The 107,352-nt window shown below is 41.4% G+C and overlaps 1 protein-coding gene across 1 annotated transcript; it reads left to right on the forward strand.

Moving 5' to 3' along the window:
• Nucleotides 1-39,190: 39,190 nt before the first annotated feature.
• On the forward strand, nt 39,191-101,414 carry HAPLN1 (hyaluronan and proteoglycan link protein 1). The gene is made up of 6 exons (XM_058044245.1): nt 39,191-39,238; nt 67,695-67,820; nt 69,657-69,659; nt 80,825-81,202; nt 92,803-93,105; nt 101,125-101,414. Exons 2-6 carry the CDS (start codon nt 67,721-67,723, stop codon nt 101,412-101,414), a joined length of 1,074 nt encoding a protein of 357 aa, XP_057900228.1. The 5' UTR covers nt 39,191-39,238; nt 67,695-67,720.
• Nucleotides 101,415-107,352: the final 5,938 nt, after the last annotated feature.

The following is a 107,352-nucleotide window of genomic DNA, read 5'->3' on the forward strand; positions in this document are numbered from 1 at the left end:
CATCTGAACTGCAATAACATAACTATACATCATTAAAGCTTTTATTAATATTCAAACAATAGTTATCCCTTAATTGCGAGAGCCAATCATCTCATTATCCATCTAAAACAGAGAGAAAGCGGGAGAGAGAAGGAAAAGGGGAAGGGAAGGGAAAAGGGAAGGAAAGGGATGGAAGGGGAAGGGAAGGGGAAGGGGAAGGGAAGGGGAAGGGAAGGGGAAGGGGAAGGGGAAGGGGAAGGGGAAGGGGAAGGGGAAGGGGAAGGGGAAGGGAGAGGAGAGGAGAGGAAGGAGAGGAGAGGAGAGGAGAGGAGAGGAGAGGAGAGGAGAGGAGAGAGAGGAGAGGAGAGGAGAGGAGAGGAGAGGAGAGGAGAGGAGAGGAGAGGAGAGGAGAGGAGAGGAGAGGAGAGGAGAGGAGAGGAGAGGAGAGGAGAGGAGAGGAGAGGAGAGGAGAGGAGAGGAGAGGAGAGGAGAGGAGAGGAGAGGAGAGGAGAGGAGAGGAGAGGAGAGGAGGAGGAGAGGAGAGGAGAGGAGAGGAGAAGAAGAAAAAGAGAAGAAGAAGAAAAAGAGAAGAAGAAGAAAAGAGAAGAAGAAGAAAAAGAGAAGAGAAGAAGAAGAAAAGAGAAGAGAAGAAGAAGAAAAAGAAAAGAGCTCATCACATTCCCTTCTAATTATTCTAGGGGGGTAAGGAATAGTCTGCCCATTTCCATGCACTGGAAGTATGTGCAGCCCACCAAAGCTCCACAGGAGACATCACCTTAGGAATGTGCATTTTGCCTCAGTTTGGAGCTCTGACAGCCTCTCCAAGTGTGCAGAGGAGAGGGATTCATCCCAGTGTTCTCAACTTCCATGCTGACTTCTTTCTCATCTGTGGATGATAGATGATCACTAACATTTTATTTGGTCTTCTGGTTGAGGGACCATGAAACGTGGAGTGTCAATACGAGAGAAGCTATTTCTGAAATGATCTGTTGAAATCATTGGAGAACTTTAAAAAGTACTCTGACATCAGTAACTTTTTTATTTTTCAAGTTCTGACTACAATATATGAATGTGGATGAGATGGACAGATGCGGAAAAGGATTCCTGTGGTCCCTAAATAAAATTATCGGAGACAGAAGGAGGTTAAAACAGCATAAAGTGATGATGTTTGGAAGGAAAAGGGTGAAACCAAAAAGGAGTACTATGATGTAGCTGTGGTTGAGAAGGTCAGGATAAAGGCATTTTCATTTCAGAGTGACTGATAAAAAGACAAGGAAACACATGTGAAAATTAAATAAATGGAGGCTTAAGGAAATACTTTCCATGAAAGGAATCCTATTGGTCCAGGTCTGCATGCAGGAGGAAATTTTAGGACAAAAGCTGTGTGATAATTCAAGAAGGAGATATGTAAAATCTCATGCTGTTACACTGATTACTGGTTAGATTTACAATATAAACTTCACAAATTACAGTATACAGAGTCCAGAGCAGAATAAATATTCTTTCTAAATCTTAATCACTTTCTACATGGAAAATCTACAAGGTGATTATTCAGAGACCAGAAGAGTACCCTGCAAAAGCATTAATTTATTTTTTCTTTTTTTACCTTTTTGAGGGGGAGGGCTGAAGGGGAGAGCAGAAGCTTAATAAGAGGAAATTGCAGTATTCAAATCCCCCGAGACCACGAAGCATAGTATTAGCAGAGTAATTACTCTCATGCTCAAGGTGCTAAAAGCAATTTAGGCTGTACACAGAAACAAAATCACAAGATTAAATCAATGTGTTTTTCCCCATGTTGTGGGGAAGGGATAATTGATTAGAATAGCAGGTCGCACCTATACTAATGCACCATTCAGTAGCTGACATCATCTCTGCATCTTTGAAATGAACACCAGCTCATAACATTCACTTAGATACCTCTTAATTACTTTGCTCTGCAGCCAAAAAATGGAAGGCTAACTCATTAACCTTCTCTGTCTTTCTGGAAGGTGGTTTTTTTTCTTCATGTTTATGCTTGTTTGGGCCTGCAGTTATTCCCACAGGCTGCAGAAGTATCCATTAGCAAACCTGGTCCAGCTGCAAGTTCTCTTTCTGTGCCTAATATATTCAGCAATGTGTTTTTTCGTTATTCAAACCCATATTCCGGCCTTATCAGTAAATAGAAACTCCATAGGTTATTTTTCCTATTTCTGGGCTTGGAGCGGTTTTTGCAAATGCTAAACCTGTTCCTTAGGGTTGCTTTGTTGATGGAGGGGATTAGGAAGGGAACTTACAAACAATAATACAAAACACTGATTTAAAACTGAGACAATCCAATTGTAACAACCATTTCTCTTACTTATGAGTAATGACTCCTTTTTCATGCATTGTTAATGCCTTCCTAAAGCACAAGGATCAACGTGTCAGGAAGAAAAGAGAAATAGATTTCCTGGATCATAGTACAATTTTTCAAAGTCTGGAATACAGAACTAGATAAAGACAAAGAAACCCAAATTAGAGAGGAATCAACAGAAAGCAATAGTTCTCTTATGCTCAGTAAGTTTAGTTTACTTTCCTATAGAAAGACATAGAAAAAGAAGAGAACCTCATGAATTTCTCCGTAAAAATAATTTTGCACTTATTGACAGAATGAAGATGCAGTAAGATTAGTTGCGCCATGGGTGTGAAAAAAATAGAGATAATCAGAATTTGTGTCCCACTCACAAAAAGAAAAGTGCATAGTCATTTAAAGGCAGCCACAGAGGAATGTGACTGCATCCAGTTTTGGCAAGAAGCCGGGATAAGCACAAGGGAACAATTCCGCACTTCAAAGAAAGCTTTAAGTGATAATAGGTTAAACCCTCCTTTGTCTAATCAGTTATTTAAATACTACTAATTACCTGGGCTATTGCCTAGCTCAACACCTATAATTTGAGGGTCTTAAATCTTATAAAGTACAAAGGGTCATTTTGTACTCAGATCAGCAATTTTTATGTGCTTGCAAGTTACATAAATGGACCCCAAGGAAAGCCCACAAGTTTGCAACTTCTACACCTTAAGAGGGGGCTGCACACTGAATATCTAAACTGCACATTTATAAAATTACAATTTCATACTTTAAGGAAGTTGCAAGCTGGGGAGAGCAGCCTGAAGCCAGGAATGCAGCAATTAAGATGTGTAGTAGTAATGTTAATTGAAAGCTCCTGTGCAAGAGGGCAGAAGGAAAGGACCTGAGTGCCCATAAGGCCATGGCTATGATCCTGCATTAGTTTTTTTGTCTGCCTCCTCGTCTCCCATCTGCACCTTTTGAGTCCCCTCTGCTCTACCTGTACATCTGCTCCTGCACCTGAGCAAATCTGACTTATGGAATCTTCCTGATCTAAAAAAAATAACCCTTCTTCCTGTGCATTCCACAATAAAATTTGGTGACTGATAATTCTGTGTTCTAGCTCACCACATGAGGGTACAAGGAGCTGTGGAGGTGCAGAAACTAGACACCTGAAAAACAAAAGAATGAATAGTTAAGGTTTATTCACATATTACTGATGCAAATCAGAGCCTAAGGAATGAGGAAGCAGAACTCTTACTAAGATAGAGAATAAATACTTTTGTCATTTAATTCCAGTGTGGAGGAAACAGCTGGAGACTGAGTGCACCAGCACCAGTAACCACCTTTAATAAAAGCAGCAGGAAGATTTGGGTTGGGAACTGAGATTATTCAAGAGCCCTGGGGCTGTTTGCAGGAGCAGCCACTCTCACAAGACAGGTGAGGCTGTGGAGCCAAGGAGACAGAAAGGTAAGACCAATAATTGTCTCTGTTCTTTCAGAATCAGCAACACATTCTTCTATTTTTGTCAGAGCCTCTTTACAGAAAATTCAGAAAGGTAAAAAATGGCATTTCATCTACAGCTGAGCCTTCCATGGAAGCCACAGAATTGTAAGGGATAATCCACCAGTGATGAGAAAGGCCTGAGAACTAAGAGGCAAAAAAAGCTGCCAGGATAAGATTCAAAGGCAAATTCCCAAACATCTGGAGATATGACTGCTCCCACATGATTCTATTATCATCACAAAGGCTTACAGTTATGTCACCCCACAGACCTTTGCAAGGACGCAGGGTGGATCACTCTTATACACTGAGCTCCTAAAAATGGATGTGCCCAATTCCCTACAGTTTAGAGTTGGTATTCTATTATTGCTGTGAGGAAGTCTCCCAGTCTTCCTATTCTGGCACCATATGCAACAAAATATTCATGACTAAAATACAGCAGGTGGCAATGCCTGTCAAAATGCCAGTGGCAGTAAAAATGGACTATGATGCAAGGAAAACTAAATAACTTGTAATATTTTTAGGACAAAAATACAATTCAGAGCATAAAAAATACCAGAAAGCCCAGGGAAATCCACTCCAGCTGTATGCATACAGTATGTGAAGATCAGAGAGCTTTATGATGTAATCTTTGGCTGATGAACTTTGATTTAATTGGTTGTCTGTGACTTGTACCAAAGGAACTTCCTGCAGCAGCCTGGAATGAATTTCCACTCACTGCAATCACTGCCATAACCTTACCCTACTCACAAAAGAAATTCATGGCCTGTGATGCCTCTTTGAACCAAAGAGTCGGGATTTTACAGCTTTGTCTCCTACAGGGACAGTTAAAAATGTAGCGCTGAGAAGTGAATCCCACTAGCATTTATTTATAAAGGATGTGTGTCCTGTGTGTCATCCTCTTGATTATTTCTAGATTTAAATTTCCTCAAAACCTTTGACAGGAGCTTTTTCATGGGGATATTGTGTTGGCTTCTCTGCTTGTGCTCTAAAACTTTTTTTCCCCTTCTATATCCACATGGGAGCTTCATCTCTCCTCTCACAGGCGCCTCCTCCTGTGTTCTGGCTCTGCTTCCTACTCTGCCAATCGCCAAGGAACAATAAAATCAATCACCCAGCTCACCTCTTCAAAACTTTCCTCTTGAGTGTAAATGTGAGCCTGATTGTCGTGGGGAATTTTCTCCTCTCCCCGGCGATTTACTTATTTATTTACTCATTTATTTTTAAGATATGCCTAAAGCCGGACCATGTTACAGTTAATGGGTGAAAGCGCTTTGACAGACCAAGTCAGAATCCAAAATTATATCAAGTAATAAGTATTTTAAAAATCCAGGAAGGAATTCAGCGTGGCAGAGGACCCCAAATTCACAAATACCAAATGAGGGCAAAGCAGCTACCATGAGTCAAGTGGCAGAAAAGGTCCTTGGGGTTGTAGGCAGACCAGAAATTTATAACTATGCTTTAAAATTATGTTTTATACAAACACTGCATTCTTTTGCAGCGGGTGTAAAACCCAATTACTCTGCTCTGGAGTGATTAGTAAACTCTCAGATGGGATGCTGGCTGTCGTATCCTGCATTAAAGAAGAGTTAGACACATCTCAGGGAGGGAACCACTGCACTGTGGCAGGAAAATACCTGTCTTGGGAGGTATAAATAACTTCAGCTAATCTCAGTGCATGGAAACAGACTGTATCTCTCCTTGAGCTCCTTTTTCAGCCCTTTATAGACTTAAAATTACACATTCTAAATCTAGAAGGAGTAAAAGTAGAGCAAAAGGTCCAGTATTTTAGCCACGGCTCCACTGTTTCAGGACAAGTCCTGGCAGATGCATCCTGTGGTGCTGAATTTTAACCTCTAAAACGTGGTTTTCAGATGTGGCAAGCTAAGGGACGGCCTCTTGTCTCGCCCTCCACAGCTGTAATTCATAGCAGTGGAGATGGTTCAAAGTAAATTTAAAATACCTACAGGCTGTCTCCTAGTACAGTCAGAGGGCTCTGATGCCTTAATCCTTTAGGTAAGAAGCCAGCTTCCTCTATTTTTCCTCTCACTGGGGTGGGGTAGGTGCAAGCCTGGAGTGAATTGACTTTTCTTGCCTTCAGTGTGAGTTTTCTGACTGCTATGAAGAGGCCTTTTATAACTGTGATGACTGAAGCATGCATTTATTTGGTGTTGGGGGAATTTTGTTCACTAGGAATGTATAGCTGAGTTCCTGAGGAGCACAGTTTATTATATAAAATCTGAATAAACACATATTAAAAGCAGAGTGGTGTTCTGCATTAATTTAATTTTGCTGCATGTTCTTAAGGCCCCTGAACTTGAAGGACGTTTGGTCAGGCTTGGAGTACATATGAGAATTAATTCATCATTCTTGAAGCACTTTGATAGTGAAGGTCATAGTTTTCAAAAAAAAAAAAAAAGAGAGATCTCAAGCCATGAAAGGAAAAGTGACCTCACTTTGTGAAAAAAAAAAAAAAAAAAAAAAAAACAAAAGCCAAACTCAGACTCAAAAAGTTAATCCAGAAATGTCATTGTTACCAATTAATTTCGTTATGACATTAGCTGAAATAAGAGACTGGCTATTCAAGTATCAACAAGAATGAGTGTTATTCTAGGCCATTATTCTCATCTTCTTGCAGAAGACTCAATCACAATGACAAATGTCCCTTAACTGCTGCAAAAATCACGTCGCACTCTATCTGGAAAAGCAGATGACCTCCATATGCAGTTGAAACGAATTTATTCTCATCAGCTTTAATCAACTATCAAGTTAATTCATAATGTTTGGGATAGTATTACTGAACTCAGGGAAGCCAAGTTCACTGAACAATGTCACATAATCATTACCTTCTGGAGCATAATGCAACCTGAGGTGCTGGGAAACAACCCACAAAGGTGATAGAAGTCAATGCTTGCTGCACTAAAGAAACTATCACAAACACACAAATCTCTCCTTTTTCATCTGGAGCAAGATTCTGACTTGAAAAGGAATGCCAGAGGCTGGCTGCTTTCTGCCTTAGGTGGACCAGGGGAACAACTTTGCATTTACCTTCCCAGAGCAGGCAACACACATGAGCTGTCAAGAGAGAACACTCAAATTTGACAGCTGAGTTTAGTGAAGGAGGATGCTTTTTCCTCACACCATTCAGTACAATCCATGCCAGCAAAGGCACAAGGAGCCCCCTCAGACAAGAGGTGAGATGAAACTTTTTCTTTTATGTAACTTGGTCTGAATTATAAAGTTTAAATTCAGATTCAAATCTGCTGGCTTAATTGTTCCGTGTAAGAAGAGAAACATGTGGTGACACGCTAGGGAACCTTCCAGAAATAATGTGTCAAAAGATGTCCCTGGGGCTGTGCTACCTTCTTATGTTCTCTAAATTTTATTATTCAGAAAAACTGCTTTGAAAGCTTGCTGATTTATTCCAGCAAGCCAAAATTTGGTAGTATTTCATTGTGTCCAACAGGCCAGTGTCAGACTCATTTTTAGAGTATAGCCAGAAATATTAATAATTATAATAGTAATACTACTAATATTTTACTCTGTGTGCAGCACAATATTTTTATTTTAGCCCTACCCAAGCCCATTGGAGCTGATTTTCCTGTGGCTGCTTTTCAGGGCCCTCAGTGGCCAAGTGGCTCCTTAAAGCAGGCAGGGCTGAATCAGAGGGTAGGAAGTTTTACTCCACAGCACACCTTTCCCCATAGCCCTTTCCCCATGGACTGGCAACTCAGGAACACTGTCAAGGCATGATAATTTTTGCCACATTTCCTCTTGAAACGCCGGCTCGTGTTCAGATTTGAACCGAGGCGAAAGGATGGGAGTGTCACAGACATCTTTTCGTGAAAATCCTTTCTTAGGATTTTTTCTTCCTGAGAAGCTGAGAGGCTCCAGGAACAAAATGTAAACAATGGTTATCTGCTGCTGTGGAATGCAACAAGTAGATTTTTGATTGGCCCATCTTAGATGTTTATAATTAATGGCCAATCAAGGCCGAACTATCTCAGACAGAATCCGAGGCAGCTGCCTTTGTTATCATTCTTTTCTATTCATTTCTATTCTTAGCTAGCCTTCTGAGATGAAACTCTTCCTTCTATTCTTTAGTACAGTTATAATGTAATATATATAATAAAATAATAAACCAAGCCTTCTGAAATATGAAGTCAGATCTGCGTCTCTTCCCTCATCCTGAAAACCCCGTGAACACGGTCACACAGGAGTTTGCTGAGCTTTTCCCTCTTTCTTCCTCTCCTGGACACATCCACACGCCCAGCCACACGCCGTTCGGAGGTGAAATATTTTTCATCCGCACAGGAAAAGCAGGAAATGTTGGAAGAGTTTTCCCGGGCTGTCAATGGGGTGCACAGTACACCTGACACAAGCGCCGGCCTTGTGCGTTCGTCACGACACAAACGGCACCGGGTACCTCAGGGGACCCGCCTGGTATGTTCTGGTCCCCTCTGCCCAAGGATGAATTAGGGCATTTAAAGGAGAGCACAGAGGCTGCTTTCTGAGGGCCCGGGCCTTAACTTTGTTCTTGGTCACAGCTCAGCTCACAGAAAGCATCATTCACACACGCACAGACACTCGCGGGCCCGGGTTTATGATTAATCCCACCGCAGTGTGCTCATGCTCCCGTAACAAAAATGGTCCCTTTGTGGAAACCTGATGGATGGAACAAGGCGACAGTATGTTCAGGCAGTTTTGTTTTTTTTTTTGACTGCTAGGTAAAAAGTTCAAATTCAGCCCAAAAACTGAGGGATGACTCAAGTTTCGTGTTTGGACTTTCTGAAAATTTTCTCTGAAAACAGCATGTGTGAGAGAGTACACATGTACAGGAAAAAGTGATTACTGGAGATGAGGAGGTAAAGAAGGAGCACATCCAGGAATTCCTAATGCACTTGCACTTGTGTTCATAACAGTGCTGAAATGTCACTTGAATTCAGCGTGTAATTATTAGTTGCCTCCCTGATATCTCAGGGCAACATTCCCTTCAGCACCTCAATTTTGTTTTCTCTAAGCTTGAAAGTATGTTGGCACCAGCCTTTGCCTAATTTAATGCAGATAGGATATGGTACAGTGCAGATTTACTATGCTGCAACAACAAATGAGGATTAAAAGCTGCAGGGCAGCACTGCATCAAGGCTCCAATATTTCTCCTCCAAGTGCCAGGCAGAGACTCTGGTGCAGCAACCAGAGCTCAACTTCTGGGCTACAGGAGGCTGCTTTTCCCACCCCTGGCTTGGGGCTGGGCACAGTGAATTTTTCTACTAAATTTCCAGGCCGTTCCTTGCACTCTTCCTACAAAAAACATGGATTTATATGCCATTATAGGCCTTTAGGAAATGGATAATACAGGTATTTTGGTACATCTTTGCCAATCATTCCTCATACTGTGAACACTGCTAAGATAATTATTGTTGTGATTAATTAGCTGCTAAACCAAGATCACAGGCATCAGTTCTTGAAGGAGAGAAGAACAAAACAAATGACAGGACAATTCACACTTTTCATACTTTTATGAACATATAAAGTGTCACTGAGAAAGAGTAAGTCAGAAAAGAAGGGGAGAAGCAGAAAGAAGGCAAAACAACTGCATTGAAAGCACTCATGAAACACTATTCTTCAGCAAAGAACAATTAAATGCACAAATAGTTTTTTTTTTTAGTGTCAGTAAAAAGTCTGTTACTTCAGCAAAGCTGCAGCAGACACTGAAAATATATTTAACTAGTAAATAAGGTGCTTCATTCAGAGAAGAAGTGATTGCTAAACAGGAACAATACAGACTTGTCCTGAGACTCAATTTGTATGCCCTCTAAAAACAACAGGTTGTATTTCGTTAAGTTGCCCACAGAGCTCCTATAAATCCAGAGAAATGTCACGGAATGACATCAGTTTTATTATCCGAGGACAAAACAATTCTGTCAGTTGAGCTTGTGCTTTCTGAAACAATCAGACACCGACTTGTAATGGGCTGGCAGCAGGCTCAGGTTCACCTCTCAGTGATCCTATTTAGTACCTGATTATGACAGCTCCGGTTTAGGCAGAAGGCTGTGGGGATCACAGCCACATCTTGCTGTTCTTATGCACCAGACAAGTCCTGTTGAATTCAGAGGAATTTCTTGTACCTGGAAAGACTGTACAGCTCCATTCTCTTTGATTACTGTCTCATAAACACAAACAGCCAAGCTAATCTCTCTTATAACAAGTGTATCCTTGCTCCTCTGTGGATATCTCACTGATTTGTTTTTCTCGCATATTTATATCTCACATTTTAATTATTTTTTCAAGATGCCTGTGTGTGAAAAGCTGGTGTGACTCAGCCTGGAATAATCACAACCACTTTTATTTATTACACTTTTTATTCTGGGGCTGTCTGAAAGAAGTGCCACGTGTGGCTGTCTCGGGTGGTAATTCTGCAGTGCTGGTGATGCGTTGGGTCCCGTGGGCTTTGGTGCCATTTCCTTCCAGGCTGAGCTGAGCTGAAATGACAACAAAAATCTGGGATTCTGCTGTGTCTGTGGGACCCTGCGATGCTGAGCTGATGCTACCCACAGCTGGCAGGATGAAGCAGTGGCCTTGTGGCCATCAAGGACATTGTGTCACCTGCAATCAGAGCTCACACTCGGCTGCTCAAAAATTAAACCAAAAGAGGGGAAGGTGAAAAAAACCACCACATAAGGGTATTTTTTCACTATAATGGTTAAATACAGATTACCTTTCTGTCTGGAATAAAATCTGTAGAGTTCTACCAATGCAATAAATCTTGGATTAAAAGCCTTCAGGGTCGTCCTCTGATTTGGAAATTTCTGGAGAACCTTTATTCGAGATTACTGGGATCCCTAAAAACATCAATAAGCAGCACGCAAGAGTGCCTACAAGAGCTGCACGCTGTTCAGCTGCCTTTAAAGGGCTTCCAGTGGGCACTGAGATAAAGCTTGAGAGGGCTGGAGACCTTTTCCAGGAGAGGTGACAGCCTCAAAGCGATGCTGAGGCGGGGCAGGTGAGGATCACAGCAGATCAAAGGTTGTAACTCAGTGCCCAGCCAACTTATCTACCTGCACTGTGTGTGGTTACTCCTTGACTCTTTAACTCTGCAAAGAGACTTCCATTTTTCATCTATCAAAGTCCCCAGGCACTCAGGCTTTGTCTCAATTAAATATCTATTCTCGTAAGTTTTACTCATTTATGATGTTCAGGGATTTTTTTTTTTTTCTTTCAGCTAGCAGAGGTTGAAAATATCGTTTTGCTATTATGTACACGGATGTGGATGACAATTTTTTTTTACTCCCTAACCATCAAAATGCATTAAGGAAACATAAAAGAAAAATTCACCATCTCTTTATCTCTGTGCATCTGCAGGAAGTTGAAAGAAAGTGATGAATGGCAAAGCATAAGAGCAAGGGCTCCCAAAATGAAGAAAGTGGCATGATTAGGTTCTGTATTTTAAATTAGAAATAACTGCTCTGAATACATAAGTAATCAGACATCCATTTATATCCTGGTTAGAATCTGAAGCTTTATTAATTGCAGTGGAATCACATACAAAATGAAGATTTCCTCCAAGAAAACCAGGCTCATTAAAAGAAAAACTTAATGTTTTATGATAGTATTTTCCACATTAGAGTTCTGGCCATGGCTAAATCATCGTGGATAAACATACTTATATTTAAACAGAGAAAGGACACACTCTTTTAGTCTAAAAACTGAACCACAGAAAAAACCAGTAGACTGAATACCAATTATTCATATGAATCATTAGTCAAACAGAGGTGAGAACCCAAAATATATGAGTTACTATTTCTATTTATAAAGTTCAAGTTTACGTGGCATTTCTAAAGGCCTTTTTAGTCACACCCAGTTCTTCCACGTTGTTAGAAATAGAGATGAAAATTAGATCAAAGGATACTCTGTGCTGCTAGTACTCACCTAGTAAACATCCAGTCCCCTTTTCCTTTCTGTCATATCCTTTTTTTACACTAAATAAATCTGGGTTGACACCTGTATTTTTTACCATTTAGTTCATCACATGAATTCCACTGGAGGACGCAGCAAAATGAAGACAAACTCAGGATAAATATTCAGACAATCTGGATAAAGTACTGAATATCTAATATTTCATCAAAAAAAGGCCTACATTTTATCACATGGTGAGAATACCCATAATTTACGTGTTCTGTCATCTACATTTTATGACACTATTCTGTATTCAAGAGAAACACGTACTCCTTGTGACAAGTTATACAGTGTGATCATTGCAGTAGTTAATCTGTAGGAAAAATGAGCTAAAAATAACAGGCATGCTTGCTGAGCCATGTTAGCAATGAATGTGCGTTTTAACTTGAATCTTAAAGAAGTACAATATTTTATTCCTCATAATCCTGCCTGAAGTTTTGCAGAGCACGATTTGTTCTCCACTTACCACTTTTGCCATAGTCAGGATTATCCAGGAACTTGAGAGAGCCTTGACAACAAACCTGCTCCACGAGGAAAGGCAGAAATAATAGAAAAGTTGAGCTCACAATAACAACAAATCACTCATTAAGTGACAAACCAGATCTCCACTTCACTCACCCCTCTGCTGGTGTGGGTGTCTTTCCAAATGAAAAATGTGCATCACTGGTGTTCTCAGCGGCAGAAAACATTTTCCTACATAACAAAACTCCTCTCAGTCCATGCTCAGGATATGCCCCTATCAAAAGCAATCTCAAAGCGAGCCTTCTGTGGCTGATCCTTTTATTGTTTGCTACCCTCTGCTGGCTTTTTTCCTTTGTCACACTGAACTGAAGCTGCTGATTTTCACTGTGGGAGCCTTCCAAAAGCGTGGTTTATGAGGTTCACTAAATTCTTCCATCTCCACTGGCATGGACAAGGACTTTCATGCAGATCACCAGTTTGGGTGAAAATTCTAAAACCCTGAAAACTGCTAGGAATGCAGAAATTAGACCTCCTCAGCTCACCTATATGCAGTGAAAATTCATTGAGTCTGATGCTTAGATATAGCAACTATGCCCATTTTTCTGTCTTCTCGAGTAAAAAATACAAAAAGGCCTTCATATATTTCCATGTGCCCTTCATCTCCACGTTTCTCTGAAACATTTATTTCATTCATGATGTGTATGGATCTGAAGGAGGAGGGGAAAAAAATGGACATCTTATAGAAAATTAGGTAATCTTGACAGCAAACAGACCTTTCAATGCAAAACTGCAGGGGGAAAATATAGTTTGCAGCTGCAAATACATCACACTTGAAATCACAGGTAGAATCATTTCCCTGCACTGTAGGGCTGTTCTCAGAAAATTGTGGTTAGCCCTGAGACTCTCATTATTGAGAAGAGTTGTAAATTTGAGAGAGGTCAGTGCAAAGCCACTGATATGATTAAAGTGGGCTGGAGGCACTGACTTATGAAGGAAGATGAAAAGATCTAAATAAACATGGTCTGGCTGTGGAATGCTTTAAAGGCATCAAGATAACCATTAACAAATAGCTGAAGGATATGAAAAACTAAGCAGAGAAAAAAAAGATATATCTCAGGTACCACAAAGGAGAATAACCAAAACTAATGAGATGAAAATTAAGCAAGGAATAATCTGAGCCAAGTGTCTGGATAAGCTCCTAGAGGTGGAATGCATCATGCCATGGAGCACTCCCTCGGGTATGATGAAAAACCTATGGGCTGAGACAAATAGAGCTGGAGAGACAAAACCGGAGCGGTTGAACAAAGGGTTTAACCCAGACTTTGTAGAGAAGGAGGACAAAAACTGTGCAAATTGGTCTTTTTCAACTCTAATGTCTCTGAATTGCCGTGGAGATAGCCCAGCCATCAGTGCGATTCTGTTGTGGATTAATCTGCTCACGCCTGGCAGAGGAAGCACCATGGAGCCTGTGATTCAGGGTCGCACAAGTTCTGTGTCCATTGCAGCTGGGCAAAATGAGTCGCGCCAAATTTTTCACTCACCGGTGTCCACAGAGGTTCTTCTTGGTAGGACTGCTCTCAATCCATTATTTCCCCTGTCTGAACCAGCCCTGGGGACTGCCCTGACCCAGCTTCAGCATCTTCCACTCAGGGCTTACAGGTGGAGGAAGGTGAAGACTTGTGTTTTAATTAAGGCTCTGAGAGCAAACCCTTCTCCCACACCCTTCCCTGGGCTCTCAGCTGCGTTCAAACAGCTCTGGTATGGCACAGCCTGGGACCAGCCTGCTGTGAGAACCAGAAATCCCCCTGGGCACCCCAACTGGGGCTGCCCCCCTGGCCAGGAGCTGCCTTTCAGCTCAGACCTGTGTCCCTGCTCCTGGGGTGCTGCCAGCCTGGTGCCAGCCTTCCTGCCTGCCACCCTGGGTGTCGGGGTTTCCAGCTGCTCACAGTGACCCCAAGAAATGTTAATAAACCTCTTTTCCCAGCCCGGTGCTCAAAGAAGGAGTCGGGGCTCTTCAGTTCTCGGTCTCAAGATTGTTTATTTTATCTTATCTATCAAAAATTTTCTCCTGCCCTGCCCAGGTCCGCTCAGCAGGACAGTCAGAGGCACTTTGCCTGTCCTTGGGGCAGTGTTATCTTTTTATACTAAAAACCATGTGTATAATATTTACAATTACTTCCCAATACCTGTCACCTATGTTAGACAGTGAGCTTCTACTCTAAACCAATCTAAAAGCACCAACATCATCCAGAAGATGGAGGCCAAGAAGAAGAAGGAGAAAGCTGGACACACCCAGTTCCCTCCATCTTGTCCCCTGAATCCCCATTCTAAAAACACCAAAATCTACTTTTCCACCCGTGATAAATTCACTGTCATTCTACCTAAGCTGTTGTGGCTTGCAGATCTTCATCTGAGGTTGGTGACTTGCTCCACGGGTCATAATCGAACTCAGAGGGGCATTTTGGGCCCTGTGCCAGGGTCTCTGAGCCCCCTGGCAGGGTCTGGGCTGCTCAGGACAGACAGAGGGATGTCCTGGGTCCCCACACCTGGGGACATCCCAAGGTGGTCACAGACTGCTGGGGACACTGTGGCTGTGGGTAAGGTGTGCCTTGGCAGGTGGCACAAGGCCTGGCCTTAATGGCTCCTACCTTGCTAGAGCTCCCAGGGAAGCATGGAGATGTTTCTCAAGCAGAGAGTTTTTCTCAAGACATTAATTCAGCAGTAATTCTGAAGACATAATTCAACCTTAATGCAATCCCTGCTCTGCTTGGCTCTTCAGTGAAAACAATCGACAGAGGAACTTGGGATTTTGGGGCCTTTGCACCCAAATCCCCAGAGTTATGCTGAAGCTCAGCTCGCTTCTCTGTGTGTTGTGCCCTCAGAAAATCCTGATTTATGTGAACAGCCTAAGCTCAGGTGTGCACCTCGTTTTAGAGGGAGGGCTTGAAATTAACCTCGCAGATCCCAACACCCCAGTGGAGACAGTGTACTTGCCTGTCTCTAAAATGAAAGGCTGCCTTGATGTGGGCCTCAGAATGCTCCTCTCAGTTTCCCCATTATGTGCTGCGACTGCCAAATTAAGTTTTTTGCAGACAGCGATGCGGGATGAATCTCAGTCTCCTCGTTGCAGTGACCCTTGGTGCTGTGATCAGCGAGATGCCCACTCACTTTTTTACAGGCTATCTGTTCTGAAAGCAGCATGCTTCCAGTGCAGAATCACAGAGCCAAAGGGGAAAGGGTGACATGGCAATCTGCCAACTGAATTTACAAAAAAAAAAAAAAAAAAAAAGAAAAACAAAAACACAAAAAAATCAACCCTTATCTGTTATATACTGAAGTCATTATCTGTTTTACAGCTATATAAAAGTACATTAAAATGTCCCAGGCAGCTCGTAGCCAGGTCATGATGTGTTGGTGCAGCCTGACAGGTGTTTAGGTCAGGGTGAAATACGACATGGAGCTGGTACCAGCCCTGGATGGTTTGCCAAATGAGGATCTATTTGCAAGGTTTCAGTTTTGACAGATGAATAGCCTATCCAAGATTTTTCAGTGCTAGGCCATCCAAGAGATTGCCCCATTTGTGGTCGCTTTCTGCAACCTGCAGCAGGCATTTTAATCAGCTTCTACTGGCATTTTAATAAACTGGGTTTGCCTTTGGTATTTCGGATACTGAGATCTGCGCGCATCTTCAAAGCAGAAATGAGAGGAAAGAAAAGAGAAAATGCAGAGCCCCACAAATTCCTCAGAGATGAAGTTATGCACAATGAAACCATTCCAGAGTAAAAGGCAAAATGAAAGGGTAATGAGATCCTGCAAACACCTACAAATTTATTTAAATTTTACATCTTCAGTATGGATTAAGATTTAAACTTCTGGTCCTGGTGCACCTAAGTCCACAAAGTCTATTCTTCTCAGGCTGATCGGACTCCATATTATGCCTGTATCACCTGTCTCTTAATTATGACACCCTGAACCTGAACGCAAGGTACAAATCTTTGGAAAATAGAAAGGACCGTTTAAATCAGAAAACAGAATTCAACACTCTGTGGAAGCCCACAACAAAGTACTTGAAGGTGCACATGGATAGTGCAATACATGCATGAAATTAGGATTTCCCCCTATTCTTATAGGAACTGGCTTGGTAATAAGAAAAAATATTATATTTGTAGTGGCACTGGGTCATTTGCCATCAAGTTGGAGCACTGCTGAAAGAACAAATTATCAAATACAAAGACAGCGTTGCTGTGATTTTTTTTTTTTTTAATTAAGAATTTCAAAGTACAAATAAGGATTAACCTTCCTCCTACATTTTCTCTGGAGAACAACCCAGAGAGGGCTTTTTTCCATCTCTGCTTTCATTTGGAATTATTGGTAGATGACCTGGTAAATAAAACTGAAGTATATTCTCCCAGGAAAAAAAATCACATCAAGTCCAGTGTATTAAATACCCCAGGATTTGTGTCTGTCCATCCCTAAGATATCTCTGTCCATGGGGATGTGGGAGCAGTGACAGTGTGTTGGGAAGGATGGAAGTTTGACAAGAAAGTCTCACAGATATGCGTGCCTAGCAGAAAGATTTTTAAATGCAGAGTCTGATGAAGAATAGAGATGGAAGCCAGTTTTGATATGGAATAAAAGAATTGCTGAGCCAGTCTCACTGGATAACCAAGGAGGCAAAGGGTGTGTTAGTTAGAAGGGGTTTTATGGCTTAGAGCAAAGGATAAACCCACCCCAAACAAGAAGATGATTTCACCAAGCAGAAAGAGAGCACAGGCAAACAAGGCAGCAAATGTGGCAAGTGGGAAAAAGGTCCCAGAATTTCCCACTGCAAGAAAACTGAAAAAAAAACTTCCAGCTTAAACTGTAATGTACTGACTTTAGTGATTGGAGAACAGCAACATGAATATGGTAATTACAGTAGTTATGATGGGCTATAGATAATAGTTAAGGTATGGATTGGTTCTACTGTACTAAGATGCTCAGCAAAGAAAAGTCTATAATGCATTGTAACCAAAAGAAAAGTACATAATGCATTTGTAACCAAAAGTATATAATGCACTGTAACCAAAAGAAAAGTCTATAATGCACTGTAACCAAACCCAAAGGGTGTCCAGGCCTGCCTGCAGCTGGAGCTGACAGCTGTGGGCACAGCTCTGTCACCCACAGCCCTGGGCTGCTGTGACACCTTGGATGGAACAAACTGCATTTTGTATTCACTAAACTGCATTTTGGGGAGCCCCTGCAGTCGCACACCCCTCACTCAGCCCTCACAGCAGTGCCCAGCCCTGCCCCAGCCCAGGCACACCCTCTGCTCTCCCCAGCGCTGCGGGGGCTCAGGTGTGCTTTGACCCTGCTGACGGCCCCAGGCTGCTCCATCCCACCCCAGGAACGAGCTCCTGGCTTTCCCAGCAGGGCTGGCCAGCCTGGAGCTGCCCCTTCAGCTGACCTTGGGGATTTGCTGGAACGTGGGTGCCGCCTTCACCTTTGTTTGGCCACCGGGGTCGTCCCTGGGTGCCCCAGAGGTGACAGATGTCTCACCCTGCACAGGAACTGCCCAGGTCCCAGCACCCCTGGATGAAATCCATCCTGTCCATCCCATCCCAATGACCTGGGGGAGGTTGTCTCCAGCCAGATGTTGTCTCCAGCCAGATGTCTCCAGCCAGATGTTGTCTCCACCCAAACCCTGAGCAGCCTGGTCCAGTGGGAAGCATCCCTGCTGATGGCAGAGGGAATTGAGGCTGGATGTTCCTTGAGGTCCCTTCCAGCCCTTCAGTGTTCCATGGCTCCGTGGCTCTGTGATTGAGTGCCCCTGCTTTCTGTGCCTGCTGTCACACCAAATCAATTAACGTCTTAATCACAGCATCAATAACTCAGCCACAGAGCAAATGAGACTGCAGCATGTTTATTTCTCCCTCAGAAGTAAAGATTAATAATGATTAAAATATTTCTTAATTGAGGGAAGAGTGATTTGGGAATGGAAGGGTGTTCGTCTCCTTCTTCGAAACAGATGTACAGGAACTGTACAAACATATCCACTAAAACCATTAAAAGGAGAGGACAGATCTGAATAAATACTGAACAATTTTTATCTTTAATTTACTGTGCTTTGCATTATTTTGGGAATTATTCCTCAACTTTTACTAAGCAAACCTGCCTGAGTACTGCTCCAGATCCCCTGGGAATAATTGTATTAATGTCTGCCTTCATAACAGCTGGACCAGGGCTACTACCAACATCATTCATCAATTGTTACTTAAGTTTCCTCACTTTTTTTTTTCCAGTGAAAGTCAACTCTTTACAATATTTCACTTTTTTTTTTTTTGTATTTCATGGAGGAAGAGCAAGCTGTAACTTTCACCCCAAGAGAGATGATATTAATGTCATATATTTTCTAGTGTGGTAGTTTGGCACAGCTCAGGTACATATGTGGCTTTTCTGTTTCTTTCCCATTTTGTCTGTAATCTCAATAGGTTTCCTCCACTCTTACACTTAAACTCTACTAATTTGCAATGTCTCTGTTATAAACTGGAAAAAAACCCAGCTTTTTACTTTTATTTTTTAATCACAGAAAATCAGCCTTCACATGTATATGAAGGAGTTACTTCATTTTAGGTCACTTGACTGACTTTTCTGAACATGAATTTTTCAACGCTTGTAAATCTATTCTGACTTGGGGCCTGGCAGTACTTTTAACATCACCCTGACATGACAAATTCAAGACAATTGAATTTGTGGCAACAAATAGCAGCAGTTAGCATGGCACCACATGGTCAGCACTACCTTATCTGCGGAGGAGAGCTTCTGATCTTCAGATTACAACTGGTCCCTTCTCACTGCTGGTACAATTGCTTAACATGTACAACCATTTATAAATTCCAACTCCACCCTTCCTTTGTCAAGGGTGCAAAACTGCTTGCTTAAAACGCAAAAAGAAAAAGCCAGTCAATAACAAACTTTGTCTCGGGGGCTTGATCGCTGATTTCCTTGGTCATGTTGAAGCATCAAAGGGATGTTTTTGCCTCCAGCCTTTGCCATTTGTTCCTGTGAAAGCGGCAGTGTTCTTGTCTCTTGCTGACCTCCTCTCTGCCCCCAGGTTCTTTTTCATCTGTTATTTCCCTTGGGTTCTCTGTGGTTTGTGACAGCACTGGCAGCAGAGGATGCTCTGTGAGCCCCAAGCGCATTGCCATGGCACACAGCAAAAACTGGGGAGCCTCCAGACAGCTTCCCCTTCGTTTTCACTGGGGAAATGGCACCGTGGAGGAGCTCCAGCTGAGCATTAGGCAGAAAAAAACAGTGCACTGACTTCTCAACAAGTCACCAAAACCAACAGATGGGAGAGAAACCCGCTCTGCCCCTCCGCCCCGCCAAAACAGGGTAAATGGAGGAGTTGTGTTAGATGAGGTGTCCCAGAAGTGTGAGCAGAGTTGGATATCTGGCCTTTTGATTTCGCTGATGCCTTGTTGGGACTGCCTAAAATCAGAGGCCAGACAAAATTAAGGGAATTAAAAGTGATGATATTTATTGAAGGACCTTCAGGTTACATTTTGGGCACGCCAAGGCCATCCAGGGGCTGCATGAATGATGGGTCACAGGTTTTCACACTTTTTATAAATTTGGTCTGTTTGCATGTTTGGGCTAATCTAACAATTCCAGCCTCAGGTATTGAAGTCATTTACCCCAAGTTTGCCCACCCAACTCACTTTTGTTTGCATTTCTGGGCCCTGGGGCAGTGAGGTGCCCTTGGTTACCAGGCCTGGAGAGGAATTGTTGTGTCTGCCCAGAATGGGACAGCAGCAGCTGACACTGAATGTGGAGTTTGGAGTTACACACTAAAGAACTGCAGGATCGCGAATATATTAAAAATATAAAAGCCCAAATCCTAAAGCATCACCTCCTGCAATGAAGCATCTCCAAAGCCGCAGCCACAGCTGAGGAGGAGGACTCAGTTCCCGTGGGATGTGCAGCTTCCATCTCTCATCCTTGCCAATATCTCCTGGGAGAGCAGAGATGCACAGATTCCAGGGGAAAAACAAAGTTCTCCCGTGCCAGGTGAAAAATTCATGTGGTTTTAGGCTGCCATCCCCCCCATGATGGGATGCTCCTGAGTTATACAGAAGGGAACAGCTCAAAATCTGTCTCTCTACTGAATAACAATGATTTAAAAATTTATCTTTTGTCCTCAATATATAGGGAAACAATTCTGCCACGTCTGTTCTCTACAAAATTATCCTTCCCACCTTGCTGGCGCAGGCCTCAGACTGAAATATTTACTGCCTTTCAATGACCAATTCTTAATAACATAGACAGGACTGGATGAGCTTAAAGGTCTTTCCTAGCCTGAAAGATTGTATGATTTTATCCTATCAATTTTCCAAAGAATTAACTACATGTGAAAATGTATCTTGAAGTGGGATGTGGAAGGTTTGAGCAGCAGAAGGTTCTTTGCTCAAATCAGTCCCTCCACTACCTTGCCAAAAATCCAGGTAACATGTTAAAAGTAAAACATTATTAAGTTAGAAACTTAACCATATACTAAGAAATATCCCCAAAAAAAGGGCTTATTAATGGAAAATATCATGCACCTCACACCAAAATACCAAAAGACTCAGATTTGTGATGGCCGGGGATGGACAACCCTCACAAATACTCTGAGAGGCAGAAAAAATGTTCCTCATTGTCTCTGGATCTGACACCACTTTTTAATAATGTCAAGAGCCCTGTCAAGCTGAATGTCCCCTGTGTTTTCTGGGACACCACTGTAAAAAACAAAACAGCAGGAGGGGATCTGCATTTCATGAAAATCTAAACAGGGTGTGGAGAGTTAACAGGAAATGGGAGACAGAAGAGAGATTTAGCCCACAATGGCATCGGTCAAAATTCAGGTCATCCTGGTTTCTCTGCTCCAGAGGAAATGAAGACATTTACCAAGACATTTACCATTCACCAAAAGCTTGATTTTGGGCAAATACCGGCCGTTTTGGTTTGCATTAATGTATATTTCTTTGCGTCTATATATTTTTTTTTTCCTCTTATAAATTTAAAAAAATAAATAATTAATAAAAGGAGAGTGATTAATATAAGGAGAGTGGCTCACGAGCAGATGCCATTTTGGACATTGAGATCACCAGAAATTCGGGGAGCAATTCCAAAGTCCAGACCAGGGTAGGGGTTCATTAACACCTTCAGCCTTCCTGAAGGGTTTTTGCCAACTTTTCATTTCACTGAGCATCCCTCAGTTCTCCTGTGAGGAAAGGAAAGAGTCTCTGCTCCCTCTGTTGCTCCATCTTCTGGGGTTTTTTTCCTGCTATAGCCACAATTCCTCTACACACTCATTAATTCAAACTTTTTCCATTGTTCCAAGCTCTCTCCATGTGAAAAATCCTCTGACATCTCAAATGATGTGCTTTGTACTTGAATCTTTATTTGAGACAGGATGACCTTAATATAAAGATTTTCTCTCACTTTTATTTATGGCAGGGCCACGAGAGTTAATACTTGTTCAAGCTTTAAGCACTATTTTTATGTAATGAAAACAAGGCTATAAATAAAAATAAAACAAGCTGTCATTTCTCACCTTAAAACCCAAACAAAGAGTAGTCAGGCATCAAGCTTGCCCACTTGTAGCATTTTCCCTGACATTCATTCTGGAATTCCTGGAGCATTAAGCAAAGAAATGAAGATAATGCACGGCAGCAAAATACTGGAATTTCAGCTTTGTTCTGCACGTTTCCCCTGCTATAACCCACTGGGTTCTTTGCTTCCTTGACCACCACGGCGCAGCTGAGCAGATGTTTCTCACTGAGTTTCTCCTCCTGTGGGGCACAGGTCTTCCTCCAGAGTGATCACAGCTAATTTATAACCCATCAAGGTGTATGAAAAATTCGGTGTTAAGCGAGCTTCCAAGAAGGAAATGCCTCTGGAATTCATCTGAGAACAGAGCTGGCATTATCTGATATTTCAGTGCCACGTTGCCAGCAGCTGTCTAATATTTTCCTATATGCCATTTGCCCTCACTAGAGCATTTGGCTTCCACTGTTCTGGTCTAATTACACAGGCTTTGTATTTTGATTTTTTTTTTTAATATTTCAAGGTCAGTCATTCTCCTATAGGATCTGTTCAGTCTCTTATTAAACTGATGCCACTTCAGTGCCTGTCTACAGAGGAAAACTAAAACTGAGCCCTTTCTGGTGCTGTAGCTGGCTTTCAAGTTGTTTCAAACAAAACAAAAAAAAAAAAAATTTAAAGTACTTAATTTCTGGTAAATCACAGCTGTATTGAAGTCCAGCTGCTATGTAGAATATTGAGAATTGCAAGATTCTTCCAAGTCTCTCTCTTCCTGCGACTGTGGGGACAAACCACAGTGCCCAAACTGGAGCTCTGCCCTTCATTTCATAACCATCCCGTGCTGCACAAATAACCAAACACCCACCAGGACAAACCCCAGCACCCAGAGGTTTCACCCAGGCACCCGAGAGCCAGGAAAATTTTGTCCTTTTTCAATAAAACTGGAAAATGGAGGCACGGATCCACATCTGCTCATGGGCGCGACTGTTTTCACCAATTTTCTGACGCTGCAACGCTTCTCTTTCCCCCCACCCCCCCAAAAAAAAAAAATAAAATACTGAAACAGTTGGTGAGAGCAGACATGGGGCTGTGTTAGCTGTGCTGAGAACACTCACCTGAGAGGTGTGAAAAATTAATTATTTATTCAAAGCAGTTGGACTTCAACGGGAGATCTGAGCAGGCTCTTCTCATGCTCAGACATTGGCCAGGGAAATGCAGGAAATTCCACATCCTCCTGCAAAAAAGAGAACTCCACCTGAGCAATTGCTCTACCCCAGCAGCACTTGGCATCTCCACCTGTTGACTTAAACCCACATTTCTTTCTTATTTTTGTAATGTCTTTCTTATTTTTTGTAATTTCTTTCTTATTTTTTTTGCACTAGTGTCAAGCATTACTTGCGAATTTAGGCATTGCCTACATTTTAGGCATTGCTGCCTAAAAATTTTAGGTTTTGTTTCTTCACATTGTCAGTAGGAAAGAAAAAGTTGAGGGGGGAGGGGGAGTGTTCTGGAGGGTTTGTTTTGATTCTTACTACTTTTTTTTTTTCCTTTTAGTTACTGTTAATAAAATTTTCTTTATACCTTTTTAAAGTTTTAAACCTACTTTGTCTTTCTCCTAATCCCATCTTCCTATCTCACAACAAAAAGTACATAAATAATTAACCAAAAATAAAACTCACCACACTCATCAACACATTAGTTGAGAAATCTTAAATTAACAGACCAAAACCACTACATAAAATTAGTATTTCCACCCAGTTTTCAAACTAAAACCACCACATCTTCATAAAGTCATTTTGGGAGAGTGGAGCCTTTTCTTCCAGGGAAAATGCAACAAATTACGGCTTCGTTCACCACGACTTATTTTTTTGCTCAAATACCCACCTCAGAAGTCAAATTTAACCCTGCCACTGCTCATTCTTTTTCCACCCTCTCCCATTAAACTAACAAAAGCAGCTGCAGATTTATTAATCAAAAATTAACATCTGCTGACATATCTGCTATGGAATTTGCAATCAAAAATAGTTTTTAACTGATACAGGGTAGTCAGAAAAGGACCCTTTGTAAACCCCATGTTATCTCCATGAAGCAGACGAACAACACAGGGCAATCAGTGGATGTTGTGAATTCAGGTGAATTGTTGTGAAAGGATGGGGGTAAAAATGGACCTGGCGTGAAAAATATCCTGAATAATTGCCAAGCACAATCCCAGGAACTGCAGAAAAGGTCGTGAGTGATGCCTGCGAAAAGCCTCGATGCACGAAAACATTAAACACCCGTTTCCTTAACTGCAGTGTGCAAGAAGCGTTCTGTTCAACTGGGACACAAAGCGCCGGTGAAGCGCCTGGGGCAAGAGAAAGGTAGGGAGGAAAAAGGGAAAATTCAGCACTGTGGCCGAGCAGGACTTGATATTTTCAAGGGAAATGAGCGCAGAAGAGAAACGAGCCAGGAAAATGGGAAAAGACTGAGAGTGGCGATCCAGAAAAGCCCACATGTGTTTGGAGTGAAGGTCTGACCTGAGAGGGAGTGACTGCAAGGAGGAGCAGAGCAGGGGCAGGCAGGGGTGGGAGAATCCCCCTGGCTGATGCTGAGACGCATCACGCCGCTCGTTATTAATCCCCAGCACGCCCTTGCTGGGTGAGCCCGAGTCAGCACCCAAATCTGGCAAAGCTTCAGAGGCCCCTGTCTGGAGTTTGCTGCTTGACACAAAGCAGGGTCTTTGCGCGCATCCTGGAATTTCCTGGCGCTTGTTGCAGGGCAAGGATGTCCACCCAGCTAGGACCAGACATGAGATGCTCCAGGTGCTGGGAGAAATTTAATTAGAGAGTCCTCTCCAACTACAATTCCCTCCACAATGGCATACACAGCTTTTTTTCCTAATTTTTTTTTAATTTTTTTTTTTTTTTTTTTTTTTTTTTTTTTTTTTTTTTTTTTGCTGGTTAACATGCCCAGCTCAGCAAAAGATGAGTCCTGGTGCAGGAAATAGTAAAGGTAAGAAGTTTTTTAGAAAGAACAGAGAACTTAAGAACTAGCTGCTGCTGCAAAGTCTGAGGGTAGAAAAAGTTACAATGGTATAGTAAGTAAGGACATTAAACAATAGCCTCAGTTTTATGACTGCAGAAAAATATGTTTAGTAAGATATTAGAAGGTTTCAAACTTAATAATGATGTTTTGTGTAGCGTTAATTGAAGGAAGACAAGCATTGTGTGAAGTAAGTATTGGTGTGTTTTTAGTGATTGGCTACAACAAATAAATGTCTGTAAATGCTTCAGCAATGTGCTATTGGCTGGAAGGTTATTAAAATGCTCTGTAGCAAAGAAATCTTTGGCTGTTGCTGGCAATACATGAGTTTTTGTCATCTTATTTTCTCAACCATGTAATAAAGCTGATATTACAGTCCTACAAGTTGTGAGTTTCATAGCATTTTACTAACAAGGTACAAAATGGCTAACATCTTCCTATCCAAGGTCTTTTAAGGATAAACTGTCCAATTAAGAAATGACACCTAAATTATTTTTACTTTTAACCCAATGAACAACCACCTGTGGCCTACAATGGGGAGTTTTTGTATCCAATTACACAAAGCCACCCAAACCCACGGAGAAGAAGGCAAAGAAAACCTCCATCTTGCCTTATCTATATTACCATTTTCTAAACCCTTAAACTCTGAGTTTTCCACCCTGTGGTGTTACACACTTCTATCCAAACTCCACACCCACAATCCCAGTTCCATCATTCCATTTTGGAAGCTTCTCCACGGCCTCAGGTCAAATGCAGTGTTCTCTTGGGGGTCAGCACAGAAACCCCAAAATTCTCAGTATCCAACAAGAAAATAGCACTCCTCTGTTGGTTTTTGGCTGCAGCATCCAGACCTCTCTCACCTTTCCATTTTCAAACCAAGTGGCTTGCCCTAATTTCTCACCTTAATTTCTCACCTATAGACCATAAATTTCTCACCTGTAGACCACAAATTTTTCCCCTATAGACCATAAATGTCTCACAGCAGATACTCAAGACCAGCTGATTCTGGAAGGATGAATATTTTCTCACACACAAAGATTTTAGATACCTTGTTTAATTAAGTTGTTTTTTTTTTTTTTTTTTTAACTAAGGTGTGAATTTGTTAGATAATTTTTAAAGTGCATTTAAGGCCAAACTTTGGAAATTTTATTTAGACTGAATTTGTTGGGTACTGTGAAATCTACTGTATTAATTTTCTTGTGAAATAAGTTCAATTTGCATCAATACCCTTCACAGGAAGTAAATCTATGCAGGTCTCACAAAAAACTTGGGAGCACCAATCCATTAGTTAGCCATACCAATTGCTCTTTGTGCCTTGAAATTGAGGCACCAAAATTACAGCATTTTATTTTATTTCGTGCGTAAAGATGACAACAGCAAGTTGCTCATCACCTTGGAAAAAAAAACATTTTATGAGCAGGGGATATTTGATATAATATTATGTGATCTTAGAGCAAGTCCCACGTCAGTGCTGTAGGTCCAAAAATAAAAGACAGGTTAAATGTAGGCAGCTAAATTCAGATTCAGATGCCTATTAGATGGCAAATTCTACCTTCTCTACCTGCCCAAGCCCTCATTCTGACTTTCTGCTGCCTAATTCTAGCAGAATTGAATTATCCCTCCCTGGATCACACCACTAAATCTATTCAGGGTGCATTTCACTGGTTGTGCACTCTCACTTTACTGTGAATCAGCATCAAATTGGGCACAGATAGGTGTACTTTCCTCTATATTTGTTGTTGTAACTCTTTCAGGCACACTGAAGCTAAGTGCCTTCAGAAGTAAAAATCTAAATTTAATAAAAATTATTTAACGAGGAAATAATTAGGTAAATCTACAGAAAACATGGAAATTTTAGATTATGTGTGCAAAAAACACTGAATTCTTTCACCGCTCTGGATTGGATCTGGCTATAAAATATAATTATCCTGCTGCACCCAATGCCTCATAAACACTTCTTTTTTGAACGACATAATGTTCTGGTTCCCTAAAATGGAAATTAATAAAGGACTTCCTAAGTAACCTAGAATTTTTATTTTTCTTTTTAATTAAGGCTCTGCCTTTGTAGTCCCTAACACTGGAAAGCTGCAACCAAGATCAGCAAAGCATTCTGACTAAAAGAGGCAGAAGAATTTCGTTTTATTGTTATATTCAAGGAATGTGGAAAATATAAAATTCAATATCCAGAAACCTACTTCTTCCGGACTGGGTTTGTACCCAGTGTATTGCACAGCTGCCTTAATCTGCAGGCCTGAAAAATCTCCTGGCATGAAAAAAATAATGAAATAGTTAAATTATTCACTAAATACTTAAAAATACAAGAGTGCTGCCCTCATTGTTCATCATTATTTTAAGAGTTTGCTGTGGCCATAAAATATTTTCACTTCTGGAAAGAAGGATAATTCGTTTCACCGATTGTTTTGGTGATGCTCTCTTGTCACAAAGCCCCCCCCTCAGAAAATGAAGACTGTAAAACAAATTGTTTAATCTCTCTTGGTATTACCCAGTAATGCACAAAGAATTGGTAACATGCACAAAATTGGTAAAGTGCATAAAAAGGTAATATTAAATCTACCCAAAAATTAGTATACGACGCAGGAAAAAAAACTGAAGAAAGAATTTTTTACTGATTGTGGCATTTTTCCACAGAATACTTCATTGGTGGGGACAGAAATACTGTCAGGTTCAAAAAAAAACCACGTTCACACACATATACATACCAACTACTTTTAAAAGCACAAACAAAACAAAAATTTCAAAGCTGACTTTTTAGGTATTTTAGGAAGGCATTTAGGTATTTATTTGCGATGCTATGAAAGCGTCGCTGTGATTATTCACTGACACAAAATAGCATGGGAACAACTTTTTTTGTTTGTTTGTTTGTTTGGTTTGGGTGGGTTTTCTTTTTTAAATCTCAGCAGGTTTTTTTGCAGTTATTTGCTGCTTGTGGTGGATGGTTGGTGGTGCAGCTCGAAAGGAGCAGAGACTCTGAAGATGGGAAATTTTAAATACTCCTTTTTTTAAATACTCCAAGTCCTCTTTTTGGATCAGGGTGAGGGTCCCTGTGGCTGGAGCTCTGCAGGGTTGTATCCTGAACTGCTATTTTAGTTTGTGTCCTCCACAAGTGGCACAACCCCTCCATTCATTCTGTGTTTTGGCCATTAAGGCTTCATCACCATTATTTTTTAAATTTTATTTTGCCGGTTTTGGTGTGTTTAGCTCTGTTTCCTTTCTTCTAGATTCTCTGCAGAGCAATAATGTGCCTTTTAAAACAGATAAATTCTCGTGTTGCTAAGGATATACCCTTTGCATTTATTGCAAAAGTGTGAGGAAGGCTGGGCTCAGCTGAAAGACTTTTACTATGCAGGACTTGATTTTTGTGGCACAGCTCACAACTGTAAAACTTCAGCTTTCCAGCAGCATTTGGTTCTCCTCATATGAATGGTTTCATAGATTATAACTCAGAATTTATGCAGGTGAAGTTAATTTCAGCACTGGGGAATAAGATTTTTTTTTCTCCCATTTAAATTGTTTTTCTTAAATAACCATCCTCATTTAAAAAGGAGAAATTCTCTGAATCTGCTCTCTTTTTCTAACTGTGCTCAGAAGACATATTTCCATATGAAAAGGTAAATCATCATTTTCTTATTATATTGATTTTCCACTTACTGTGACGGCAGAGATTTTTCAGCCTTCCTAAATAGAAAATAAAGAAGGATCAAAGTCAACACATTTTTTATAACCTGATGAATATTTTCCACACTGAATCATTCAAGAAATTAAAACCAACAGCATTTAAAATCATGGTGCTAACACGCCCCAGTGTACAACTGCTGCACTCCTGAACATTTAAATTCATTAAGCTCTTGGCAGCCCTGTCTTGCGTGTGCATATGTTTAATATATTTGTACTGACAGGGACTCCACTTCAAAACACTGCACCAGATAGGGATCACGAGATGGTATCACAAGTGATTCACTGGGTCTTGTCACCAAGTTAGACAAGGTTTTCATCCCTTTTGACAATTCTTTTTTCCAAGAGCAAGTAAACAGGAAATGAAAATAACTACATCCAGCTTTCCCTCAGCTACACTGATGGAAGACCTGCACAGAGGACAAGCAAAGTTATTTGTGTTGACCTATATATATATTTATATATATAAATCTACTCAAATAATGAGCATTAATTCTAGCAAATCCCAAAAAAAACACCATGAGAGCCACACCTGGAGGTAGAAATACTGCTGTCAAAAAAAAAAAAAAAAAAAAGGAGCATTCTATTACCACAGAAAATGTGTTAATGGGCTCAAAAGACAAAGTCACTGCTTCCTTTGCAGGGAACCATGCCATCCATCACTTCCAAGCAGCAGCACAATAAATTCCAACAGCTGGTATGGAATTGCCAGGTCAGCTCATCAGAACCCATCAAACCCCTTGGAGAAAATATTCCTGGATATCCAGGACACAAAAACCTCAGTAGAATTCAAGACAACAATCAGAAGTGCATTTTAAGCTATGCAAATGGCAAAACCTCCAAGAAATCTTTCACAAGGTACCTCTCCAAAAATATTTTTCAGGTGTTAAGACCTCTCATCTGAGGCACATCCCATAAGAAACCAGCAAAAGCAGTACTCAAATAAGGATATCAGATATCAGATATCAGAGCTTGTCATGGTTATTAAAAGATATCCTAGCTATAATTGAAGCCAGGGAGCTTCAATCAAGATGATCCTTATTAAAATAAGCTAATGAGATTTGACAGAATATGAATTTAAGCCTAAATACCAACAATGTCACGCTGTCAGCAAATGAAATATATTAACTGAAAACTGTTGCGTTTGATTTAAGGCCCTATCGCGCGAGGCGAGAAAAGAGGTCAGACTGGGCCTTCGGGGAATCTGTTCTCACAGAAATTTTAATTTTGCTCACAACCCCTGGGAAGCGGGAATAACGAAGGGCCTTGCTCGGGGACGCGGGAGGTTGCGCCCGTCACACGCTAACAGCGCTGCGGATCGCGCTTCCTCGTCTCCCCACGCGGAACATCCTCCTGAAAGAGCAGATAACTGGGACTAGACAGCTCCTCCAGCCGCGCTGGAAATCCTGCTGCAGTGGGCCTTGTCGGAGTTCATTTTTCTCTTCTGTTTTATGGTTGATTTATGTTTGCTGGTTGTCGGTTTCTCTTCCCGGCTGTTTTATGTCCGGGGATAGCTCAGGGATGCCACTTGCTCGGTTTCTCGGCTGTTTCAAAGACCTGGAAAGGCCCAGAGTGGCCTTGGGCAGCCCGGCGCTTCAAAGGACGAGGAGAGACTTCTGATCTTGTTTCGGTCTCAGTGTTTATTAATTGTTTATCTAAAAGATTTTCTTTCAGCCCAACAGAGGTCTGCACAGCAAGTCAGCCATGGGCACACTCCTCAGCCTCCAGGGCGGTCACTTATCTTTATACCTAAAGTTACGTGTACAATATTTATGATTTTTCTCCAATACCTTCTACTCTTATTAACCGGTGCACTTCTAGTAAAGACCAATCCCAAAGTGCCACCATCACCACAGAAGATGGAGGCCAAGAAGAAGAAGAAGAAGAACAGGACACGCCCCAATTCCTCCATCTTACTTCTTTAGACCCCCCTGTACAGAAATCCTAAACCCTGTGTTCTACACCTTAATTAACTTATCCCTTCACCATTCACCCCAGTGAAATCCTCCCAGTCCTCATACAGGTGTCATCTCCTGTGTAGGATCAAAGTCCTGTCACCAGACACTTCTGGCAACATTCCAGGACTCCCGAGCTCCCCAATGGTGCTCTCGGTCACTCTGCACCCTCATCCTGAGGTGCTGAGATCCCACAGGCCTGAGCAAGGGCTGGTAATTGCCACCAGACTGGGTGGGACACCAGGCCTGCCTCTAGTTTGAGTCAGATGCGGAAGGAACGGGGATTGCGCGTCGCCACGTGTAACGCAAGAGCTCCTTACAGAGCATGGGGGCTGTAAAATAAGGCAGGGCGAGCCAGTCACTCTTCAAAGAAGTCTCTGGATCAGCTCGTGCTTGTAAATGCAGACGTCTGAGTCCTTTGGACGCAGTGGGAATGCCAAAAATGTCCACCCATCCAAACCTGGGGCTGCACCTGCAAACCCAATGAGCCCCCCTGTGACGGTGCTCGCAGGGATTCTTGGACGGGGAAGAGATGAGGATCTGACTCCACGTTTCAGAAGGCTTGATTTATTATTTTATGATATATATTACATTAAAACTATACTAAAAGAATACAAGAAAAGGTTTAATCAGAAGGCTGGCTAAGAATAGAATAGGAAGGAGTGATAACAAAGGTTTGTGGCTCAGACTCTTTGTCTGAGCCAGCTGACTGTGATTGGCCATTAATTACAAACAACCACACAAGACCAATCACAGATGCACCTGTTGCATTCCACAGCAGCAGATAACCATTGTTTGCATTGCAAACACCACCTAGCACAGGAGAACAGCACTGCAAGCCCTGCAAGACCCTCCCAGGAGGCACAGAGAAAATATTCCCGGATAGCCAGGACACAAAAACCTCAGTAGAATTCAAGACAACAATGAAAAATGCCTTTTAAGCTATGCAAATGGCAAAACCTCCAAGAAATCTTTCACAAGGTACCTCTCCAAAAATATTTTTCAGGTGTTAAGACCTCTCATCTGAGGCGCATCCCATAAGAAACCAGCAAAAGCAGTACTCAAATAAGGAACTCATGTCAGAGTTTCTCATGGTTATTAAAAGATATCCTAGGCCAAGTTATCCAAGGCCACTGGCACTGTCCCTTCCTTGCCCTTGGGAATGTGCCACTGGAAAGCTTTATGACTAGTTCAGTCATAAAAAGTGGATTTTTTCTGTCTGAGTGGCCTGAAAGACGGTAACACAGTCAGTTTAGCAGCATTTTGTTGATGGTTGTCCAACACTGAGTAGAAACTAGCTCTGTTTTCCATGTGAAAATGTCAGCCCTTGGAGTCGCTTCTAAGCTCTGAGAGAGCCACAAGTGCCTGAAATGATGTGGTTTGTGGTGTTAAACACCAGAAATCAGTCATGTTCATGCAGACTGGAGAACGCCACCTAATCTGCGTGGGAGGGTACCTGTGGTCTCGGTGGGGTGATGCAGTCCCCACACATGGGGAGTTCACTGATTTTCCAGCAGTCACAGTGGGTACTCACTGCTCCTGAGACTCAGCTGGCATTGCAGGCATACGTGTGACTAAAAAATGAGAGCAGTAAGGGCAAATCAAGTAATTTGAACTGATTATTTTATTTCATTTTGCCTCAAAAAACAGTGCTTAAGACAGCAGAAGTTGGTCCTTTGCCTTTAAAAGTATCTTACCCACTGGTGAACCTGTTCAGTTCAAAGGTTGCCTTCAATATTTCCCTTTTATCACTTCCTAAACCAGATTCCTGCTGTCTCATGGAATAAAACTCTCTCATTTCTGGGGTGTGCAGAGCACAAACACTCACGACACCTGTGAGAGCTGCAGAAAGCGTGGTGAAAATGCAAAGTATTTCAATTACTTGAGTGCTGGTGGCAGAAACTTTCCTGCTCCTACACTATTTATTATAAATCCTTGCTCCCCATCTTCCTTCTTGGACTCCTGAAGATCACTCTCCATTCCTGCCCCACCAATTCCCACCAATTCACCCTCCATCAGGAGAACAGAAACCCAATTGATGTTTTGGGTTTGCAGGAGCTGAGGGAACGCTCCTAGCCTGGCCCAGCTGCTTGTGAGATTGCAGACTCAACAGCAAAATAATCCTCCCAAAAAAAAAAAAAAAAAAAAAGCCTGGACAGGGGCCCAACAACGTGCTAATGAGTCAAATCAGATTCCAGGGCAAGGCAAGAGATAATGCAGATCAGGAGACAAAAATCAATGGATATTCAGGAGAGGGCTGCGTAAATATCGCGTGATGAAGCGCCAAGTCAAAAGTGTGTTTATATGAAAATCATTCTCCTGATACAATCAGGCAGGATGGAGACCACACAAATTCCTTTTGCAGAGCCCACCCATCCATCTCCAGAGAAAGTGATTTGGGAGAGAGATAATCTGAATTTTTTTCCACGATTTTTTTTTTTTTGTTGGCGTTCCATTTCCCAAGCCATAGGAATGAGAATGCTGTGAAAAAGGAAAAGATTATGCAGACAGGAGTATTAAAGAGCTACAAATATCTCACTGAAACCTGAAAACCAGTCTGAAGAAAACAGCCTCACAGTGTAAAAAGCCTAACTTGTAAAAAGGAAGGAGAAAACTCTGTAGACTGAGAATCTATAAATAATCTCAAATGGAAAGCTGACTGTTCAGCTGGCATAAAATAATTTCCTTTATTTTCAGTCAGTTTGGAAAACCAGTCCTTTCATATCTTTTCTTTTGACTAAATAATTTTTAACGGGCATTACTTTATTTGTCACCATATTTGTATCTCTCTTCTGTGTTTTTTTTCTCCTTTTCATTAAAAATTTGCATGAATGTGTAGGCTTGTTTCCAGAAAAAATAAATAAATAAATAAAAATAGTAGGTTCTGCTGCCTTTTTTCTTTTTTTTTCTCCAGCAGATTTCAGTAGCTTTGTGCCAGTGACTCATAGCGTCCACCCTGCCGAATTTTCCAAGCAGAGCAAGTGCATAACTCACATTTTTCATCGTATTCTTAGCTTTTACCTCACATCTTCCCCAGTGGGACCAAGGGTGCTTCATTTCCGCTGCCTGAATCCTTCCCTTTATGGTTTTATCTCCTTTTTGTCTCACTCCCCCCACAAAAAACCCTGATGGGCACCAACTCCTGTGACTGGAAAATTTCTAAGGATTTCAGGGTGGCAGGACTTCTACAAGCTTTAAAAGCAAGTCCCTCAAGAAGTAAGCAATGTTAAATCAGAGTGATAAACCTGTTAAAAACAACCCCCCAAAAATCTTCCTCCCCTGATTTTTTAGGTTTATTTGGAATATTATTCTTTAGGTGCTGTTTTCCCAGTGTCCTTCTCCTCCAAGCCTGAAAAATAGCCAATTTTAAGTGGCAACAGTGGGAGTTCCCAAAATCTTTTTCCATTGTAGTCCAGTGCAACACGAATGGCCATACTTCCTTTGGCAGAAAATGCCATCTTTGCATCCATATTAAAAAGGAAAACTCAAAAATATTTCACAAAATGGTTCTGAATGTTCATTTTTTTGGCCTTTTTTTTTTTTTTTTTTTTTGGAGTTGTTGCTGTGGTCGGAGGTGCCAGGAATAATAATCAGCAGGCCTGTGAAGCTGACAGTGCTCCTAGGTAAAAGCAAACCTAATATATCTATTCATCTTATCTGAGCTGGGTTTAAGCAAACAGCTTTCACTCTGCACCCTTTCATGGTCAGATACTGGGAGAGGGAAGGAAAAAAAAAACCCCAAACTCTGCAACTCTGCTTGGAATAAAGGCAATGAGTATCCCTGATCACTATTATAGATATGGTTATTTAATGTTTCGGGATGTGCGCGGAGCACGGGCAGCAGCTCCTCAGCTGGAGCTAACTCCACATCTCTCAAAAATCCCTCCACGGGGCTGATGCTGAAACATCACCATCAAGACATGCAGATGAGGCCTCCAGAAGTGTCAGAACTGTGTGAAATCAGGGGTTTTGTTGGTTTTTTTTTTTTTTCTAACCTCCGTTGAGTGCTAATCAGGCAAGTTCCTTTGTGACGGTGCAGCAGCTCGTGTCATGCTGAGCAGAGATTTTGGGTTTAACCCAAAACTCATGCAGAATTGCGTTTCTCCGCTCAAACAAACCTCATAATTCACATTCTGCTTGTTTTGAGCCCATGCCTTTGGTGAACAAAATGACAACACACATATTGCCCCAAAATGACATCCCTGTGCCCAGCATCTGGCTCGGCAATGCTCAGTTGTGGGGGCCTGACGGATGACTATGGAAAAGCCAAGAAAAAATGAACTTCCCACAGATCTATCCTCTTGGCATCCAGCAGCTCCATTAGCTGGTCTTCAAACCTCCATAAGGTGCTAGAATTAATTTTAAGATTTACAAGAAGGCTTTATTTTAAGACTCTGTGATGTTTCACCCTCTTAGTTACCTGAACCTGACTTATAACAGAAACACACAGGTTCACTTTGCAGTTCCTTTCGGTTTACTCTGTCTAATAAACCAAGAAGAGAGGCTCTAAACCAAAAATAGGGCTCCTAAAAGCCTTGCTGACCCAAACCCCACAGCACAGGGTGTGGATGAGCTGGAGTCCCTCAGCCCAAACCCGCTGCAAATAAAACAAGTGAACAACTCGAGCAAGAGCACCGGGGGAAACAAACATCATGGAACATGAGGGCAGTGAAAAACTCAGCGAAATGCCCATTTCTGGTCACTTTCATGGCTCTCCCCACGGCATCTCCCCTCGGAGGGGAGGGACAGGGTGGGGACAGTGAGGTGAGAAGGGCCCCAAGGTGGGAATGGGAGGGGAACGCTGTCCCTGCCCCGCTATCCCGAGCGTCCCCGGAGCTCTGTGCTGAGCCACCGCTGCCCGCATCCCACCTGCATCCCACCCACATCCCGCATCCTGCATCCTGCATCCCACCCTGCATCCCACCCTGCATCCCACCCGCATCCTGCATCCTGCATCCCACCCACATCCTGCATCCTGCATCCTGCATCCTGCATCCTGCATCCTGCATCCTGCATCCTGCACCCTGCATCCTGCATCCCACCCTGCATCCCGCATCCTGCATCCTGCATCCCACCCTGCATCCCGCATCCTGCATCCTGCATCCCACCCGCATCCTGCATCCTGCATCCCGCATCCTGCATCCTGCACCCTGCATCCTGCATCCCACCTGCATCCCACCCACATCCCGCATCCTGCATCCTGCATCCCACCCGCATCCTGCATCCTGCACCCTGCATCCTGCATCCCACCCTGCATCCCACCCGCATCCTGCACCCTGCATCCTGCACCCTGCATCCTGCATCCCACCCTGCATCCCACCCACATCCTGCATCCCACCTACATCCTGCATCCCATCCCGCATCCCACCTGCATCCCACCCACATCCTGCATCCTGCACCCTGCATCCCACCCTGCATCCCACCCTGCATCCCGCATCCCACCCTGCATCCTGCATCCCACCTGCATCCCATGTCCCACCCACATCCCACCCTGCATTCTGCATCCTGCATTCCACCCTGCACCCAAATCCCGCATCCCGTCCTGCATCCTGCCCCGCACACCGCCCTGCATCCTGGCCCTCGTGCCACATCCCTCCGTGCATCCTGCTCTGCATCCCGTATCCCATCCTGCCCCACATCCACATCCCACCCCAGACCCCGCATCCTGCCCCACATCCTGCTCCACCCCGCCCCGCACACCGCCGTGCATCCTGCCCCGTATCCTGCCTCCTGCATCCTGCCTGCTCGCCATCCCACATCCCGCTCCCCATCCCGCATCCTGTTCCCCACATCCCGCATCCTGCTCCCCACCTCACATCCTGCCCCATATCCTGCATCCTGCTCCCCATCCCTCATTCCACATCCTGCTCCCCATCCCGCATCCCCCTCATCCCGCATCCCGCATCCCGCTCCCCATCCCGCATCCCGCTCCCCATCCCGCATCCCGCCCTCGGGGCCCCCGCGGCTCCTCCCGCCCGCCCGGCCCCGGCCCCGCCGCCGGAGCTGCGCTTTCTCGCCGTGCCCCATCAAAGCCCCCTCTGTTATTGAAATCCGAGCCCGCTTCCTCCGCGGCGGAGGCGGGGACGGACGGACGGACGGACGGACGGACGGGCAGCGCTCCGGCCGCCCCGAAGAATCGTCCCTTTGTTCGGCCGGGAGGGGCCGGGGCCGCGCCCCCCAGGAGGGTGGGAAGCCCCTGCCCGACCCCCGGGTGCCGCATCCCGCTCCCCATCCCGCATCCCGCATCCCACAACCTGCATCCTGCTCCCCACCTCACATCCTGCCCCATATCCTGCATCCTGCTCCCCATCCCGCATCCCGCTCCCCATCACACATCCCCCTCATCCCGCTCCCTATCTCACGTCCTGCCCCACATCCCGCACCCCACATCCTGCTCCCCATCCTATATCCCTCATCCCATCCCCGGGATGGGGACCCAGCCCCTGGGTTTACCTCACATCTTCCCCAGTGGGATCAAGGGTGCTTCATTTCATGCCTGAATCCTTCCCTTTGCCCGGATTCAGAGGGAGCACCTCCCTGGAAATGAGATTTGGGGTGAGGGGCCACAGGAGGGGTGAAGGAGGAGATGCCTGGGGTGTCCTGGGCACCAGCAGCAGATCCACCACCGGTCTGCAGGACTTGTGCAGGAGGAATAATTGTGGAATTTGAAGGCATCTGGCAATGAAAGAGGTGCCGAAGGCAGCTGCACGGAGAAAATGGACTGTGAATTTCATGCAGGACAATAATCTCGGCCATGTCCGAGCATCCTTGGTCCCCAAACACCTTCCCTGAGGCCGCCTGCACCTTGATATTTCACTGCACAGAAGTGCACTGCAGGCCTTTCACACCCCCCTTCCCCCAGTAAATTTTAATTAATAACCTTTAATTAATAAACCTGAGGTTTATTAGCAACCTCACACCGACACCCTGACACTTTGTGGGATTGCCGGGGTGTCCTGTGCAGCTGGGCTCCCGTGATCCTCACGGTTCCTCTCCATGTCAGGACGCTCCACGATTCCAGACAGGGCCGTGTTTATTTGCCCAGGGTTTGTTTTATTTTTGTTTTATTTGTTTTATTTTCGTTTTATTTGCTTTATTTTCCTTTTCTTCTCCCTTCCAGCGGGCTGTGCTGGAGGGAGCCCGTGTCCCCTCTCAGATGTGCCTCAGCTCTGGCATTTCCTGCATTGATGGGCTGCTGCAGCCTCTTTTGATGACAGTTTTGACACCCACCATGATAAAAGCCGAGCGGGGTCCCCAGGCTGGAAAATGATGTTGGGGACTTGCAGTGGGTGTGACACGGCCTCACTCTTCTGCTCAGCATCAGAGAAGGAGCAGGGGAAGGGGAGAGGATAAAATTCATCCACAGGACCAAGTCGGCTGGACCGCCTGTGCTTTTTGACCTAGCAAATTTTAGGAGTTAAGAACTCATTTATTTCCTGATGCTGTTGGGAGATTTAGACATCAAGAACCTCGTTTCCCTCAAGCACGGTAAAAACCAGCACCTGCTTTGCACAAGTGACATGATTTGAGCCCAAACTTGCCAACACGTAGTGCCACCAACAAGGCTTGGCCTCTTCCCCGCTCTGTTCCTTTCATCTGCCGTTGTTGGATTTGGGGTTTTGCTCTTGGTTGGTTGCTTTTTTAGACTTAGACACGTTCCGAGATGCAACACCGTCCACACCTTCTGCCTCCAGTTATCAGGTGTGAGATTTGACTCTGCGTGTGCTTCTCGTGCCGTGGCGTTTAAGGGGTTAAAACCACACACTTTGTGGATTTTGGCAGATCCCTTTGGGGGCTCTGTGTCTTACGAGGTGTAGGGGGACAACAGCAAGAAATTTTTGGTGCTGGAGGAATAATTTGGGGTGGCATTCAGGGATTGCATGAAGCCTTGGGATTTGGGGATGCCAGGGCCCTGAGCAAGGTGTGTTCTGCTTTTGGGGTGTGATAAGAGAAGGAGGGTTTGTTTGTTTCCTGGGTTTACAGCCCTGCTGGAAGCTGGGGGTGAGGGAGGAACAGGAGGGGATCCTGTTGGGTCCAGCTGTTTCCCCCCTTTCCTGCTTTCCTGCATCCCTCCCTCGGAGTTAATGGGTAAAAAAAGGAAAAAAAGGAGCGGGGGCTGGGAGGCAAGCGGTCAGAAAAGCGTCACGTTTCCCCGGGTGTCACACACCCTAAATCCCTAAACTCAATGCTCTCTTCATGAGGAACACACTACCAACTTCTTTCTTTTTCTCTCCCCCCCCCCCTTTTTTTTTTAATTTTTTTTTCCTTTTTTTTTTTTTTTTTTTTTTTTTTTTTTTTGTCGCGTGTAGCTTTTAGCTCGGGACTCGCAGCGGAGTTTGAGAGAGGCTTTTTTAGGTGCGGATCTGGGCGGGCAGGACCCGAGGGGCGAGGACAGGGACCTGGAGAGGGGGACAGAGCATCCTGCAGCTCCGGGGGAGGTTTGGGCGTGCGTGCGAACCGCAGGGCAAAAACCGCCGAAAAAAAAAAAAAAAAAAAAAAAAAATTAAAAAAATAAATAAAAAAAAATCCTGCGGGTTTGATTCCCCCCCCTCATTCCTGGGAGCTGTAATTAAGACATCTTGGAGGGCGTACTTAACTCATGACGTGTCGCTTTTCTTTTCCTCTCGGTGAGAAAGTGGCTCTCCCTGGCCTGGACCGGGTCCACAGAGAGACGCTCGGGACACAGACGGACACACGGACACGCTCCGACTCAAGGCGAGCGCCACAAACTTCCCTCCTGCGCTCCCCTGCCCTCCGCGCCCGGCCGCTGGAGAGTCCCGAGAGCATCTCCACTCGCAAGGTAAAGGGGAGGGGGAAAAAAAAAAAAAAAAGCGAAAAAATCAAACTTTTGGGAAAGTTTTTTGGTTACTTTTTCGCTGCTCCAGGTGGGATGGGGACCCGGGCGAGCAGCGCCTGCAGGGGCTGCCTGCCCCAAAGGGGTTTTTGGGAGCTCTGCTTGGCAGCTGAGGAGGGTGAAAGGCGGATTGAAACCGGCTAAACTTCAGTGAATTTGACTTTTAAGCGCTCTGTGCTGCCGAAGGAGGGATCATGTTGCAGCGGCAGAAAGACAAAAAAGTTCTGCTCTGTGGCTTCCTCCTGTGGGATTGTTCTCCTCGCAGACATTTGTCCTTTCTTTTTGTTTATTCGTTTTGCTTTTCGTTTTTAAGCATTGCTCTTTAAGTATTTCTCCATCCATTCAGATGCTTTTGCAAGTTTTCAGGACGTTTTCAGGGGAAAAGAGCACGGTAGACTGAAAAACAAAAAAAGTTTCAAGGGCTGGAAGCAGAATCTGCAAAAAGTTCTGCCCATCCAGCCAGAAGCAAGAGGATTTTGATAAGATGTGATATGTTGCATACTGATGTCATATTTGGCTATTTATTGTCGAGGGAAGCCTGAACAAGGTTTGGCACGGGCTCCTGCACCATCTCCATCCCTGATAAAGCTGGGATGCCTCAGCTTTATCATTTTACAGATGTACATTTTGCAGATGTAGCTGCACACGAGCTGGTCCAGGGCTCCGAGAGCTGCACCATTTTACTGCCTGTTTATTTGGGGTCAAACCCATAGAGAAATTGCCATTCAGGACGTGTTTTTCATGGCAAAACTCCCTGTGTGGTGGGTTGAGATAGCAAGGGCTGGAGAGCTTTTGGTGTGCTTGAATTAAGGAGGTTTATTGCTGTTTGTGTATAATTAGTGAGGGTTTAATTGCTGCTGGGGCCTTTCAGGGCGCAAAGTGCTGCCATATATGTTGGTGCTCGGTGTCGTGTAGGTGATGAGCAGCAATAAATTTGTATTTATGTCTGTCTCAATGCCTAAACGTGGGGAGAAGGGACCCTGGAAAGAGCCCTGCTGATGCCAGGAGTGTGTGTGATGTGGCGTTTGACAGCACAGATGAATTTAGGTGGTGTGGACGTGGGTGCAGACCCCTCTAAGCAAACACAGATTCTAGAGACAGGTGGGGAAATGCAGGTCACAGTCAGCAAAACTCACCAGTGGCCGCTGTGAGGGAGGGATCTGCAGTGCCAAGGTGTGGCAAAGCCCTCCTGCCACGCACACAGGCAAAAGTTTTTCTGGTTTTCTCGGGGTTTTGGGGTCTGCTGAAGCCACCAAAGCTCAGTCTTGTAAAGCACAGCTCAGCAAAGTTGTTCTGGGCGCATCACCTGAGACCCCAACCCTTACACACCTGCCAAGGGGAAAGGGGAGGAGGAGGAGGAACGCAGGAGGGAACAAAAAAAAAAAAAAAAAAAAAACAAACAAACCAAAAAAAAGACCAGTTTGTGATGATTTTCAACACTTTGAACTGAAGTAGGGCGGGAAAGATGTGGATGGAGAGCAGCTTTTGCAAGGTAACACCCCTAAAAATAAATGTGATAATGAAGACACTGCCAGTCCTCACTGAAATTTTGCCAAAAGGCTAGTTTTCCTAATGAGATTCCTGGATGCACCAGCAGATTCCAACAGGAAAGAGGAAAAAAGCCCATCAGGAAGAAAAGTGTTGTCCCGGCCAGAGGCTTCACAGCAGAGCATCCTCTCACCCAAACCCAGGGGGCTCAGCTCCTTCCCATGCCACTGAGCCTGGTCAAAACAACACAAATGCTAAAAAAAAAAAACACCCTAAAAAGCCAACCAAACAAAACCCCAAAGGACTTCAAAAGCTTGGGGCAGAGGGAGAAAAGGTTTCAGGAAAGGATGGAGGGGTTCTGTTGCATTGCAGTTTGTAAAACTGGCAAGAAAAGTGTTTTCTACTGTAGGCCCCCAAAAGTTGTTATTCTTATGCTGATATGTGACTAAAAGGAATATTTTTGTCACAGCCTGCAGCCAAAAGGACAGTTATCAATATTTAATGAGGTCACTTAACATCCTTTTGCCCCTCAGTAAAAAATCTGCAACCAGCGTGGACCACCCCTTAAAAGGTGCTCTGAGCTCCTCAAGTGGAGGGAGACCTTGCAATTGCTTGCGTTTAAATATATTTAAAGTTTTCCAATTCGCTGCAAGGATGAAGGTGCGAAAACTGGAATTAATGTTTTCTGCTTTTCGTTTGCTTTTTTTTCTCACTGAAGCAGCGCTTAAAACCATTCCTGGAAGTTGAAATATTCAGCATTTCTGTTTCGTTGTAAACCTGACGGTGTATTCCGTTGCTCGAACTCTAGGGAAATGAAAAAAAATTTTGTGGGGAAGGGGGAAAAAAAAAATAAAGTTATTTTCACATGACAAGCTGCTTCTGTTGGTGGTGAGGAAGTATTAGACATTCTGTCTCCTCTGGTAGGAACTGTAGCACACAGTGCAGAGCCTGAAAAGGCAGCTTGTAACTTGTAGGTAACAAAATGTTCTTTGGGGTAGGGGAAAAAAAAAAAAAATTAAAAAAAGCAAAATAAAAAAAAAATTAAAAACTCTGAATATGCTTAGGATTTCAATCAACGGTGTTTAAGGAGGATTAGAGGAAGCAGCTGGCTAAACAAATATTAGGTGTAGAGTGGATGCAGTGGTATAAATTAATAATGCAGCTCTTTATCTGCCCTATGAATGGGAGGTTTTGTGGAGATAAGGCGGCCCAAACGCGGTCGCTGGATGCCACCTAGTGGAAATTGCCGAGTCTTTTGGCAGAATTCTCTTAAATTCTCAACATCTGTAACTAATTTCAGGTGCAGTTCGACTGTAAGTAGTTAGTTTTATTCATGTTTACCATTAGAAACCAAAATCAGGTTTTTTGTTGGGATTATTTTAAACTATATTTTTAGGGAGGTTGTCTCTGTGTTTTGAATGTCCATTAGATATGACAAAAATCATATGGCTTCTATTTATAATCTATTTAAATCATCATAATTCTATTTAAATCATTTGGCTTCTATTTATCATTTGACACTAACATCTATTTGCAGAGGCTTTTTAAACCACTCAGTCAGAAAAACCCCACAACTTAACAACCAATTTGGCTGTTAGTGTGCAAGTGAGGAAATTTCTGCCCAAATATTGTGCCAGGAGAAGCTGTGTCCAGCAGCAAGGATTTCAAAGCTCCTTCCAAAAGTCCTTGATCACATAGGATGTGCTTTTCTTAATTCCCTTTGTTTTTTCCTGAATATTGTGTCAATGATAATCACAAAGAAAATGCATTTCTAATATCTGATAAAAGATCGTAAACCTTTTTTTTTCTTCTTTTCACCTGCTGTTTATCCCCACCTTCCTCAGAAGTCAGACACACTCACAGCTAAAATTGCCTTTTTTACTGGGGAAAGGAAAAATTGTTTATTTAGCCATTGTAAAGATTGTTTATTCAGTGGTAGGAATTCAGGTGCTGTCAGTTCTCATAGCTCTTAAAATGATCCAATCCATGACAAAGTTTTAGGCAGGCAAACATGCATCTGGATGTACTTTGTGATGGGATTTATGGAATCTCACAGGCTTCTACTTCCTCAGCTTTTCTTTTAAAATGCCTCCATCAACACTGCACATCACCCAAACGAGGTGGATACATGGTTCTGATCCTACAAATTTAAAATAAGTGCCACAGTGGCCAATGGGGCAAAAGAGTTATTAAAATAGGTAAATAAGTGAATAGTTATTAAAACAGGCAAATTCAAGCTCCCTGTGCTTAACTTTCTCCTGGTTGTCATCACTGAGCAGGAAATCAAATGGCAACGTCACACTCAGCAGAACAGAAAATTCCTGCGCCATTCTCCCTCTGTCAGCTTTGAAAACTATATTTTTTTTGTTTTATTTAGATTAGGACAACAGGCTGGGTGTCTCAAACATGATCAATACCTAAAAAAAAAAAAAAAAAAAAAAAAAAAAAAAAAAAAAAAAAAAAATTAAAATTAAAAAAACCCACAAACATTTAAACCTTTACCCAAGGCTCACGTGAAATATTGCCACAGGAGGTTGTTACCAAAATGGTGAGTTAACGGCTACAGCCTGCTTTCCCATTAATCAGGAAAAGTTTATGAATTACAGACTAGGAAGGCAAAATATCACAGCAGCAAGCGAGCTAATTGGCTCAGTCCTGTGCTGCATAGGTGGCTTTGCCTTTCCCTTCAGCTCTGCCCAGCCTGGTGCTGTGAATCACAGGGCAAAGAAACACAAACTTCATTAACGAGGGGCTCCGCAAGGCTCCTGGGACCAAGTTTTCCACTGGCACACAGAGTCACTGCCACTGCAGGGCACATCAGGGCAAAATCTGCATCATTAATGGCTTGGCACAGCAGAAAAAAAAAAAAAAAAAAAAAAAAAAGAGGTGAGACAGAAGACTGTCCCTGGATAAATGTGTCGTGCTCCAAAAAATGTCATCTTGGCATTTGCCTCACTGCAGGAGACCATTATCTGGAGACATCTTTCCATTAATAACAGCTTCTAATTACCTTAAGCAAGGAAATATATCCAATGCAAGGAAAATGTGGGCTATTGGAGGCAGATTAAAATGGAGACAGGCTTGACAGAAATGTTAGGTGGTAAGAAACAATAAGTTTCAAACTGCTCCGGCGCAAAAAGAGGGAAAAGTTGGGAACATGGAATTATTTGGGTTGGAAGGGGAGCTTAAAGGTGATCTAGTTTCAGCTTCTCTGCCATGGGTTTACTCAGAGATAGCTCAAATTTGGGTTTGATCAGTTTTGTTAGGGTGTATTAAGGGGTTTCTGCATGCCTTATGTTGATTTGCACTGCCTGATAATTCAGCTGGCACCTAAATTGTGTCAAGAAGCGAACCCTGCCATGAGGAATCCCTAAATCTGCTGTGATTAACACTTTTTAATGCTCAGAATCCCCTCCCTGCAGTGCTGCCTGCACACAGGGAGAAGTGGCAGCCTGTGTGCATCCTCTGCTCTGGGAGATCCAGAAAAAACAGAAATAATCGACATTGCTCACGTCAGTGACGGGGTGGAATCAATGGAAACTCAAACAGCCCTCAGTGAATAAAACTCTTCATCTATTTGCATACGCACATGGCGGATCAGGAAGCAGCTCATAAAGCCCCAAATCTGCTCAGATTTTATAGATGTGAGTACCTACAAGGTGATGTCAATAAAGCATTCAGCAAAACTCCGCTCATTTGCAAAGAGCAGAGGAACCAAGGCCTGTACCCTATGGAAGAAGGACATGATTAATGTAGGAAAAAAGAACTTTCATTGCCAAAATAACTTCCAAAACTCTCCAACTGAAAAATAACTACCTACCTATTCATTAACATGCTACAATCCAATATATTTATGTGATTGCTGGTTGGGTTCGGTAGGGGGTTTTTTTTTCCCATAAACTTATTTTCAGGCAAAAAAGAAAACCACCCCTGAGCCACATAAAAATAACACTGCCTAGAAACAGGAAAAGCACGGTGAAAAATGTGAAAACACTGGCGTGTTGGGCCCAGTCAAAAGATTTTTAAGAGCCATATCTGAGAAAAATAACGTTGCAGGGTGTGTGGTGGTTTTCCCACTGAAATGTCAGTGATGCACGCGAGGTGCAGCTGCAGCAGAGCATGGTGGTGCCACCACTTTCTGACCATGCTGCCCATGGTCTGAGGTGATTTGCTCAGCTTTTTTAACCCCCAAGGTGCTGCACACACAGCAGGGAAGGTCTGGGATTTTCATTTCAGGCTTAAGCTGGAGGATTTATGCACGCGCTGTTATTTTCAGAAAAGCCGCGTTTCTGGATTTTCAAGTATCTGTGGCAAAATGTTGGGTTTTGCTGAGCCTTTGTGACTTGTTTTTCTGATTGCTTTGATTCTATAGGTCTAAAACATGTGCACAAAACGTGACTCAGCTTTTGTCAGCACGTCAGGCAGAGAGATCTTTTGGGTTGGGTTGGGTTGGGTTTTTCCAGCTGTTGCTGTATTTATTCCTTGTTTAGTTTCATTAGAACCCATTCGCAAGTAAATAAAATTGATGTTTCCTGAAGTTCTTCTCTGAGCTAAACCATTCTGAGGTCTGTGTAAATGCAGTGACTGTGCCTGGTGCTGGCATGCCTGGTCACATTTATCATCCTTGTTGTGCTGTGGGGACATGGTGGCCATCTCTGTGAGCCAAGATCCAGGGAAAAACAGCAAAGATGTTGATCTCCCAAGAATTTTCCAGATTTTGCCCAGCTGAAAAAGCAGATAGGGAGACCACTAATTCAGCTCTTGTGGCTGATGCAGAAAATACAGACAATTCTTGGGCTGTTGCTCCCCATTTCCAGGCACTTCATCTGTTTTCTCCCCACAAGCAGGCTAAGAGAAAGAGGCAGATGTTGCTTTTATATATACATATATATTTTTTTTTTTCCCAAAGCAACCCCCATAGCTGACTCCATCTGCATTTTAATGCGAGCTCTGCTCTGATCAAACCAGACAAAAAGAAAAACTTTCCAGCCCAGCAGGGCATTTCCCCAGCAGGATGGAGGAACAGCAGTGGCAAGTTTAACATCTTCATAAGGGAGCTGGGGAGATGCTTTCTTGGCAAAACTAGTGTGACATGTTTTCAAAAGTGGTTAGGAAATAAATGGCTCACTGTGACAATGGAGGCACGTTTCAAATGGGGTTTTGCCAGGGCTAGTCAGCATTGGTGCCCTTCAAGGTTTTTCATTTTCTATTCCTTGGAAAAGGGAATAGAAAATATGCAAAGGTTTTTCTAGAAATTGCAAAGTAGGAAGAGACTGAGTTATTTTTCTTTTGAAGTTTTTTTCTTAATTTATTTTGCCTTTAAATGGTTTTGCCTGACTGGAGAAATAAAATAAATAATAATTTTTAAAAAAAGGAATATATTGTTTTCTCAAAACAAAAAGGGGTAAACTGAGGCACCAGTATAACAACCTACAAAGACAGTTTGGCATCTAAAAAAGCAGGAAAATATTTAACAAAATCTAAAGAGGCAAATGACAATTCACACTTTGCAGCCCAAATCATAACTCTGTTCCTGAGCAAAGCAATTCAAATACAGGAACAGTTCACCCCAATCTGACTTCAAAACTCATTTGGGCGCTCAAAACTTAAAAATTATTTATTTTCAGTCACATTCTGCAAGTCTGAGACAGAAGAGGCATCCTCACTTGTGAATGTTACTGTGCTGAGTGATCCATTTTTCACACCAAGTTGATAGAAGTTTCAGATTTACTCTTTTTCAAGACCTATCAGGCAGCAAATTATGCAGAGAATTATGAGATAATGTCCCATAAATAGGACTTTTCCGAGGAATAATGGTTGCCTATAAAAAGTTAAACTGTCACACTTAGGGAAAACTCTGCAAGTGTCAAGAGAAAGCACAGACATTTATTTCCAGACCAGGAGACAGATTCTGTTAAGCCGTATTTCAAAAGTGACTTATTTTTGCTGCATGTGGTGATTGATAGAGATTCTTTTATTTTATCTGAGGAACGTTGGTTGATCATTACTGAATTATTGCAATTTTTTTTTTGGACTTCAGCCTTTCCCTGACATTGTGCTGGGGAAATGTGGTTTTACTTCCAGCTGGTTACAGCTTTCTGTAAATCTGTATTTATTCCTGCGACTTTACAGTGTGCAAAATAATCATGTCAGACAACAACCCTCCTTACACACACAATGATATTCATCCACTCTTCATTATTATAACTGCAGAGTTATGGAAGGGAAAGATGACTGACAAGCTTTATGCTTTTTTTATATATACATATATATACATAAATATATAATTATTTCTATAAATATATATATATTATATCTGTGTGCATATATATATGTATGTGTATATATATATATACGTGTATATGTGTGTATATATATATATATATATGTATATATGTATATATATATGTGTGTGTATATATACGTATGTATATATATACATATGTAGTAACTTTCCATTTATATCGAGTTTACCACATAAAGTAAAACAAAATCTTATGATTCTAAGTATAAAAATGGTGACCACATGGTGGAGGGCCTGAGCTCACCCTGAAAAATACCTAAAGAGAGGGAGGTGGAGGTCCCTAATGTGGAACCACACCATCTCTGAGTTTCTTTGACACCAAAGAATCAATTTGACTTTTCTTTTTTTCTTTTTCTTTTTTTCATTTTTGTTTTTTTCTTATTTGTCTTTTTTTTCCTTTTTTTTTTCCTTTTTTTCTCTTTTTTTTTTTCTTATTTGTCCTTTTTGTTTCTTTTTTTCTTTCTTTCTTTTTTTTTTTTTAATCTGGCTTGAATATTCCCTATTTTGGCTTTCTTTTTGTCCCACCTATGAGGAATGGCTCTTTTGCCCGAGGACTCACGACCCCATTAGCAGGGAAATTTATAGATGGAAATTTTTTTGTCTGGAAGAAAGCAAGAAGAAGGATACTCCTCTTCTTTTGCAACTAAATGTTTGTAATTTCTGTTAAAACATGCTAATAAAAAGGAGCAAAAGGACAAATTAAACACTCTTCTGGTCAACAGCCATAGCTTTTTATTCTCTTTTTATTCTCATAAATATTGCCATGAAAAAGGCAATTCTGATTCCCTGCACATATATAAGCTCTTCCCAGACTTTAGTTAGGACAGCAGAACACACAGGGAATGCAAGTGGGTTTACCTCAAGGAAAATGGAAAATTTGGTTCATGTTCGTCTGCCATGGAAGCTTAAATATGGCAGGTGGCCTAGAAAACATTAAAAAACTAAAAAAAAAAAAAAAAAAATTCTCATAACATTTTGTGTGTTTGTTTTATTAAGTCACCAGTTTTGAAGCCATAATATCAGATAAGAGCCTTGACTCCCAGTAGGAAAACTCTTTTGGCCTTTGTGCTTACAATGGAAAGCTCAAATATATGAACTGCAGGAGTATACTGGAGAGAATGAAGATTTAAAAAAGGAGAAGATACCACAAAAAGCTGTGTTTTCTAGAGCCTTTCAAGGAAAAAGGAAGGTAAAAATAGTGGGGGGAAAACAAAATATTTTGATGTATTAATATAATATATAATTAAAATATTAATATATAATATTAATATATAATAATTAATATCTAAAATAATAATTAATAATAATGATAATGATAATGATAATGATAATGATAATGATAATGATAATGATAATGATAATAATAATAATAATAATAATAATAATAATAATAATAATAATAATAATATCATCTCACTGCCACTCAGAACAACATCTCAATGCACAATGGAGAGCCCACGCAGGATTTCCAGGGATCATTACTGCCATCCTAACTCCTCCCTGCTCCAAGGAGAGAACTTGCTGTGCCAGCAGAGAATGTGGCGCAGCATCATTTTGATATCCAGGCACCTGAAAAACCAATATTAGCCGTTGTCTTTTAATTATGTATTGCTTTTAATAAGAGAGGGAGGATTGCTGAGTAGTTAGGACACTTTCCTGTAAGGATATTTTACTGCTGCTGGTGGAGCCTTGCTCCAGTCCCCGGCTCAGACCTAAATCCTGCTGTGACTTGGAACAAGTTGGAGGCTCTCGGTCCTCCATCCCTCCACCGACCGAAATGAGACGATGAAACTTCCCCTGCTGGCAGGGGATGGCGTGGGGACACAGCTATTGCTGCAGCTCACCTGGCACCTGTGCAATGTGTCTGTGCGGCCAGCTGGGCCAAGCAAGGCCGGCTGTGCCCTTCATCTCAGGGAAATGTTCATTTCTCCTCGTGGCGCCGTCCCCAGGAATGTCCCTTGTCCCATCCTCTTCGTGCGAGCCACGGCTCCTGTTCCTGGCCGTGCCCAGTGGCTTTGGGAGGGATTGTCAGGGAGGAAACCAGAGGAGCTGCATGGGTAGAGCATCTCTGCCATCAATCTCTGCTCACTTGGTACCACATCACTCTTTTTTCTGTGCAAAATCACTTTTTTTTTTTTTTTTATTTTCAAACTCACGGTTTGTGAGCTTTGGCGAGATGTTGAGCCACTGAGCCCACAGCAGCAATTCCTTTGGAAAATGGAGTTTTGTGCTGCCATCTTCAAATAGGCATTATTGCAAATTCAGGAGAGATGCCTGAGTGTTGCAGACTGCAGTGAAAGTGGATGGGAGTGAAACAAAAGGATCTAGACTGCCTGAGAGTGCTGGGAATCATCTAGGAGAGAAAGAAAATTCAACTGCTTCAACTTTCCAATTTGCTTCCTGGAAAAAACATAAATTACACAGGCAAGGTGTGCAAACAAAGAGAAAGCCTATCTAAAATTCATACAGATTGTCACTTATAAATGATACATTTTGGTGAGAAAAATTAAAATTAAAAAAACAAACGTAATAATATAAATTATATATGGAAATCAGTGCAACCTTTTGAATGCAAGAAGACCCCTCCCCTTATTCACTTTGCGGAAGATATATTGCATGTGCACTTACTTTACCAAGACAAATAAATGCCTACATGAGTCAAAGGAAAATAAAAATCCGGTCAAAACGCCTTGAGCAATGAGGTTATTGTTCTTTTCTGCAGAAGACAAAAAAGGCAGTTCTGGCTCCAGCTTTGTTGAAGACAGTCGTGCAGCTTTCCACTATTTACTTTTCTAAAGGTTAATACAGCAGCCTGAAAAATCTGGAGTAATTACAGCGAGGGCTGTGTGTGCTAATGTCTTCTGACTCATTGACTCAGAGGCCAATAATATTTCATTTGATTTTCTGACTTCATTTTCCTGTTAAAGTGTGGATAGCCTCTGAAATTACTGATTTATAGATCCGCAAGCGTCATCTGAAGGATTTTAGGCACTTTTTATTCGAAGTAGGTAAAATTATTTCATGTGCTGACCCCTTGCTCTGTGGGTATGTGCTTGATAAAAGATGTCACAAAGTAAAAATCACTTTTATTTATTGCATGAGGAGATGCCACAGATTTTAGATAATTTGGGGTTTTCCAGATTTTGGCACGTGGGATTTAGGCGCATTTCTGACCTTGGGGATTCAGGAAAGCCAACATGAACTTTGACATTCAGCTTGGAAAAGATATTCCCCATGAAGGCATTAATTATGTTGCATTTTAACAGCCAGTTGTTACACTTCTGACATTACATTTTCAGTTTTTTTAAAAAAATAGGAGCTGTGGGACTCTCTGAGAAATGGCAGACTACTGCAGTGTTCTCCAGCAACCCTGCCATAGCTCATCCTCAGGAGGATTCCTTCAGAACCATGAACATAATATGTGGCTCTTGCAAATTGTTTTTTATCCCTGCATCTTAAATGCCAAAAGAGAGAGATGGCAGCCAGCATCAAGTAATCTAAGTGGACTCAAAGTTAAAATTTTATATATTTTTAATCTATTTTTATATTTATATATATATTTAGATATATTTAGATTTATATACATAGATAAATAAATATGTATATAAATATGTACATAAGCATAAATATGTCTATAAACATAAATATAAACATACATATAAATATATATTAAATATTAATATAAATTTATTTATTTTAAATTAAAACTGATGTTCTGGAACACCTTATAATTATTATATAATAATATATTATTATATGATAATATATTATATGATATAATAATATATTACTATATGTAAATCGCAATATTTATGATATATATATCACAAGATTTATTATATATAAATCACAAGATTTCCCTTCGATTTGGAACTCAGCAGTTCCAAATCTAAGAGAAATCTTGTTGGTTTTTTTTTTCCCTGTACATACCCACAATGCAGAGAATCCTAAATACACATTTATGAACTCAAGGAACAGCCTAGCAGGGAACACTTGGGCCAGAAAAATTTCCAGGTGAGGATATTCCCCCCATCTACCTTGCAACTGAAAGGGTTTCTTGAATTTGCAGCTGTGGATGTCTCTTGTGAAATTAATTTGCTCCAGGGACCAGGAGCCATAGACAGTGTTGCTTAACCTCTCATTTTGCCTGCTGAAAACCAAACAATATTTATCTTTGGCAGCATCCACTGCACTGTTTTGCCAGTGCTGCAAAATTAAGTCACTTTTCCTTTCATTTCTGGTGGCCAGCAAAAGGAAAACTGGGCCTTCACAGATATATCATTAAAATATTAAAATATTTACAATATTAAAACCCAGAAGTCTCGAATAACTTTGCATACTTCAGAAATATTTTCATTAGTTTGGGTGTTTTTTGTTGGGATTTTTTTAGTTTGTGGGTTTTTTGGCAGATTTGTTTTCCATAAAGATTTGTTGGAGTATTTTTTCAGGTTTTCATGGTTTCTTTCAGGTTTCAGCATTATCTCAGATGTTTTAGGACATCTAGAGGAACCATTTCTAGATGTCCTGCTGGATGCCAGGTTCTTAGATCTTATTCTCTTGTATCCTTAACATCCATGCCCAAGAAATGAGAATTCTGAGAATCTTTTCCAGCTGAATGTCCTTTTGAAAGGAGGGGAGCACACAGGTGGGAGGCCAGTGCAAAATATTTACAACTTCTCATGAAGGGAAGGAAACCTGGGGAGACGTAAAAAAAATATCATTTTGGTTGAAATTAAAAATAATTAAGAAATTATAGGTGCTTCAAAGCTGCAGAAGTTTGAAGTGAGTGCAGAGAGGTTTGATCCTGGGCCATGGTCCTGGATTTTTTTTTTTTTCCCTGGGATTTGCTGTTTGCTCTGCCATGGGACAGCAGGGAAATGCTCTGTGTCCTTCCCTGAGTTGAAAACAAATCTCTTACACCCAGAAGAACAAGACAGAAAATAGTATTTTACAAAATTTTGTTTTTAAAAAACTAAATAAATAATAAATAAGTGGTAGGATTTATTTATATAGAATTATAAAGAAAGAAATCAGCTGAAGTCCAAATATTGTTTCTGAATTCAGAGCGCATAGGGAAAATCTGAGTTGTAGTGGAGGTGCTATTTATAGCTTTTATGTTCAGAGTTTATAGTAGAAATGAGTTTATAATGGAAAGTATGTCAGGTTATGAGTGTGCCAGTGCCTTTTTTTCCAACAAAATCTAATTTGAGACATTTAAACAGAGGTGCTTGGAGTGGAAGACTAGCATCAAAAGCTTTTTTTTTTTCCTATTCTGATGACCAACGTGAAATCCTTCACAAAATACGTGTGCCAGTCCTTTTATAGTAATAATGAAGGGAATCTCTGGGATTTTAAATAGCATCTGATTTTAGAGCAGTTGAAATAAAGGTCACCCAGTGCCTCAGACAAAATCTGTGGTGGAAGGAGCCACAGCACATCCCCAGCCCCTCTGGTTTGGGCTTCCCCCTTTTGCTCTCACTCCACAGTGAAAACTGAGGTCCCAATCAGATGCCCAAAGTTTGTTCTTTTCCTCTCCCCCCCAGCTCCCCACCCACATTCCTGTAGTAAAAAAAAAAACAATAAAAAAAAAAAAATAAAAAACCAAAACCTAAAACCTTTTTTGGTTGCCACAGTTGCTGTCCCCATGCCACGGCAGGGAAGGCCTCGTCGCGTTTCCTTAATTGGTTTTCCCTGCAGCACATCTGGGACGCTGAGACTCCCTGGAATGCCTCTGGTACCTAAAGGCAGGGATTGTCCCAGCCTGGCACGAGCAAAGATCAAAGCCAAACGCCTCAAGTCAGCCTGGGAGCGCCAGGGAAATGGTCCCTTACTCTGGGTTTGCAACAACACACTCCCCTGGCTGCATCTCAAAAGATGTGTTGTGTAAATCTGAGATTAAAACAGAGGGGCTCAAAGGCATTAATTCTGTCTGGTGTAATCTTTTAGTGGCACGTTGGAGGTGAGAAATTTATCTTCACTGAATGCAGCGTTTGTATGCATGTTCTCAAGTCTGTGTCAGATCTAATTAGAGCAACAAGCTGATTTTTTTGGGGAAGAGATTTCTACTGTCTACAGCCTTTCCAGTGAGACTAGACCATTAAAAAGCTCATCAACTATATTTATGCCTCTCAGATTAGTTCATTTTAATGCTAGGAGACTGCTTTTTAAGGAGTATCTGTATCCTCAAAATTAGCAAAAGTCAGGAATGCTTTCCACTATTCCCTTGATGTATCAGCTAATGGAATCCTATTTTCTAATTTTCTGTTGTCAGTGACATTTTGTTGACTACTTTTTGCTGTATTAACAGCTGTGGCCCCTGAAACAAGCAGATATTCTCCCCTTGGATATGCAGCTCCTGTGGGAATGTAAAAGTGGCCGTTCCACATGAGTAACCCACTTTAGGAGCAGATTAACCATCAGCCAGGTTGCGGCTCTGCTCTGCTCAAGCCCAGGGTCCAGTCCCAGAGAACAGGAGGTTAATAGATATAAAGCTTATAAATAAGTTTATAAATAAGTGTTCACTTTCTGCCTGGGACCCACAGTAGCTGCATGAGCAGTCATTCTTCCACCAGAGCAGATAAGAACATATATTGATGCCTCAAGAGTGGAAAACAGAGGGAAATTTATTTTATTGCAGTTTTCATGTTGGGTAATTTCCCTCTAGAGAGAGGAAGAACAAATTCCTGAGCACTGGTTATTCTAACCAGCTTTCACCAGTGCAGTCATGTCAATCTAAAATATATCTTGCTTTATCAGGGTGTTATCAACAGCCAAAGCTGGGATGGCCATCCACACAAGTGTAATATACAGATAAACATGTTTTCTACAATTCATTTTGCTAATTAGTAGTCTACAATTGACAGGTATTATTATTATTATTATTATTATTATTATTATTATTATTATTATTATCATCATCATCATCATCATCATCATCATTATCATTATAATCATCATCAATCATCATGATTATATTTAAATATAATAATACATTCTTATATATAATTATATAATAATATATTAATATATTATTATATATTCTACATATATTATAATAAAATATATTATACCATATGAATATATTATATTTATAATATATTAATAATAACAAGCAATAATAAATATAATATTATAATATAATAAATATAAATATATTTTAATTATATTTAAATATAATACTACATTCTTATATATTATTTTATTAGAATATATTAATACATTCATATATATTAAATATCATATATGTTATTATATATTTTAGATATAATATGTATTATATTATATTACATTATATTATAATGTAGTATATTATATTATATTATATTATATTATATTATATTATATTATATTATATTATATTATATTATATTATATTGTATTGTATTGTATTATATTATATTATATTATATTATATTATATTATATTATATTATATTATATTATATTATATTATATTATATTATATTATATTATATTATATTGTAGTATAGTATATTATAGTATAGCATAGTATATTATATTATATTATATTGTAGTATAGTATATTATAGTATAGCATAGTATATTATAGTATATTATACCTACTAATACATATGATAATATAATACAGTAAATATAAATATGTAAATAAATATAATAATAAAATAATTTCCCTCTCTTTTTCACTCCTGAACCATCCATTTATGTTATTATCTCCTCTGAAGAAAGAATGACTACTAATTCAACTGCTTCCAATTATGCTCTGGGAGGGCTTATCCCCCCTCTACACCAGGCCTAACCTGTCAGCCTCTCCTTACCCATCTAGCTAAATCAACAAACCCTCTCTAGTGTAGATTAAATTTAATTAGGAATTAGCGCAGCTCTCAGTTCTGTCAGGCAGCCCTCAGGCTGGGAGGTGGAGCTGTGCTGGGCTTGGTTTATTTAGGCCTCCTCAGGATACGTTTGGGCATTTCTTTTTGGTTGTTTTTTTTTTTTTTAACCCTGCTATTTGACTCTTTAAAAACCCTGGGGAGTCAGCATTTAGAGCGCAAAACCTGACTTTTGGATGTCAGGGAATCTGTGCCTTTGCCCTGCAATGAGGCTGAGCTGACCCCACAAGACTGAAGCTCCTGGTAAGTGAGAGATCCTGGAACAGGGGTCCCATGCCCCACGAGCACTTTTTGTGGCTTGGGGAATTTATGTGTGTCACTGACACGAAAGCTGGCCTAAGCAGGAGCCAGTGCCTCAAGGTGATTTATTTGGTAATTTATGGTCCTGGTAGAAAATCACAGCCCTCACTTCTAAAAGCAGTTAAGGGAGTTTTAAGACTTGATGGTGCACGGATCCCTCATGGTCTGACAAATACCTGAGGCAGGGGATGCTGCATGGGGCGTGGAGAAAAATGACGATTTTCCCATGACTGTGGAGCATCTGGGAAGAAATGAGCAGAAATATCAGCTTTTCAGGGAAATCCTCAGCAGATCCTCCTGCTCTCTTTCCTTTGGGGCTAAAACCCCTGCCATTAGCACGCCAAAAAAACCCCAAAAAATAAACCAATCCTTTTCCCAAAAGCAGCACTTCGGGGCAGGGATTCTCCTGTCAGGCAGTTTTGGAGATGCATTGTTCCTGCTGGTTTTGGGTTCTTCACCCCAGGCCACAGTTTTTAACAGCCCTGCTTGCAGTCAGTGGAGCTTAAAATGGAAATTTTCTCCTTATGTCTGGTGCAGGTGTAAGAGTTCGGTGAAGCTTTGGAAACTGAAATAAATAAATAAATAAATAAATAAATAAATAAATAAATAAATAAATAAATAAATAAATAAATAAATAAAATAGAGAATGTCTATAACGCATGCATCAAGGCAAAAGTCATCCTTGCCCTGTGACCTGTGATCCCCTGTAATTGTTTAAGGATAAAATTTTTAAAAAAATATAGCTAGGATGAGTGCAGACCTTCTGTCCTGTGTATCTCTGTGAGAGATCCCTGTCTGTTGTAGGGATGTCACCCTCAAGAGTGTGACAATCCTGCCTCAGGAGGATGAGGATGTGGATTTGAGGTGTTCAAAAGCCCTGGCAGGTGCTTTTGGAGCACCTGGAATAATCTCTGCGAGGCTGAAAAACAGCCTGCATAGTCCTGAGGACATCCTGGGGTTTATTCTGGATTATTGTAGAACTGCTGATCCCTGTAATTAACTAAGTTTGGAGGAACTTGCAAAAAAAAAAAAAAAAGTAAGTGAATCCTATCCATTTGCCATTAATTTAATCTTCGAAACACGACTCATTTTCAGCCTGCTAACGTGGGTATTCTTGTTGACTAAGCAAGCATATAACCTCATCTGGCTTAAACAAAATCAGAACAATTTCCCTGTTAATTGAGTCTCCCAGTTCAGAGATTGTCAAGAGAACCTGCTGTTGGGTTAATGTTTTGGTTTGGCTTGCTTTGGGGTTTTTTTTACTGAAATCTGCGCAGGTTTACTTTATCTTCAGGACTGACCACAAGCCAGCAGATATTGCTGGCAGACAAAAATAAGTCTCAAGCCAGTCCATTTACCAATTACATCAATGTTTTTTTAAAATGTCTTCTGTTTCATGTCACAGCTCCACAAATTAAACCCTGTCCTTGGACTTTGGTTCTCTCAAACTTTGTGTAAGCCAAACACAATTCTCTCCTGTTTCTGGATTTTCATGCATTATTTCTCCAAATATAAGTCACTTTTCTCTTCAGAATGGGTCACCAAGGCACAGGCTCTTCAGTCATGCCTTCCTACATCTGAGTGAACCTAAAATATGATGCACTTTTGTAATTGTACAAGGTGCACTGAACTGCCTGCTCTGCAAGCCTTGATGCTTACACAGCTTCAGAGGTTTTTATTTGCCATGGCGTGTTCTGCATCGTGATTTCATCAAGCAGTTGCAAATTGCCCAGTTAATCCTCTGCCTTGCATTTTCTCAGATTTGCTCAGACTATTGTGGTTTTCCATTATTTCCAATATTCCATTCTCATCAGGGTGGTTTGTTCAGGGGAGTTCCTGCATTTTTTTTTTTTTCATGTTACACCTTTGATTTACGAGCATGTGCTGAAATTATCTTTTCACAACTTAATACCTTGAACCACTTTTAGACATCCAGAGTGGAAACAGAGCTGCCATTTTTCCATTCTTTCTGGGATGCAAGGGTGAAAAATTCACATTTTGCTCATAACCACTGCAGCAGGCAGGCAGGCAGGCAGGCAGGCAGAAGCCTCCTGCATGACCAAGCATTTCAGCAGCCAAGCCATTTAAGCCAGCCACAAATGCCTCCATTTCATTTGCAGATATTTAATGATCCTTATCAGGGGGGAACAGAGTTGCTGCTTAAGGCAGAGAGTCCGCTTAGGAAATTATTGGAGTCAGGCACCGTGAGAGAGGCCCAGAGATGAGTAAGGTGCTTTGCTGGCAGTGCTGAGATTTACTGGGAGCAGGTTTGTGGGATCAATAGGAAGCCATTCCATCTGAATGGGTTGGATTCTGTCATTAGGAGCATCGGCCAGGAGGGCTTGGACATGCCATGATGGGGAAGGAAAAAAATTCTGCCTGAATTAGGAATCAGTTGTCCTGCTTATATTGAGGTTTTTGCCAAAAATCAGGCATTCAGGGACAAAAAAAAGGGATCCTCTATGTCATAACCTACTCCTCTCCTATCCACATTCCCCTTCATCCAAGACAGTTTCTCATAGAGCTGGCAAAATGTGATTTAAAACTAGCTGTGTTTCTTTCCTCCACCCTAAAATGTCTTTGTGGAGGCTGTGAAGTTTTCCTGCAGCTTAAAATTATATCACTTCCAACTTAACCTTATTTATGGCCCCGCCAGTTCTGTTCCCAAGGCTTAGCTGAAATGTCCTTTAGCTTCTCAAGCATTTGCTCTGTGATATATTTATAGAGAGCAATTATAACCTTGCTGAGGTGTGTTTTGCCGGAGTAACCCAGTCGAGCTCTTTTGGCCTCTTTCTATAAACAGGTTTTCCTTTCCTTTTCTTGCAGCCATAAACCCTTTGCCTTGTCCTGTTTCAGGGCATTCCATCCCCATCCCAGGGATCAGGAGCTTGGGAATCCTGCCTGAGGGAGCTGCCAGTGGCTGTCAGAGGGAGGAGAGCTTGCCAAGGTGGTGGTGAAACCCAGTGGCCACTCCAGCTCTTTGGTGTTCCTCCCTGTTGCCAAAAATCCTCTTTTTCAGCACCTCTGGAAGCCAAGCAGCCAGCCACCCACCCACCCACTAATTCTGGTGCCACATGGCTGATTCCCTCCCCTGGACTCCTCTGTGGAAAAGTTCTGAGCTTCAGCACAGCTAAATCACCCATTATTTTTAAAATTCTTTGCCTCCTTAAACCCAGTCCCTTCCTCCTCTATCCCAAGTGATAATTCCTGATGCTGAGTCACCGCCAATGTTCTGATGCTTTCCTTTTCAAGTCCTTATCTAGACACCTTTTTCACCTTATCAGAACTTTTCTGGTGCCATCTGCCTCTGGTGAAGCTTTTCTCCGCTGCTGCTGGCACATTGGCTGTTCACGTGCTGTGAGCAATATATTTGTTTATTTCTTATTGAATTCCCTCACAGAGGTATTTCTGCAGCACTGTCAGTTTGCAGCATCAGTTTTCAAATTATTGTCCTTTCCTCTGGAGCCCAGTAAATCCTTTTCCTATTTCTTCCTAGTGCTGCTGCTGACTTATTTAGTTCAAAGTGCAGAACTGCAGTCTTTCTTGTCAGCATCTGCAACTGCAGATACAGAGAGTCTGGACCTTTGAAAAAATACTAATTTCTGTCATCTTTCTCCCATCTGACTGACCAAGGATGGCTGTGTGAATCATTGTTATCATTGCTGTAAACCAGTAAAGAACTTTTTTTTTTTTTTTCCTTTTAAATAAATGAGTCATGCATGCATTTCTGGATCCGAAACAAAAAGTGGTATTCAGACCATAGTTTGAATGTAGTGTTTTCTTGCTATTGTTGATTCTTTCGTAAATCAAGCCAAAAAAAAAAAAAAAAAAGGTGTATGCATAATACTGAGGTGACACTGTTTACTTTAAAAGTTTGAAAGGCTTGTGTTTATCTGGAAATATTTTCTTACAGACATCCACAGTCTTACAGTTGTTTATTATTTGTTTTCAACTGAATTTAGCTAACAAGACTTTAACTAAACAATCATATGACTCATGTGTTTTTCCAGTGTTCTCAGGCCTAATACATTGCAATGAAAAGATACTTAAGAAAAGCAGGGAAGGGGGAAAATGGCACAAGTGGACATCTGAATGCTCTTCTGTGTGTAAACACACGGTCAGCTATCACACAGGGCCTCAGCATGTGGAAATATTTGGGTTTTTTCAGTGGGCTCATGAAAAACTCCAAATCTGTTCTAGGCGCTGATAAAGTCTCATTGCTGCCATGTTGCAGCTCCTTCTAACCCTAAAAATATTCAAAAAATATTCAAGAAATATTCAAGATAATTAAAAAAATCATTTCCACGATTTTTAAGCAGCAAAATAGATCATCATGGTGCCACCAAAAGGGAGTTCAGGAAAGAAAATTAATCTTCCTTCCACCTTCCCCCCATGAACTCAAGTCCCCCCAAAACCTGAACCCATGGCCTGACCCCAAGACCTCCCCCATCTGCAAAGCCACTGATCTCAGTAGAAAGTATGTTTTGCCATCTATTGCAGATTAATTCAATTATGGAAATCGCTGGAAGAGTTGTGCTTTCACAAGTGATCCCCACATGGCTTTGATCTGGCTGCACCCCCAGCCTATTCCCCACCACCAAATGCCCGAAGAAAACCCGAGTACATTTGCAGTGAGGGGCAGATGTTTGATGGAAACAGTTCTGTTGTGAAGCTAAAGTGTTTTCCTTCTCAGAAGCAATGATTCAGCTGGGGCTTGCATTGGCAACATGGAAATATTTTCAAATTTTCAATGTGAAGATATGCGGGTCAGTCATCGCACCACTGGTATTATTTCTTCATGAGAGTGAGTGGCTGGCTTCCTAAAGTCATTCTCAATGACATTGAGAGTGCAGGCAGTGCAGTTCTCAGGCCACAAGGCAAAAAATAAAATATAAAGAGGGAGGACAGGAGTGAGTTCTCATGGCTGGCTGGACAAGGAGTCCTGTTTTATGCTCTGCACCAGGACCCATGACAAAAATATTTTACTGCCCGTAATTCCTTGCAGCAGGCTGGCAGCAGCCCCTGCTCAGGAAGTCTGGCAGTGCATCTGTTCTCTCACAGAGTGGCATCCTTGAAGGGTGTAAAGGCACTGTTGATGTTTTAAATTTCAATTTTTATGTTTCTGGTACAGCCAGCTTGGCTGGGGGAAAAGGAATGGGGACGCCACCACATTAAATCTGGGTCAGAAAGGAGATGCTGCTGGAGGGAGCAGAGAGTACCTGACCCATTTCCAGATCTCAGATTAATATCATTGCATGGACAATTCCTTAATGTTCCTATGATTTTTACCTTATTTCCTAAGCAAAAAGTCTAGGAGTAAATTTGAAGTGATTATCAGATCACTTGGTTTGAGATGGGTTTGGAAACCAGCTGCCTGCAGTGACAAAGAATTTATACAAAGAGTATCGCTTGGTGGTTTACCTCTCTGCTTTTGAATTAATTAATTTGTGCCATGTTTCCAGAAAATAAACTTTTCTCTGTCCTTTCAGGGGGAGTGGGGCTCGTTGGTGTTTGAGGCTCATTGCCTTTTCCACGTGCAATAACAGTTTTTCCACCAAGGATTCACATATTTTTGGTGGAAACCGGAGAAGGTTTAGATTGTGCAGATTCATCTTTTAGGTCTGGCTCAGAGCTCTATCATAATTTCAGTGGCTGGGAGGGCATGGGGAGACTCTGAGGGGAGACATGGCATGGGTTATGGGAGGGATGAGCAACCACCCATCACAAAAGCACTATTAAATGGGACTACGATTTAGAAAAAAATCCATTTCTTGTCATCCGGGGCGCTGTGCCTGGCAGAATCTAGAGAGTGGTGCTGCTGTGGTGCCCAGTTACCTGAAAATTGATAGTGGGAACTTACCCTAGAGCCTCCCTACTCAGATATGCCAGTCTCATCCTAATTAATTAAATTTCCAAACGTCCACCAGCCTGAATGGGCTTTGAATGAATTATTTGCCTTTTCACTGCACACAAAAGCCTCAAAAATTCTGTCTGACCAATTAGAAAAGGTGGGTGGACTGGACTAATTATTCAATTTAAGGCATGAAATCTGGCACAACTGGTTTAGGTACAGAAAGGCAGTTCAAGGTCCCAAAGACAGCAACTATAATGATAACATAAGAATAATATTATTGTTAATAATATAGTCATATTGTAAAGAAGTTAAAAGAACAGTTTGTGAGAAACTGCCCAATGTTATTTGATAGATTAGGGTTTTTTTAATTGTCTAAAGAAGACAGGCACCCATCTTATGTTCACCTTTGGCAGGGGGATAGAGCACTAGAAAATTAAAAAATTTATGACCCTGTAGAAATCCAAGCACGCAGGAAAAAACAGGCAGAACCAGAAACACCCAAAACCCCCTGGCAGAAATTCCCAAGGCCTTGCACAAGTTTTGCAGTGGGAAAATATTCCTACCACCAAGAAATCACCCTGAGGAAAAAGTGTGGGTAATTGTACAGGGCCTGGGGAGCAGAAGAGCCCTGAGGAAAAGCCAGTTTTGCAAATATGACCAAAAGGCAAAGAAATTGAGGAGGAGAGATCAGGTTTTCTACTGACTCTCACTGACCTCCATGCTTGTGTGCTCAGGAAGAGCTTTTTGCTTGAAGAAGGTGTCAGAATACAAACACAATCTGTCTGGAAACACAGCTCTCAATTTTTTTGAAGGCCACTGATAAGTGGAGATTGAAGCAAGAGCTTTGTCTAAAGGAAGGGATTGCAAAAAAAAATTGTCCAGTTTATAACAAAAAAAGCAAATTTTCCTTTCTGTGTTATCAAAGAACATCCTGCTGCAAAACTGAAAGCAAAAAAAATCCAAATTCCTGAACTAAAAATGTTTATTCAGAGCGTTATTAAAATAAAATTTAAAAAACTAAAACCAAACCAAAAGCAAAAAGAAAACCCCAAATCAAACAAACAAACAAACAAACAAAAAAAGAAGAAAAAAAAGAAAAAAAAAATGAAAACTCCAAGAAAACTCGAGAAATAAAACTAATGCAGTCACTGAGTGAACAGCATTCCTTCCAGGGTAGATCCTAAAGCACATTTGCTTTATCCCTGATAGTATTTAAAACCTAGAGTACCAAATTTTCTACACCACATAACCTTGACTCTACCCTACCAATAATGACAGAATTGTTTTTGCCCTGTGTTTCTGGAATAAATTCTGGAATAAATTCCATATCTGGTGCAAGGCAGGCACTTCAAAGGCACGTAAAGGCCGTTTTCTTTCTCCCTGCAAGCCATTTATCAGCATTCCCACTGGGAAATTGCTGGGCTGCAGGGGATTCCAGACGTGCTTGGGGTGTCCTGCTGCTTTTTTGCACTGAGCCGCTCTGCCCAGGGCTGGAGAGCCACGAGCACAACCTGTTCTCCAGACAGCCACTGTCTGCCACCTCAGATGGCCCCAGATCTGTCACAAATTGCCTTAAAAACTCAAGTACCAGGGAAGAGGGAGGCCTTGGAATGTGACCTTTAAGTCATCCTAATAGAGGATGTAAATATTGTCGTTCCTACGCCACCAAATTGCTCTTTCTGTTTCACCGTGGCACCAGTAAATTTTATTTTGCAAGAAAAAATGTAGCAATTTGGGGATTGTTCTGCTGAGTCGGTCCTGCCTTTATCCTTCACTCTGGGGGACTTTTACAAGGAGAAAAATTATCTTAGCAAAATGAGTGAGAAGCGGAATCCAGAGCAGGAATTGTAAGGGTAGCCATGGCAAGAAGAGGATTTTCATCAGATTTGGGGGGCTGAGGTCTCAAGTCTGTAGCTGGGAATTAATGTTTTACTTTTGTCATTGGAGAATGGAAGGTTTCTGGAGGAGATGGAGGTTATTTAAAAAAAAAAAACCAAAAATGAATGGACAAAAGGCATCCTAGGCCAGTCAGACACACAGCTCCCTTCCACTGACCAGGTACAAACTGACTGTGACAATGGTCTGAGAGGCGTGTAGACATTTTGTGCCCAGACAAAATAGCCCAGGTGCCCACAATCTGGAGCTAAATTCCATTTTCGTGGTTTGACTCAGCTGCCAGCGCCCAGGGGCTTACACACACAGATAAGATTTGATCTTTAGCAGCCTTGGGACCGAGCACAAAATCTGTTTAATCAGCTGGATTGAAGTGTTCTGCTCCAAGTCACCAGTTTTAAGAAAAGCTGCTGAAGGAACTGTGTGAGTGCTGCCTGGACTGGTCCTCTTATTCTATTACCCACCAGAAATGCCTAAAGATGAGACACCCTTCATCACTGCTGCTGGCACCATCTCCCTGTAAATACACATCTTTTGTTCTGTTAAATTGATATTTCTCTCTGTTTAACACCAGCTCCCAGATGGATCTGAGCTCCACAGAGAGGAGCCTGTAAAGGCTTATATTATACAGTAGGTTTGTGTGAATAATAACAGATTTGGGGGTTATTTCAACCCCAAATTATCAAGACTGATTTTATGTTTTCTGATCCCTGGTTTAGATGCCATTGATTCCTTTTGTTTCTGAGCCTCATTTTACTAAATTTAGAATACTCCACAGAAAAGCAGAAAGTTTTATTAGGAAGCCTCCTGTTTCTGCCCAAGGAGTCTGGGTTTCTCCTGTGCCATTTTCAGCTCAGGCTTCCACAGGTCTTGCAACTCAGAGAAACAAACATTTGATGTAAGACATTGTCACCTCTTCACATAAGACAAAAATTAACTCCTGTGAACGAAAAATCTTTCCACTTTAAAGGCTTTTAACTACTGCCAGAGAGGGAATATTGAGGTAGGTGGCCCCTGTCCTCGCACAGTGGATGTTTGCATGTTCTGCAGCTAGGCAGCAGTTGCAAAAGGAAATAAGAAATATGTTATTCTATTCAAAACAGACATTGGTGGGTAATGCTGCTTTTCAGCGCTCTGCCCTTCAGAGAGATGCTTGTTGCTAAAACAGCCAAACTGCTTGAAAGCATTCTGTAAACTCTTAGATTATGATGTTAAAATACAAAAATCGGTGCTTTACAGCCTTTTAGATATGCCAGTAGATGCTGAATTAAGGCTATGTAAGTACTGAAAAATGGTGATTTAATGTCAGAACTTAAAAATGTATCTGAGAATGAGCAGTTCTGGGGAATTTAAACACTGAGTGACCTTGAGCACTTCCCTGAGCCTTGAGGTTCTCCCTTTAACACTCCTTCCCAGCTCCTTTGTGGGCCTGTCCAGGGAGATAGCAGATTCATAACCTGCAGTAATTGAAACCAGTGTGAATTTCTTGAGTATGACTAATCTTTACCATTCCTTACCAAAAAAAAAAAAAAAAAAAAAAAAAAAAAAAAAAAAAAAAAAAAATCGCCCAGTCCCAGCCAAGACACCCACACCTATCATGTCTTCCCTGAGGTCCTCCCAGGCTGCTGCAGAAATGGAGTCTGACTTCTATTGCTTTGGCTGGAGGCTGAGGATGTGAATTCCTCTGGCTAATTGCCTTTTTGGATAACCTACAAAGCACCAGGGGTCAGATTCTTGGCCTGGTAATGTTGCCTTGGCTCTGTGCCCCCACTCCCATCATGGGGAATCCCAGGAGGAGAGAGGTACCAGGCCATTCCTCACAATCTCTGCCTTTTAACAAGTCTAAAAATGCTACCAAATTGGGTAAATCCCCCCCCCAAAAAACTGTGTGGTGATCTCCACCCATGTCTGTGACATGTGGGATTGGTCAGCTGGACACTGAGGAAAAGGAAAAACACAATTCCAGGTCAGCAGTGGCCTGTCACCCTGCCTGTGTGATGCTGCCACATAAAGCCTCCAAAATCAGATCATACCTGCCTGGAGGTACCAGGTAAATATCCCCAAAAAGTGGACCCTTCATCCTGAAATTATTTACTCTAGAAATCATCCCCAGATGGTGCTGCATGGAAGAGTTTCTCCCATCAGCAGGGAAGGAAAGGGAGGCACATGTGGAGCTCTCCATCCATGTTGCCAGAAGGAGAAATATTCCTCACTCCTCAGCAGGGCCTGTGCACACAGTGCTTGGGATAGATGGGGTTGCTGTGCCCAAAAATATCCCTGTGCTTGGTTTTTTGTCACAGAAAAGGGCAGATTTGTGGCTAGAAGTCAAAAAGAGCTGATCTGCAGCGCCGCTGTGGGCTTCTCCTCACTCACAGAGCCCAGAGGTTTTGCCTCCAAGCTGGAATACTCCCACAGGCCTTGCCTTCCCAACCAAAGCATTTTTGTTAAACAGGCCACATCTAAATCAATAAAAATCATTAATAAAAAAGAATTGTCAGATGTTAGCCAACAGCCAAAAAGAAAATTTAAAAAAAAAAAAACCAACCCCAGACCCCAAACTTACAGGATTTTGGAGTCTGAGAGGGAACACACAGTGTGGGGCTTGTGAGGGACGGGGCAGGCTGGTGTCACACCCTGCAGGAGTGAGGCCTTGGAGTGGCTGCCTAGAACAGAAGCTGGACAAGATCAAGAGAATAAAGTGGGTATTTATTTAAGGCCTTCAACAGGTATAGCTTGGGCAGTCAGAGGCTTCCCAGAGGCTACACCCAAGATGGACAATGGACACGAGTTTTTCACACAATTATAAGTTTGGACCATTTGCATATCAGGGGTTAATCCTCCAATTCCATCTTCAGGTAATGAAGTCATTTACCCCCAGTTTGCTCCCCCTCAATTCACTTTTGTTTATACTTTTGGAGCCTGAAGCTGCCCTTGAATTTCAGGCCTAGAGGGATTTTTTGCCTGACCAAAATGTGAAGACAGCAACTAACACTATATATGGAGTTGGGAGTTATCCGCTAATTCAGTGCAAAATTTGTAAAAACATGAATGCTTAAATCTTGAGGCACTCGGAAGGAGCACCCAGGCGCCCTGGGGTGACCCTCCCTGAGGCCAGGCTGGGGCTGATGTGCTCTAGAGGGAGCCACATCTGTCCTTGCTGTCCCAGATGGAGGTCACCATCCTCCATCCAGGCTTTCCAGGAAAGAGGGAGTGGCCGAGGCTGGAGTTACTGAGCCTGGACCACCTGGGAAAGAGAGAGCAGCCAGCACTTGTCCTCCACGTCTAGGCACTCCTCAGGAAGGATTCAGGGATGCTGAGCTGGTTTTGAGCTCCCCACCCCAAGCTGGCTGTGAAGAAATGGAAGGGCAGGCAAGTAAACGTGCATGTTCTGATAGGGGAAAATGGCATTTTTTTCCTTTTTTCAGTCTGCAGCAGGGGTTGGCTCAGGTTACAGCGTTTAGATCTGGACTTGAAGCACTTCAGGGTTTGTGTCTGTTTGGGGGTAGGGGACTGCTCTCAGGACTCACACCTAGACCCTGGTTTCGACTGAGTTATTCTGCTAATTTTATGTGTTTCTAGCTCTGATGGAGAAAGAGAAGGAGGAAAGAATTATCTCTGTGCATTTGAGGAAACAATCATATATTTGATATGGGAGGGGGGAATCCTACTCTCTTTAAAGGCAAAGTTGGGAAACAGCTACCTTTTATTTCAAGAAGTCAGATTCACGGGAACTACAGCCATAAAACACAACAACAGCCCAAAGAAACCACACAAAAACCTCTTGTGTTTTATGCCTCCTTTTCTATTTCAGGTCCTCATTTGCCTAATTAGTTCTCAGAGGCTGGCAGAGATTTTCCCTGCAGCGCTGGGCTCTGCTGACTGCAGAGACCCTACCTGGCACACTCAGCCAGTGCGTCAGCATTCTGGGTGGAAATGAATGAAAAATCAATCAGGGCAGCTGCAGTGATAGCATTTTCAACTCTAACCTACTTTGTGCATGGTTTCAAACATTTCATTGTGTGTTCAGGCAGTTTGGTTTTTGGGGTTTTTTTTGAGTGATAAGTGGATCTGAAGTGAAATTGATCTTCCTTAGTCAGCCTAATAAATGTTTTGTCATCTTTGCTGCTTAGCTCGAGCAGATTTGCCACCCTGACTGCTAAGTTAAGCTGCAGACTTGATTGAAATGCCAAAACCTACAAGAAGATCGTTTTAATCTTGAAAACCTGTCACCAGCAGATTGCATCATGCACTGGATACAGATAGAGTGATAGAGCTTTGATTGTTTTAATTGTATTTGCAGACCAGAAATAGAGTTGGTCTGGAAAATCAAAAGTACGCCAGAACCTCTTTTGAAGCACAGGTGCTGCTTATGTGTGGTCTTGCAAGGAGTTTGGCTTAGGAATATTGGTCTGTGCACTTTCTTTTTATTTTTTTTCTTGTTGCATTCTTGCATAGGCAGAGTTAAATATGGATTTGTAGTTTCACTAAGTTAAAGTCCACAATAAAGTGGTCCAATATTCATGCCAAAAAAATTAGCAGCTGTTGTAACTTCTGCCAGCTGAGTGGGTTCAATACATTAAAAAAAAAAAAAAAAAAAAAAACCTCATAAAATCACTGCTCTAACAAGTTGAGCAGTGCAACACTGTAAAAGGTCTCCCAAAATTCACAATCCTCCTCGTGTGTGATGCTCTTACAGTGAGGAAGATCCTTTTGGCCGTAAAGATGAAGACTCTACTTTTTCTGGTGCTGATCTCTGCCTGTGGGGCTGAACCTCATCCTGGCAACTCAAGTCTGGAGCATGAAAGAATTGTTCACATTCAAGGTAAGGAAATAAGTGAGAAAATACCAATATCTTCATGTTGTGGAGGGGAAAAGAATAATGTGCTTAATGATCCTTAATTTATTTTTAAAATTATTTTTATTCTGTCACACTACTTTTTAAATACTTGTATTTCTGGTGTCCAAATGTTTTCTTTTCTGGTTCTGTTGCATTGTTATTTCTCCTAAGAAAAGTCAAAAAAAGAGAAAGTTGTACTGTTTAATAGCACTTAGTCACAACCTTGCAAAAAGGTTAGTGAGTAAAATACAGCATGATTTAAGACAAAGAGAAAAAGCATGCATCCTAAAGTAATAAACAACTGCAGTGGGTTGAAATACTTCAGTTTATTGTAGAATAGATTTGATTTTAAGAGGTCTGCCATACAGAGCTCTCCACAGCACAGATATTTATTGCTGCGGTTCGTTTAAAAAGGCTCAGCACATCAGAGATCATAACTGGGCAATGTAAACTGGTAAAAAAAAACCAAAAAACCAAAAAACAAAAAACAATAAAAAATGTAACTTACCCTGAAAGAAATGTGCCTTTAATTCACACTAAATATTATCCTGGCCTTCTGCAGAATCCTGTTTGAGTCCCAGAGATTATAGCTGTGGCAGGATTTGAGCCTGCAGCACAATGCAGCTGTTTTTTCCAGTCCCAGCTTCAGTCCTTGAGGGCTATCCTGCACAAGAACATTCAGGGGGTTTATGCAGTAAGGATAGGCAGAATGAACAGGGATTCTCCTGCTTTCACCCCTGCCTTCCCTGAGCCTGGCTAAAATTAATTTTGCAAAGTTAAGGAACGCAGAATCTCTGCCCCTCCCCTCTCCCTGTCTCTCTCTCTCACTCCCCCTCTCTCTTTTTAAAGTTTGATTTATTTCTCCCAACAGCCAGGAAATGGTGCTGTTTGGGTAAATATGAATTACCAAGCCTGAGAGCAGGGTACCAGGAAGGGCTGAACGTTCAGGAGTTCACAGGAGAGGCAGAGAAGTTAAAGGCACCCTGTGCCTATTAAAGCAGGGATTGTCAAGGTCAGGCAGGGAGCAGCAAACAGCTGCTCTCCCTCTGAGGATGAAGGTCAAAGGAATGTGTTATCAAACGTGAAATGAGGATCTACCACTACCCTGAGTGATAGATCCTCATGTTACTTGTTTCCCAGGGCAAATTTCAAATCGTACATCGATGCCTAATAAACACATTGTCGTGGGTTGACAGCCTTTATCCCAATTTTGCCTTCCCTTGTATAATGCAGATTTTTGTCTCCGAGCTTGGCTTTTTTGGAAAATGAAATCGTGATATCCAGCACTTTAGTGCAATTCAGGAGTCATGCATGTCAATTGTCACTAACCCAAGCAGTTCAAAGCTGACAGAAGTTTCCAGGTGAGCCTTCTCCTTCCCTGGGAAAACTCACCTGTACCTCAGGAGTTTATTCCTTGAAGGAGAGATGGATAAATATTTAAATTCGAGTTGTATCACAAGCCCTCTCCTCTCAAGCTGGTTCAGGCTCTGAAATGCACAGAGCCACAAATCAAAGAGACTGAAACTGCTGAGGATGTGGCATTTCTGCTTCTGTTTTTTGCCACTCCACTCTGCACTGTGGAACCCCACCAGGGCTGGGATCCCTCTCTGCCCAGTGCTGCAAAAAAAAAAAAAAAAAAAAAAAAAAAAATTAAAAAAATTATAAAAAATCTACACCTGTAGATGGGATGGAGATCGGGGAACACTGTAGAAGAGGTTCAGGTGTTTTTAATCACATTAACAAAACCCAGCATCCCTCTCCACAGCTGAAATCCAGGAGATGTGTGGCTAAACTCTGCCTGGGAATGCCTTGGAATTACAGAAGGTGTGAAAGGGATTTCCTGAGGCAAAGAAGGAAACTGTGTTATATTCCCCATTCTTTACATTATGTAATCTCCTGTAGGCTGAGTTTTATTTGCTGAAAAGCTGGGTTTCATGTCTTCTTACTGCAAAAGGGTTCTGCACCCTACTTTTCTGACGTGGAAAACACCCTCCTAATCTTCCACATTTATTGTATGGTCTTATTCTTGTAATGCTGCTATTCTTTGGCTTCCAATAATATTTTTTCTTCTTTGAGGTACACTTTAAAGCATCAACAACACCATATCCCCAGAGCTACCATCTGAGTGTGATTCTTCAAATCCTTCTCCAAGTGTATCACGGTCCAAATTGGATATTGCAACCTGCTAATATCAGGAATTCATCTTAACACTAGTTCTGAATTCTTACTCCCTGAGTGCATCCAGCCAGGACTTTATTCCAGATAAAAATTTATTTTATTCCAGATAAAATCCTCATTTGGCCTCAGTGTTTCTGTTTTCCAGTTTCCATGCTTTGTTCTTCAGACCTTGGATCAAATTTGCTGCTCCAGCTGTGCTGCAGTGCTGATCAATAGTCTGTGGTGATGGACAGTATTTAGCAGTCAGTTTCCCTCACTGCCACTTAAAAGTAACAACTACAAGCTCTACATCAATAATTTTTCATCCTAGACCTCAAAAAGCTGAGTTTTGCATTCAGCATTAAATGTCATCCTAATTTTTCCACCCTTCTTTCTTCAAATGTTTAAATGCCAGCTCTCCTCCTTTCAGTGCTGCTTAATAAGCCATGTGAAAATTTTATTTATCCAAAAGCCACAATTACTTTATAGGATAAAATTAGTGGAAATATTAGAGAAATTGTACTTAAGGCAGTTCACTGGCCTTTTTTATATATTTTTTTCCATATCATTCAACTCCCTAAGCTCCAAGCAAATGATACCTCACATTCCTCAGCCTTATACATTTGGTTTTGCTACATACCTGATATCAGATTACTCTGACTTTCCTTGGCAAATATCTGCTTAACCTTATCCCACTTTCTAGTACTGACTTTATTCCTGTTGTTCAAAAACTTTCCTTCAAAATTTGTTCTAAAGTCATGTTTGCTGCTGAGGTCAGGCTAATTAACTGGTTAATGGTTTAATTACTTTGCATGAATTTGTTATTTTGCTGCTGTCCAGAAACACTTTAGGTACCGTCCTGAAGTGACAGGTGAGGCCACAGCAGTGCCAGTAGGTCTGGGTACCCCAATGTTCTGCCCCTCCATCAGTGTAAAATCTCCTGACACCCTCCTCAAACTCAATATCTGTCAACCACAACAAACAGTGTTTCATAAATTGTTAATTCTCTGCAATTATACTTTGCTTTCAAGGACACAGAGCTCTGCCTTTCAAATGTCCACTCTCTGGAGAAGATAATTTTCATTATTTTTACTAAACACTTTCCCAGTCTCTAACACTGCAACAGGCATAGTTCTGTGTCTGTGTTCTCTTTTAAATATTTCAGTTTTTCTCTAGAAATGATTTGCTGATTTCATCAGCAGCTCTGCTGACAGTGTCAGTTCCAGCTCCTGGTTCTCCCCTTGTTGGTTAATGCAGTTAATTTGGACTTGAACAACTGCAAGACAGTTTAACTTCCCTACTTTTCACAGTGTTTTCAGGTTGTTTCCTCTGTCCCAATTGCCTTTTTTATATAATTTTTTCTCCTTTGGTTTTATTCCGCTATGCACAAAACTGATAAATTTATAACATTTATATTTATATGAAAAGCTGCATTTTATTACTTCTGTGGCTTTACTTTCTTTGCTGAAGCCTGTGGTGGATTTCATGGTGTTGCTCTTTTATCCGGGCTGCTTGACCCTCTCCCCTTCCTGTCGTAGTTTGTCATTCCAGTCTCACTTTTGGGGATAAAAAGCCAAAAATCCCAGAAACCCCACACCCCAGAAAAAAACCCCGTGTGCCTCAGGGAGACACCAGTTTCACTCTTCAGAAAAACCCACAGCCATAAATGAAATAATCTGGGGAGTGTAAAAATTAATATTCATATTCATATTCATTCATTTTGCTTTGTTTGAGGTGAAAGTATGCACCCCTTTGCCTATCAAGATCCCTGCACAGATTTATTTATGCATACCCAAAAAATATTTCAGCATGGAACGAACAGAAAACTTTTTAATGCTGCCCAATTGGAGCAAACAAACAAACAAACAAACAAACAAACAAACAAAACCTAAGCACACACAAATGATTTAAATCAATTAACTAATAACAAAAGCAGGGGAAATCTTTGTCCAACTTATTCTGCAGTATTATGAGTTTTATTTACAGTCCACTTCTTTTCCTTCAAATCAAGTCAGCACCAAAAGAGAGTAAGAATCTGAGCAGAGTTTCTGGGCCAGCTAAAAACCTGATAAAAGATTAAATGCACTGCTCATCTGACCTCTTAATTTATTTCTTATCCACTCAAGATAATCTTAACTTCTTCCTTTTCCACTTTACCTTTGACTTCTTTCTTTCTTTCCACCTTTCTGCATTTTTCCATTTGCCGTGACACTGACATCTCTACATTTCTTTCAATTTCCTTGCCTTTGTGTTTTCTGCTTTATGTCTGGCGTTTTGTTTGGGTTTTTTTTTTTTTTTCCTTGCCCTTTTATTTTGCCATTCAGGACAATGTCGATGATGCCACGATGCATCTTCCTGCCACTTGTTGCAATTTTCTTTGATTTCCACAGAATCAAAGATTTTTCTTTGATTTCCACACAACCTGCTTCCCTCCTCAGATCATGGCCTGTTGCAACTGCAGGGGATAGTAAAGTCAGCAGAGAGCAGAAATTCCACCTACAGAAATTCCACACAAATCAACAAAATCCCCCACCTAAACAAAAAATCCACCAAAAAAAACCCCAAAAACCCCCCAAAATACAAAAACATCAAAACAAAAATGAAAACAAAAATGTGCTCTCCTTGAAGGTACCCTGGACTGCATCTTCTGGAGCAGACCTTAACTGATGGGTGCCATCTGAGTTATTAAAAAAAAATATAATTACAGAAACACAAGGTTTTGCGTAGAACGTGAATTGAAATCATTAATTTCCCTTTGCTGGTTATGTCAGTGGAATTCCATATTTATAAGTAGCATTTGGGGGTGATTAAGGGACTGTTTATGCAGTTTCTTTGTAATATTTTGGTTCTGTCAAACAGTCCTCATGCCACCCATGAAGATTTACTTCTGTGAGGAAGGGGTGCAGAGACTTTGCCTTGATTTCTGCTCTGCGACACCTGATCTCCATGAAATTTATCTACACCCAAGCAAAACACACTTAGAAGTTATTTAAGGCAATAATTTAGGAGAGATGAAGTTTGTTATTTCCCTGATGGTTTTATGTGCTCTTAGGTCTCCTAGAAACCTAAACCTGAGTTAATGTGTCCTCTTTAACAATTCCCTCCCCAAGCTGAGGAGATGGAATCAGTTGAAAAATGTCTTATCTCAGCTTTGTAATGTCTTTGTTACAAAGACCGATTTATTCTCTGTTATATATAAACCAGCTTTACTATTTTTTAGCCATGCTGTTATTTGGAAACTGAAGCTTCTAAATAAGATTTATCTAGCATTTCTCTTCCCAGTTTTATATCAAAACTTAAAAGTGTGTTGGAAGTGTTCTGTCCTGTCTGTTCAGAGGCAGGAACACAGGAGGTGGATCCTTGCCTTTTCTTTCTCATGACACAGCAAAACTGCATTAGATCTTGAGCCAAAAAAACCCCAAAAACATATTTTACCAGTCCTGCAGATGATATATAAAAGACTTTAGATTTTTTTTTCCCCAAAAGTAGAAGGAAAAAGGCAATTAGTTAAAACACAAATAGAAAAAATGTGCACTATGTGCCAAATGTGTGTGATTCCCCATCATGTTTTCCTCAGTATTCTTTGAGTGATACATCCATATATTAGTTCATCAATAATACACTTCTCTACATATTATAGAAAACAGGAACCCTTGTTTTCACAAAAACAATTTATTCATTTTAAGTAAAATTTTAGATTAAAAAAAAATTAAGGGTAACAACTGCTGTGAGAAGAGTGAGAATATTTTAGCATGAGCTCAAATCCCTGGAAACACTACAGGAAAGCCAGAAACAGCTCTGTTTATTTAAAACATAATGGCACAGGACAATATTAAGCTAGGGGCTTGCTAACAGTGTGGAGCATTTAGGGAATACATGAATTTATCTGACGAAACACTTCTGTAACGTCATCATAATGGCTTATGAGTTTGTTTTTCCCGTCTGTAAAAATGCACACCTTTTCCTCCACTGTCACTTTGTGAGGCACTCCATGAAAATGCTGGAATAATCAATTTTTGTGGCCAGCTCAACACACAGGACCGTGGATACTCCTGGTGGATAAAGGAGATAAACCTGTTTGCCAAGGGTTGCAGTGTGATTCATCCTCTCTGCCCCACACTCTGTTCTTGGCCCCCTCCAAGCCTGGCTTGCCATCATTCTGCTGTGCAGAACCCAGGTAAGGGAGGAAAATAAGGAAAGGAAGCCAGGAGAAAACCCCACAGCAAAAGTATAGTTAAAACACACCAAAAAAAGAGGCAAAATAAACCCAAAAAAACCCCCCAAAAACAAAAAAACCAAACCAAAATTAAAAAAAAAAAACAATGAAAAAAAAAAACAAAACAACAAAAAAACCCCAAAAAAAACCAAACAAAAACCCCAAAAAACCCATTTTAAAAAAAAAACTAAATCAAAAAACTCCACAAACAAAAAAACCACCAAAAAACCCATTAAAAAAAACAAAAACAAAAAACTCCACAAACAAAAAAACCCCCCAAAAACTGAAAAAACTGCAAAACAAACAAACAAAAAAGAAAACAAAAACAACAAACTCAAAAAAAAACCCCCAAAACACAAAAAAAATCCAAACAAGCAAACAAAAAGCAAGCACCAAAAAAACCCACCAAAAAACCCCCCAAAAAAGCCCAAAATATCGCAACGCAACCCAACAATCAGCCCTCAACTAAAAAGTAAAAAAAAAACCCTATTAAAACATTCCCAGCAGTAAAATTTAGAGCTAATTAGTCACCAGTGGGGCCTGGTTCTGTGCTAACAGCTCGGCTGCTGCCTGCCTGACCATGCAAAATGTGCCTGGAAGGCTGGAAAGGCCCACCTGGGAAATCTTTGTCCTCCCAGTTCTGCCCTTGGAGCCGTGAAAAACGCCAACCACTTGTTTTTAAAATTTTAAAAGTTTAACAGTAATAAAATGGTTAAAAAAATTAATAATACAATTAGAGTAATAACAATTTGGACAATTTGGATTAGGACAATATGAGACAATAGAAACAAAGAGTTATGGGCGTCTGGGTACCTTTTCTGGGCAGCACAAGCCCAAAAAAGGCCCCACGTTAACAGAGGATTAACCCTTAAAAACAATAACCTGTTGCATATTCATACACCTCATCCATGATGCACAAATCCCATTCAAACACAGGATTCTCTCTGGTCATGTCAACTTCTTCCTCCAAATCCTGACAGCGCCTTTGAGGTGGGAAGAAGTTCGTTTCTTCTGATAATGGGGCAATAAATTCTCTTTCTCTGAAAGATTCAGATGTCCTGTGGCTGCTATCTCAGTGCGAGTCCTTTCTTTAAAAAAAGTATCCTACATAGCACAGTTTCTATTTTAACATTTTTTTATAACCTAAAACTAGATTTAACGCAGCATCACTTTCTAACACAACACACGTAATACTCATTTTAATATCTGCGAAAAGCCAATCATAAAACACATGCGTTTTTCACAGAGCTGAGCCCAGGGGCAGCCACCAGGGCGTTGCCACCTCTGTCCCCAGCAGCAGGAGCATCTGGGAGCAGCTGGGAGCTCTTGCACCATCTCGGGCTCAGCAGGGGCACACCTGAGCTGCCTGGTGCCCAGCCACGATCCAAACTCCTCAACGAGGGTCAAACCCTCCCGAATCCAGGGGTTTCAGAGCTCACAGCTGCTTGGCTGCAGATCTCACAAGTTCTCTGATGGCATTTCTGAAAGAAGCAGTTCGGGGGGAAATGTGTTATCCTCCTCAAGCGGCCGCACCTGGGTGTCCCGTCCCTTTTCCTTCTTGCAGGCACCTTCCAGATATTCCTGCCATTCAGAGACAGAAATAATTTTATTTAGAAGGACTAGCCTTGCCAGAATGCCTATGAGGGGAGCAAGGCAGGGAGCTACCACCCTTCAAACCAGTGTTTCCTCCATCTCCTGTCACTAGAGATCCATCCTTGTTTCACTGAGGTAACCCAGGAAGAAGAATGCATTCCTCATTTTAGCTGAGTTTCACAACAGTAAAACCAGAGACAACCACCTATTTTAAATGAAGGAATTCTGTTTTCCTCTCTGTTTGGTTTCTTGGGAGTTTGGATTTGTTTTTTTTTTTAAATTTATCAGCTCCAGGAAGAGTAAGACCATTCATTGTGCCACACTCCCAAAAATGTTCAGTTTAGGTAGATTTGGCCCTAGCTCTCACTGGCTACTGGATAATGAGAACCTCGAGGCCTCTTGCCAAACCCCTGTCATCTCATTTTCTATCCCTGCTGCCTAAGCTGTGCCTCATCCCCCAGCCTGACATCTGCTTTTCCTCGAAAGCCAGGGATCCTTCCTCCTCTCCCAGATCTGGGAGAAGCAGCAGCAGCAATGTCATTTTCTGCCTCACTGTCCTTCCAGCGAGAAGGGCACACCATCCCATTTTCTGTAAAAAAAGAGCTGGCTTTTGCAAAACTTGTGAGTGGAGGCACATTTAGGTGTCATATCTTCCTTAGAACATCCAGGGTCAAAGGAGGGAGATATTCCAGGATGAGAAAAGCCATGCTTTCCTTTCCCTTTTTCCTTTTCCTTTTCCCCTTCCCCTTCCCCTTCCCCTTCCCCTTCCCCTTCCCCTTCCCCTTCCCCTTCCCCTTCCCCTTCCCCTTCCCCTTCCCCTTCCCCTTCCCCTTCCCCTTCCCCTTCCCCTTCCCCTTCCCCTTCCCCTTCCCCTTCCCCTTCCCCTTCCCTTCCCTTCCCTTCCCTTCCCTTCCCTTCCCTTCCCTTCCCTTCCCTTCCCTTCCCTTCCCTTCCCTTCCCTTCCCTTCCCTTCCCTTCCCTTCCCTTCCCTCCCCTCCCCTCCCCTCCCCTCCCCTCCCCTCCCCTCCCCTCCCCTCCCCTCCCCTCCCCTCCCCTCCCCTCCCCTCCCCCCTTACCCTTCCCCTTTCCTTTCCAATTTCTTTTCTCATTTTTTCCTTTCCTCTTTTCTTCCCTCTTTCCTTTCCTTTTTTTCCTCTTTTATTTTCCCTTTTCTTTTTCCTTTCCTTCTACCTTTCCTTTTCCCTTTCCTTTTTTTCCCTTTCTCCTTTCCTTTTTTTTCCTTTCCTTTTCCCTTTCCCCTCCCAGGCTACCATCCTCTCTATCTCTTCACACCTACCCAGACTCAGCCCGTGGCTGCTGCAGAGGGCCAGAGGAGGTGGGAGGCAGCCAGCAGGGAGGAACATCCCCAAATTAGGGTGCTGCTGCTGGAGTCAGAGGTGACACTGCTCTGGGCAAGCCTCCAGGCCCTGCTGGCACAGCCACAGTTGTTAGAAAGAGTGAGCATTAACAGCCTGAGTCACAGCCTCCCAGCCCTTTCTGCTAAATATTTATTAACTTGACTATTTCAGTACTAAAAGCCCAACATAGCTCAGCTCTGAGTCAGATTTCTTGGTAATAACCACCCCAAAGCATAACATTTCTCCTCCCAAGGTGGACAGAGCACTGTGGAACGTCTTTGTCCCCAAAGGAAACAGGAAAATTTGCAGACAAACTGTGCTGGCTGTCTCTTCACTTTCCTCCTCCTCCTTCTCCTCCTCCTCCTGCTGTGGAAACTGCTGGTAAAGCTTTCCATGGTGCCTTGCCTCAGATCACCTCTCTCCTTGGATGCTCTCCTCGGGAATGGATTGCTGGAGCATCCCTGAGCCTCTGGAAAGGAGGGCAGTGAAAAAGAACATCATTGAAAAGGGGCTGTAGGCAACCTGCTCTTCAGCTTTGTTTTCTCACCAGGCAGGAAGGTCTCTCACCCTGCAAAACACGTTGCAGCACTCAAATTTGCTCATTCTTGAGGAAGCTGAGCCCTGAGCAGTGCAGAGAGCAGCAAAGCTCTGGACACAGCGTCTCCCAATGAAGAGCTGTACCTTTGGGATACCTGTTCTCCCCAAGCAGTTGCACATTTGCACTCAGCAAGCTTGTCTTTGCGATTACCACCCTCATTTCGTGTTTGCATAAACACAAAATCCTGCATTCCCTGGGGTGCAGCTCAGTGCAGCAGTGGGCAGAGAGGGAAACCTAGCTGAGGCTGCACTTCGGGCAGATATTTCATTTAACCACAGAGCTGCCACCAGGCCTCAGAAGCCTGGGACTGTCTGGAGGGCTCCAAAAGGCTCTCTGCATGCCCCTCATGCTGTGGACACATCACAGATTCCTGCAGTGCTGTGGACAGAGAGCTGGAGAGGTGGGATAGACACTCCATGGAGAGCTCCGTATCCATCCCCGTCCTTCCCTCCTCCAGCCACCCACATCTCCCCGGCTGATGGCATTTTTTCATCCCTTCCGTCTGAACCAGCACAGAAAATTGCTGCCAGCCTTCACAGGGCCATCCTCTCAGCAGCCTCTGTGGTTTTTTCTGGGAGCTCACCCACAGCTTTTGCTGGATTCAGAGAGAGCCAGGTCGAGCCTCAGAGTGGGGAATCGCAATTTCGGGCAGCCAAATCAACTTGCTGAACATGGACAGGGGGTTGCAAAGTCTCTTTTCACAGCCTGTGAGTGCACAGGGAGGTTGGTGGTGCTTTCCCAGAGAGCTGGTGGTTTTTTGGGGGTTTTGGTCACTGTCTCGGGGCTCAAGGACAGCAAACCCAACAGGAATGCTGAGCTTGCTCAGCCAGTTTTGCAAACTTCGCATGAAGAACGAGGCAAGAGGTACTGAAAGGAGGCAAAACTCTCACTTTTGGGTACGTCTGCTGACTAGCACATGAAATCTGCATTTTCCAGGGTTTTCCCAAGGCAGCACAGCCTGTAAAATCCCCAGAGACTCAGGGCTGGAAGACAGCACCTGCCCCAGCCGACTGTCCTAAGCCAAATTATTTCACAGGGCAACATCTGCTGCTAGAGGGAAGGAAAGCAGGAAACCTGGGGTGAGGAGGAGAGGAAACAGACAGTCACATACAGGCTTGCATGAGAAGTGTGATCAAAATATAAAAGATTAAGCAGTGACAAGTTTTAAGGAGGAAAAACTACATTGGGACGATGAAGAGGGTGGGCAGCAGAGGAACAGATTTTACGTTTGAAAAGCAACTGGACTTCCTTACTCTGGTCAGAAGAGGAACTTACACTCAAAATTTAGAATAAAATAGAAATACAAATGCCTAAAATATCTACTTTAGAATTTTGCTGACACTTTTCATGTCAGTATAAATAATGCTGTTTGATGCATTAATGGTTTTTCTGCTTTGTGAGTGGGATTCTCTGCATCCCAGACTGTGAGGAGCTCTGTGTGCTGCTGCCTGAATAAGCAGAATCCCTCCAGAAAAATTGAATTATGAGAATAAAAAATAAAGAACTGATATACAACTCATGAAAATAGGAAAATATGAGAAGTGTTTTGAAGCCTTTTATGGGTGACGGCATTCACTCATCAGCATTACAACACTGTAAATCTATTTACACAACTCTCTTTTCATGAGTACAGGACAGTCTCTGTCTGTGTAAGGGGCACTGAGATGCTTTTGCACAAATAATTAAATAAGAAATTATCATATTTAATATACATTACAATTTTTAATCTTTTATTATCATAATTAAATAATAATGACAAATATTTATTTAAAACTGGCTTATAAACCTTATTACTAAATAGGTCCAAAATGATTGCAGGGTGGTAATCCTGCAGATGCAGCTGGTGAAGGCTGAGCTAGAACAGAGGGTGAACAGAGTTACAGAATAGAGCTGGGATTTATTCAAAGGATCTCCTCCATGGATCCACCTTGAGCAGCACAAGAGCCCAGCCAGGGCTGCACCCGAAATGAACCCAAAATGGTCCCAAAATGAACCCAAGATGAACCAAAATCGTCCCAAAATGCACAAACACTCCTGGGGTCTGTCACTGTGATCAGTTCTGCTCCATTTGCATCTTGCAGTTCATTGTCCAATTCCAGCTTTAGCCCACGAAATCCCATCATTGTTTTTCTCTCTTCAATTTACTGTTGTTTGTAATTTTTGGGCCTGGTGCTTGTAACTGTTGTCTTTGGTCAAGCTGGAAAAGGAATTGTTTTCCTTTTCCGAGGAAAAGGAAAAGACAAGTCCAAGGAATTGTTTTCCATTTCCTACCTATCCTGGGAGGAGAACTCGCTAACACTAAACATGAAGCTCAGAGCTACACACTGAAGCAGCACAGAATCTGAAAAATATAAAAGCTAAAACTTGAGACACCAACGGCATTGATCACACCCATTGCGTAAAAGGAAGACTGCAAGCCAATTCTTGGAGAGCAGGTTGTCACAGACATATTTTATGAAAAATCCATTCATTAGGATCTTTTCTCCTGAGAAGCTGTGAATCTTCAGCTTCTTCATGTTTTGCTGCTCTGGAATGTGATCTGGAGAATTGTTTACCCAGCATGTGAATTGTTTTTAATTAATGACCAATCACAGCCACCTGTGTTGAGGCTGTGAGCAGTCACAAGATTTTATTATCATTCTATTCTTTTCTTTTGCTAGCTTTCTGAGGTCTCTTTTCTTTTAGTATAGTCTTAGTATATCATTTTCTTTTAATATAATACATATCATAAAATGATAAACCAGCCTTCTGAGACACAGAGTCAAGATTCTCATCTCTTTCCTCATCCCAGGACCCCTGCAAACACCTTGATTTTATTATCATTCTATTCTTTTCCTAGCCTTCTACTGTTTCTTTTCTTTTAGTATAGTTTTAGTATATAATTTTCTTAGAATAGAATAGAATAGAATAGAATAGAATATATATCATAAAATAATAAACCAGCCTTCTGAGACGCAGATTCAAGATTCTCATCTCTTCCTTCATCCTGGGACACCCTGCGAAACCAAACCACAGTGAGTGCTGGTTTTTTGGGTTTTTTTCACCTTTTCCCCCTTAAATCCCACAGAAAACGGGCCTCGTCTCCTGGTGGTAGCAGAGCAAGCCAAGATCTTCTCCCACCGTGGCGGCAACGTGACACTGCCATGCAAATTCTACCACGAGCACTCCTCCTCCGCCGCCGCCGGCTCAGGAACACACAAAATCCGCGTCAAGTGGACCAAACTCACCTACGATTACCTCAAGGAGGTGGACGTGTTCGTGGCCATGGGGCACCACAGGAAGAGCTACGGGGGCTACCAGGGCAGGGTGTTCCTGCGGGAGAGCAGCGAGAACGACGCCTCGCTCGTCATCGCCAACATCAGGCTGGAGGACTACGGCAGGTACAAGTGCGAGGTGATCGAGGGGCTGGAGGATGACACAGCAGTGGTGACCCTCAATTTGGAAGGTAGGTGACACCCTGGGACACGCCTTGGGTGGGATTGATGTGGTGTTAGGGAATTCCTGGGGTTTTTTCCCTCCTGGGTGATGTTGCTTTATCAGATATTGCGTTATGGCTGACGTTGCGTTATCGCTGACGCTGCGTTATCGGCGATGTTGTGTTATCACTGATTTTGTGTTATCGCTGATTGTGTGTCATCACTGATTTTGTGTGTTATCAGTGATAACAGCAAGCTGAGGAAGCAGGATTCATTGTGCTCTGGGGAACCTTGCCCTGACAACAATCATAAACTGGAGCATCATCCTGGCTACTATAACTTACGCTGTCCTACGGCGTATCCAAATTCCAGCCAGACCTGGTGTGAGAGGAGCCAAGAAAGGATGGGCAAACACAGTGTTCAGAGTTCCATGTGGTTTTGATTTTCTCCTGTCATTTTGCAGAAGGAGTTGCATCTTTTTACCTAAGTGAAATTATATCAAATTCCCCCCCGATGGTAATTTTAAGAAACTTTGGGATATTTCAGATTATCAATCAAATGCAAATCTTTTAAGGATTAAAAAAGTTACAGTAGTTACCCAGAGACAATGGGTTTGCATTTTTCCAGCCTTATAATTAGATAAATTAGATCTTGTTACTGTCTGCCAGGACAACTTCTATATGTAGTGCCTAGTCATCTTCTTCAGCATTATTTTTGAAAACAGTAGAGTTAAAAAGTAATGAAACAGGTTTAAAGAGGACAAAATTTCAGCTTTCCTTACCTCTTATGCAATCCAGATACATTTTATGAGTTTCAATACACATAAAAGAGTGTTCGACCCTTTTTTTTTTCCCCCAAAGCACTGCACTGAACACAGAGGTAAATAAAAAGTTTCATGAGGACATATCACATACTCATACATTCACCAGCAAGTGTATGCCAGAGGGATCCTGAGAGAGGGAGCAGAAAAAGAAATTTAAAAAGGAAAAGAGAGGAAAAGAGAAAGTGAGGAAAGAGGGGGAAAAGAAAAAAAGGAGGAGAATAGGAAAAAGGGAAAGTGGAGAAAGGAGGAAAAGGGGAAAGGGGGAAAGGAGAAGAGAAAGAAGGAGAAGGAGAAGGAGGAAAGGAAAAGGGGAAAATAAAAGGGAAAGGGAAAAGAATGAAAGAAGGAAAAGAAAAGGAAAAGGGGGAAAGGAAAAGGGGAAAAGGAAAAGAAAAAAAGGATACAGCTGCCCTGCACAATAAGAATGTCTCAGTGGTTCTTGGAACCAAATAAACATAATGGGCTTATTTTACTTCTTTACATCTATTCTTTCATTCCTGGCTGGAGGCCACAGAAACTTCCCCTTTTGGATTGCAGGAAAACCCTGCCCAGTTTCCATGACAGTGGGGTAGTGCATTTAGGTTGTTCCACCCCACATAATTCATCTTTAACAAGAAGGGACCCTGTTCTTTTCAAACTTATGAGATAAACAGAACTGGACACTTATGTTTAGCTTCAGTTCTCTAAAGCAGTTATGAGTGAAGACAGAAATCAGCTGGAGGATAAAAATCTGTATTTTTCTCTGCTGGCTAAAAGCTCTCATGCGTTCAGCCTCCCCTCCACTGGGGCGGGCTCTGCAGGGGCTGCTCAGCCCCTGAAGGGAGAAAATTCCTCTTGGCAAGCCCAGATTTACCTGAGTGAGACAGCTCTCCCCACCTGCCCAGGCTCTTGCTTCCTCTGCAGCAAAAGTTCATTATTTTTCTGCTGTGAAAAGCAAGGGGATTGTGCTGTGGCTGCTTCCTGCTGTGCCTGGGAAGGGGAGATGCTGGTGGACGTGGAAGCAGAGCAAGTTTGCCTGAAGCTTGGCACAAATGCTTGTGCACATGCCGAAATCCAAGCCTGAAATTCGTTATTGGGTTAAAGCTGCAGTGAGGAAGCAGTGAGGAGTTATTTCTTTGCTGCATGCAATAACACATCGAAGATCTGTTTAAAAAAAAAGGAGATTTTTCTACCTTTTCTACTGTTACTGTTTTGTAATACAGCACCAGCCTTGGATACAAGGTCAGGTGGTCCCTCCTCCAAAATAAGGAAATTCTTAAGTAGAGGAGGAATCATATTTCTTCAGCCAAGTGTGTTCCAACCTGCTCTCAAATTAAAGTTTACATATTTTAACCAGTGTCTGGCTAACGTAAGGAACAACGGTTTTTCAGTGATTTTTTGCCCTGCATGGGGCAGGTGTAATGTTAATTTCTGACATTGTGAAGTGGTGTTTCTTAAACTGGAAGGAACATTTTCTTTGCAAAACCTCATGGTAAAATGTAACATTTCAAGTAAGATAAGAGTGGTGAAAGTTTCAGTGTCAGCCCTGCTTGTGTTGCCTAAACCCAGTATATCTGTGTCCATAGCACACTGAACTTTCCTAATAAAAAGATAAGTATTAAAACATAATAATATTCCACTGGAGATATATAACTGATAGAATATATTCCTCTGTTTGCATGGCCCTGTGCTTATTTTTGCAACACCCTTGCAGCTTTATGTAGTTCTGGCATTAATTTCCATTTAATGTATTTGAGCAAAGCAGAAGGGACCCGGGAATGAAAAAAAACCCACAATATTTGGACAAAAATTAAAATATATCAGCTAATTCCAACATTCTACAGTCTGGTGTAAATAATCAGGTTAATCTCACAGTGGGAATGATTTGCATCAGCTGCCTGATATCCTGAGGTGGTGGCTTGGAGGGTGTTAATTGGTAGCAGGAAAAAGCCATTTACACCCAGGAATGCCCAACAGCAGTGCAAAGCAGCTGATGGCTCCCTGTGCAAAACCCATGGCCCTGTATCAATACCAAAATTCTCGACCTCCATGGACCTTTTTTCTTCTCCCACCGTGCTAGCTTTTATTTTTTCCAGCCTTAAAGGCCTCCTGGGGGTGTTATTAAATAAAACATTCATAATAACTGGGCACTTTCAGCTTTGGAAAAAAACCTCTGAAGTTAGAGTCAGTCTGAATTTGTTACAGACCTTATATTTTTGCGATATGTTTTCTTCATCTTTATTAACTGGGAGCCACAGCATTTTTTTTTCCCCTGACCAGAGAGATTGTGCTGAGCACCAGCTAAAGCTCAGGACGGGAACCCACTGCAGTTTTCCACAACCACCAGCTTTAGTTCATGCCCTAAATCGTGTCGTGATTTTCAGCTTGAAGTAGCAGGACTGGCCCGAGGGCTGGTCAGGGTTGGCCTGGGCTCAGTCAGAAGTGCCAGGTAGTGAGAAAAGCAGGATATTCTTTATGGAGACCAACCTCGCCACCAAAGCCATCTCTCTCTGAAATGGCCTTACTCTCCTCCTGCCATAAAATATGGATCATGAGTTTTACACTCTTTGTTCAGCGCCCTCAAATCAAAAGCCTGATATATTAAAAGGTCTCTGACAGCAGCCAGATATCGCTGTCCCGAGTCATGAGCAAAAAAAAAAAGAATTCTCAGCTCACATTAAATTTTATTTACGGCAGCTTTTTACGGACTCGCACTAAATTTTCTTTATGTTTGCGCTTTGCTGGTTTATTTCCTCATGAATACCTGGCACTGTGATGAAACTCACTGCTCCAGGTCTGTGGGTTTGGCCTCCCAGCCCTCAGGTGCTGCTCAGGCACAGGTTTTGTGTGCCCTCCCTGCAGGAGAACCAGAGAAAGTGGGACAATGCTAAACAGCCAGAGGTGGGATTTTACCAAATTAAATTATTTTTTAATAATTAAATAAATTTTTAAAATAATTATATAATTTTTTTTTAAATAAAATTATTTTTAATGGTATCTCTCTTCAAAGGGAGATGAGAGTTGAACACAGTAAGTTTGCAAAACAGGCTATGAAATAATTAACTTCTACATCAACGCTACTGGGAATTTGAAGACTGGGTAAAATCATTAAAAGCCTCTGTAGAAAAGCAGCTTCTAGATAGAAGCTAACTCTTCATGTGGCTCCCCAAGAACCAAAAACCACCAGCATTCACGTTCTTGCTCTGATGTATGTTGGCCTTTAGATCCAAGAAAGAAAAAAAATACAAAAAACCAGGCACCTCTTCCAAAACCAGACTCTTTAGTTCAAAATGACTCAAGCAGATCCATAAGCTTCATATAAACAAATTTTTTCAAACTGCCAAAACAATAATTTTTTAATCTGTTCATTTGGTCTTCAGCTGGATGTAAGAAATGGGGAGTTCAGAGTTGAAACCAACACGAAATCAACTCCATGCTCTCAAGAGCAGGAGAAATCAGATTTAGCCTAATAATGTCATATTTGTTTCCTCTGTGTGTTGCTGTTCCATCCATATACACACCAAAAAAACCCCACATATTTCTAATATCCTCTGTGTGACGATCTGTCCCACTCTCTGAAAAGCTGATTTTATAGGACACACTTTTTGTGGGTGCCCGGAACAAAAACCAGAGAGGGGTTGTCAAGAGTAACTCATGGCAGAGCAACGTAATTCCTTCTGTGACAGGGCTTTGCAGATGGAGCTGTGGTTGCACATGCTCCAAGAAATGGTCCTTGAATCATTCAGGTGAAACAAAAAGGTAAAAAAATTGGCAGAAATTGTAGAAGTAAAGTGTCAAAAGTAAAGTGTCAAAAGCAAAGTGTGAAAAATATTTGGAGTAATTAAGCCAGGAAGAGCAGAGAAAGGCAACGGTCCCCAAATTTTATAAAAAGTCAGTAGAAATACAAGGGAATAATCTGCCCTGGGCCAGACCAGTGTGTTTTATATGTTTTTATTGGTTAGAAGCAAGCAACCCCACTGACAGTTATGGGATGCTGGAGGGACAATATTTCATGGCTGAGTTTCATTTCTAGGGACATTGATGCCTGAGATTGACAGCCAGTGGCCAGATGATCAGATATCTGAAAGTTCCAACAGGCAAGAAAATGGAGGTGGACACTGTGAAAATGAGGGGGGTCACCAGTTTTTATGGAATTTTAGGAATCCAGCAAGGAAAGTTTTGCCCTTGAGTGTATGAACCTGCCAGTACAAAACTGTGCCCTACAATACAGTAAATAGCAAACTCTACTGTTGCCCCATGTTTGCACTGGCTGTGAGAAAAATAATTTTTCAGTTTGGGCTAAAAATTAAGAAATCCTATTTCTTTACTGGCTGGTTTTTTTTCCCCATATGAATCAACAGAAATTTGTGTTATTCTGTTTCTACGTGTCAATACTCGTGAAACTGCTAATTGTGTGTGTAGCTGGCTTAATTAATACACACAAATCATTACAGGGGTTGAACTTTCTGAGGTTATTTCCTCACCTTGTTGTCCTGGATAAGTGCTCCAGCTCCTTGCACTGATGGTGTGTGTGAAGTGAATTTGCTTGCACTCAATTTTAGGGGTTCATGTAAGGGGTACATATAAGACTCTGAAATACAAATAAGACAAATACACTCCCAGAAAAGCACAGCAAGTGGAGAAGAGTTGTACATTTGCTCACTTGAATGAGAAATCCATCAAAATACTGGTGTGGCTGTGAGGAGGATATATAATACGTCCATTTTTGGTGGAAATCCCAATTTCCATTACAGGATTCATTTCCCAAACTGCAGTTGCTTGGTCGCAGGTGCATGCATCCCCTCATTTCTCACCGACAGACTCATCCTCTGCTGAGCTGACGCGTCTCAGGCTCTCCCTGTCTCTTTTGGGAGCGAGGAGGTCCTCCCCTGGGGGCAGAACCTTTTCCAGAGAACCGAGGATCTGGGAGAGCAGCCACACCATGACTCCTCATGATGGAAATTGATATCCCCACCCAGCCTCCACATGGGTAGGGATTGGAATGACCAAGGTCAAGCTAAGGCTGCTCAGCTCTGCCTTCCCACCAAGTAACCAGATTTTAACCTTGTGAGGCTGGAAGGTTTTTGCCTCCCTCCCTTTTTTTAAGCTGAATTTGTTAAGGTTTGGGAAGCGGGTGTTTTGTCTAGGGGCTGGAGTCAGAAATTGAGGCTCAGGCTGTGCCTTGGGAACAGCAAGGAGCCTCAGGACAGCTTTTTGTCCATTCAGGAACAGATGGGATGGATTATACTTTGGTGGGTTTGTAAGGTCCAGCAGGACTGAGGAAGATGCCCTGCCATTAACTGAAGATCAGCACTGCTAAAATGCAAAAGGAAGGGGAGATGAATGCTGAGCTCTCGCTGTGAATTTCAGCAAGGTTTGATAGGGAAGTGAAGGGGAAAAAAAAAAAAAAAACTTTAACAAAAATTGCAAGGTAATTCAAAGCTGCACAAAGCACAAACCCAGTACATTTTCCTCAGCAAAATCAGACCTGGCCACCCCCAGCTGCAGGGTGAAATTAATGCTAATCAGTTGCAGGCTTGTACTGCAGATGAACTCCAACAAAAAATCAGCTTCTATGCAGTCTGCTCCAATATAGCCCAAAGCTAATATTACAGTTTAGTGCATATTTATGTTATAAAAACATTATGTCCCAAACTGTCAAACTCAGATTTGTAACACATTTACATAACACAGTTTACCCCCTTTTGAAAAGTGATTTTGGAAACCTTACGGAATCAAATCTGTTTGAATAGTTATCAACTAGTTGCTGCTCAGTTTTTAGAAGTATGTAAGTTTATATCTTGATCTTTCCTACTTCTAGGGTGTTGTTTTAATGTATATGCAAATCAAACACATGTACTGGAAAAGGAGTGTGTTGTCTGGGGAAATGTAGTTCTGAAAAAAATAATAAGTATTAGATTTCTAATAAAGTAAAAAGGCTTGGATTCCAATTGAATTTGCTAAATTTTTATTATACCCAGTGATATTTATATCCATTGACAAAGAATGGATTTTTTTTATTTTAACAAAGATATGATGAAGGAAAAACAGAGATGCTGAAAAATAGGAAACCTCTTCAGTGTCTTGTTTATGAAGTTGAATTTAACACACATTGTATTACATTACATTCATACACTGCAGCTCAGAACATCACATAACAGAAAAGCCCTTTAACAAAGTATTTACAAAAGGAAAGAACTGAAGCAGACTCTCTAGCTAATTGATGAAGCAGAGTAAAATGCTGTTTATTATTACCCTGCCAAGTTTACATTTGCATGCTTTATTTTCTTGGACCAAGTCACTGAGGTTTAGTAATAGCAAAGATTTTGTTAAACAAAAATAACACTTGGACGACAGAAGGGTGAGGGAGAGAAGAGGAAGCAAGGGGGTTTTAGGAAACTGGTGGAACAGATACAGAAATGGGTTAGAATGTTCTGAAAGAAGAGTGGTTTCATCAAAAGATGACTGCCTTGCTTGACCACTGGGTAACTTCTCCATCCTATTCTGCACTGCCCTGAGGACAAAGAAATTGTTATAGGTAAGAGGATCCAACAGCAGGAAAAAAAGTAAAAAGGAAGGTGGATATTTATACCAGTGCAAAGTTTTTGGCTCATGTGCTATCTTGTCTTCAGTCCCCCTGAGTCCTACAGCACTTAGTTCAACAGAGATGTCTGAGGATAAACATTCTGAGCTGGATCTTCTCTAATACCACTTTATTCAGCTTATTATGAGACTGGGCTAAAGCCAACTGTAAAACTTAGGTCTGGGTTAAGTTTCCAAGGCCTGCCAAAGATTAGGGTGGTCTGATCCAAACTTTTGTTTCAGGTCTCTCTTTTCTGCCTTATCAAACCCACATGGGGAGGTGGTTCTTCAGTGCTTTCTGAAATGTCTTTCATGCTCCAAAGAACAATGTTACATTCTGATATTTTCCATAAAACAAGAATTAAAAAAAAAAAAAGTGTCAGGTTAGGGCAGTGACTGTGATTAGATGTCACTTTCGAAACCATCCTGGAGGTGTTGCAGACATATTTTATGAAAAATCCTTTCGTTAGGATTGTTCCTCCTGAGAAGCTGAGAGGCCTCAGGAACAAAATGCAAACATTGATTATCTGCTGCTGTGGAATGCAACAGGTGCATCTGGGATTGGTCTCATGTGGTTGTTTCTAATTAATGGCCAATCACAGTCAGCTGGCTCAGACAGAGAGTCTGAGCCACAAACCTTTGTTATCACTCCTTTCTGTTCTTAGCTTAGCCAGCCTTCTGGTGAAACCTTTTCTTCTATTCTTTTAGTATAGCTTTAATGCAATATATACCATAAAATAATAAATCAAGCCTTCTGAAGCATGGAGTCAGATCCTCATCTCTTCCCTCAACATAAGACCCCTGTGAACACGGTCACACTGGAGGTGTTCCCACATTTCCCAGCCCCTTTTGGATGTCCTCTGTGGTGAGGTCTCTCTGCTGACCCTGTCTGGGCAGGGATGAGCACCCTGGGGACAAGGCTGTGTCCTTGTCCCCTGGGGGACACAGAGCATGTGGCAGGGCCATGCTCCCTGCACAGTGACCCCGTCTCAGGGTGAGCCATCACTGCTGCAGGGGCACACAGGGAAGGGGGTGTCACACATGGGCTGTGCCACCATCTGTGCCAGGGCAAACCTGTCCTCTGAGAGGAGCTCTCCCTCCCTGAGTGGCGGCAAATGGCCAAAAAACAGCAGAAAAGTCTCCCACACACCTTCACCGATTTCATTTCCCTATAGCCTTAAAACTTTAGGATGCTAAAATTGAGCCTCCTACCAGATTAGCCTTGAAACGCTGTTGTTAAGGCAGACATTATTCCTGGAATAATGTGAAGTTTTAAAAAATTAAAAAAAAAAAAAAGCCACCCAAAAAAACCCACAAAAAGCAACTGTCCCGAAGTTCTCATGAAATCTTAGCAAGGGCTCATGCAAAGAACACAGCGATCTTTTGTGTTGATCAAAACATTTCATCTTAATGTCTATGAGTCAAAAGAAATAATTCATAGAAATTCAGTGATTCATTCAACAATTCCTTCTCTCTAAATAGCTTCCAGGAACTCCCCTACTCCCATCCCACACTAAAAAAATCCCACCAAACCAACGAAGCAACAACCAAAAACATACACCAAAAAAAAAAAAAACCACCAAAACAAAACAAAACAAAACAAAAAAACCACAAAAAACCCCAAAAAACTAAAAAAAAAAAACAAACCAAAACAAAGAAACAACCACCCAAACAAACAAAATTAAAATAAGCAAAGAAAAACAACCCCCCCAAAAAACCAAACAAATTCAAAAAGTAAAGCTATGCTAGGGTTTAATTGACTCTTTTTAAAATGAGAAATTGACCTTGCAATGGATAAATGGAAATTTTCCATGAAAAATGTGTAGTTGCATAATTCCAGCTAGCTCTGGTCCTCCTTAAGCACTGTGAGAGGAGGGCACTGAGACCACCTTGATGACAGCAAGGCGCAGGTGGGAGCAGCATGCAGGCCTGGCAGGATTCCCATTGGGAAGGGGATGAGGGGAGATGATCCTGTTAGGCAAGGCAGCACAGAATCACTGAATCAACCACACAATTACAGAATTCACAGGATGAACTAGGTTGGAAAAGACCTTTAAGACCATCTAGTCCAGCCCATGACCTAACATCTCCTCATCAACTAAACCCTGGCACCCAGTGCCACATCCAATCTTTTTCAAGCCAATCCAGGGATGGTGACTCCACCACCTCCCTGGGCAGCCCATTCCAGTGACCAATCCCTCTTTCAATGAAGAATTTCTTTCTAACATCTAACCCAAACTTTCCTGGGCACAGCTGAAGAGATACGGCAGCAGCCCCTAACCTCTTTGTGGTATTTGCTGGGTCCCCTGGACAAAGGAGGGATTATGAATGTGACTCCATGTTCTTAGAAGGCAAATTAATACTATATTATATATTAATTATATTATATTATATTATATTATATTATATTATATTATATTATATTATATTATATTATATTATATTATATTATATTATATTATATTATATTATATTATACTAAAACTGTACTAAAGAATAAAGAAAGTTCACAAGAAGGTTACAAAAAACGATCATGAAAACTCATGACTGCTTCCAGAGTCCTGACACAGCTGTTGGTGATTGGTCATTAAGTCAAAACAATTTACATGAAACCAATCAAACAACCACCTGTTGGATAAACAATCTCCAACCACATTCCAAAGCAGCCAAACACAGGAGAAGCGAATCAGATAATTATTAGTTTCATTTTTTTCTGAGGCTTCTCAGCTTCCCAGGAGAAGAATCTTGGGGATTTTTCAGAAAATATGACAGTGACACCTCTTCCCAAAACCAGAGCTGCTGTGCTGCCAATGGGGCGTTTTTCCCCCCCCCAAAAAAATGGACACTGCCACACATCACGGATCCAACCTTTACTTCCCATTTACTCCTCCTCCAGGTGGCTGCCAAAGCTGTTCCCCTTCTCCCTGCCGTCTCGATTTATTAAAAATATGGATATTGATCTAGTACCGATATCCAACTGTGATGGACAAACACTCTCTAACAGTTAGAAAGTATGTGTTTATTGTGAGATAGCTCCCAAATACACACTGTGATTTACAGGTCATTACAGAGTCCTTTTATCTATACAAGTATTCAAGACCCAAAATACAAATGCATAGTCATCACTTTGCTACATCCCATTCCTTACTTCATATGGTAATTAGTTCAAAAGCCTTTAAGTATGTGGAGTTTGTTCTTTGAAATGGGTCGGTGGTCCCTTTCATGGGGAGGGGTCCCAAATTGAGGAGGTAAATGAAGTCTTCCTCATTCTGACCTTTCTACCTTTTCAATGCAAATATGACAAATGAACTCTTGGTAGAACTCTCATTCCTCATCTTCAATTGGCTTCAGAGCAGAGGAGGCCACAATTGTCTTACGTTCCCAAAAGCTTGTATCAGTTTCTATATTCTTCATTATAAACCCAGCTAACCAAACATTGTGTTGTCAAGCAATCAATTATTAGTCAACTACTAACTCTTAACTTCATCAAGGCCTACCCATTTATTTTGATTAACTCCAATATGAAGCCAGCAAGGGGGGCTATATACAGACGCGAATGAGATGGGGCTGCTGTAGAATGTGCCTTGAGCTGTTTGATTTTCCAGCATCACTCTCATTACATGGCTATGGCAATGGGAAGATGCCAGCAGCTCACATCCCAGGCAGCAGGCCATTCCAGTGGCTTAAGTTACACCTCACTTTATAAGCTTCTTGATCAATCACATAAAGCAAAAGCACACTGACAGTATTTATATCTGTATAATATATATACAGATATATATTCTGTATTGACAGTAGTTCTGTCCAACCACTATGAGCACAGGTACCTTTGGTTAAACAATGCTGGCTTATTTCAAACACAATACCTGCTTGTGAGCCTTCAAACACAATGCACACAGCTCCATTATTAAGCTTCAACCTTCCTAATATCTTGCTAGATAAACTTTTCTGTAGCTTAGGGAGTTATTCCAGACAAGTGTTAATTCTTGTGCACCATTGTTCTATTTGCCCTTGCTTTTCTACAGTTTAAATGATTTTTCTGCCGACCAATCTCATGGCTGCTGCTTGGCTCCCATCACAGTTCTGCTGTATCTGAAGCCTGCATCTTGCGGTTTTCCCAAAACCCTCCAATTTTGTCAATTCCCACACAACAAATCTTATCTCTAACTAAAACCCCAGCTCCTATAAAATCCCTAAATTCTTTAAAGCTTATGCCTGGTAACTCTCTCTCTGCCCCTGCCCCAGGTGTGGTGTTCCCCTACTCCCCGCGGCTGGGGCGGTACAACCTGAACTTCCACGAGGCGCAGCGGGCGTGCGCGGAGCAGGACGCGGTCATGGCCTCCTTTGACCAGCTCTACGACGCCTGGAGGTCGGGGCTGGACTGGTGCAACGCGGGCTGGCTCAGCGACGGCTCCGTGCAGTACCCTATCACCAAGCCCAGGGAGCCCTGCGGGGGCAGGAACACCGTGCCCGGCGTCAGGAATTACGGGTTCTGGGACAAGGACAAGAGCCGCTACGACGTCTTCTGCTTCACGTCCAACTTCAACGGTGAGAGCGTTTCCTTTGCCCTCCCCCCAGTAAACGGCTGTGCTTAGGCAAGGTGCTTCAGGGGCAGAAAAGGGTGTTTGGTTTGTCAAAGCTTGTGTTAAACCTGGAAGATGCTAGGAATGAAATAAGCAAGAGTAATAAAATAATTGTTGAGTTTTCAAGGGTACGCGCGCAGAGTAAAGTCGTGTTCACCACGTGGTCACATAGGTAGTTTTTACAACTCAGGACTTGTACTGGCAGGATTTTCTAATGTCTCCCCTTTCACTCCTTGAAAATTTATACATACCCTTTGTTATGGATACAAACAAGGCCAAACTTTCTCCAGAGAAAGAGGTTCTCGTTTATTAAAATAGCTACAAGGAACAGAGTGCCCAGGATAAGCCCAGGCACCCACACAGCGAGCCAAAAACTAAAACAGTGCACTCACCCCAAGTGCACTGGGTCCTCCCAAACAACAAAAATCCCAAAAGAAAAAGAACCCTGACCCAAACAAATTCCCCACATTTATAGTCCCCCTCAAGTCCAGGATTGGTGCACTTTGGATCCTCATGATGATTGGTCCATTTCCAGGCTTCTCATTGGTCTTTACCGCCGTTCATTCTGGACCAATCATTTCTGCAGGGCTTCGAATGATTGGTCAGATGTTTCATCCAATCTCTCTTCGACCTTGCCTTGCCCCATCAGACCCCTGTTTCACCAAACCCGGACCCTTCTAGCATATTCGTATAAGCCCCCCCCTTTTAACATAATATAATATTAATAAAATATTATATAACAAAATTAATAAATATAACAAATTAACAAAATATAACAAAATAAATTATATAATATATAATAATATTATATATCATAAAATAATATAACATAATTAATACAATATAATTGAACTATATCCTATTTTAACTTAACTTTTACCTATAGCACCTTTATACATACCCCATTAAAATTTCTACACATCCTTTTAATGCTGGTGTGTGATCAGTTTAATTCAGTTCAGCCTTCGAACCTGCAGTTCGTTAATTAAGGTTTCCTGTTGAAGTCAATAATTCTGTTCCTATTGCTAAAATCTGTCAGCAAAATAAAATTTTGATCATCACTGCACCTATTCTGCATTGTTCAGCAGCTCCTGCTCATGGACCAGGTCTAATATGACTAATAGTTCCTTATCAGCAGACCTATTTCTAGATTTATTCATAATTTAGATTTCTAATCTTAGTATGCTGTGAAGCCACTGATCATTTTTGCTCTGAGGCTGGACTTCTGTAAATCTTACTTTAGCAACTGCAAGCCTTTTTTTTTTGCTATTAGCTGATATATTTTTTTTAGGTATGAAATGAAATTAAAGGACCCAATCTCAGCTTGCTATCATTTCAGGTTTACCTAGTGTCAGGAAAAGATTTAGAAAGCATTGCTGTGAATGCATCCAATCCTCTACAGCATCCAACTTGTGGATAATTCCTACACAACTCTGTACAGGCTTGGCTTGCAGCCCACTCAGACCATGGAGTGTGGCCTTTTTACATTTATGCACAGATTGCTTAGCCACAGTGAAGCAGCTTTGTCCTACAGCACAGCAAAAAATAAACATAAGCCTTGGTTTCAGAAGATGTGCTCCAGTGCTAAGTCTGCACCACCCTCCACAGAAAAAGACCCATCAAAAAAAAAAAAAAAAAAAAAAAAGAACCAAAACAAACAAAAAAGTACCCTCCCAAAACAAAAATTAAAAATAAAAACGAAAGAAAGAAAAGGCCTAAAAAACTCACCACAAAAAAAAAAATACACACAAGATTACCCCCCCCCCCCAAAAAAATACAACAGAAAAACCCAAACAGATCCTTTAAGCCAACAGTATTACATTTGGTTCAAAGTGATCTGATACAAAAGTTTGGCTGATTTCTTTATCATCCCATTAAAAGCTGGCTCAATTTTTCTTGCTTCATTTATCCGAGCTGAAATCCTGTATGAACTCATCTTTTCTACGCAGATTTAACCCTGTGCTATAGAAATATCACCAGGGTATTAAATAATCAAACAAAAATAACTAAAATGTGATAGCTGCACTTTTTTCTAACCCTTGCAGAGTAAAACCTTGTGACTGCTGCTCAGTGATCATCACCCTTTTACACAGCAGGTGCTGAGCAGCGCCTTTTAAGGAAAAAAATGCATAATTTCTGGGGAAAAGAAAGAATAATAACTACTGACTAAGATAAATATTAGAAAAAGAGAGAGAGAGAAAGTTTAGATAGATATAGATATATAGATGATATATAAGTATATAGATATATAGGTATATAGATATATAGTTATATAGATATATAGATATATAGATACAGATTATTTAGATAAGATATAGATTATAGATATAGATATATAGATAGATATAGGTAGATATAGACAGATATAGATGATATAGATAGATATAGATGGTATAGATATAGATATAGATGATATAGATATAGATAGATACAGATTATAGGTATAGATAGATAAATATAGATGGTATAGATAGATCTAGATAGATCTAGATCTAGATCTAAATATATAGATATAGATAGATATAGATATAGATATAGATATAGATATAGATGATATAGATAGATATAGACATAGACATAAATATAGATATAGAGGATATAGATATAGATAGATATTCCCACAATTTAGTGTCAAATGTCACTCACGACATCAGCTGAAAATCCAGATTTCTGCTTCTCTCAGCTTCCACTCCCTTAATTCACCAGATTGCATTTTCCTCACATGTCCCTGCTGTGCTCTCCACTGCTCCCTGTCCCAGGCTCACCTCCATAACCACAATTAACCCCAGCCACTCTGCCAGCTCCCTGTTTCCAGCACAGCATTTTGGATAAAGTGTGTAAAAAAACAAACAAACAAAAAAACAACAACAACAACAAAACAAGCAAACAAAAAAAAAAACCAAAAAAACAAAACAAAAAACCCACCAGAAACAAAACACCAAAACCTGGGAAAAAAAAAAAAAAAAAAAAAAAAAAAAGAAAGAAAAAAAAAACACGAAAAGAGGAAAAAAACCCAACAAAAACAACAAACCCCTATTACTGCAAGACCCAATATTGACTCTGTCAGGCTCAGGAACAGGCAAGGAAAATGAGAGGTGGTTGGGACACAGTGCATTCCCAGTGGCTGCTGGAGTCTCCTGATAGTAGGAAACAGAGGGGCCTTCAAGGTTATGTAATGCAGATGGGAGAATTCCAAGGGCCACAGGAGCAGGGAAGGATAAGGAGAATTTAAAAAAAAAATAAGTTGTGGGAGTTTCTATAAAAAAAGAGTCAGGTTTAGACACCTTCTAAATGGTTTCTCTGTAGGGAAAAAAAATCCCCCAAATATATTATGATCTCAGAGATTATTTAAAAAAAAAAAGGATCCATTTCAAATAATTCAGCTCTAAAAGCAAAAAATCTTGGTCTGAAATACATGCAAAGCTTGTTTTTTACCTGAAGAAGGATGGTAAAAGCCATGATACTTAGCCATTTGGGTAAAAAAATTAAAATGCAATCATCAATGCAGTGAATTCAAATCCAGGTTCAGTGTTTTCCCTGTGGAATTACTGGATCCTAACTGCAATGACCCGGTTACACAAAAAATAATGGTTAAATATGAAGGCATTGTACCATTAATAAAAACATTTACATGCTTTTCTGTTATCTGCACAAGGAAATAGTTTGAGCCAAGCTGCAATATCAAATAATCTTGTTACTTTATGAAATTATCCTCCATGATGACTTTTCATAGAATAAGGCAAATACGACATACATTTTTTTCTGCCCATGTAGCTGATTTATACTGAAATGTTTCTGTTGGTTCATACAAGATTTGTTCATGTTTTGCACCCAAGAACATGAAATAATTTCATAGCCCTTATATCTAATAGTACCAGCAATCTACCAGTATATACATATAGTGATGTGTATATATATGTATAAATATATATATATGTGCGTATATATATATATAGTGATGTGTTTCATAAAACAAAGGAAAGAGTAACACAGCCTGATGCTGTCTGAGAAATCCATCAAAATATTTTGAAATAACAAAACATTTTCTGCCTGCACTGGATGGCAACATGCTTCCCAATCTGTTTTTACATTCCTTGTGCTGATAAAGACTATTGAAAATGAATGTACACGAGTGGGGAGGATCTAACTTAAATTTGAAGGTTCCACATTGGAATTTCCTGGTGCCTGAGGGCTCAGCTTTGCTCTCTCACAGCCATTTTCTCCTTCACTTGTCCTGCTCAATGGAAACCACTTCAGTCCATGTCATCTTTAGAAGAGCTGAGGTGATCCAAAGGTTTTCCAGGGCTGAAGATCACCCCAATTTCTCTCCTTTCCTTGTCCCAAGGAATGAGGATATTCCTCCCCCGTGCAATTTCACCAGATGATCAATTTGAGGAAATAAATGCAGATAAATCCTTTTGTTACAATCTTCCCCACTGAGCCTAATAGCCATAAAGCAAGGAATGTATAATGGAAGAGCTGAGTGGTTATTCCTTATCTATTTTCAAAGGTCTTCTGAAGGACAACAGTTGTTTGTTTTTGGGGTTTTTTTTTAAGGAAAATCCCTGAGAATCTCTTGCACTGAAAAGTGCTGAAAGAGCTAAATGTAAATGTATTTATCAGATCCTCTATAATTAAACCTTTTTGAAGAAAATAAAACAAAGTACAAGTACAGCTTGCATCACACTTTCCCCTCAATAACATGCATTTTATTATATACTTTTTCCACAGAACCATGGTGCATAATTGATCTTTCATCAGCTCTAAGAGAATCAAGTAAAAATCTTGTTTTAACAAAATTAAGAACACGAGGAATACATTTTTGAGAGCATGTTGAAAGCACAGCTGTGAGCCACCTGTTTATTACAGCAGCGTGTGTGACAAGCAATTGTCACATTTAAACGGGAGAAAGCTGTGGAAAGTCCTGTCTGAATAATGCTGACTGCTCATTTGACTATGTCAGAGCATTTTATCACTGGGAGCATATAGCAATTGTGCCAAAAAGAGAAATTGAACCCAAAATGAAATCACACACCCTTTATTAGCAGTGGTTGCTTCTGACTCACTGGAGTCATTACTGGTATTGCTGTGTTTAAATATTTATTTTCCTCACATATTTAATTCAAAATCAGTTATTTGAGGGGATCACTGGATGTCAAAATATTTACCAGGTCTTAAATATCTCTCTCCTTTTCTTTTTATTTTTAAATAACAGAAACTTACTAATAAGCCTCTCAATTGAGCACTAAGTTTGAGGAAATCTGCGAGTGTGATTCATCCCTAAAACTTCCACAGTCACAAGGGTGTGTAGGCCAGTGGCTGGAGTTTTCCTCTTACAGCTGTTCTGTTACACACAAAAATCTCAAAATAGCTGTTATAGATGGGGTTTGGGCAGGTTTGCACAAACCCTTTGCCCCATGGGTTTGGTGTGAGGAGTCAAATCGGGCATTAATGAGAGAGAGACAGAAAATTCTTCCCTATCCTTCCACATCAATCAACAAGTTCTGAGACTGAACAGTCAGGAACCCTTCCCAACTAATATCGGGGGGAAAACTGCAAATCTGCACAGAGTTTATTAATGGGATTTTATGTAATCAGACATTCTGGATACACATAGCACCCCCATGGCGTTTACTATTAAATTTCTCTTGTTTGAGGGAGGAGCAGAGTATAGGAGTATTTTATTATTGATGTCATATGTCAAAAGCCTGACCTAACTGCAATACCCTAGGAAATTACATTCCATTGACATATGGTGTGAAGAGGAACTCACAAACTAGGTGAAGTTTACTAAACCCTATCAGTCCAAACCCCTGTTCCCCTAAATCAGAAATCCTGTTTGCTTTGGGGAAACCTCTTAAGAGAGTATAGTAACATGATTCCATTTAGTAAACATTCCCTTCAGCAGCACGTGTGAACGCTATCTACTTGCCAAAACAGAGTTTTAAAAAGTGTTCCACGGAAGGATGATTGCCTCTTCTCAAGAGTTTTGGAAATTATGGAAATTTTGGAATTTCGGAGTTATGGAAATTCTGCAGATATTGTCTCTGACATCAATGAATTTTTTTTAAAAAAAGTCTCTTTTCCACCACAGCTGCAATGTAAATTCCTTTTTAAAAATGTTCTTGTCTTGATATCCAATTTCCAACCTTTAGACAGGGTTAATTCAATTACTTTTATATTGCGATCTGACCTGACTTTCCTTCATTTAGGAAAAAAAATCCTGTTTGATTTTTGCAGGAATATGAAGCTGACATGACTCTTAATTTACTACTTTTTCTTTACCAAGAAAGCAGTCTCATACTAGGCATAGTATGTGTATCTACCATAGTATGTGTATCTACCTATCATACTAGGCATATTTGTGTATCTACCTGATTTTTGTGAGACAGAAAGTGGATATTATCTTGGAGTACATTCTTAATTAATCAGCAAAGAGTGTGCTCTGGAATTAGAAGGTGCCCAGAAGAATAACGAAAAAATTCCTTTTTTTCACCTAACTCTCCTCTCCAGGAGCAGGCAGATTGATATTAGAAGAAATAAATATAGCATTGCCTTTAGTTTTGGGGGGGTTTTGGGGGTTTTTTGGGGGTTAGATTTTTTTCTTTTTTGGTTGGTTGGTTGGGGTTTTTTTGTTCAAATAGTCTTTTTTCTGTACCTCTGCTGTTTCTTGGGTAAGATAGATTTTTTCCTCCTGACACTTATCAATTCACCATACCAAAAAATCACAGTATTTTCAACAACACAACATCCAGCTGTCACAGACCCAAATTAACCACAGTTTCACATGATCCTTCAACATAACATCTCCATTTCTCCTCAAAAGTCAGCGTTATTGTGTTGTTGCCTGAAATCAAAGCAGAAAAAAAGCCTTGCCACAGTATTAAAACGGTAAGATAAAAAAGAAGTTCCTTACTGGAAGCTTCCAGGTGTATCCATAGTCATGGGCTATGGGCACAATGGTATTCAATTTGTACAGTTTTCATAAGGTTAATTAATTAGGATATCTAAGAGATACATCCAATAGGAGATTCAGTTGCCCCTTGGGTTGGTGCAAGGGTTTCTATGCCCCAATTCCTGTTATGTCTTCTTATAGGTTCTCTGCTTGACAATAAGACCAAAAAGTATTTCAGGAATGTGCTAAAAGGTCAGCTTATTACTCTAAAATCTTGGAGAAAGGGTAGGAAAAATACCAGGAGCTGTATAACTGGTATACAGAGCTGTGGATGTATGAAAAGTGTATGAAATAGCATAAGAAGTAAAACTCTTTAGGCAACACCATTGAGGTCACAGAATCACCTGAAAGGAAGTTGTAGTCAGGTGGGGTTGGTCTCTTTCTCCAGGCAGCACTGACAGGACCAGAGAAGACAGTCTCAAGGTTCTCCAATGGAAATATAGGTTGGATAAGAGGAACCATTTTTACAGAAAGGGTGATAAAGTTCTGGAATGGCTGCCCGGGGAGGTGGTGGAGTCCCCATCCCTGGATGTGTTTAACAAAGCCTGGATGTGGCACTGATGCCAGGGTTTAGGTGAGATGTTGGGACTGGGTTGGACTCGATGATCTTGAAGGTCTCTTCCAACTTGGTGGTTGGACTCGATGATCTTGAAGGTCTCTTCCAACCTGGTGGTTGGACTCGGTGATCTGAAGGTCTCTTCCAATTTGGAATTCTGTGGTTGGATTTGATGATCTTGAAGGTCTCTTCCAACCTGGTCATTCTGTGGTTGGACTCAATGATCTTGAAGGTCTCTTCCAACCTGGTCATTCTGTGGTTGGACTCAATGATCTTGAAGGTCTCTTCCAATTTGGAATTCTGTGGTTGGACTCGATGATCTTGAAGGTCTTTTCCAACCTGGAATTCTGTGATTCTGTGCGATTCTTTGCTTTAAGCTTGTCAAGATTTAAGCCTGCAAAACCCCTCCAGCAATGCCGACACCCAACCTCCGCACACCGCTAACAACCCCGCCTCTCCCCCTTTCTCCCCAGGCCGCTTCTACTACCTGATCCACCCCACCAAGCTGACGTACGACGAGGCCGTGCAGGCCTGCCTGAAGGACGGCTCCCAGATCGCCAAGGTGGGGCAGATCTTCGCGGCCTGGAAGCTGCTGGGCTACGACCGCTGCGACGCGGGCTGGCTGGCGGACGGCAGCGTGCGCTACCCCATCTCGCGGCCGCGCAAGCGCTGCAGCCCCAGCGAGGCCGCCGTGCGCTTCGTCGGCTTCCCCGACAAGAAGCACAAGCTCTACGGGGTCTACTGCTTCAGGGCCTACAACTGAGAGGGTACGCCCAGAGCGTGAAAGTTTTTTGGGGGTTTTGTTTTTGTTTTTTTTTTAAGTGTGACAGATGTCTTTTTGTTGTTGTTGTTTTCTTTTGGGTTTTTGGGGTTTTTTGTTTTTTTTTTTTTTTTTTTTGGTGTGAACTCATGCAAGCTGCCAAAACTGTGATAAACCTCTTTTACTTACTGTAAAGAGTCATTTTCGTAGACACTCCCTCCTCCAAACCCATTGGTTTGGTTTTGGGTTTTGTTTTGTTTTAGTGTTTTGCTTTCTTGATTTTTTTTTTTTTGTGAGAATATCATTCCATAGATATTTTAAATTAATATAATTTAATGGGAGCTCTAGGTAAGGAACTTTTTAGATTCAAATTCTTTAAGCTATGTCATCCCAAAAAGATTATAATTTTCGTGAATGGGGCATGCAATAGAGCTTGACAATTGCTAGGGCACAATTATGGAGTGTAAGGCTACTCAAAGCAGAAGCTTTTAAAAGCACAGATTTTACATATTTGTACCAGTTTGAGAAACACTGCAAATTGATTATGATAGGAATTTTAAAATAAAACAATCTTTTTGTTAAAGGGGATCAGTGGGGTTTCGGAAAGAAATCTCACAACAATATATGTTAGCAAATAACTGTTTTCACTGGTTCACATGGGAACAACAGAGAGTTTAACAAAAGCAGCTAAAATGGTCCACAAAAATAGGACTGGTTTTACGATTTCAAACCTTGCCTTTCTGAAAAATAAGCTCATGGTCCCATGCATAGGAAGAAGCACAATTAGTTCTCCTGAACATTTCAATTGTGTTTTCGTTGTGTATAAATCATTGAGTGAATAATTAACTGATGAGAAAACTCTTCTTTTCTTCATCTCTCCAATTAAAGATGCCTGAGAAGTGTTGTATTACCTTTGAGTAGCTTTACTGAGCTATTTTTAAACTCTTAAAGGCCATTTGCTAAGCAGCATAATAGCATCTACTCAGGGCAGTTGTATAAATGAACTGCTGGACAGAGAAATTGTAAACTTTAGCAGCTTGATTTTACATTAGCCTTTGAAATGTTATTGTCTTAATTAAAGAACATTACAGTATTTAATATTTCTTAGCTACTTACACATCACAAGAAACAAAAATTAGAAAAAAAATATTTTAAATTGTGAAGTCTTAGACTATTAGACAAAATCTGAAACCAGCCATTAAGTTTTAGAAGAGAAAAAGGAAAAAACACTTAATTTCCTTACATCTTATTTGTATCTAAAAAATACATCTGTTTTTTAAACTATCAGTGAGATAATATAGTATCGCTAGCCCTGAATTATTTAGTTAGTCCTCCTTAGAGTTAAGAGAAAATAAAACTATTGAAATACTTCTTTTCACTAAATCTGCAGTGGTCTAGATGGAAGATGTTTACCTAAATCTGCCAGTGTCAGAGAAAAACACGCACTGTGCATGGTGCCTAGGATTTTCAGAGCTGCCTAAAGCACTAGGTCCTCCCTAAGTACCAGTATGAGGGAATTTGGGATTTCTAATGCAAGCTCACTTTGGATGCAGCAATTCTTGGTGCTCATCTTCAGCTACCTTAATGCAACCAGTTTTTCAGAGAGCAGGTGCTCGAGGCTTTCTGAAAATTTACTCCACTCATGGTGTCTCAAGCTGGATATCAAAAAAAAAAATAATAATTAAAAAAAAAAAAAGGCAGAGAGGCCACTGATTAAAAATATCTTGGTCTCGGGTAATCTCTTCAGCATTTTTTGATGTTCTCTATCCAGTATTGGTTCTACCACTTAAAAATGGAGAACTCTTTTTCCTACTCTACTCTTGCTGACTACGAAGAACTCAGAGGACCAACATTTGTATTTACACCAAGTTTTATAGCTGCCCACTCTTTCCATAATTTAAACGAGGTATAGTGGTATTTATCCAACTAGGACACAACCTGTATGCTTTCATGGATGGTTTGGTGTAGCTATTTTCCCATGGATGTGAGTAAATAAATCTCTTTCCCAGAGTGGTTGTGGTCCATTTTTAAGACTCTGTGAGCAAGCCAGGGACAAGGTATGGAAAGGGGCTGTAGCGTAAGGTGTATTTTATGGGAGTTCATTCCCACTGAACTCAGAAGCAAATTTCCATCCATCTGGGGATATTTGCATCCTCTGTGTTTATCTGTTCATACTTTACTGATGGAGCAATCTCAGTGCCAAACCCCCTCCTTTTTTTTTAATCCACAAGGAATTGGATTTCCTCAAAACGGTATCCCTTAGCTATAAATAGAGACTTACTACAGATCGAGTCCCTAAAATCATGCAACCTTTCTTGAACAGCCATTTTTTAAATCCATGCCCATTTCACACATTTTCTCTGGCCATTCAGAGCCTTCTCTGAAACCTTTGGAGAAAAGCAATGGAAATGGAAATAGAAATGTTAAATACCCAACAAGGAAAAGGGTATGCAAGAGTGGACCATGATCAAGAGGAATACGTGTCATTCCTTCATTCAACCTTCAGAAAATTTGAAAAAATGCAAATCATTCCACAGTTTTTCTTCTGAAGTTTGGACAGGGAGGTTGTGGGGTGGGAAAAGCTGTAGAGAATATCCAAGTGATTACCACAGCTAGATCCAGAGTTGCTGTAAAGAGGGGAGCCTTACGTAACTGGCTCTACCCTCCCCAAAGATCTGCTACATCTGGAGGAGGATGCTACATCTGCATGGTTTTCTTATTGCACAGAGGTGAAGAGACCCTCATGAAATTTTTTTTTTTTTTTTTGTACCTCTCCAAAGAAACCCCCCAGAGGGTTTCACCCAGACACACCATCTTTTTTTTTAATTTTTTTTTTTTTTTTTTTTTTTTTTGCAGGAATGGGGATTATATTTTGCCTGCATTAAAAAAAAAAAAAATTAAATAATAACGTACACATCCAACCCACTCGTGGGGCTGGCTGAAGTGCCCTCACTGCTAGACCAAAGGCACTGCTGGAAAGGCCAAGCTCAGCCTTTCACCAACTCTGCAACGCTCTGGAGATGGCTGGTCAGGTCCTAAATCACAGCAATCTCAGGCTTGCTCTTGCTTTTTGCCTTCTGTGTCCACACCTTCCCCGGGCTGGCCACGGTCCGGGCGTAGCATCCCCGACCCTGCCCCGCTTCCAGCGTCCCCCAAAGCCCAGCGCAGCCCCGGGAGGGTGGCCGAGCAGGCTCTGCACCCCGCACCCAGGGGCCTCCCCCTGGCCTGGCAGCACGAGGAGGGCAGCGAGGGGTCAGGGCGTCCGGAGGGACGCCAAGCTGACCGCCATGGCCAAATTTTACCAAAACCGCTGTTTTTTTGTCACTTGCGAGACGCCGCGTGCTCGGGGTGGCGAATCCCGCGTGTGGAGTCACACCCGCCGTGATGCCCCACCAGGAGCTCGGTAGTCTGATTTGGGATCAGGCTAGAATTAGGTCTGGTGTGTCCATATGCAACGCTATTGTAACAGCTAATTGGACAGTTTGGTGAAAATGCGTTTGTATGGGAAAAAAAAGAATAAGTGTGTAAAAAAAAAGAGAATTAGCTCTAATGTAAGCAGGTGTAAAAACCGTATGAAATGTGTATGATTACCTGAGAAGTGGGCACAAATGGACAAAAAGACACGAATTGTATTTATTTTTACAGCTAATGACTCCATTTCCTTTTATAATGTCAAATGTCAGGATGTTTTCTTATTTTCAACTAAGCTAGCTAGGTGCTTGAATAAAAACTTTGAAAAGCAGCTTAATAACTGGATTAAAGCCTGTGCTGTTTTCTGTTCATGAGAGAATACTGTTAGCGTCGTGTTCTCTATCATTATCTTCTATTTCACAATGTATCAGAATTTTAATGCCCATGAATTAACAACAATTAAATCACATTGTTCTTTCCAATATCATGATTTCTCCTTATTGACTGACCGTTCTTCTCCTCCTGTCTCAGAAAACACAAATAGGGAAAATCAAAATACAAAGACATTTACTTTGCCATATTAAACAATATGATTATGAAACTAAAGGGTGGGAGGGGAAAGACTACTCTGTGAATATGATCCACAAAGAAAATAAAGAGAACTGTATTCCAAATCCTTTGGTTTATGCTTCTTTGAAGCATTTTTTAAAGTAGAAGTGCAAGTACCAATTTCTTCTTTGTGTTTTCTGCCATCTTCTAAAATAAAATAAACCATAAATAAAGAAGGTGCTTTTTAAATTATTTTCATGGTTATGGTTGATGTGACACTGCACATCCATCTCTAGAAATTGGATGCAGAACAGCGTTTTGTGTATGAGAAAATTCATTAAATTATTTATATAATCCTCCAACCTTAGAAATTAAAACCCAACAAAAATCTCTCTTTGTAAAGTGAAATGAGAAAAATTTCCAGCATCAAGCAAGAATTAATTATTCAAAGCAGTTGGCCAGCTTTTCAGCTTCTGTAATCACACCATTTCTGCATTCTCTTATTGATCTGTGCCAGAAAATTAATCCTGAAACTTGCCTGCACTGCACCATTTTGCTGGGAAACACTAATATTCCATAAAGTTTTGGTACTTTGGTAATGTTTAGACACAGGAAAAAAAAGCTTTGGAAAATTTGTCACTCAGAACAAGGGAAATCTGTGTTATCATTTATACACGGTTGAGACTAATGCCCTTTACTTTCCAACAATTTAGTTTTAAAAAAATTTAAAACTTGCAACACTTCCACTTCACAACATTATTAAAACTGCCTTTTGAATAAACAGTGACTCGGTAGTAAGGATTGTAATTAATAGCAGCAGACTCCCTGCAATGATATTTTGCTGCTCAAAGTGCTGTCTTTGTGCTTGGAAGTGGCTGGATTTAAGACTTGATGGAACTACTTCAAAACCAGAAATGTGAAGATTTTCACCCAAACTCTCAGGAAATGATGGAAAGACTGCCATGGTGCTTAGCCCTTCTCTCATTTAATCAGAAATTATACCAGCGGCTTTCTGTTCAGCAACAGCCTGCCGTCCTTCTTGAAGGTTACATGAAGATGAATTTTAAACACATTTCTTAGCTATTTTCACTCTTTTTCAGAATTAGTTACACCAGATTAACAAAATAGATCATGGAGCAGAAAAATATCAATGCCAGGGAATTTGTTATATAAAGAGACAAGATTTCTCTGGCCCTCAAATTAAAAAAGAGAAAAAAAGGAAAAAAAATACCTTTTTAAAACCAAAAGGAATTTTAAAAACCAAAGCAAATCAAAACAACAACAAAACAAAACAAAACAAATCACAGCCACCACTGCTAACTTAAAATTATTGAATAATAACAACTGAAAAATAATTTCTCTTCTTCCTATGCCATGAACAGTGATGTTCCCTTTAAAACATGCAGGCTTCTGGAAGGCTCCTGAAGAAGAAGGAAAGGCAACAGAAAGTAATAATTTAGTTTCCCAACTTTCACACAGGGTATGTTATATTTTGTCTAATAATAATTATCGGGTTGCATATTTAATGTAATAATTTTTTTAGAAAACCCATCCAGATCAATAGTAAATCAAAAGTTTGGAAGGGATTTCTTCTTTTTCTTTGACAAGCCTTGATCTGGAGGAATTTTTTCGGGGAAGGGATCTGAGAATGTCTCAATCCATAAAGCTACACCAGTGTAAACTGTAAAGCCCATCCACTTCTTCAATATTTTGCCAGAGGCAAGCACTTGTTTAACAAAGGATAGCAGCCCTAACAGAGGCCTCAGCTAATGAATTATTCACTGGTGTATCTTCCAGTGCACCCAGTGGGTATTTAGTGGATTAATTTTTTTGAAATGCCAGCAAAACAAACCGAAAATGGTATTTCTTGGTACTGAATGAGGACAGTTTGGGGTTTGTTCTTTGCTTAAGAGATACATTGTAAGGCATTTCAGCTCCTTACTTCCTACACAGATATTCACTGTACTTATATACATGATGC

This window comes from Melospiza georgiana, chromosome Z, assembly GCF_028018845.1.
Source record: "Melospiza georgiana isolate bMelGeo1 chromosome Z, bMelGeo1.pri, whole genome shotgun sequence".
NCBI lineage: Eukaryota > Metazoa > Chordata > Aves > Passeriformes > Passerellidae > Melospiza > Melospiza georgiana.

Coding starts and splice junctions, on each gene's coding strand:
- HAPLN1 (XM_058044245.1), top strand. CDS start 67,721: ATGAAGACTCTACTTTTTCTGGTGCTGATCTCTGCCTGTGGGGCTGAA. Junction 81,203..92,802: donor GGTGACCCTCAATTTGGAAG/GTAGGTGACACC, acceptor CCCCTGCCCCAG/GTGTGGTGTTCCCCTACTCC. Junction 93,106..101,124: donor CTTCACGTCCAACTTCAACG/GTGAGAGCGTTT, acceptor CTTTCTCCCCAG/GCCGCTTCTACTACCTGATC.